General features: G+C 44.9%; 1 protein-coding gene across 1 annotated transcript; it reads left to right on the forward strand.

Annotated features, from left to right (window-relative positions):
* Nucleotides 1-45,831: 45,831 nt before the first annotated feature.
* Nucleotides 45,832-103,257, forward strand: BGN (biglycan). Its single transcript, XM_040406142.1, has 8 exons — nt 45,832-46,192; nt 70,715-70,985; nt 91,656-91,768; nt 93,920-94,133; nt 94,528-94,638; nt 96,757-96,850; nt 98,142-98,280; nt 102,933-103,257. Exons 2-8 carry the CDS (start codon nt 70,730-70,732, stop codon nt 103,128-103,130), a joined length of 1,125 nt encoding a protein of 374 aa, XP_040262076.1. The 5' UTR covers nt 45,832-46,192; nt 70,715-70,729; the 3' UTR covers nt 103,131-103,257.
* The last annotated feature ends 40,922 nt before the right edge of the window (nt 103,258-144,179 follow it).

The raw sequence follows: 144,179 nt of genomic DNA on the forward strand, positions 1-144,179 counted from the left end.
CTAAGTGGTCTGGCCGTTTTCCATACAGTTGCATAAATTGACCAAAAAAACATACTGCACGGTATACAATTTTTTACAGGATCCTTTTATACTGAAAATTTAGATTGTGCTTTTCAACATGGCTAAAATTTTAAAAAAAGGATGCCGCGGATACAGTACATAGCACCCAGACGTATGCCAAAACGATACTTTTGGGCCCATAGAAATCAATAGAAATGAAGGGGTCACCTTTTTGACCCTGAGTGGTATTCAAGGCTCCCCACTCTAGCGTGGCCTAAGGAATCAGGTGGGCAAACTTGTAACATTTGTAATGTTTTTACTTTACTTTGGAGCAACAAGCGTAATGGTTACAGTCTTTTGAGAGGCCATAGGCTTACTGGTTGCAGTCTCTCAATGAAGGCATAGGTTTAGTTAGGGACAAGTAGGTTAATTACAGTAGGTACACTGTCTCTTTATGTGGAAACAGAAAACTAGAACACAGTCCCTTTAGGGGGCAACAATTCACAAGCGCAGCATGCGCCATTTAGGTCTGGTTTTTTCGCACAAGGGTCCCTCCCCCATCCATACGACTGGGTGTGTGATAAAAAAAAAAAAACAGCACATGGACACCAAGAAAAAAAAAAATGACACTACTGGGGCATCTTTGTGCTTTGGCATTCCTCATTTATTCATACTAGAAGTTTATGAATCTGAGTGTTACCAGTTAGCAGCAGTGATTGGATAGTGTCAGACCATGCAAGGATACCCCTCTCCCCACTGGCAACACCCAGTTGTACATTTATTTATAAATGTCTAATAGGAATAATAGAGGGATAACACAACATAAAGTCATAAGGATAGATGCTCCAGCGCTGTTATTCCACAGGGAATGCAATTATTTACTAAAACAGACATGTCTGGAAAGGGGGAGGTCCTCATTTTACCCAAATTGGACCCAGAAGAGCACTCACAATGAATATCCCAAGAGAAGTCAGGCCCACTAAGCAGGGGTGCACCACCAATGAGGCGAGGTGAGGCGATTGCCTCAGGCAGCACCAAGTAGGGGCAAGAGGGGGGCAGCTGAAGCGTCATAGGCAATGAGCGCTTCCATTGTGGAAACGCTCATCTCTACATATTCAACGGCATCTCTCAGGACCACAATACAGTTGAATGCTGTGACGGGGCACGGGAGCAATGTCTCCCTGGCCCACCGTTTCCTTTAATAGGCTTTAGTCCTAGTTCCTGTAGACTATCAGAGGTCGGTGTCATCATTATCACACTACCTGAGCCGGACTCTGTCCCGGCACCTGGGATACAATTGGTGGTAGTTACAATGCTGTGTGATCTCCATATGGAATATCATGAAGCCACCCAGTGGGAAGTCATCGAAAATGTCGAAAACCACAGCCAATGTGGTGCCTGTCCAAATGAGAGATGGTTGGTGGCAGAAAGCCCTGAGGAGCAAAACGTGGAGATACCAAGGCTGACAGCTCACCTCGTCCTGCTCTACGGCTCCACCGCTTTCCATGACTTCAGATCTATTGTCAAATCTCCCGACCAGGAGGAATGAGGCCATGAGTGATGAGGTTTCCCTGGAGGGTCACACATTTGGATCTTCATTCCTGAAGACACTTGGTAATTTCTTCAATCAAGCGTTCTTGATTGAAGAGGAGGAAAATATAGATAAACTATCTTCAGATTAGGTCATCAATATCTAATCGGTGGGGGTCAGACTCCTGCCAGCCTTGCCAATCAACTGTTTGAGGAGGCTGTGGGCTAATATGGTGGCCTCCTCACAGCATACCAAGCACAGCGCCGTACATTGGATGGTGGCTGTGCTAGGTATTGCAGCCCAGAATCATTTACTTGAATGGGACTAAGCTGCGCCTAGGCCATGTGACCGATGATCGCAACATCACATGGCCTAGGGAAAGGCCACAAGAGCCGCAGACTCTTCAGACAGACTGGTCTGGCCTCCTCTGGTTAGTTGGGGAGTCTTACTTGAACAGAGCAGGAGACAAGACCTACATGTGTGAGCTCCTGCAAAGTAGGCCCAAATAGAAGCCTCATCCAGGAAACACCATTCCTGAAACTGAACAGCGGCCAGATAGCTACCTGATTAAGAGGAAACCCTTGAGAGAAAAGAGAACAGGGGGGCGTGGTTTGCCAGCCAAGAGAGATGGCCGCCTGAGCTTTGAGCTCCCGAGCCCTATCAAGCGACGGCAGAGCTACAGCAAGCTAACACGTATCTCAATCGCCCGAAACTCCTGCAGCAACATCCCCCCTAGCACCCATGATGGTTAGAGGGTCGAGATCTGTTAAGAAGCAAGGGAAACTGGACTTCTATGTGGAGAGGGTAAAAGACCAAGATGGCGCGGGTTCGCCCGCCTCTACGCGCTCCTCGAGGTCTGCAGAGCAAGACTCCCCAACAACCACTCCAATACAACGGAGGAGCCCGCAAGCCTCTCAACTCTCATCAACCCACTCCTCTCCAGTGGATCAACCTCCCCCAGCCCGGCCTGAGACGCACTTACCAGACCGAAGCAGTCCTCCTGGGTCCCGAGCAGGCACGGATGTCTCTCCCTGCCAAAGCCCACAAAAACAGAAGCAACGGCTTCAAGACGACTTGCATGGAAAGACGTTGGTGAGTGATCAGAGCGCCCCGTCTCTAGCAGACTTCCCCACAACTGACGATCTAGCAACCGGCAGCATGATTAAGGAGATGTTAGTAGCCTTCAGCCGCTCCATGCACACAGAAATAGCGGCCTTGCTGTCTCCCCTACACGCCTCCATTTCCGAGGCAGACAAGCGGATTACGCATGTCGAGTCAAAAATGGGGGACTTTGCTGTTTCGCATAACCAGCTTGTAGATGCCCATGAAGATCTTACAGCTGAAGTCGAGAGACTCAAAAACAAGGTGGTAGACCTAGAGGACAGGTCCCGCCGTAACAACATCAAGCTCAGGGGTATTCCTGAGGACATACCACCTAAAGAGTTAGAGGCCTACATTCTCGATCTCATGAGGTCGCTTCTGACAAATATGAGCGATAAAGATCTTACGCTAGACAGAGCACACAGAGTGGCCCGGCCAAAACATCTCCCTGACTCTGTTCCTAGAGACGTTCTAGCTAGGGTACATTTCTTTCACGTAAAAGAATTACTGATGAATGCAGCCAGAAAGAAAGGCCCGCTACCTGCTCCGCATGAGGGGATAAAAATCTTCGCAGATCTGTCTGCCTCGACCCTGCAACAGAGAAGAGCTTTAGCCCCCTTTACTGCTGCCTTACGCGACCACAACATACCGTATCGCTGGGGCTTCCCCACTAAAGTCCTGATCCAGCACCAAGGGACTCTGCATACGGTGCTCTCCCTGGACTCAGGAAGAAAATTATTAGAAGGATGGAACATTTCCATTAAGGATTCTCCTGATCCTCAAGCAAAAGGTCCAGAACCCATTACGATGGATTGGCAGACGGTCCCGACCAGGCGTAGACCACATCGCTGACCAGTAATAGGCTGACTTGCTGAGTAGTTACCGGTTCATGTTTAGGGCTCGGGCGGTCAGTTTGGCAGGAACTGCCTCACAAGCCCACAAAATGGTGCCTGATGGTAACCAGGTGTCTTTTCACTGTTATAGTTCTTTTTTCTTTTCCCTTCTTTTCCGTGTATTTCCTAAGTTTATTTTTTGCTTTCCTACAATTCCACTGCAGACACAATTGGACCTCATCCGATGGGGTCAAGTGATAGGGACCAATTCTTCAAGTAACCCAGATGGGATTCATGTCTATAAGTACATCATATTTTGGATTCGCCGTTCAGATCTATCATTTCCTCCTGCATCATGGTACTAAAACTTGCAGCTTTAAATGTAAAGGGCCTGAATAGCCCTTTTAAAAGGTCCATGTTGTGGAAGGAAGTCCGTGAGCTGAAGTGCGACATCTTTTGTGCCACAGAAACACATCTGCTTCAAGCAGATGGTCATAGGATCCATCATCCCAAGTTCCCCCATATTTATCAGTCTCACTTCTGCAAAAAGCAAAGGGGAGTTCTAGTGGCTATAAGCCAATCTGTGGCCTTTTATTTGAAATCTTCTGTGCTAGACCCTAACGGCAGATATATAATTCTAGTCTGTTCTATTAATAATGTTGATTATACTTTGGTTTTTCTCTATGCTCCTAACAGACATCAACTTTCCTTTTTTCGCCGCTTAGCTACAAAAGTACGGGGAGTAAGATCTGGCCATGTGATCTGGAGTGGCGACTTTAACTCCGCATTAGACCCAAGAGTAGATACCACAACGCCCTCCAGAGAGACCCCTGGAGCTATCAATTCTCTTTTCCTGCAAGAGGACCTATATGATATTTGGAGAATTCAGCATGGCTCTGAAAGAGATTACTCTTTTTTCTCCTCGGCTTGCCAATCATACTCCAGAATTGACATGTTCTTAACCAGCAGGTCAGTGATTGCAAATACAATCTCGTCATCCATCCACACGATCACATGGTCAGATCACGCTCCGATTTCCTTATCCCTGAAGGAATCCCATCTCTCCAAACCTTACTCCCCATGGAGAAATAATACATATGTTATAGATCACCCTGTACTGTCCCAGGAACTTAGATCTGAACTGACTGAGTTTTTTCACATAAATGATGGTTCAGTTACTAACCCATCTATGCTGTGGTGTGCCCATAAGGCATTCATCAGAGGTATCTTTATCAGAATAGGGAGCAGACTTAAAAGGGAACGTAAAGAAAAGATAGATAAGCTACTAAATGAGATTAAAAGAATAGAGATCATTAATAAATCTCAAGTTTCCTCTACTCTCTCAGATAGTCTTAAAGCATTGAGGTCCCAACTCTCTGCATGTTTTCTACACAAATATGAATTTAGCTTAAAGAGGATGCAGGCCAACTTTTATTCTCAGGATAACAAAGCAGGCCGCCTGTTGGCTAACCGCCTAAAGCAGAGAGCCGCTAAAGCTAAAATTCCCTATATACTAGACCACTCCTCGGGGAAGAAAATCATATCTCCAACGGAAATAGCGGATGCTTTTGGTGACTTTTATGCTTCCCTTTATAATTTAGCCCCCCAAGAACGTGTTTCACCACCAACAGCTGATCTCATGGAGATGTTTTTAGATAAGCTGGGCCTAACAAAACTGACTAAAGCCCAATTACAAACTCTTAATGCCCCCATAACCACAGAAGAACTTAAAGCCATTATTAAAAAACTCCCCCCTCATAAATCCCCAGGCCCAGATGGCCTATCAAACTCCTACTATAAAGTTTTCTTTGACCAGCTCTCTAGACACATGCTGTTATCCTTCCAATCTGGCAGAGAACTGGGATCCTTCCCCAAAGAAATGCTGGAAGCATTAATAGTAACCATACCTAAACCTAACAAACCAACTGATGATCCTAAAAACTTCCGGCCCATTTCCCTCCTTAATACGGATATTAAAATTTTCGCCAGAATCCTGTCTTCCAGACTAGCCCCCCTCATTCCCCTATTAGTGAACTCTGATCAGGTCGGTTTCGTTAAAGGCCGCCAGATACAAGAAAACTCTAGAAGGGTACTGAACCTCCTTTCCCATATCCAGAAAAACAAGACCCCGGCCCTTTTTGTTACGCTCGACGCCGAAAAAGCGTTTGACCGCATTTGTTGGTCTTTCTCTTTTGCAGTTTTAGCCAAAATGGGGATAGTAGGCCCTATTCTAACCTCAATTCAAGCCCTATACAATGACCCATCTGCAAGAGTCTGGGTAAATGGGTCCCTGTCTAAACCATTTTCTATCTCCAACGGAACCAGACAGGGCTGCCCCTTCTCCCCCCTAATGTTTATACTATCCATTGAACCCCTTGCCCAAGCCCTAAGGTTGGAGGAGAAAGTACTAGGCGTTCAGATAGCGGACCGCGTTCACAAATTGAGTCTATACGCTGATGATATAATACTCACGCTTACAGACCCTGCATCCTCCCTGTCCTCAGCTTTAGATATTATTACTCACTTCGGCCAACTATCTTACTACAAACTAAACTCCTCCAAATCCCAAGCCTTACCCATTAACTTGTCCCTCCAAACAGTCCAGAATCTACAAGGGAAATTCATTTTAGATTGGCAACCCAACCAAATTCAATACCTAGGTATTAACCTTACCTCCTCAACCCATAGTCTCTTTTTAGCTAATTACCCCTCTTTGCTATCTAACATCAAAAAGGACCTTGACCATTTTGATAAATTTGAGGTGTCCTGGATAGGTAGACTGGCCACCTTTCAAATGTTTGCATTACCAAAATTCCTCTACTTATTCAGGGTCCTGCCCATCAAAATCCCGTTAGCTTACTTCTCACAATGTAACAAAATACTGAACGCTTTCCTATGGCATAAGAAAAAAACTAGAATTGCATCCAAAATCCTGCACACCAGGAAACAAGTAGGAGGTATTGGCCTACCTAATATATATGACTACTATTTAGCGTCACAAATAAGTCCCCTGGAGAGCTGGTGGAAACTAGACTTTTCTAAACAATGGACTCACATTGATTCCACAGAAGTGATAGGAGGGAATCTCAAAGACTTACTTATAGCCTCATTATCCGGAAAGTTTATCAACCCTAAACTGTCCTTCCTGGCCTCTAATGCCCTTAACTGCTGGATAAAATACCATACCCTCACTAGCAAAGAAGCTCCTTCCAATATTAATCCAACCCCTTTAGCGGTCTTAGACCATCTTATCCCGGACTTGGGGGTAGGTACATGGAGAAGATATGGCCTAACAGAAATCCCCCAACTTTATCAAGATAATAACCTAATGCCCTTTGAATCCCTACATAGCACATATAAGGTTCCTAACACTGAATTTTACAAATACCTTAGAATCAGGCACTTCCTAACTGAAAATCCCTCTTTACCATTCATCAATAGACAATTAATTGAGATCTGGTCAATACCTACCCAAACCTCAAAAACCCTTCGCCCTATTTACTCCCAACTCAGTAACAAAGATAGTTTCAAAAAATCCACACCGTTGATATCGTGGGAAAAAGACCTAAAATCCGAATTCTCTTCTTTACAATGGAAAGCAGCGTTCAAATATGTTTCGAAAAACGTATCATGTGTTACGCAGTATGAGTCATTTGTGAAGACCACTTTAAGATGGTATTTCACCCCTGAAAGGCTACACACTATTTATCCATCGGTATCTTCAAGATGCTGGAGGGAATGTGGCAATAAGGGCACGTTATTCCATATCTTATGGGACTGCCCAATAGTGAAGCCTTTTTGGGTTGAAGTCTTTTCCCTAATCTCCCAACTCTCGAATACAGAGTCAACCCACTGCTCCCCTTCCCCCTCCTTAGCGTTATTGATGATAGATATCATGGGCATACCTAGCTCAATTAGAGGTATAGTTTGTCATATCCTCCTCTCAGCCAAATTGGCGATTACCTCCAGATGGAAATCTCCACTCCCGCCCACTTTGCTTGAGGTCACACAAAGGGTTAACAAAACTTGTTTATATGAGCAAATCATGGCCTCTGCATCCAACAACACAACCTGCAATACAAAAAAATATGAAAAAACGTGGGGTATTTGGAAGTCTTCTAGGTATATGCTCCCCCCCTAATCTTCTGCTCTCTTTGGGAAGAGTGCAGAAGACCATTCTGCATACAGGTTGGTCCTCTTTCCCCTCCTCTCCGAAACTCCCTGAGGAATTGTAGAGCCTATGTTTTATTATTATTGTATGTTTTTATTATTATTGTATGTTTTATTATTATTGTCTGGTTTTCTTCGTATATTATTTCGGTACAACTTGTAAACTCAACTTGTAAACTCATATTTATCATCTATACAGGACGTGTTGCTCACCTATAACTGCACTCACCTGCGCGTGTTGAGCAGTTTAGCTGTACTATACACTCATCACACATGTGTACTTTGTACCTTTGTTTTTTTCTATGAATATTCTTCAATAAAAAAAAAATTTGATAAAAAAAAAAAAAAAAAAAGAAAAAAAAAGAAAAGAGAACAGACAACCATAGAAGGTCTAGAACCACCAAGGCCGTGCACTGGATTAAGGGCTCTTTCACACTTGCGTTCTTTTCTTCCGGCATAGAGTTCCGTCGAAGAATCCTGATCAGTTTTATCCTAATGCATTCTGAATGGAGAGAAATCCGTTCAGGATGCATCAGGATGTCTTCAGTTCCGGACCGGAACGTTTTTTGACCGGTCATGCTGCGTTTTTTGCTCCGGTCAAAAATCCTGAAGACTTGCCGCAAGGCCGGATCCGGAATTAATGCCCATTGAAAGGCATTGATCCGGATCCGGCCTTAAGCTAAACGTTGTTTCGGTGCATTGCCGGATCCGACGTTTAGCTTTTTCAGAGTGGTTACCATGGCTGCTGGGACGCTAAAGTCCTGGCAGCCATGGTAAGTGTAGCGGGTAGCGGGGGAGCAGTGTACTTACCGTCCGTGCGGCTCCTCGGGCGCTCCAGAGTGACGTCAGGGCGCCCCACGTGCATGAATGACGTGTCGCATGGACACGTCATCCATGCGCATGGGGCGCTCTGACGTCATTCTGGAGCGCCCCGGGAGCCGCACGGACTGTAAGTATACCGCTCCCCACTACTACTATGGCAGCCAGGACTTTAATAGCGTCCTGGCTGCCATAGTAACACTGAACGCATTTTGAAGACGGATCCGTCTTCAAATGCTTTCAGTTCACTTGCGTTTTTCCGGATCCGGCGTGTAATTCCGGCAAATGGAGTGCACGACGGATCCGGACAACGCAAGTGTGAAAGAGCCCTTAGACATTATGATGGTACCGCTCATTTATGGCTGTAAAGACTTTACCGCTGTGGAAAGGATTAATTGCCTTCAGATTCCACCACACTTTGGAGATGGACTGGTCTCAGTCTTGAAATTGCAGAAAGGTTAATAAGAAATAAATTGCACATTTATGGTTATTTGGAGAGACAGGGAGTACTACTACTACCATCATTGTTTTTGCCTATACACAGCTATTGGGAAAGGACTACACTGTCAGCTGATCAGCCCCCCACCAATATGATATTGATGATCCTGAGGATAAGGTCATAAATATTAGGGCTCATGCACACGACCGTATGTATTTTGGGGATCCATTGTAACAATGCCTATCCTTGTCCGCAAAACAGACAAAAATAGGACATGTTCTACTTTTTTTGCAGACATATGGAAACGCACATGTAGTAATTTCCATGTAAAGGGGGAGGGGAAAATCGGACTTTTGCTATGTGGCTCAGTCATTTCTATGTATGCTCCTACTATTGTGATACCATAGAACACCAAAAACAAGGTAAGCTCTGCTACATTTGTCCCCACCAGCCAGCTATAAGAGCAGGTCCATGGATGGTATATGCCACTAACTATGCATGGACATCTTGAGTATCTTGTCCATGGAGTCAACTGTTCTCCTCAGTGAAATCAGAAAGTATCAACCGCCTGAAGCAAAATGGAAATTATGCAAGATAAGAGCGAAAGGATGTTCCCTCAGATGTGAAGAGCCTGGTCCCGAACACTTCATTTGTTTTCCTTTTGAGAAATCTAGGGCACCGTGTTCTTAGGAGTTCAGATGTGAAACACATGTTAAGAAAGTGGAGTCTGGCTCGGCCTCACACTCGCAGGACAAAAATAAAGTACTTTTTGGTTGTTGAGAAGTTGGTACTTCCCGTGGTCCATAGAGGGCAGGTACTAGACCAGCAGGTGCACCTGGAATAGCAATGTCAAACACAAGTCCTCTCAGCTGAGAGGTTCTGTCCAATCTAGACAATGTTCTGTGAGCTAGAATGTCTCTGGTAGTTTGCTACAATGTATTAGTCTCCAGGTGTTTAGCTCACAGAGCATTGTCTAGATTGGATACAATTGTATCCCCTTCTTAGGCTACTTTCACACTCGCGTTTGGTGCGGATCCGTCATGGATTTGCACAAACGCTTCCGTTCAGATAATACAAACGCTTGCATCCGTTCAGAAAGGATCCGTTTGTATTATCTGTAACATAGCCAAAACAGATCCGTCTTGAACACCACTGAAAGTCAATGGGGGACGGATCCGTCTTCTATTGCGCCATATTGAGTCAGTGAAAACGGATCCGTCCCCATTGACTTACATTGTAAGTCAGGATGGATCTGTTTGCCTCCGCATCGTCAGGCGGACACCAAAGCGCGGCAAGCACCGTTTTGGTGTCCGCCTCCAGAGCGGAATGGAGGCGGAACGGAGGCAAACTGAGGCATTCTGAGCGGATCCTTTTCCATTCAGAATGCATTGGGGCAAAACTGATCTATTTTGGACCGCTGGTGAGAGCCCTGAACAAATCTCACAAACGGAAACCAAAACGCCAGTGTAAAAAAGTAGCCTAAGCGGAGAGCAGGACTTCCTATGAGTTTGTACCTCACATTGATCCAGAGATCTCTCCATTCATTGCTCCAATTGCTCGGCTAGATTTTCTTCAGGCTGGCATCTCAGAGGGTATGTCCTTTCTTCTACAGCTCTCTCCCTATCACAGCTCAGGGGACGTCCTTTCAGCTGCAGATCTCTCCCTATCACAGCTCTGAGGTCGTGCCCTTTCTGCTGCAGCTATCTACCTATCACAGTTTAGGGGGCGTTTCCTTTCTGCTGCAACCCTCTCCCTACCACAGCTCAAGGGTTGTTTCTTTTCTGCTGCAGCTCTCTCCCCATCACAGCTCAGGGGGCATGCCTTTTCTGCTGCAGCTCTCTCCCTACAACAGCTTAGAGGTTATTTTCTTCTGCTGCAGCTGTCTCCCCATAACAGCTCAGGGAGCATGTCCTTTCTGCTGCAGCTCTCTCCCTATCACAGCTTTGAAGGTGTGTCCTTTCTGCTGCAACTCTCTCCCTGTAACTGTACCAGCTTCTAACAGTAGATATGGCTGGTGGCAAGGATGAAACTGAGCATGCTCATCCACTTCAGTAGGTGGACATGCACATTACTCTACAGATTTAACACCAGGGGGCGCAATTATAACGACGTAAAGAGAATATCTCATAACTGGAGAATTTTTGCAACAGAAAGTAAATTACATAAGTAACTAACTTTTCTAGCTGAAATATCTTAAAATAACGTTTAATGGTGTCACAACGTAAGAGCTTCTAAGGATTTATTCAAGGAATCCGGCATTCTGCAGTGCCCCAGTGGATCACTGCAAAGGGTTTAATTCAACACTATAGAGACAAATGTTGTGATTTGTTATTAAAGCACTTATTTATTTATATCTAATAGAAATGTATTGGCAACAAACAGTTAACATGGGCAGCCGTACTGTAGAGACAGACTGGTCTGGACTCCTCTGGTTAGTCAGGGAGTCTTATTCTAACAGAGCAAGAGACAAGACCTACATGTGCGAGCTCCTGGAAAGTAGGCCTAAAGAAAAGCCTCATCCAGGAAACGCCATTCCTGAAACTGAACAGCGGCCAGATAGCTACTTGATTAAGAGGAAACCCTTGAGAGAAAGAGAACAGACAACCACAGAAGGTCTAGAACCACCAAGGCCTTGCAGTGGATTTAGACATTGAGGTACTGCTCATTTATGGCTGTAAAGACTTTACTGCTGTGGAAAGGGTTAATTGCCTTCAGCTCCCACCACACTTTGGAGATGGACTGGTATCAGTCTTGAAATTGCAGAAAGGGTTCATGAGAAATATATGTTTATGGTTATTTGGAGAGACTGCAAAGGGTATTTAGAGAGAGACAGGTAGTACTACTACTACCATCATTGTTATTGCCTATACTCAGCTATTGGGAAAGGACTACACTGTGATCTATTTCAGAACTGTGCTGCTATATGTACTACTACACCCATCATCAATTCCATTTATTGCAATCAACGGCCCTGGTTATTGACTCTACCATCCATCCGCCAGTCAGTGCATCTGCCCTCCTGTCTTGTACCCTACTATCCACCATCGAGGACAACCCAACTACCATCGGGGTGTTCCCCAATGGAAGAAAGGGTGTGCTATTCAGTCACTGCACGGCCAGCGTTGGAGTAAGGAAAACCACCGAGATCCACCACCTCTCAGTTCCATAAGTGCCACTATCCCAATTCTCGCCTGACTTCCTGGTCGATGCCATTCCAAAAATAGAGAAGACCTTCAGTAGTGCAACGTCTTGGCTGTACATAGATGATAGGTATCTTGGGATAGGTGATACTCCACTTTAGAGTTGAGGCCCAAACATAACCAGGTTCTTGTATGTATATCTTCACTATGTTCATGCAAAGAGGTATCTCCCAAGAAAGAGAACCACCTAGGTTTCACATCAACTCCAGAAATTCTCCATACTACTGCAGGCTCCATGGGGGAACCTTAGATCTATGCACATTTCTTATGACATGTTCCAAAATCTGTAAGATGATGACAAAAGTATAACCTCGAAATAATAAGATTTCTCTTCCTCTATTATTTCATGACAATTTGACAGCTAAAGCTCCATGGATCTGCTCCACAAGTTTCCAGCTGCCTGTATTTTCTGACTTTCCTGTCACTGCGCTCTGATTGCAGATGTTCTTGGCGTCAGGCCAGTTCTCCTGGATGGAAAATGGTTAACTCAGCATAACTTGTCTTGGTTAAGTTTAACCCCCCCTCTCCTTGCTCACTAGCTCCAAGATAACGGGAGGTAATTGGTGGATTTCAGCGTGAACCTTTCTTGGCCCCAGAACTGGTCTCATTAGACAAATTGCACAGTAAAACAGCATATGGACTTTATTTCAACCTCCTCATCCCCACCCCCAAAGGACACTCTCTTTGTGTGTGTTTGTTTTACAGAGAGACACATTGTCCGGCTCTTCTTGCACAAAGCGTGATTGCACACACAAGTATTTTCTACATTTACTACATCTGTTACCATTCTCTATTATTCCCAGACCAAAATTGGAAGGAGCACAAAGGAACGACTAGCTGTATTTCAGCCCAAGAACATCTAACCTATCCTGTCAGTTACATTCCTCCTTAATATATATGTTGGCTCTGGCGTTTTATTACGTTCTCTGCATCCTATAAAGGTAGTAGCGGATGTACTCTGGGGTATTCAAGCTGAGTCACAAGAATGCCAAAAAAGCACAGATGGTCCTACAGGGTCCAACAGGGAGGACTTTATAAGATACCAGGGATTTCTGACTGAACTAAAAGGTCTAGCATGACCTACTTCATCATTTTGGACTGACCCACCATCGAACAGAAGGCTTCTTGTCTCTGACACGATAATGGGTCCATGAGGTCCAACAGAATTTACATGGCATGTACTTGCTCTGTATTATTGGATGTATTAATGTATGGTGGGTGTTAATTCGGTGGCCTGTGTCCATCGTGCCAATCACCCTGTGGCTGTTACAAGTCTAGTGCTCTGGCAGCACGCCAAGGTGTTGTGTCCTTTGTGTATAGTAGAGATATTCTTCATTCTGTAGTATTGCAAGGGTTAAACCCTCCTTTGTTTCTGTGTGCAGATGCTAGAATGTTTCTAATGTTATACTGGGCTGTTTGTCTCATTTTCAGTAGTAGGTTGATCTAGCTTGCTAGTCAATGCATAGGGTGAGCTGTTACGTTTTCCTGTGTACCGACCTCTGCCTGATTCCTTACTATGACCCTCTGCTACCTGACTTCAGACTTGTTTCACGGATATGCACGTACTTTGCTTGCCGTGATCTCTGCCTGCTACTGACTATGAGGTTTGTATGATCCCTCGGTGCTCCACACCCGTGTCTCTGATCCCTGTTGGTGAGCTGTCAACCACACTGGGACTACTCCAGGAGGTAGCAGTCTGGTGGCTCCCCTGCAGCAAAGTACAGATCCCTGTAGAGGGAATAAAGAGTGAATACCTAGGCACTGATTGTAACATTGGGTTCTTATTTTCATCTCCTCTGGTGGGCTCAAGATTGCTTCCTTTGCTGTCTGGATTCATTTTTCCATCACATTATACACTGCTCGTTTCCATGGTTACAGACCACCCTGCAATCCAGCAGTGGTGGTCGTGCTTGCACACTATAGGAAAAAGCGTCAGCCTCTCTAGTAGCCGGGACCATGGGAGCACACATAGGCTAGTGCTTTATCCTATAGTGTGCAAGCACGACCACCACTGATGGATTGCAGGGTGGTCTGTAACAGTGGAAACAAGCAGTATATAATTTGATGGAAGGAAGCAATGTCGGTAATAACAATATATTAGTAAGTGGCTTGTATTAACTTTCTCTACATGATAAATGCCACTTACTGAAGTGAGACAACCCCTTTAAGCAACAATCCACAACCTAGCCTATGAGGTCTAGTGTTGGAAGATCATTCCTTAAGTGCCAGTGGCGCAGATCACTTGCCGGTAAGGTTCTTTACTCTTCTGGATCGTTTCGAGTGGACTCTTGACAGTTGCGAAATATCTGGGGTCTTGGGAATTAATAGAAAAGGGGTTGTCTGTGGCGAGATAAAGTCTAACATATTCCAAACATTCCCTGGTCTGGCACTGAGAACCTTTGATTATATCTTTGGCGAGCCAGTCCTAGAGAAAATGGCCTAAATATATTTCAGCTAGTAAACAGACTACAGAAATAAATAATTGGTAATATTGGGTAAATAATTAAAATAGGAAACTCCAGTCGTTACTTGCATGTAATACATCCCTCAATTAATTATGGTGTCCAAAACCATAATTGCTCCAATTCTACCATGAAAATGGTTGTCACATTTGACCTGAAAATTGCCAGGTCACTTATTACAGCGTATTTTTTACTTAATCCTTTAACCTATGGGACTGATATAAGACAAACACCCTCTAGGCCCAAACTAGTTTTCATCTGGATGTAAGTAATACTTGAGGGAAAAAACTAAGGGTTAAATACACAACCGGTACTAGCTGAAGTGTTCCAGATGGTGTCTGTCAAGCTTAGGACGTGACGATGACCTCTGACTTTACAAAGCAGGAAGTTCTTATGTTATTGTGAAGGCCCAAGGGAGAGTGTGGGAACCAGGCCAGGCCACCCTAGTGTTCCATGGATGACATCTTTCTGTAGACTTCTCTGCTTCGTGTGAAGAAGCACAATACATTTCCCCTCGAAAACCACAAATGGTTGCCGAAATGACTGTGGGTCACGGACACTTTGAAGTTGGCACCCATTTTTTGATGATGGATCCTGTGTCCATGGATGACATGGTAGTCATTATTACGTCACAAATCTTTCTTTCATATGCATGTCCTTTTTAGAGAATCAACGGCAGATGTGAAATGTGATGGAAAAGCAGTATTGCAGATTTGGCTAATTATCAACGTCTCTACACATGAGCGCCGGATGATTAGTCAATGTTGCCCAGATGTTCGGTCTGACTTCACATTGGTCATCTCATCATAACATGAAATCTTGGAAAGATTTGCAGAAAACCCCACAGGCTCTTAAAGCTGTTCAGTAAGTCAAGTGAATGGAGGTTTTGTTAGCCGGAGCAGTTAAATCACTCATATGTAAGCTAGAAACAAACCGCTGTCCCATGTGTTAGGCTGGAGAGGTCCTCCCCAGTTTCTATCACGAGCAGTTTAAAGGGAAATATGCATTTACATAAAGGGATTTATATGTATCTCTAGGTGTTTAATTGTTCATCTGCTGGCTGATATCTGGGTAATAAGGTCAATGGTAGTAACGGGAATTTTTGTTGGACCTTGGGCCCACCAGAAGACCAGAAGACATTATTCGCTTTAATTTGCTCACGGAAATTTTTGGACTCTACAATCGTAGAGTAGAACCAACTATTTTTAACTCCAGTATTCTCCACATTGTCTCATGGTCTGAGGTATAGGTAGCTTAGATATGAGGAGCTGTCTGACAGGGTCCTCACAAGGAAGAGCTACTGGTTACCAGTAAGGGTTTCTTTGCATTACCTACAAAGCATTTGCTCTTACAGGACCCCACCAGTGACTATTGGTGGTTATCAGCTCTATAGTGCAAAGTCCTACCAAACAACTCTCCATATCTCAGCTACCTATTCTCCAATGAGTGTTGGTGAAGGAAAACAACTGGATCATTACCTGATAAGGGAAGCCATAGTCAAGTCAGTTCGGACAAGAGCCAGCATCTAAATAAGTGCCCTGTCTTCCATGATGAGGCCAAAACTAGTAATATAGAGTTTTTAATCAATCCCATATTGAAGATGATGTATACATTGCAAAATTCTTTGGACATAAGAAGTTGCCTCCAGGAAATAAAAATCCCTAGTAGATACAGTAGATGTCTTCAAAGGTAGCTAGACTGAGGTAACTGTAGAAGAAACTATACACAGAACTCATAATATATCTATCTTATGGATTCTGTATGGCATAAAGTGGCATGAAACGTACAAAGTCCATTAATTACCATATAGTCCTGCTCGCCTTGTGGTGCCTCAGGTCTAAAGCAACTAAGAGGCCTACAGTCCACACCCTGTGCACTGTCAGATACAAGTCAAACATTAGAAAGTCTGGCGGACAACAGTTCTTTGACAACCCAGACTCCCACGTTTCCTCTGATGATTTTACTCGTTGCTTAAACATACACATACAAAATCCCCGCTGAGATGGTTTGTGTTGCTGGGTCACCAAGTGACAATACCAGTAGTAAAACTTCAGAGAGCAGCTAGAGAAAATAATCCTAACTTCTACCTTATTAATCTGCCCTTTCTCAGCTTAAAGGGGTATTGCGGTTATATTACTTTATCCCCTATGCACAGGATAACTACTAGCGGTAGGAACCCCACCGATCACGAGGCCCCATGGAGGACCCCAAAATCAATGGAGTGGCCAGTAGGGTGTGCCAGAGGCTACTTCTTTCATTCTATGGGAGTTCCAGAGACAGTGAAGTGCTGTACTTGGCTATCTTTGGAACCTCCTTAGAAATGAATGGAGTGGCTGGATGCATGCTCAACCCGCGCACTTCGTTCAATGGGGTATGGGGCCCTATATTCTCGTGATCGATGTGGGCCCCCACCGATCTAATAGTTATCCCCTATCCTGTGGATAGAGGATAATTTAAAGGGGTAGTCTTATCATGGACAATGGGGCATATCGCTAGGATATGCCCCCATTGTCTTATAGCTGTGGGTCCCACCGCTGGTACCCGCACCTATATCGAGAACGGAGCCCTGCAAGTGAAGGAGGGCGCACTGCACATGTGCAGCCGCCCTCCTTTCATTTTCTATGGGGCAGGCGAAAATAGCTGAGCGCTGGCTTGGCTATTTTCGTCAGCCCCATAGAAATGAATGGGAGCGGGGGCCACGCATGCGCAGTACGCTGCCATTCACTTCTATGGGGAGCTTGCTTGGTGGTGGCCGGACCGGAGTTCTCCAGCCACCACCTTGCGGGGCTCCGTTCTCGATATAGGTGTGAGTCCCAGCGGTGGGACCCCCACCTATAAGACAATGGGGGCATATCCTAGCATGAGACAACCCCTTTACTATAACCAGAATATTATGCATCGTGACAAAGCATATATCCACTTGTTTACAAGGCTCGTTTTAGTGGTGGCGAACTCTGCAGTTTGCCTAGGACCTCCATTTTCTATGGATCCCCTGAGAACAAGGACAACCTGAATTTACTGTTGACTCCTTTACTGCCCTAGACCACCTTGAAGTTTAAACTAAATGCCTCCACTGCCAATGTAACAGGGCTCCCACATCTATCACAGGTTTTGTAGCATTGATCTCCTCATATAGATCTTTTGGGGGCCTTTAGGCTCCAGGACTTAGGTTCCCAATATACAAAATGTACACGTGAACCCTAAAAAAAACATTAAAAAATCCATATACGATCGATGAAATAGAAGTGCAGTGACCTTGGACTTAGGGGTCAGCTGACCTATTTTGGTCGTTCTTCATAGGCTTGTCATAGAGTTGTCGTGTCCATTCATAAATTATGTCAGTGAAAACTCCCAGGCATCAGCCAATGGGTGCTAAATGTGCAGCTATAACATCCTCCATGGTCTCCTCTCCTAGATTTTATCGTACAAAGAACATCCTACGGAGCAGCTGTGCTAAGAAGCTTCAGGAGTAAACAGACCGGACAAACAAAAACCTTTAATGTAACCCAAGGGGAGGACTCTTCCCAAAATCCTCAGTGACTGGGATGTATGGCCTTTGACACGGAGCACAGGAAATGCCCTATCAGTGGTTTGGTTAGTTTGCTGCAAGAATGTGGCTTATTGTCCAAATTAAACATAGGGATCCAGCAGAAGACGAGGGGGGGGGGGGGGGCAGTGTTTTCAGCTGTGAAAATACTACGCCTGACTTCTGTATTCTGTCTACACGGGCAATGCGGGAATATTCAATATATCTACTGTGGAGGGGGTCCTCGCTAAGATAGTCCAGGGGTATCAAGTATCTCCTTGTGTACACCATAGGGAGCCTTAGGAAAAGGCCACGAGGTGCGTATTTTAAGCAGCTGGTCAATTTAAAGTGTGGATTTTGGTTTTTGCAGCGCGCAGGTAAGATTTCTTAGAACATCATCCACTTTGCCGGTACTGTAAAGTGCAGTAGATTTACCTCACCAAATCAGCAGCAGAAAATCTGCAGCATATACATCCCATGTGAGTATATTCCGGGCAATGCTACCTGGAAAAAAGACAATGTCAATAAGCTCTTACCCAGTAGGACAAAAGTTGCCTCTCTACTGACACCTATTGGATAGCTACTGTATCGCAGCAGGTGTGGGCCCACTATGCCTACTCAGCTTGGGGCTGTTGATTTTCATCCTTTCACCCCCGTTTAGGGATCTGGACGTCGTTGCAGGGGCCATCTCCAACTAGGAGTAGTCTCCGTTCAGACTCTGGGTCAAGAGACATTGCTCCATGCCACCAAGGCGACGGCCAAGAGAGTAGTCAGTGGGCAAGCCGAGGTCAGGACAGGCAGTGTTTGTGAAGTAGTCAGGCAATAGGTTAGGGCAGTTGGCACAGGGTCAATACTGTGATCAGCCAGTGGTCAGGACGGACGGCTCAGAGTCAGTTTGCTAAACAGGCAGAGGTTGTGCATGGCAAGTCAAAACAATATAATAGCGCACCTTCGCAGGACTAGACAAGCTAGGAACCTAAAGCTCAGCCTACAGGGGAACACTGTCAATAGATTGGGAGAGATTAGCCTATGCATGTGCTGGCCCGTTAAGAGTCGGGAAGAGTGAGCGTTCACTAAGGGAGATAGCAGCATGAAGCAGGCAGGGAAGGCCTACCACAGAAGATGGCATGAAGTAGTGGGAAAGGTGAGTACTCTGGTGGCGGTGCCAGAAGGGGAGGGTAGATGCTGGCAGGCATGGACAGCTACCCTATAAGGCAATGTCTAACCCTTGGGATATAAGCCAAAACCGGAATCTTTTCCATAAGAAGAAGACACCCACTGACACATATTGGTACTGCAGAACAAGGAAATGGTTTGGCTGGTGAGATGCCTTTGTTATGGGCCAGCAGATGACCACTAAGACCTCCTTGTGGTGACCACTAAGACCACCAAGTGTCTTGACTTCCATTAATAAACACTGCAATGACTCCATGACAGATCAACCCAACCAGTGACCAATGGACCTTGTTGGCTTATACTAGGGTTAATCAAGGTTTCTGGCATATTGGTGTCTACACTATACTTGCTGTCACAAGAAACAGAACAGCCACAGAACACATATGTCATCATAGCCTAGAACTACACATTATGAAGTAACGAGCCCAAGCTAATGTAGAGTATATCTAACAGGATGCTTAGATGACAGAGAGGAACCTCATTTTCTAGAGTAGAGAAGGTAGACGCTATTCACCAGATCTGTAATCTTGATGGAGATGCTTGGGAACCTTTTCTACGAGCCAGAGCAGAGTCCCTAAGTAAGGCTTGGTTCACACATGGGTCCCTATTCAGTTCTTCCGCTCCTATGATGGAGGTGCCAGATTGGTTACGTGAGCAGTGCTGCCCAACAATGTTGGGCCAACATGAGCAGTGGTGCCCAACATGTATGATTCATTATAATGAGGAACATCGGGTTTTCCGTCGTGGTGTCCATGATTTTACCAGACAAAAGAAACCTATGCAGATACAAGGAGAGCATACCTACCCCATACCTTTCGCATGGACTGATTTCAACCTAAGACCCCAGGGCAATGCTAACCACAGTGCCCCCCTTTACTGTCACCTCTTCTAGTCTGGCAATGTCACAGGGATCCTGTAATTCTGTTCAACGGATTTCACGGAAGGAGTACGGCCTAGACTAGGTTGCTTGCTGATGGTTTCCACATCAGCAATGAATGATTTCTGGATTTTAGTATTATGATAATGAGCTTTTACATTATTTTCTGATCAAGTGGACAAACTTACAATACAGATAGATTTTTACCAGTTCTGTCTCATTCTACGGGGTTACAGTCAAGTCAAGCATTTTTGCTTTATCTAAGAAGGTCGCACCGAATTTCCATGGATACAGTTTACGTACTCTGGACCCTGGTGAGCCTCACTCTTGCCATGACCTCAGCGTTCATTCCAGATGCTTATAGATTAGATGTCTCCAGAGCAGTATGTGTGGGTTTTACACAGATTCATGGAACAAAACTGAAGAAATACATATATACAGTGGATATAAAAAGTCTACACACCCCTGTTAAAATGTCAGGTTTCTGTGATGTAAAAAAATGAGACAAAGATAAATCATTTCTGAACTTTTTCCACCTTTAATGTGACCTATAAACTGTACCACTCAATTAAAAAACAAACTGAAATCTTTTAGGTAGAGGGAAGAAAAAATAAAAAAATAAAATAATATGGTTGCATAAGTGTCCACACCCTTAAACTAATACTTTGCTGAAGCGCCTTTTGATTTTATTACAGCACTCAGTCTTTTTGGGTATCAGCATGGCACATTTTGACTTGGCAAGATTTGCCCACTCTTCTTTGCAAAAACACTCCAAATCTGTCAGATTGCGAGGGCATCTCCTGTGCACAGCCCTCTTCAGATCACCCCACAGATTTTCAATCGGATTCAGGTCTGGGCTCTGGCTGGGCCATTTCAAAACTTTAATCTTCTTCTGGTGAAGCCATTCCGTTGGTGATTTGGATGTATGCTTTGGATCGTTGTCATGCTGAAAGATGAAGTTCCTCTTCATGTTCAGCTTTCTAGCAGAAGCCTGAAGGTTTTGGGCCAATATTGACTGGTATTTGGAACTGTTCATAATTCCCTCTAGCTTAACTAAGGCCCCAGTTCCATCTGAAGAAAAACAGCCCCTTGGCATGATGCTGCCACCACCATGCTTCACTGAGGGGATGGTGTTCTTTTGGTGATGTGCAGTGTTGTTTTTGTGGCAAACATATCTTTTGGAATTATAGCCAAAAAGTTCAACCTTGGTTTCATCAGACCAGAACACCTTTTCCCACATGCTTTTGGGAGACTTCAGATGTGTTTTTGCTAAATGTAGCCTGGCTTGGATGTTTTTCTTCGTAAGAAAAGGCTTTCGTCTTGCCACTCTACCCCATAGCCCAGACAGAAAATGTCAGGAAAGACCAACTAGAGAAGCGGAACTTTATTTGGGGTTAATCAGAGGCACTTTACATGATGGCCGGTGTATGCTGACTCCTATTTAACATGATTGTGAAGGTGATTGCTTAATTCTGAACACGGCTACATCCCCAGTTATAAGTGTGCACACGTATACAACCACATTATTTAAATTTTTTTTGTTTTCTTCCCTCCACCTAAAAGATTTCAGTTTGTTTTTCAATTGAGTTGCACAGTTTATAGGTCACATTAAAGGTGGAAAAAGTTCTGAAATGATTTATCTTTGTCTCATTTTTTTTACATCACAGAAACCTGACATTTTAACAGGGGTGTGTAGACTTTTTATATCCACTGTATATATATATATATATATATATATATATATATATATATATAGAAAAGGAAAATAATGGCAGCACCGGAAAAACACAAGGAGGGTGCTAGGTCCAGGGATGTAGCAGCTTACCCTGTCAAATAGAGATGAAAAACGGACAGCACTCCAAGTAAAAGATAGTGGTGTTTTATTCACCCATGTGGATGGCAACGTTTCAGCTCATACAAGAGCCTTTTTCAAGCGTGAATAAAACACCACTATCTTTTACTTGGAGTGCTGTCCGTTTTTCATCTCTCTCTCTCTCTCTATATATATATACACACACACACACACACACACATATACTATATGCTAAAAGAATAAATAAAATTTTAATCATTTAAACGTAAAAAATATATATATAAATTTGGTGTGGCTGTAATTGTACTGACCCGCAGGACAAAGGTAACTTTCACTGCCTAGTGAGCACCTTAACTATGAAACCCATAAAACAATGGCGCAATTGCATTTTTCATTCCCAATTCCATCCCATTAATAATAAATTGTAACACAAAAACACACGTGAACAGAAAAGTCAATAAGGCATGGAAGAAAAAACAAAAATAAAAAGTGTTTTACAGTATTTTTCGCCCCATAAGACGCACTCCCCCCCCCCCCCAAAATGGGGGGAAAATGCCCCTGCGTCTAATGGGGCGAATGCTGGCAGTTTTACATCGCAGGCTGCGATGTATGAGCGAGCGGGGAGGGACTGGGAGGAGGAGCTGGGGGCCGGCAATAGCGGCGGGGCGGTGCAGTCAGTGTACTATAGCCCCGCCGCTCCGGTATACTAATATAAAATGTCTTATTCAATTAAAAGTTAATAAACATGCCCCCTCACTCCTATTATTACCGTACATCCTAACCGCTTCATTAGAATGCAGGCAGGCCGGGCGGGCGGGAGCGTAACTCCCTAATGTCACGTGCCTGCGCCGCCTACTTTATGAATGAAGCAGGCGGCACAGGCAAGTGACGTCAGTGAGTGATGCGCCGCCCGGCCTGCCTGCCTTCTACTGAAGCGGTTAGGATGTACGGTAATAATAGGAGTGAGGGGGCATGTTTAATAACTTTTAATTGAATAAGACATTTTATATTAGTATACCGGAGCGGCGGAGGGGTGGGGGGGAACTGTGGATGACAGTTTTATTGGGAACATCCGTGGATGGCACAGTTAAGGGGTGGGGGGTCTGTGGATGGCATTGTTATGGGCTGGGGGGGTCTGTGGATGGCACTGTTATGGGGTGGGGGGTCTGTGGATAGCACATATATAACAGTGCCACCCACAGATCCCCCATAACAGTGCCACCCACAGATCCCCCCCTCTAAAAGTGCCATCCACAGATCCCCCCTGTAACAGTGCCATCCACAGATCCCCCTGTAACAGTGCAAGCCACAGATCCCCCTGTAACAGTGCAAGCCACAGATCCCCCCATAAGTGTTCGTCACAGATCCCCCCCCATAACAGTGTCCGTCATACACAGATCCCCCATAACAGTGTCCGTCATCCACAGATCCCCCCATAACAGTGTCCATCATCCACAGATCCCCCCCATAACAGTGTCTGTCATCCACAGATCCCCCCATAACAGTGCGTCATCCACAGATCCCCCCATAACAGTGCGTCATCCACAGATCCCCCATAACAGTGCGTCTTTTACAGATCCCCCCATAACAGTGTCCTTTACAGTTCCCCCCATAACAGTGCCATCCACAGATCCCCAGTAATAGTGCCATCCACAGACCACCATTAGTTTCAAACCCACCAAAAGCACACCTTTTGGTTAAAAATATTTTTTTTCTTATTTTCCTCCCCAAAAACCTAGGTGCGTCTTATGGGCCGGTGCGTCTTATAGGGCAAAAAATACGGTAAATGGTTAGTCCGTGATGAATGTAAGAAACGAAAATCAGACATCATATAGGACATGACAATTTCTTTCTAGAAAAGCTAGAACCAGCCCTGTACCTCACATGGATCCAGAGATCTCCCCATTCACTGCTTAAATTGCTCTGTTAGATTTATTTTAGGCTCCCTCTCACAGCTCAGAGAGTGTATCTTTTTTTGCTGTAGCTCTCTTTAACACTCACAGGTTCTAGGGGAAGATAGGGCTGGTGGTAGCTGAAGGACAGAGCTGAGCATGTGTGTCCGCCTCAGCCAGGTGGACGGAAACATAAGGAAAAGAACAAACAACAGGTGGCACTATACAAATAGATTTTACTAAATAACTCAGTGGTTATACAAAATTTGTAATTCTTTTTTATTATGAAAGTAATTAAATTGAGGTGCTGATTTGGGACAACCCCTTTAAGGTGCCAGATTTTCCAGTTCAGATGCCTTCTCACACTGACTTTGGGAGAACACAGATACTCCATCCAACTGTTGCCCATAGTTGGATTTGAACCAAGAGTCTCCAACACTGCAGACCACTGAGCCACCAAATTACTAATGGCCTTACCACTGACTTGCTAGGAGAGGTGCAGCGTACTCAAGTTGTGTGCAATAGGTGTTTCTGGGTGATGTAGTGCAATATACACTAACCTGGTACGGCTGACTCTCTGCAAGGGCAGGTGATGGTATAGATAGTTCGTGACGCCAGTGCCAAGTAAACGGTTGCACGCCGTTTGCGGATGCAGGATTAAATTGAGGAACACGTGGTATTAAAACCAAACTCCAACTTTAGTAGTCATCATCAATACAGGGACATTAATGGAATCACAGTTCCTTGGCATACAGTCGATCTTGCAATACGGTTGATGCAGGCAATTACAGATTTAGCAAGGTGATTACAGAGTGTTGAACACAGGACTTGCAGTACAGGAGCTTGCACTCTATTTCTGTCTGATCCTGGAATATAGCATATCTTCACCAAGGCCCAATAACCTAGTTCTGGCTTTATATCCTTGGCTATAGCTTTAGAAAGTACCTCCTCTGTTATTCTTAGTACCTCTTGCTTTCCTGATCTTTGCCTCGGTCCCTCTCAGCTTCCTCAGGCTCTTTAGCTAAGATATTCCTGTTTCTGCATATGGGAATTCAGGAGGGAATCTTCTCCTGGACAGCAGGCTTCAGGCCTGGACTTGTCTCAGACATTGTCTAATCTCCAACTGTGGATTACAGACACTAGACTCCGTCTGCCTTCTACTTCCCTGACTGGGCCTTATATAAACTAGGGCTCCCTAGCTCCCTCTAATGACTAGAAGCTGGAATGACACCCCTAGCAGGCCTGTACATGCAAGTGTCATAGTAACAGGGAAACACATAGCATTGCATTACATGACATTTTATAAAACTGACATATAACAACTTCCCCATAATTAGGAGGGACGACAGCACACCAAGTGACACTTTGGTAGTGACGGGTATTACAGTTCCCGTACACTACATACCCCACTGCTTTAAGCTGAGTACGACCTCGTACTCCATCATGGGTCGCCCAACTGGAATCTCTACCTGAAATAGAAAATAGAGACATGCAGGCATACACATATGTCATTCATCTGCATTTACATTTACATCAGGTCCAATTGGCAAAGGTGAAGTGTGGTGACAAGGGGCGTCGTTCTCTTCTCTCAGGATAGTGAATGGAACGAGGGCGCTGACCTGGCACAGCGTAACATTATAACCAGGATAGTCCATGACAATGAATAAGTCCATAATAGAACAGCAAAATGGATAAAACAGTATAAAAGTTCTTGGAGGCTCAAAGAACAAACATGAGTCCGTACCCAGGTTATTTCTTATTAAATCACAGAGGCTCTCATGCGGTGGAGTCCATCCCTGGGCACAATACTTCTAAAAGAGTAAGAATCTCAGAGGCTCAGGTCCTTTTGAGTCTGTCTCCGGGCACGGTTCCTTAGTATGAAGTTGCACAATAAAAGGACAGCAAAGACAAGTGCTGTAATACCCCTGATCAACCTGAAAAGGGGGTGAAGGGTAAAAGGTGCAACTAAAGGAACAGGCACAACTTGGCATGGGGTAGCAAAAGCAGGCAGGAGATCCTGGAAACAAACGTGGCCTTGCTGACTTTGTGATTTCAGTGGTCAACACCTACCACTGAGCCGTGGACAAACTGGCAGCCGCAACAAAGGACCAGAAACGTAGGACTCCTGTCCTGGAAGGGTTAACATCAAACTTCTGCAATGAAATAAATCAAAGGCCTAGCAGGCTGATTACAGTGGCATTTCATAACCACTTGGCTCCGCTGGCAGGTATCGTCTGTAATATTCTTCTACAGGAGGGTGTGCCCACATAACAGTGTCAGGGGGCAGCTGTAGAGTAAAGGGGCCCCTAATAGGTATTGGCCCCATAGGCCTAGGGGTGAACCCTCTGGTGGACCTTGCCGGCCCTGACATGATCACTGCAGGGTGTAACGTGCTTGGCACCGCCGCAGCAAGCGGTCCGGTGCTCTGGGTGCAGCAGTTTACGGCAATTGCGGGTCCGGTCTGGGGCACTGACGGAGCGGTGGCAACAGAAGGTGGTCTACGGGTGGTGACAGGCACCCTTACCTCATCCTTCCTTGGCGGTGTCCGGATCCTGGCGGTGTGTATCTTGCGTAACTCCCGCAACTTCTCCTCCAGCCGGACGATCTGCTCACCGATGCTCTCTGTGTCGGAGTCGCTGTCCTCTGCTGGCGCCGCCGGCGCAGGTACAGTCACCGATGGCGCGGACTCGGCCTCTGCAGGTTCAGGCGATGCGTCTGGTCTCCGACCCATCCGGATGTTCTTAAAGGTAGCACTAAGTCCTTTTAACTGTTCCAGCTCTGATATGGTCCTCTCCCGACGAGGCAGCTCGGGGGAAGGATAGGGGCTCACCCATTTCTCCAACACGGTTGGCTGCCAGAAGACATTAGGCCCAATGAAGGAGCTCTGCTCCTGGAACGCGTGATGGGCCGGCTCTGGAGAGCGTTCAGGTTCCCGCTCGCAGCCAGAGTAGTCTTCTCCTTCTTCTGCCTCCCAGTCCTCAGGTGCTCGCTTGGGACGGGTCACAGCAGTTGCATAAGGGCCTCGCAGGCTCTCGGCAGGGGTGTACTCCACTTCCTCTCCCTCGCGGAGGCTGTGCTGGTACGAAGGGAGGTAGTCTCTTTTGACAGACCTTCGATTCACATAGAGGTCTCTGCCAGTTAGATAGTCCTGGATAAACCCGTAGCCACGGGATTTGTCAAATGACAGCACCACTCCCTTTCTCCTTTCCAGGCGGGGTTGGGTGTGCGTATGCTTCTCATGTATTGTCTTAGTTAGTTCCTCATAGATGATTTTGGTCTTTGTATTCCGCTTTATAGCGGCCTCTCGGATCTCCGCCATCAGGGAGGACCATTTGAAAGATGGTTGGAAAAAGTCCTTCCACGAGCCATAGCAGGGCTCGGGTTCTTTCTCCCTTGGGCGGCAGGCGGGTTGCTCCGGTCCCGGAGAGTAGGCCGGTGGAGCCTCCTCTGGCTCTACACCAACATTAGACATCTTTGCAATTTCAGGTGCGGACATTGCAGCAACGCTCTGTTCACTTTCCAACATGCTCGATCCTTCTCTGGAGAGCGAAAGGGTGGCGCCAATAAGAGTAGCCAGCTCCTCCCACTGCACTGGGAGGCCGCCCCCCAGGTATTCCAGTATATGGAAGGCGGTGTCCATGCTGGCAGATATGCAAATATCCAGATAAGCCGTGGCGCCTGACCTTGAACTCCTTCCCGCTATTTTCTCAGAAAGGCGCCAATTTTTCCCGCCTTTTTGGGATGAAGATGACGCAGCAGTAAATTCAGCAAGCTCAGCGGCCATTTTTAGCAAGAAACGCTGTCTGTTCACTGACAGCAAGCAGGATTGTAAAAAGTCCACAAAACCACACTCCAATGCGGCGATTTTCTTCCTCTGGATAGCGCAATACTGCACAGCGCTTTTTAGAGGTTTTTGGTACACTTTGGGTATGATTTTCAGTCCACAAAGTCCACTTGAATAAAACAGGCAAATTGTCACTTTGGTCACAGGGCACTGTATAAGGCACAAAGTTCACGCTTCTTGCACTAGAAAGCGTGCGTATCCTGTTCGTGACGCCAAAAGAGAGGTGCAGCGTACTCAAGTTGTGTGCAATAGGTGTTTCTGGGTGATGTAGTGCAATATACACTAACCTGGTACGGCTGACTCTCTGCAAGGGCAGGTGATGGTATAGATAGTTCGTGACGCCAGTGCCAAGTAAACGGTGGCACGCCGTTTGCGGATGCAGGAATAAATTGAGGAACACGTGGTATTAAAACCAAACTCCAACTTTAGTAGTCATCATCAATACAGGGACATTAATGGAATCACAGTTCCTTTGCATACAGTCGATCTTGCAATACGGTTGATGCAGGCAATTACAGATTTAGCAAGGTGATTACAGAGTGTTGAACACAGTACAGGAGCTTGCACTCTATTTCTGTCTGATCCTGGAATATAGCATATCTTCACCAAGGCCCAATAACCTAGTTCTGGCTTTATATCCTTGGCTATAGCTTTAGAAAGTACCCGCGTGGACAAGAGATGTCTGTGCGAACTGTACCAAGCTGACCTTACCTGCTCCTCTGGAGGGCGTAACGTCACGCTTTGGTAACAAGTAACCATACTGCTTCTCGTGAGCTCAACGTAGGTGACGTCAAGTGGGCAGGAGGGGTGGTATCCCTCACATATTGGTGGCAGCAAAGTGGGATCGAGATACTAGTGTGTGTGAGTGTGAGACCCATACTCCCAGACACTAAAGACGACCAGCAGTAGCTTTTGCCACTGGAGTCTTAAGATCATCCCAACACTAGACAGTCTGAGTGCAAATACAATAAGGTGTGTGTGCATCAGGTGGCAGTCTGTGTCAGTGATCATCCATGGCAATGATGGCCAGTTACACACGAAGCAAAGCTAAGGAGATGGCCGAGGCTATGAATGATGCCGGGGAGGATGCAGTCCAGATAGGGGGCCGAGAGGAGGTAGAAAGGAACTTTATTCAAGGCGAGGGGGAGCACAGCCAAAGCTCCCCAAGGAGCAAGTTGCCGCAGGTAAGGTCCACGGTGGGCATCACTCCACCTGCCCATCCCCCCAGCCTGGCAGGCTCGGCTGCTCACCTACAAGCTGCCCTGGACCGTCTCCAGGCCAGAGACCAGGCAGCCTCTGAGCTCCTCCTGGCAGCTGCAGAGTGTCGCGAGCAAGCAGAGGCTGCAGAGCTTCGCGAGCAAGCAGAGGCTGCAGAGCGTCGCGAGCAAGCAGAAGCTGCAGAACGACGCGAGCAGGCCGAGTGTGAGCATCAGCTGCGAGTGCTCCAGCTCCAACTCCAGCAGCCATCTCCAGCCCGATGTGAGTCTCCAGAGGTTCAGATTCCAAAACTGCGGGCAGAGGACTTTCCCCTACTGGACAAAGATGGGGACCTGGACACCTTTTGTTGGCATTTGAGGCGGCCTGCCATCAGTACCAGCTGCCGGAGGATCAGTGGGTCAGATTTCTCACGCCATGTCTCAGGGGAAAAGCCCTTGAAATCTTCGGGTACCTGCCCAGCGAGACCATCCTGAGCTATAAGGACATCAAGCAGGTGCTGGTAAGGCAGTACAACCTGACCCCTGAGATATACCGGAAAAAACTCCGTAGTTTGCAGAGGGGTTCTACCCAGAGCTGGGCTGATCACATGCGGGCCCTGCTGAGAGCGGTCAACCAATGGACCACAGGATTGGAGCTCATCGCCACAGAGCAGTTCTTGTGGAATTGCCCGGAGGACCTACAGCAGTACCTCCGCGACCGGAAGCCAAAGGGGGCCTCCTCAACAGCAGCCCTGGCCGATGAATACACCAACAACAGGACTTCAGAGGCCCGGAAACCTGTCGGCTGGAGAGGGGGTAAGACGCATGCTGCACCTGCTACCCCTGCCCCTAGCCCCAAGTGGGCAACAGCTCCTGCTACACTATCCATGTCAGTGGGGGAACCCCGACTGTGCCACCTGTGTAAGCAGCCAGGACACTTCAAAGCCATGTGTCCCCAGCGCCCGAGGGATCCGTCCCAGTCATCAACCCGGAAACAGTCCACGGTGTTTATGTGTGGGTGGGGGTGGTGGGAGATCCCTTGACAATTTTCAACCGGTCACCGTGGGCCAGGCCGTGGCCATGGGACTTAGAGACACCGGCGCTGAGATGACTCTGGTATGGGCTGAACTGGTGGCACCCCATGATTTACTGCCAGGGAGATCCCTTACTGTCTCCGGGATCAGAGGAGTAGAACCGGCACTGCCCGTCGGCAAGGTCTATTTGGCCTAGGGTGCTGGTCGAGAAGTAAGGGAGGTGGGGGTATCCTCAAATATCCCTGCCAATGTTTTGCTGGGGACGGACCTGGAGCAGCTTGTGTCTAAGTACGTGGCCGCTGACACCCCGAGGTCCGTTCCCCCAGAATGTGATGCCATGTTCACCTCTGTTGATACTGTTATTGTTCATAACATGTCTGTTGATGGGGATGTGGGAGTGGGGGATGTAATGTGTGCCTCTCCTCTCAAGGGGAAGGGGGTCATTCACGCCAGCTGTGCTGAGGCCCCAGGGTGTGGCCAGCAAGAATGCTGGGACCTGTTGTCCTCAGGTGTGGCTACTGAGGGGACAAGCAGGGGGCAGACAGCTGCGGGGGAGGAGGATGCAAATAAGGTCAGGGCTGTCCCAGGAGAAGTAGGGCTGCCAGGTGAAGCTTCAGTGCAGGGTTCCTCCGCCACTGGGATGTCAGAGGGCCAGGTTAGTCCGTCTGGACTGGCGACTTGGTCGGAAGCCGAGGGGAAGCAGGCACTACCAGTGGTGGCAGCGGCCATAGCTGCTGACACGCGTAGTGGGAGTGCTGGGGCCCTAGGTGCCCCTCAGGGGCCTGATGGCTTTCCCCTTCCGACCAAGTGGCTGCCGAGTCAGATAGAGGCCAGGAGACAGGTCCCGGGAACCTGACAGAGGACGTAGCAGTCTCGAGTTTCAGGCAGCGTTAGTGGCTGATGCCAGCCTGACCGCTCTCAAGGAGCAAGCGGCACAGCCCCCCTCGGACTCAGACCTCGAGCGGATGGTCTGGGACCAAGGACGGTTATACCGGGACATGGTCCAGCAGGGCCCTCCGGAGGCGTGGCCTAGGGACCGACAGCTAGTGGTACCCTATCAGTTCAGGACGGAGTTGTTGTGGGTTGCGCATGAGATTCCGATGGATGGACACCTAGGGGTCGCTAAGACAAAGGCCAGATTAGACCAGCATTTCTACTGGCCAAAGATGGGGGCCGATGTGGTTGCCTAATGCCGTTTATGTGACACCTGCCAACGGGTGGGGAAGGCGGGGCGGCGCCCCAAAGCCCCACTGGTAATGCTGCCCATAATTGAAGAGCCTTTCAGGAGGGTGGCTGTGGTTCTGATTGAACCGCTGTCTATTCCCAGCAGCTCCGGGAAACGCTTCATATTGACGGTAGTAGACTACGCCACCCGTCACCTGGAGGCGGTAGCCTTGTCATCCATTTTGGCTGACAGATTTTCTCCAGAGTGGGCTTTCCCCAGGAAATGCTCACCGACCGGGGGACCCAGTTCATGTCGCAATTGATGGAGTCCCTCTGCAGGCAAACACAGGTGCAACATCTGGTCACCAGCCCGTCCCACCCACAGACCAACGGCCTGTCCGAACGGTTTAATGGCACCTTAAAGCAGATGCTTAAGATGTTGGTCGACTCCCACGGGCGTGTCATGGTAGGTAAGATAAGGGAAGGAAACAGAACACGGCAAAGCAAACAAAACAACTGACTAGACCCCAAATGCTAGAGAACAAAGAGGTCACTTTTTAGCAATCCCTAAAACACTTTTGCTAAGCTGCTATGCCCATGTGCATATCTCGATGGTAGATATACACATGCCTACAGGTGTGGACCCGCTGTGCCACTTACCGGTTTGGCTTTGGGCCAAACTTGGGAGCGGAATCTAAGTGTTCCCCTGGTCTTCGCCAGGTCGCTACCGCAAAAGTGGTCCCAGTTAAGTGGCAGCTGGCCGAGCAGGACAGAATGCCCCAGTGCAAGCACTGTGGATACAGGCAGGTGGAGCGAGCTGTCGCTGGATGGAAGAAGCGCAGCAGCAGAGTCAAATGAAGCAGAGCTGATTTAGTGATTAAGCAGAAGTGGAGCTGTTAGAACAGCAGAGCTGGATAGCTCAGGTGCAGCAGGTGTAATAAGCTGAACAGCAGACAGAGGCAGACAGAGGCATGGTCGACAATTCGAATCATACACTTCAGGGCAGCGAGGTACAGGAGGATCAGGCAGAGACGAGGTCAGGATACAGGCTAAGGTCGGAAGCAGGATAACAACACAGGAACCTTCGCTGTCCAAAACGACAATATTGCTCAGGCATCACAGGAAGGAGGAAGCACCCTTATAAAGGTGGTACCTGGCCAGGATTGGAGAGAAGGCGGAATCAGGGGCGTGCACGAACCCTTAAAGAAACAGGACGTGTGCGGCTCCTACAAGGTGCAACTGAAGCTGTCGCCACCTGCGACAGTGCAGGAAAGCGGGTCCACAGCCTACAGCGGAGAGAAGGAGCCTTGTGTGCAGTTCAACTGAGGTACATAGCAGGATGTGCTGCACGCTGTTACGCTGAGCGCTCCGGGTCCCCTGCTGGCCTCGGAGCGCTCACAGCGTATGCCCCCAGGCAGCACTCCAGCGTCTCGGCGTGTGCATCCTCGCTCTCTAGGGCGCGCGCGCGCCGGTACTCTTAGATTCAAAGGACCAGTGCACCAGTGATTGGTGCCTGGTCCAAAGGGGTTATTAAGGGTTAAGGTTGTGAGAGGCAGTGCTGACTTAATTAGGCTGCACCTGTGCACTGCCCATTTATACCTTCTCCTCCCACAGCTTTCTGCCGGATCTTTGTGCCTTGTGCCTCAGAGAAAGCGTTCCCTACGATGTTAGTTTGCCTTACCTGTTGCCGTACCCGTTGCTACAGTCCACTCGCCTTTGAACCTTTGCCGCCTGCCCTGACCGCTGCTACGTCCGACTACGCTCTTACCTTCTCCCTGTGTACCACGCCTTATCAGCTGCCAGAGAGGTCGAGTTGTTACTAGGGGACACGACCTGGTAGTTACCGCCGCGGCAAATCCATCCCGCCTTGCGGCGGGCTCTGGTGAAGACCAGAGTAACCGCTTAGAACCGGTCCTCTAGTACAACCCGCACCATCGCCTCTCTGGTCCAGAGGATTCACTACCTGTCCTGCCGGTTCGTGACACACGCTGGCGGCTGCCAACTGCCATTTTTACAGAGCTAGCGTCACCCTAGAGGCCTAGTCAAAACAGACACAGAAAGAACGAGGGAAAAGGACTTATCTAGAGATGTGTTGGAGCAGACGATCCACCAAACTTCCAGAGCTCGCACAAGGCAGAACTATAATCCGCAAAGGCTATGGGGAGAGGGAGGAATAAATAGCCTCACCAATTACCTAAAGAGCAACACCTGGGAGGAGGTGGGATTCTGCTCAAACCCACAACAAAACAAACTGTCAGATCGAGTCACGTGCAGTAACTCTGACAGATCTCCTCAGAACACCCACAGGGCAGGGCGTGACAGTACCCCCTCTACGGGTGACCTCCGGAGACCCAGGCCCAACTTTATCTGGGTGTGCCCTGTGAAAGGCATTCACAAGGTGGCTAGCATTAACATCGGTAGCCGGAACCCACATTCTTTCCTCGGGACCGTATCCCCTCCAATGCACCAGGTACTGAAGGGAATGCCGAAGAACACGTGAGTTGAGAATTCTAGAGATCTGAATCTCCAGATTACCATCAACCAAAACAGGAGTAGGAGGCAAAGGAGATGGTTCCCAGGTTCCACATATTTCTTCAACAAGGACCTGTAAAACACATTATGGATCTTCCAGGCATGCGGAAAAGCCACCGGATTGATGGCCGAGATTTTGTAAGGGACAATAAATCTTGGACCCAATTTCCAAGAGGGTACCTTCAGCTTAATGTTTTTAGTGGACAACCATACCAAATCACCCACACACAGGTCCGGACCAGTCATACGTCTCTTGTCAGCCATCCGTTTATATCTTTCACTCATTTTTTTCAAATTAACTTGAATCTTCCGCCAGATAGATGACAAAGAGGAAGAGAATCTTTCCTCTTCTGGTATCCCAGAAGATTTGGTCCCAGAAAAAGTACCAAACTGAGGCTGAAAACCATATGCGCTAAAATGGTGACTTATCAGTTGACTCCTGCCTACGGTTATTGAAGGGAAACTCAGCTAAAGACAAGAACGAGGACCACTCATCCTGATTCTCAGCGACAAAACACCTTAAATAGGTCTCCAGGTTTTGGTTAGTGCGCTCAGTTTGACCATTCGACTGAGGATGAAAAGCCGAAGAGAAAGACAACTGAATACCCAGACGAGAACAAAACGCCCTCTAAAACCTGGAAACAAATTGCATCCCCCTATCAGACACCACATCAGAGGGAATGCCATGTAATTTCACAATGTTATTAATAAAAATCTGAGCGAGAGTTTTCGCATTGGGCAAACCTGATAATGGTACAAAGTGAGCCATCTTGCTGAAGCGGTCCACTACCACCAAAATCACAGTTTTCCCAGAGGAACTTGGCAAATCAGTAATAAAGTCCATGGACAAATGCGTCCAAGGATGAGATGGGATGGACAAAGGAAGAAGAGATCCTGATGGCCGAGTGTGAGCCACCTTCGCTCGTGCACAGGTCTCACAAGCTGCTACATAACCCTCAACACCTTTACGCAACCCTGGCCACCAGAAATAAGATCTATAGTGGATCTACTTCCAGGATGTCCCGCAAGGACAGTATCATGATGTTCCTTGAACACCTTGTATCGCAGTTCAGAAGGAACAAACAACTTGCCTGGAGGACAAGAATCAGGTGCCTCCTCTTGAGCCCCCAACACTTCCGTCTCCAGCTCAAGGTAAAGAGCGTAAACCACCACCCTATCAGCCAAAATCGAAGCGGGGTCCTCCGAATCATCCCCCCCCCCCCCCAAGAAAAGCTACGTGACAACGTATCCACTTTGACATATTTAATCCCAGGGCGATAGGTGACCACAAAATTGAACCTGGTAAAAAACAATGACCATCAAGCCTGCCTAGGATTTAAACGCTTTGCAGATTGCAGGTAAGCCAGATTCTTATGGTCAGTAAATACTGTAATCGGATGAGTATCCCCTTCTAGCCAATGACGCCACTCTTCAAAGGCCAATTTGATGGCCAACAACTCTCTATTCCCAACATCATAATTTCTTTCGGGGGCCGAGATTTTCTTGGAGAAAAAAGCACACGGGCGCCATTTTCTAGGATAGGGACCCTGCGAAAAGACTGCTCCGACTCCCACTTCTGACGCGTCAACCTCCACAATGAAGGGTTGAGACACATCAGGTTGTATCAGAATGGGAGCAGAAGCAAAACATTTCTTAATAGCAGAAAAAGCCTGTAATGCCTCATCCGACCACAGAGAAGATAGTGCCCTTGCTAGTCATATCTGTCAAAGGTTTGACAATGGTGGAATAATTCAGGATGAATTTTCTGTAGTAATTAGTAAATCCTAAAAACCGCATCAGGGCTTTCTGATTCTCCGGCCGGTCCCATTTCAGTACCGCGTGGACTTTTTCAGGATCCATACGAAAACCGGAGGCAGAAAGCAAGTACCCCAAAAATGGAAGCTCCTGAACAGCAAACACACATTTTTCCAACTTAGCATACAATTTATTCTCCCGAAGGATCAATAACACTTGTTACAAATGATCCTGATGAGTCTTCATATCGGGTGAGTAAATTATTATGTCATCGAGGTAAATAACAACGAACCTCCCCACCAAATGATGAAAAATGTCATTAATAAAGTGCTGAAAGACTGCTGGAGCATTAGTTAAACCAAAGGGCATGACTAGGTTCTCGAAGTGACCCTCGGGGGTATTGAAGGCCGTTTTCCATTCATCTTCTTCCCTTAGGCCCCTTTCACATGGGCGAGTTTTCCGCGCGGGTGCAATGCGTGAGGTGAACGCATTGCACCCGCACTGAATCCGGAACCATTCATTTCTATGGGGCTGTGCACATGAGCGGTGATTTTCACGCATCACTTGTGCGTTGCGTGAAAATCGCAGCATGCTCCTCTTTGTGCGTTTTTCACGTTATGCAGGCCCCATAGAAATGAATAGGGTTGCGTGAAAATCGCAAGCATCCGCAAGCAAGTGCGGATGCGATGCGATTTTCACGCACGGTTGCTAGGTGACGATCGGGATGGAGACCCGATCATTATTATTTTCCCTTATAACATGGTTATAAGGGAAAATAATATCATTCTGAATACAGAATGCTAAGTAAAATAGGGCTGGAGGGGTTAAAAAAATAAAAAATAATTTAACTCACCTTAATCCACTTGCTCGCGCAGCCGGCATCTCTTCTGTCTTCATCTATGAGCAATAGGACCTTTGATTACGTCACTGCGTTCATCACATGGTCCGTCACATGATCCATCACCATAGTGATGGATCATGTGACGGACCATGTGATGAGCGTAGTGACGTCATCAAAGGTCCTATTCCTCACAGAACAAGACAGAAGAGATGCCGGCTGCGCGAACAAGTGGATTAAGGTGAGTTAAATTTTTTTTATTTTTTTTAACCTGACCCAATTGCATAGGCTCCTCTCCAGCCCCTAATTCAAGTGTCATAGGACCCCAAGGGACAGCACCCCCTGCCCGAGGGGAACCTTGCACCTCTCCCTAAGACATCTATCAATCCGTACGGCCAAAGATATGGCCGCCTTCAAAGAATCAAGTTTTTCATGAAATGCAAGGGCATCTTTTAATCTCTCAGATAGCCCCTGACAGAACTGACTACGGAGTGCAGGATCATTCCACTCCGAGTCAGTCACCGATCTTCTAAATTCAACTCAATCCGACTCAGCAGTACGTTTTCCCTGGCACAAGCTACGCAACTTAGAACAGGCTCCGAAAAATTCATACACCGACCGGAGGGACTGTTAACCGGTCGGCAGAAAAAAAGCCCAAGACTGAGCGTCATCTTTTAGCAGAGAAATAATAATCCCTATTTTTCGGTTTTTGTCTCCAGATGAAATCAGACGCAGACGAAAATACAATTTACAGGACTCCCTGAACCGAACAAAGTTATCACTTCCCGCGGAAAACCTATCAGGGAGAGCGACCTTAGGTTCCAGGCAGATCTGGTTTCCCCCAGCGGTGCCAGACGCCAAAGTACTCTGACACCATGCAACCGAATTGCGGAGGTCAGCTACCTCCAAAGACAATCCCTGCATGCGATCAACCAAAGCATCAATAGTTTCCATTTTGCAAACAGCAAGGGGGAAAAAAATGACGGTATAGCGGGTTATAATGTCACGGTAGGTAAGATAAGGGAAGTAAACAGAACACGGCAAAGCAAACAAAACAACTGTTTTGTCCCCAAATGCTAGGGAACAAAGAGGTCATCTCCTAACAATCCCTAAAAAACTTTCCCTAAGCTGCTATGCCCATGTACAAACCTTGATGGTAGATATGCACATGCCCACGTACCTAAGACTATAACACACTGAACCAAACCCTCAGCTGTAGGGAAGAGGGAAAGAGGCACCCAGCTCCTTCAACAACCGAAGGAGCTAGCGTCACCCTAGAGGCCTAGTCAAAACAGACACAGAAGAAACAAGGGAAAAGGACTTATCTAGAGATGTGTTGGAGCAGACGATCCACTGAACTTTCAGAGCTCACACAAGGCAGAACTATAACCCGCAAAGGCTATAGGGAGAGGGAGGAATAAATAGCATCACCAATTACCTAAAGAGCAACACCTGGGAGCAGATGGGATTCTGCTCAAACCCACAACAAAACAAACTGTCAGATCGAGTCACGTGTAGCAACTCTGACAGATCTCATCAGAACACCCACAGGGCAGGGCGTGACAGGGCGTGACTGGGAGCGGTACCTCCCACATCTGCTGTTTGCCTACTGAGAGGTCCCACAGGCCTCCACAGGGTTCTCCCCCTTCGAGCTCCTGTACGGGCGACGTGTGCGGGGGCCCTGGCTCTGGTGAAAGACCCCTAGGAGGGAGATGTAGCCAACCCTGGAGTGTCGGTCATCGATTATGTCATGCGCTTCTGAAACAAGATGCAGGCCTTGTCGCAGCTGGTGCATGATAATAGGGAGCCGACCAGAAGCGATTGTACGACCAGAACGCTTGTGAGTGGACCTACCAGGTGGGTCAAAAGGTATGGGTACTGGTCTCCGTACCTCAGGACAAGCTTCAGGCAGCCCGGGAAGGCCCTTACCTCATGCATCAGCGCCTCAACGCCCTGACGTACCTGGTCACCCTGGACCACGCCCGGGGAAGGCGTAAGGCCTTCCACGTGAACATGATGAAGGCACATCAGGAGAGGGAGGCATGTGCTCTCCCTGTCTGCAACCTTCCAGAAGAGGGGGAGGAGGAAACCCTCCTGGAAATGCTCGCCCAGGCGAAGGTGGGTGGGTCCATCGAGGATGTAGAGGTGGGACAACAGCTCTTGAAGGACCAATGGTCCCAGCTATGGGCCACCCTTCACCCCTTCCGGGAGTTGTTCAGCAACAAGCCCGGAAGGACAGAGTTGGCCGTCCATCACGTGGACACTAGGGGTCACCCCCTAATCCTGCATTCAGCATATCAGGTTTCCTTGGAGATGCAGCAGCACATGTGCCAGGAGATTGATGAGATGCTGAAGCTGGGGGTCATCCAACAGTGCTTGGGCCTCGCCTGTGGTCCTCGTCCAAAAGAAGGACCGGACCTCCCGGTTCTGCGTGGACTACAGGGGACTCAACGCTGTCTGGTCACCGATGCGTACCCTATGCCACGCATCGATGACCTGCTCGATCAGTTGGCCGGGGCCCATCATGGATCAGAGCCGAGGGGTACTGGCAGATTCCCCTGACCCGTGAGGCGTGAAAATGCTCTGCCTTTATCACCCCCTTTGGATTGTATGAATCCACGGTGATGCCCCTGCCACTTTTCAGTGGATGGTCAACACGATGCTTAAGGGGCTTGAAGAGTACGCAGCCGCGTACCTGGATGACATTGCCGTCTTGAGTCCCACATAGGAGGATCACCTACAGGACCTGATGCAGGTGCTGGGGCGGATCCACCAGGCAGGCTTTACCATCAAGCCGGAAAAGTGCCAGCTGGGCATGAGCGAGGTCCACTACCTGGGGCACCGGGTAGGCGGGGGGACCCTGAAGCCAGAGCCCTGGAAAGTGGATGCGATCGCATCCTGGCCCACTCCTAGGACCAAGAAACAAGTGATGTCCTTCCTGGGCACCGCCGGGTACTATAGGTGGTTCGTCCCCCACTATAGTAGACTGGCGAAGCCCTTGATGGACCTCACCAAGAAGAAGCTGCCCTCCGCAGTCGATTGGACAAACAACTGTGAGACGGCCTTCCGGGCGCTAAAGGCCGCCCTCTCGAGCTTCCCTGTACTACAGGCAGCCGACTTCACGAGGCCATTTATAGTACAGACCGACGCCAGTGATTTTGGCCTCAGTGCCGTACTCAGCCAGGTCGACACTACGGGCCAGGAACACCCCGTTCTGTACCTGAGTCAGAAGCTTCTGCCGAGGGAGGTGGCGTACTCCACAATAGAGAAGGAGTGCCTGGCCATTGTCTGGGCACTGCAACGGTTGCAGCCGTATTTATACGGGCGCCGCTTCACTGTGGAGACTGACCACAACCCCCTCAGCTGATTAAACACCGTATCCAGGATGAATGGGAGGCTGCTACACTAGAGCCTAGCTCTCCAGCAGTATCACTTGACAATTTGCCAAAAGAAGGGCCGTGACCACGGGAACGCCGACAGACTATCCCGGCAAGGAGAGGGTGCTGATGGGCGCACGGGGGAACACAGGACGGTGCTTCCCCCTGGTGCCATTTAAAGGGGGGAGGTGTGAGGAATATGGATTATCATTTACTGGCAGCCCTGATTTTCATTTCATTCACCCTTTGCATGTACACAGTCCGTGTCCATGCAAAATATGTTTTCACCCCCCAGCCATCTGCTGTCAGATAGCAAGGGAGAAAACCCCCCAGGAGTCCAGGATTCAAGAAGGCCCCAGGTGGATAAAGTCAGACCTCTTCCAGCTGACAGGCACCAGGAAGATATAGCAGTTAAACGCCCGGAAGGAGGTGTCAGCCCTGGACCAGATCTATCACTTTCTCACATACATGTTGGCACCGACATTTCATAAGGAATTATGAATCGTCCGTCCATCCCAGGCATAATTCGGTTATCTTTTTGGGATCCTGGGGCAAAGCCAAACATCCACGTGGTACTGGGACCGGCTACAAGTTAAAAGGCAAGGCTTGTGCCATCAAGTGGGCGTGTCTTTTTCTGAAAGGGGGTCACATCGTGCAAATGTGTTTGGAGAGACCTGGAAACCACTGACATCAGCGCCCCCACGTGATTGCAGCCGAGGACTATTCCACCATCATAACCCCAAGGAACTTTCATCTACCCAGTAACTGACTTTTGCTCTGCTTAACCCTGTTGTACCTATATCACCTGTATCTGTAACCTCAGACTGCTGTATATATTCCCTGTGTATATGGTGTCATCTAGTGTGCCCTTAAGGTGATTAAATATATAATTTAATCTTGTGCTATCTTGTATCTTGATCACGAATCCCCAAGTCTGTGTTTCGGCCTAGTTATAAGCTACCGCGGGTTGATTTCTCACCCTATATAATGTTAGCGGACCGGGCTTATATCAAACGAGAAGCTGGTGGAGATAACCCGGGCTGAGGAGGCGCTGTTTTACGGCGGCAGTGGAAAGGCTCTCTCAGCTTGTTGCCTCTCTGTACCCACGTGGACAAGAGATGTCTGTGCGAACTGTACCAAGCTGACCTTACCTGCTCCTCTGGAGGGCGTAACGTCACGCTTTGGTAACAAGTGACCATATGATATTGCGTCTCGTGAGCTCAACGTAGGTGACATCAAACGGGCACGAGTGGTGGTATCCCTCACAATTACAATTATTTAATTATAAAAAATTCTAAAATTCAGCTTTTTTTCAGATTTGAAATTCCAGAAAGTTTGTCAGAGGAAAAAAAAAAAAGCCTGGGGGTTATTGTAGCTTGATGAAAGGATGACCTCTGACCAGCCACGGATAACATTTGCTACGGCTAACACTAAAATATTTGCCCAGGTTTTCCTTTATTGGCATGTCACCTGCCATGCACCAGCCAGCAGATGTGATTGATTTAGAGCCTTCTGAGATACAATCAGAGCAAATCGTTAGCTCTGGGGAGTATGGGTTGGGATGAAGAAGTGATGGAATTTGAGGTATGCCTCTTACCTCACTGACATGAAACAGCTCCGTGGAGAGGTGAGATATGAGGGTATACACTATTCTGAAGCTTATAGATATGACCTTCAAGTCTGATGAAGTTACAATGTCCAGACTTCTTCAGGTTATCAACAAGACCATTGATAAAAAAAAAAGTCTAAAAGTCCAGAGGTTTCCTATGAGAAGCTTCTCAAGAACATAATGGACCCAAAACATTGTCCCAGTCATTGGTAGGAGGTTCACGGATGGTCTAGAGATACTTCCTTCAGCTCCACCTTCACCTGACATAGCAGTCATAGTTACCCCGAAACGCATTGGTTTTAGAAAATTATACTACTATCCAAAGTGGCAACCAGAAAGTATTCTTGTTTGCTTCTGGAGAACCCATTCTCTGATATTTTTTACAATCTTTGTGTCACCAGGAAATTCAGTGTTAAACCAGGCAAAATGCCTTGTAGGGCTTTCACTTAATTGCTTCATTCTGGTGAAGATATGTTCAATTCATATGCAAATGAGCTGCCGAGTTCACTGAGGGCGGGTCCAAGCCTCTCTGTGTACCCTTGCTCCTCCCAAATCCTCTGCCAGCCCCTTCCTCTCCTTCTTGATTCACAGGGCCAGGTTCCTGCACAGTCTAACCCCCTGATCCTATCATTCAAGAAAGAAGGAAGCAGGAGGAGCAAGGGTGCACAAAGTGACTTGAGCCCACCCTCAGTGCACTTAACAGCTCACTTGAATATAAATTTAAAGTAGTTTTCCTCCACTAAGTGAAAGGTATCAATACATTTAGCTCAACCACCCCTACAAGGCTGAATTTTATGCTGACACAAGGATCCTAAAAAATAGCAGAGAATGGATAGTCCAGAACCAAACCCTTTGTCTGAGATTAGAAAAAAAAAGGCTCCTATTGTTCCAGAAAAAAACACCACTTTTATCCACAGGCCATGCCTGGTATTGCAGCTCAGCCTCAGCTGTAATATCAAAAACAGCCCATGGAAAAGAGTGTTGAACAGAGGAGACCCTTTCTCTAATCTCATACATTACGTTAGACACTCCTCCTGTAGAAGGGTCCACAAGCTGATGCACGCCATTTTATAGTATGAACCATAAGTAATGGCCGTCCCCTTTAAAATTGTGTGAACCTTTAGTGCTTTGTTATATAATACAGTATATAGGACAAAGTTTTAATTATCGCAAAGGTACGGTATTTTGTAATTACGCTGTGTGAATACTTTATATTCTTCCTACTGGACCCCGTTCATTACAAGGATATGTATATTTACTGCTGAGGAGCCTTATCCTCTGTCCTAATTTCATCTTCAGGTCCATAAAGGCAAACAGAATGACCTCGGCTTTAACTGTCCTACTTATTATAGTTAATTAAAGGGAACCTGTCATCATGAGAATGCAGTAGAAACCGTAAGGCAGGATGTTATAGAGCAGGAGGAGCTGAGCAGATTGATGTATAGTTCTGTTGGAAAAGAATTATGAACTTAAATGGTTTGTCCCACGTAAAATATTTTACGTGTTTCAAACCAGCACCTGGATCTGGATACTTTTGTAATTGCATGTAATAAAAAATGTAGTATGGCTAATAGAGTTATTCAATAAAATGTATCTGTATGGCGCCACCTGCTGTTTGCTCTTTTGCTAATCTCTCATTCCACCTCGCTGAGGTGGACACACATGCTCAGTTCCATCCTTTGACTGCCACCATCCATATCTACTGTGACAGTTACAGGGAGAGAGCTGCAGTGGGAAGGTCATGCCCCCTGAGCTGGAGAGCTGCAGCAGAGAGGACACGCACCCTGAGCTGAAGAGAATCTAGCAAAGCAATTGCAACCATTAATGGGGAGATCTCTGAACCCATATGAGGTACAGGGCTTGTTCTAGATTTTAATTTTTTTATTTTTACATTAATCATAGGATAATACTGTAATTTATACATTTAGATCTCTGCTCTTTTTATATATAGGTGTCATGTAGGTGGTACCAGTCAGTGATTGTCACATAACTCTGCATGACTAAGCATACAGAGAAAGCTGTCCATCACTGAGTAGGACCACCTATTTGACTCCTAAGCATAAAACGAGCATAGATTAAAATATATTATACAGAATTTATTTTCCACAGAATCTGCTCAGCTCCTCACATCCTTCCTGAAGATCGCACTGTATTTTCCATGGTGATGGGATCCTTTTAAGAGGTTGCATGAAACAAGGCTGTGTTCTTGCTAAAACAGTGCCACTCTTGCCTATGGGCAAAGACTGGTATTGCTGCTTTGAATAGAAATCAGCTGTTACACCACATACTGTACAGTTCACGGCTTAAGACCCTAGTTGTCAGTATTTCTCATTGTAGGTCATCGGCTAGAGGTCACACTGGCAAGGAGTGTAACGAAGCTGGTGTGGACCCAATTGTCAAGGATCTGGACTCTACTGCAGGGGAACCACCAGGCCGCTAGCTCTTGAAGTAGTTTCTGTCCAATGGGTCGAGAGACACCGGTGTGGGACATCAAGCGGACCGACGAGAGCAAGGTCAAGGGCATGGGAGGTCAGGACAACACAATAACACACCATCACAGGGTTGGACAATCTAAAACCATATTGCTCAGGCACCTTCCCATAGCGAAGGCTCCTTAAATACTAAATTAAAAAGGCCTCAATTGGCTATGGACTGATCAGGCTTTGAGCTGGCCCTCTAAGAATTGTGAAAGCAAGGAACAGCAGGCAGAAGGTGAGGCGGCTGGTAGAGGCCTACAGCATGGACTGGACAGACTCTGGCAGCCGAGCCTGCTGGGATGGAGCAGGGAGGTACTGGTGGTCACAGACAGAGCAGTGTGGGAGAGGTGAGTATTCCAGTGGTCATGTCTATGGGCATGGCACGGATCGTAGATATTACATGGAGCAGGTGACAGAGGTGAGACAGTGAGGCTTGGCATTGTCCAAACCACTAAGTCCTTCATCTCTTACTGCCATATCCACTAGGGAATGCTTTGAATTTGCATTAAACTAATTATTAGCGGTCAGATGGAAACAAAAAGATTAACTGAGGAACAATTTTCGTGCTTCTAGGGGAAAAAATCCAGAAATGAATGTTAACAAATTGCAATTATGAACACGTTAATGCACTGCTCCCTTTGAGCAGGAGACATTTATAAAATCTCGAACAGTTGACTTCATGGACACAACACAACTTCCCAGGATTTTGGCTGCTACAAGAGTCCCCACAATAAATTGTTGTGACTACATACAATCTTCTATGGGGGTGACTACCAAATATACTGTGAGCAGCAGCTTTAGCTGTAGGTCGAGTTGTTACCTGTCCATATATAGTCCTTCACTCTTCAGTGAAATTTGTTTCCTAGGTGAATGTTTCTTATGGTTCCCTAGCTGAGTAACCCCTTCTCAAATAAACTACACAAATGCACTCCCAAAGCTATAATGATGCACCTATTAAAAATAAAGCATGTGCACAGTGTAAGCACCCCCTAGAGACATGGCATCTACCCCCTGGGGTACATGTACCACAGCTTAAAAGGGTTTTAAAGGTCCTAGCCTCCTGTGAGCGCCACGGCCTTCCCTGTGCTCACCAAGCACAGCGCCGTACATTGTATAATGGCCGTATTTGGTATCACAGCTCAGCCCCATTCTCTTCTATGGGACTGAGCTGCCTCTAGGCCATGTGACTTATGTTGTCACTCAGCCTAGGAAAAGATGCGAGAAGGCCACGCTGCTACTGCGAGCGGCACTGCTTTTTCAAACAGCTGATTGGCGAGGGTCCCAGGTGTTGGACCCCCACTGATCAGACACTGATGACCTATCCACAGGATAGGTCATAAGTATTTAAGTCTCGGAAAACTCCTTTAAAAACATATGTTTTAGGGGGATCGTTCTTGGAATCAGAAATCCAGGTTTAGATGGGGAGCGATCTTCTTAAAGAGATGATATTTTAGAGAGGTATTTTAATTAGGTGCTAGATCCTCTGGATTGTCCTTTCCTGTCTACTTGTTTACTTTTCTTCTTATTCAGGTTTCCTTCTGGTTGGATCTAAAGTCTAAGATGGATCTCAGCTACATCACTGTGTCAGATCCTCTAGGGTGTGCTCTCCTGTCTACTTGTTTACTTTTCTTTATATTTAGGTTTCCTCCTGGTTGGAGGAACCAGAGGGAACCCTACAGCTCAAGGTGAATCTCATCCACATCACGTTGGTCTAAATCCATCATGTTGTGCCTATTTCACTGAATCTGATTCCGTCAAGTTGTGCCCACTTAAATTTTCTCAGTTGGGCACTTTTCCTACGTTGACAGCACCAGTAAATCCCCAGATGGCGTTAAGGGTATTATCTTATGAAGCCAACAATTAAGGGGGACTACAATTTAAAAAGGGGCATGGTCCTTACTGTAAGAAGGACCATATCACAACAGCATTGGCCCACACGTGTTTAAAGTCTCGGCGCCATCTATGAACAGACCCCATTACGTAGCCTTGGAGTAGACAATGTAAACAGCCTGCCACTCACTATAATCAAAGCAAAACAAACATGGGATTGGTTTCAGTTTTTTTTCCCCCTTAGGATATTTTTCATTGTGGAAAAACATTTGGAGGAAGATGGAGCAGTCGATGAGGGATTTTTTTTTATTTTTATTTTTTGGCAGGTGGGATGATGAAAGCCACATGTCACTGAAACCTCAAGTCGTTTACATGTATTATGTCTTTCGAGAGGGGAGGAGGAGGTAGATGCAATCCGAGCATTGAGTGCTCCGCTGTCTGCAAGGAAATTACATCTTTAAACCTCACACACAAAACCCTGCAGCTAGCAGCACCAGTCCAGTCAGTCAGACTAAGGGGGGCAGCAGGGTGGGAGCCTCCTTCTTCAACACAAGAATTGAAAGTCAAGAAGCAAAGGGTTGAAGAACAATAAACTCCTCTGGGGACAGGGACAAGTCTTTTTGGAAACTTAACACTGCATTTAAAATTGTATCACCGGAAAGAAAACTATATTTGAAGTAAGAAGAAAGAGGACAAGGTAAGGTAGAACGCTCTTGATTGAAGTCTAATATCTAAACCTTCTCTAGGAGGTGGACCTATATTTGTTTTTCTTGATTTTTGTCATTCAATTTCTAAATAGAGCCATATAAATAATTACAGAACATTGTTGGTTTCATTGTTAGATCTACCTTCTAGTTATCCAAAAATATCATTTTTGTTTAGAACAAAAGTTTTTGATCAAAGAATTCAGATTTTAATAATTTCTAGGGAAATGGTAGAGCAAGTCACAGTTGCAGTCAGCAGAGTGCTCTTCATTGGTATGCAGAATGGTTTGATGTGGTACATTGTTGTGAGGAAGGGTAGAACTGGCAGTTTTCTGAAAAGAGAAACTTCTGAAGTGTATGAATGAGACAGTGGAAGTGCGCAGGACGTACTGACAATTAGAGAGCTTCCAGTAACCACCAGCAGAGAAACCACAGGATCTCACAAAAGATTTGATGCGTATAGAGGTTTTTGTTAGGAGGACAGATGATGTACCCACAGGACTCTGTGCCAGCTGCTCAGGACTTGGTTCATTCAGTTTATACTTACATCAGGATTTAAAAGAATTCTCCATTCTTGTACAATTCACATTATTTGATTTGAGTATGAAGCTCTCATACTTTCTAATATGGACCTGCAAATCTCCTGGGCTATTGCCACATGAATGTTTGACCACCATGCTAGGGGATAGATATGACAAAGTTTGAGCATTGTCATGTGCTCTTTTTAAATACCTTTATTTATAATGCTTCATTTACTCATGTTTCTATCTTGTAACTTGTTTTGAGACTATCATTCCTAATCCTTATATTTGATATGGTTGGTTTATGTGGTAGTTGGTGGTTTCTAATATTTTTTGTAATCTAAAGTAGGTGGTTAAATTTTATGGAACTGCCTTTTTAAAAAATATAACTTGCACCCAGTCTTTTTATTGAAGACAAACAGTAGGTTGTTGCATTGTGATCTGAAGGGTGTATGCTATTTCAAAAGTGATCCAAAAGTCCCGCAAAGAGGGGACCCCAGTTACTCTTTTCCAGATCTCACTTGGTTGGCCAAGATGGGCAAAATCAGCCCAACTTTCGTCTAATGTTGCCAATGACAGAACCATATGTTGTGTGCAACAGTATACTAGAATCTTAGGTGCTTTTCTTTTACCCCTGGTTCCACCTATGATCACACACCCTTAGTAGTACCGTATGACATCCCTTTATGGTTTCTTCTTCCATCAGCACCAGAGGTGACCTAAATTTTTGATTTCCCAATTGCCTATTATATTTATTATATTATGACTGTAACACAAAATATAAAATACTTTGTGAAGTTTTATGGTCATATTATATCAGACAGCCTCCTTCTGGGAGGTCTGAATTTTCAGAACCTCCACCCCCTGTGAGTAAGAGCCTGAAACCCCATATTGTTCATGTCATGGCTACAACCACAGCCCATAAACCGCTGTCTAAAAGATATTTCCTGTTTAAATCACTTCTAGCCATTGTAAATACTGATTTGAGACTATAAGTTACGTAAGAGTTTTTTCACTTCAGAGTCAATATAATATTCTAGATTTGGTAAGGAGGTCCAGATCTTTTACGGAGGACAAGGGAAACTTTGTATTGATGACTAGAAAATCTTTGGATTATTAGTCAATGGAAATCTGCATTGTCTGAAGTCGGAAGACCATTCAAGCGAGGATAATGCACAAAGGCCAATTTATGTAGAGTCAACTTGTCAAGGAAAACTAGAAAACTAGAAAACAATTTTTGCCTAAGTTAAGGACCATCTCCTACCCTAAGAAATCTTATCTACCTAGAGTCTTGTCATCTGCGGGGTTGTCTTGGTCAGATGCCTCCAGATCAAGACTTGGCTGTGTGGTCATCATCTACTGGGCATATGCTCTCTGCTGGTTATCAAGGGGTCAGATGACCAGTTAGATCCTGAAAGTGGCACTTGATCATGATATGGAGAAAGTGGACCAGGAGGACCTCCAATAACTCCCCATTCCTGGACCCCAGCACTGAGTGTTGGACTGAGGTTCTTGGGGCTCACTGGAGGAAATAAACCGAGGCTCCATTCTCCATCTATATAGAACAACTTAGGCAATGTAATTTCTTCAAGATCATGCCATTGCTTTAAAACTCTAGGCAAAAAGTTTATCATTGGCATCAGGGTCAACTGGCCCAACAGAATACCAGAGGATCCTCTTGGTGGCCCAGGCTCTCACACCATAAAGGATCCCAAAGGTCCAGCATGCCCGAACAGCTTACAGCTATGAGACTACAGCAGGGCATAGTGGGAGTTGTAGTTTTACAACAGCTGGAGGGCTGCAGGTTGAGAATCCCTGATATAGAACATATGAACATCTGCATTTAATCTTTGGTGTTATCATTGTACACACAGGATATATCATTGATAAGGTCAAATAGGTTATTTGCGAATCACCCCATAAGAAATAGACCCTAGTGGCATATGACTACATATGGCTACAAATTCAGCGTCAAATAAGGTTGCCTTCTGCTGGACCTTTGGGATCCTTTATGGTGTGAGAGCCTGGGCCACCAAGAGGATCCTCTGGTATTCTGTTGGGCCAGTTGATGCCAATGATAAACCTTTTGCCTAGAGTTTTAAAACAATGGCATGATCTTAAAAAAATTAAATTACAATTGAGATCTACAAGTATCATCTTGCAAGCATCTCTGACACAACACTCAACTAATTTCTTGGAAAGATGAGAATGTTGACATGCAAGTATTCATGATAAGGAGATATCATGGTTGAACTGAGAGCGGTATGGAAAATTCCCTATAGTCACAGGATTAGGCATATGTGATTTTATAACCTTAATGTGCGCTGGGAAAAAAGGGTTCTTTTGGCTACAGGAATGGAAAATGCTCAGTCTAGGAGAGGCAAAAGCTGCTGTCTCAGACTTAGGGTGACTTAAGAGAAAGCAAAATAAGACAGACGTGCCCAATTTCATGCACCCTGGGGGGTCTGGAATGTCAACTTTAGTATTATATCATAGAAGTCTTATACATTATAGAGACGCGCCCAGACATATGGAGCCTTACCTACTAAAACAAACGATAATAGAATATGATCCTCTATAGGTCCGTATGTAATATAATCATGAAGAACCTTAGTAATACCAAGATCTACTAGATTACCACATTCACCGGTTGTTGTCCACCTATGCTCAGGTCCATTTTCAGTGGTCGTGTAGAATTTCAGGTTTTTGAATTTGTGTCTGCCTTTGAATCTTGGAAGTTCTGGAGAATGAGGTGGATCTATCACTGAGAACCCTATAAGTTGTGTAAATGAGGACCACTGTCTAGTAGCAGCCTCCATGCGTCTAAAGTGACCAGTGGTGCAGATGGAATAGTCATGTTCAGAGGTGTGAGTTGTAGCTCCTGGGTCCCAATGCAAAACCTACAGTTGGGACCCCAACAGCTGTGCATCATTTACAGTACCAGTCTCCTCACTTGGTGTAGTGATACCTGTTGGGCTTCCTTGACTGGACAAATAGTTTGAAGTTCACAGGCCCTCATGGAAAAAAATGCAACAAGGTCACCCATCTAACAAGAACCATTTATAATAATGGTGTCTTCTCATGAGGCAGAGGGGTCAGGTACGACTGTTATCTCAGCGCTAGTTTGTTCACATCCTACTAGTGTTGGTATCTGGTTCCTTAGGTATTTTTTTCCATATCATATGGCACTTATTCTAGAAATCAGTGGTGGTCCAAGAACCATCTCCACCATGCACCTAGGTTACCAATCTTATTTTTTTTCTGCATAACTTTTAAGCCATTGATGTAGTCAATGTAGCCTATACACAAGCTTCTCCAGCATTCAAAAATCACAGACACGTAAATTTTTTTATAGACAGTGCAAAATTGCCCCATTATTATGGATTGTGTGGAGTTTGCGGATGCTTGGCAACCCTGCAATACATTTGCAATGGCACTTCCTATAGTCCCCAGGAGATGTTGCTGTGCATAGCGTTTATTGGTCCCACCTTCATCAACATCATTAGGTGCCAAGTTCTTATGTCTCACCATTGAAATAAATGAGAGCAGCCTTGCAGTAACCAGCTCTGTCCACTACACAATGGATGGAGCTGTTTTGGCTCTGACTACTGGCACTGAAGCTGCCTTGAAACAGCTGATCAGTGGGGGGTGGGTGGATCCCGATGATCCGATATTGATGGCCTGTCCTGAAGTTACCCCATTAATAGTAAAATCCTGGGCAAACCCTTTATGTACAATATTCTTTATGGAATATGTTCAGAAAAATGCTCTGAATGTTTTATATCTATATAAATGTGGCAGAGATTCTAAAGGTGGAGTAAACTGGAAGACTAAACAAAGAAGCACGTGGAATGTAGTTTCCCATTTATGAGGGTTAAAAAGCCAAAATATGACTGTGATTGGTTCGGTATAACGGGCTAGACTCACATTCTTTATTTAAATGGAGAATTTCAAAGTTCGGGTTGTCACACCCATCAGTGTAAACTTCAGTCCAACTATGTTAGAATGGGTTTATATGTAGCCTGTAGCAGGGAAAACACCAACACAACAAAAGTGGGCCCCCATGCAAGAGGAGTATGGACTCCTAGATGTGCAACTACTAATTTGACAGTGGGGTACTAGACATGGCATAGATGCCTTTATTCATGGCTGTGCAAAAAAAAAGAAAAACTTTATTGGCGTACCAATCTAGCAATAACTATGAGACGTGGATGGGAATGGGTGTATTTCCTTACTAGTTGTGATGTCATAGCAGCTTAACTGGCTGAGGGAAACATAGTGGTGATGTCACAGCTGTTACATGAAAGGAACATAGTGGTGATGTCACAGCTGTTACATGAAGGAAACATACTGTAGTAGTGATGTCACAGCTGTTACCTGTAAGAAACATAGTGGTGATGTCACAGCTGTTATATGAAGGAAACATACTGTAGTAGTGATGTCACAGCTGTTACCTGTAAGAAACATAGTGGTGATGTCACAGCTGTTATATGAAGGGAACATAGTGGTGATGTCACAGCTGTTACCTGTAAGAAACATAGTGGTGATGTCACAGCTGTTATATGAAGGAAACATAGTGGTGATGTCACAGCTGTTATATGAAGGAAATATAGTGGTGATGTCACAGCTGTTATATGAAGGAAATATAGTGGTGATGTCACAGCTGTTATATGAAGGAAACATAGTGGTGATGTCACAGCTGTTATATGAAGGAAATATAGTGGTGATGTCACAGCTGTTACATGAAGGGAACATAGTGGTGATGACACAGCTGTTACCTGTAAGAAACATAGTGGTGATGTCACAGCTGTTACCTGTAAGAAACATAGTGGTGATGTCACAGCTGTTACATGAAGGGAACATAGTGGTGATGTCACAGCTGTTACATGAAGGGAACATAGTGGTGATGTCACAGCTGTTACCTGTAAGAAACATAGTGGTGATGTCACAGCTGTTACCTGTAAGAAACATAGTGGTGATGTCACAGCTGTTACATGAAGGGAACATAGTGGTGATGTCACAGCTGTTACCTGTAAGAAACATAGTGGTGATGTCACAGCTGTTATATGAAGGGAACATAGTGGTGATGTCACAGCTGTTACCTGTAAGAAACATAGTGGTGATGTCACAGCTGTTACCTGTAAGAAACATAGTGGTGATGTCACAGCTGTTACATGAAGGGAACATAGTGGTGATGTCACAGCTGTTACCTGTAAGAAACATAGTGGTGATGTCACAGCTGTTACCTGTAAGAAACATAGTGGTGATGTCACAGCTGTTACATGAAGGGAACATAGTGGTGATGTCACAGCTGTTATATGAAGGAAATATAGTGGTGATGTCACAGCTGTTACATGAAGGGAACATAGTGGTGATGTCACAGCTGTTATATGAAGGAAATATAGTGGTGATGTCACAGCTGTTATATGAAGGAAATATAGTGGTGATGACACATCTGTTGCCTGTAAGAAACATAGTGATGATGTCACAGCGGTTACATGAAGGAAATATAGTGGTGATGACACAGCTGTTTCCTGAAGGAAGCATGGTTGTGATGTCACAGCTGTTACCCGAAGGAAGCATAGTTGTGATGTCACAGCTGTTACCTGAGGGAAGCTTAGTGTTGATGTTACAACTGATACCTAAAGAAAACAGTGGTGATGTCACAGCTGTTTCCTGAAGCAAGCATGGTTGTGATGTCACAGGGATTTTACCTGAAGGAAACATAGTTGTGATGCCACAGCCGTTACTTGTGGTGATGTCACAGCTGTTAATTGAAGAAAACAGTGGCGATGACTAGTGTTCACTAATTGTGAATATCGCCACTTAAGAGAATTTGCAAAGATTTAGAATATAGTGCGAATATTCTAGATTTTTTTTTTCATCTGAACCCATGATCCCTCCCTGCTTCTTGCTTGTGGGCCAATGAGAAGGCTGCAATGTCTTTGTCTGAGCTTAGCAACATCCTTAGCAACCAATAGGAAAGTTCCCTACCCCTTACTATATAAGAACCTCCCCGGCAGCCATTTTCTGTAGTTTTATGGAGTTCTGAGAGAGAGAGCAGTGACATTGCTGTGCTCTGTGCTTTCCACTCATTACATTAGATAGTTAGTTAGCTTATATATATATATATAATACAGATAGTTAGTGGGAGATAGTCAGTGTAGGTTATATCCTGATATAGTGTAGCTGATTCTGCTGTCCATACATACATGCTACAGACATAGTGCTGTGATGTCACAGCAATACTTAGTGCACCAATCAGTAATATGTAGTCAGACCTGCTAAAATGTGAAATTGCACGTATTGCGCCAAAATATGCGCATCATTAATTGCCGATTTGCGCAATCGCGAATATATTGGAGCACTCTATCTGCATATAAAGCTATTGTAATGTTCTGACGTGCCAACCATTTTCTCCAGTCTCAGGAAACTTCTAGCAGCTTGAAAAATTTAGCAAAAGTGACCCACGCCTGTATTGCCGACTTTCGCAATCAAGAAAATAATGGCGAATTTTCGAATTTATGACGAATATTCACCCAAATATTCGCAAAATATTGCGATGTTGAACATTGCCCCTGCGGCTCATCACTAGTGATGACACAGCTGCTACCTGAAGGAAACATAGTGGTGATGTCACACAGTGGTGATGTCACAGTTACCGGAAGGAAACATAGTGGTGATGTCACAGCTGTTACCTGAAGGAAACATAGTGATGATGTCACAGCTGTTACCTGAAGGAAACATAGTGGTGATGTCACAGCTGGTACCTGAAGGAAGCATAGTTGTGATGTCACAGCTGGTACCTGAAGGAAGCATAGTTGTGATGTCACAGCTGGTACCTGAAGGAAGCATAGTTGTGATGTCACAGCTGGTACCTGAAGGAAGCATAGTTGTGATGTCACAGCTGATACCTGAAGGAAGCATAGTTGTGATGTCACAATTGTCACTTGAAGGAAGCATAGCTTTCATGCCACAGCTGTTAATTGAAGGAAACATAGTGGTAATGTCACAGCTGTTACCTGAGGGACACATAGTTGTGATGTCACAACAAGATACTTGAGTGAAATACACCTGTGATATCACAACAGCTTACTTAAAGGGGCTGTCCAAGATTTTTTTAAAATAAGTTATCCCCCCCCACCACCACCTCTACCACCCAGAGTTACCTGTGAAAAAAGCCTCCCACCGCTCCATTCAAGCAGGATGAGCCAGGGCTGTCTTCACTGGACTTCCTGTCCCTGTCTGTCAACTTCCTGCATGGATGGGTCACATGTGCAGCCAATGACTGGCCTCAACGGTGATGTGTCCCCAAGAGCCATGTCACTGCTGGGTAAAGTGACGCTTGGGGACACGTCACAGCTAAGGCCAGTCAATGGCTCAGCAGTCCACGTGACTTTGTCCATGCAGGAAGTTGACAGACAGGGACTCCACAGAAGTCCACAGAAGACAGCCACAAACCTGGTTGGGAATATATAATTATAGATTTCTTAAATAAATTACATGGCTTCTCCGACATTCCGGCTCGGAGCTACGGTAGATTTTGGTAATTTATCCCAGGATCTGGTGTAAATATTGATGATGGCCTATGGCCCTGTCCACACTCTGCCCTCACCACACCACCTTTTTGTAAAATTGGCAAGGGCAGTGTATGATGCCAATTGTGACTGCAAAAGTTCCAATGACATTGAAAAGTCGAAGATCCCAGAGAGATCTTCCCAATCACTGTTTTGCTACATTTATATCAAGCTGACAGCTCAAGGGGAGTGTCTTCTCTGCTGCAGCTCAGGGGCCGTGTCCATGCTCTCCCTATCACAGCTCAAGGGGAGTGTCTTCTCTGCTGCAGCTCAGGGGGCGTGTCCATGCTCTCCCTATCACAGCTCAAGGGGAGTGTCTTCTCTGCTGCAGCTCAGGGGGCGTGTCCATGCTCTCCCTATCACAGCTCAAGGGGAGTGTCTTCTCTGCTGCAGCTCAGGGGGCGTGTCCATGCTCTCCCTATCACAACTCCGGAGGCAGCTGAAGGATGGAACTGAGCATGTGCAGCCATCTCAGTGAGCAGGACAAAGATATAAGAAAATAAAACAACCAGCAGGTGGCGCTGTACAGATACATTTTATTGAATAACTCAGTGGCTATGCAAAAAATTTTATTACATGCAATTACAAAAGTATTCAAATCCAGGTGCTGGTTTGAAAAGTGTAGAATATTTTTTGTGGGACAACCCCTTTAAATCCTTATTTTGAAACCAGTTATATAAAAGTGGTTGCTGTGCCTGTTGTATTTTTATACTTTTCTTGCTGCACGCTCTCCAGTAGTTAATTGCAACTACTGCCTAATTGTCTAAACATCCCTTTACACAGGCAATTAGAGTTCACACTGCCAGATAATCGCTAATGAGTGTTCAAACCACCAGATAATCGCTAACGAGCATTCCTATGAATGCTTGTTAGCGATCATCTGACCGAGAATCAGTCCATGTGAAAGGCCCTTAAGTCTAAATACTTAATCGCTCCTACCGCCCAGGACTATTGTCGCGCACTCATATGTTCTTATGAGTGCGGGACAATAGTCCCGCGGGCGGCCCAACGTGCACAGCATCATTGTAATCTATGATGCTGTGCGCTCCCGTGCGCACGATCAATGCCGCTCCGGGAGATATGGCCCGCTCACGGACCATATGTCTCGGAGGGCATACGATCGTGTGCAAGAGGCTTAAGTCTAATTGTCACCTGCACCTTACAGGGTTTCATACATAGGGCTCTCACTTTCAAGGTCTTCACTGACTTAATTTGGCTTTGTCCTTAAAGCTGACATTGTGTTACATACACGCCCGCTGCCTCTACTTAAATACGGTGTGAACTGGTTCCATTACTGAATGAGTCCCTGGCCTAGGACTGTATTCCTGACTAAGAAGGTCTATAACTGGCAGTGGGAACACCTTTGTAAGTCCACTGATATGTGTGGAATCTCTGCCACCATAGTCGTTTCACCATGATGTACATCTCCACTATGCAGAACATGTTCCAGCACGATCAAAGGATTATACTATGAAAGAAGGTTATGGTTGTGTATATTTTCATCTCACAGGAGATTTTAGCACATCACATCAGGATGATGACATTTATGATAATGCAAAAAAACATTTATACCAAGTGGATTTTAGGATAAAACTTCATACCTACTCAGGTCACCAAGAGAATGGGCTATTGACTGTCCATCACTGTCCTGGGGTTGTCTAGGATTTTACAATTGATCGCCTATCTTTAGGATAGGCAATGACCAACATTGGTTTGGCCCACCAGAGTACTTGAGGATGCTCCTTTGGGCCCAGTCCTTGATACCATGGTGAGCCCCAAAGACCCAGGAGAAAAAAGACAATTGGTGGCTGACTTTTAAGGCAATAACTTGTCACTAGGGTCTATTTATCAAAATCTATTAGACTTTATTCATGATATGGGGGTTGGGCCCCGAGCATCATTTCCACTGGTGGGCTCAAGGAACCGCAGTCTGTCACTGGCCATCACTGATCAGTGGGTCTCAGTGAGTCATCTGATCAGTGGGTGTCCAACACCCCTTACCCCTACCTATCAACTGTACCTAACCAGCTCCAGCCACTACACAGTGGATGGAGAAAAGTTGTAGCTGTAGCTACCCTGAAAGAGCTGATCAGCAGGGGTGCGGGTGTTGGAGCCCGAAGAATCAGATAGTGATGGCCTATTCTGAGGATAGGCCATGAATTGTAAAATTCTGGACACCCCCTTTAATGACACTACAAACAATAGTAGAACACAGTATATAACATCATAGCTAGGGGTTACCACTTGGCACTACATGTGCTCCAAGTGCTAGGCACAAAAGGTGACATCAACTAGCCAGACAGAGAATTTAGACTCAAGGCTAGGGCAGTGAACTGAATATTTGTCATGGGTAAAGAAAAACCTAGCCCCCTTTTGATATCTAGTGTCCTCTGCCCACATTGGGTTCATCCTACAACTGCTTCTTGAAAATTTGCAGCAGCTGGTGGTTAACATTCAGCATAGGACATATCATGAGAGTCAAAAATTCAATGGGCATCATTTCCCATGTCCTTTCCAAAGCTGTCAGGAAACCCATGGCTTTCTATAAACCATGCCCATTTTCAAGCCAATATGATCTGAATTGAGTAACTGTTGACCAAACATTCTTTTGACCATACACTATCTTTCCCAAACTTCTCATAAACTTTTGCACTTGGCTCCAGTGGACGGAAGGCTTGAATGGGAGCTGAGCTGCAGTACCCCGACATGGCCACTACACAGTGGACAGAACCTTGTGCTTCTGGCACTGTCCACGCTATAATTTCCAAAACAGCCGATCGGTGGGGGTGCTGAGTGTTGGACACCCACAGAATTGATATTAAAGGGGCTGGCCCATCTCATACATTGGGGCATATCCCACCTCTGCGACCCGCACCTATCTCCAGAAGAGAGCCTGCAAACTAAAGGAGAGCAGACCACGAACGGGTGACCGCCTTGCATTAATTTCTATTGGAATGACAGAAGTAGCCAAGGTGAGGCCGGCAAAGTGAAGGGGAGCGGACCTTGCATGAACATCTGCCCTCCATTAATTTCTATGGGACTGCTGAAAATAGCAGAGTCCTGGCTCGGCTAATTCCGTCAGCCCCATAGAAATTAATGCAGCGGCGGCTGCGCTTGCGCAGTGTGCTTTCCATCTATTTCCATGGGACTTCCGAAAAAAGGCGAGTGTGCTGCTCTGCTATTTTAGACACTTCTATGGAAACGAATGAAGATCAGTTCTAGATGCAGGCTCCATTCTAGATATAGGTGCAGGTCCCAGCGGTGGGACCCACACTTGTCAGACATTGGGGGCATATCCTAGCGATATTCTCCCAATTAATGAGATGGGCCAACCCCTATAATTTCCTATCTTGAGGATAGTCCATCAATATCTAAGTCCTGGAAAACCACATGTATGGACAGTTTTGGTTGGCCATAGTACTGATGGAGGACATACGTTTGTTGAGTTGGTGATAAACACTTATGGTTTAAAAAAAACCTGGGTGAACCCTAATCTAATATTTATGGCTGTCTTATCATCCACTTGTGAATATAGTCTATTAATTCACCATTTATTGGTCTACACCAGGCAGGGTTTTTTAAAAGGGTTTGTCTGGCTACTTGCTAATGACCCACATTAGGACATATTGTAGTGATCGAGGGCTCCGATGATGGGGATAACCCATTGGCTAGAGTCAATGGTACAGGACTGGAGCACCATAGACATGTAATAAAAATGAATGGATCCTAAATAATGCATCATTCACACTCCTATTATACAAGTTTTGAGTTGAGCAGGACTATAAAATGGCACTCATAAAAGTTTACGTCCCAAACTGTACCTTATTATGTGTACGATTTCAATTGCACAAGTTACATGGGGTGCAGAGATTGCAGTTGTATTCAGGCTATGGTGCCTAAGAGAGTCCAGGAGTCCTCTTTGACTTATAAAGACACCAGTATTATAAATGGCACATGCTAGTTGAGGGGTCTCTTTTATACACTTTGGATTGGGGCCTAGTAGCTTCAAGTTAAGCCTCTGATAAAGGAATAGAATAGACCACAGAAACATGTCTTGTGAGCTCTAATAAGCGCTACCAAAACAGCTACAGGACCCGTCTATCCAACCGCCATCCCCTGCACCCAGAGAATTTTTGACCAACCTACAACTTGTTAGGAACCCTTTTCCTACAATCTACTTTCCCACATGATGGAACTTTTTGGGTCACCTCCACCATGCGTGTCATGCGGGTAGAAGGACTATCTTTTCTACTTGTTTGATCTGGATGATATGGATGATTAGAATCTTTTTCAGACCCCATAGCTCAGCAGATACAGGACTGCACCAAGCATGAAAGATCATCTGACCCTTGAAAAGTTCAGTTGTGTTTGCAAAGTCAGAAGTAGTAGCTTATACAAACACAATAGGATGATAAGGAGCAGTAGGGGACAAAGCCACTCTGCTGTACTGCTCAGTGCAATGAATGCTATTTCCTCCATTAGTTTTCGTTTCTCCAAGAATGCCAAGGAACTTGGTGGAACCTACCCAGGAAATGATAACGACCTTTGAAATATTTGTACCTCAGGACTCCACAGAAGCTGCAGGCAACACGTTGGGATGTGCCAAACTGTAAATACCAATATCATAACATATATCCAATCTGTCTGGCTCCATGTGCGCTTTTAAGGCTTGTAACCTAACACTCAGAAGGACTTCCAACCTCCTGCCTGAACAGGTCGTGTTTGTTGGTTGTGTACGCTTGTAGCGTCCCAAAATGCACACTATGAATCTACGTAAAAGGTAAGTAACTTTGCAAATACCTGAGATTGCTTATATGCTACCTATCCTGAGGCTCAGCATTTCTTTTACTCCAGAGCTGAATTCAAAATTCTGAACTGAAGGTGGCCATAGACATTAGATAAATGTCAGATGAATCTGCTATTCCGGCAGGGCTGGCTGACCATGTAATGCATAAAAGCACCTTTCAACATTTGCTACACGTTTTTCGTTATGTCAGTCAATAAGCACTTGGCATAGGAGATATAATTTCCTCTAAAAATAATCAGAGACAGTAGCTGCAGGAAGAGCATTGTCTGTGCTCTATGTAACACCACTCATCTCCAGATTCTGACATCAGAAGGTGGTGGCTATACAAATATCACTTACAGACATGTCTATATAAAATGTCCTTTTGTTTACAGGGCACATAAATCACACGAGTAGTGGGAGGCTATTTTTTTTATAATTGTATTTTACTCATTTCGGGCTAAACATCCTTTTTTCAATTGGTCTTTATTAAAAATATTGAGCCGTTCTGTCACAAAGGGTTTGTCTAGTCATGTGAATAGTACTTTTAACTTTCACTTTGTGCTGGTCCTCTAATAACCCTTATCTCTAATTTACTAAGAGGTCATAAACACTTTAATTAGCCACATTCTTATCAGTAAGATAAGAACTGAGCTATACTGAGTGTTTATAATGTCAGAGAGCAGAAATAAGGAGCCCGTCAGCTCCCCAACTGATGGAAAAGAGAGAAAATCAAAAAGGCTGCATCTCAGCCCTGTACAAAAAAAAGGGCTCCATATTTGTAATAAAATGATTTTTAGCTCAAAATGAGTACAATGCAATAATAAAACAAAAACTGCCCTGAAAGATGTACATAGCCTTTAAGGGCCATTTACACTGAACAATTTAGCAGGCGATTGTCAGTGAAGGAGACAACTGCATATACTTGCAGCGATCTCCTCCATAGTATGGGGAGTAGTGATCTATAATGCCATTGCTTGTCCCCATACTGAATAATATTTTGCCAACAGCAGAGCATGTTTAGAATATATGATCTGCTGCTGGCAAGTGATGATTTTGATGTCCGCTCATTCAGGTAAACGGCGGCACCTTGACTCCTGCAGATAATCGCTTAAGAGCGTTCCTATGAACTCTTATTAGTGATTATCTGGCCGATTCTCGGCCAGTGTAAAGGGGCTTTTACTCTCTTATTTCTGTTGTGTGCTGGAAGCCATTGGCCGAATGAGCAGCTATTTAAGATGCATGGGGACCTTTTGGTTTTGGTAACATAAAATGGTTCTCTGTATTGCCACCTTCGAATAAATCCATGTGGTCTTACTCACCTTCAATCACCATGTTGAAGAGGGAACTAAGATTCATTAGAACAGGTGACCCAGCAAAAATACAGTTTGGTGCTCACTGGTGTTGTATTTAATTGTATTTGTTGGAGCACAATATGGTTCTATCAGGGCTGAGCCAAGGTTGGTGGAGGCCAATGAGCAAAAAGATGTGGTGGGTGCACAACTCTCAGTGACTGTGTCCTATAATGCATGGCTAATTGAAGCTTATGATACTCATTAGATACTTTTTGGCCAAAGTCGCTGATGTTGGCCTCTAACCGAACCATCTGTGTATGAGTGCAACCAAACTGTTGATCTTGTGTTCCCCTGTAGGTCAGTAGACTCTAGAGCAGATTGGGCATTGGAATGCCAAAAAAAGAGGAAGAAGTTGCATGTGTTATTCCATGGAATTCCTGGCCCCTATATGGTGGAGACCCATAGGTGCTTGCCCAATTTACCCTCTCTATAAGCCAGCCCTGCATTCTCAGCTCTTTTAACCACAAAATGTCAAGAACTGGCAAATGGGACCTATTGAGATGGCTTTTTGAACAATTTAGTCGCCATCAGTTGTCTGATGAGCTGCGACCTGTAGGTAGCCTGAATAATTTCTGCCAATCCTCCATTTCTTCTAGCTACAAGACAAGCTAGACGGGGCATCAGAGCTCTGAACAAAGAGAATAAGTTGTGTCTTATGGCTGGGAGTTCTTAAAAATTGCTTGAGGGATTGTAAAGGTGAAAGCCTCTCCATATTGACGACCTAACGGCCTAAGTTGCCCATTTTGCCATCTATATAATCCAGCCATGGCTTGTCTAAAAAAAAAGCAGACAGGGGTTAACTTTTGGACATTCATGTTCTTCCTGTGCACATTCTGCATACATTACACACAAAATCCAATGAACGAGATTAGAAGATTTATTATCTTTGGCACTGGCTGGATTGTAAGCAAAGCTATGCTGAAAGAAACCAGAAAATGAAGAAGGAATCAAGCTCACAGCTGGAGAGCCAGGAAACATAATTGTGACTGAATGAAAGAATGCTGCTCCGAGGGCTTCATAAAATGATTATGTTAACTAAACCCACACCCCTCCATACTGTAAGTCAGAACTTGACAAAGTAAAAACAGGCCACGGGGTAGAAACCAGGCCCGAAATGAAGGCTAGAGCAGAAAAAGCCTTATCTTCTGCAAAGGTGGTCACTCTTTCAAATATTTCTTTAGGGGGCACTGCAGCATGTAGCAAACAGGGGGCACCTTGGGCAGACTATGTGGGTGCTATTGATTGTGGGAAAGCATCTTGAAAGTATCTAGAGAACCATGACTGGGGGCAGTAGGGAATTTGCATGGACTGTCCCTAATTTGTCCCTAATTTGTCTGTCCCAGGCAGAAAATGGGTGAGGTTTATGACAGCCCCATCCAAAAGTTGGTGTTTTCAGGTGGGTTTGGGACGTTCCCATGGGCCACATATTTAGCAACAATGATGTGAGTATGGAATTGGGATTAGGAGGTCAGGACATGGTAATATAATAAGGCATATGGTGAGCGTTAAGGGGAAGTTGGATAGCATATTAGTTTGGGACAGTCATGTTGGCCAATGTTCAATAAGTGTAATTTTGGACACTAGTAGAAAAAAGTGGCCCTAAAAATACTCCCATAGATTTAGAAGAATGGGAATTCTTACTCCTTAGTGATGCCACACTATTCACATTTCACAGTTTTTGCGGTCAACATGGCTCATTTCACCATCCTTCAGACTGTGCTCTTGTGGTCCCTTCTGGGCATATAGTATAACAATGTGGCCCTTACAACAAATTTTGTTGTGCATCACTAGGGCCACCTCTATCTGCAGCTACCAAATATAGAATGTAGAAAGTGTTGTCTTAATGAATGAGCTTCGGAGATGGATCTCCACTTTTCTTTGTGATAGAAATTGACTACACTTATCCATCACCCTCTTTTTCCCCCCTTGCTACCGTTTTTGATTTCGGATACTCCATTTCATGAAATCGATCACCGGGTGAGAGAGTCCAGGAGAGGAGAGTGGAAAGGATTGGAGTGATCGTAGCAGAAACGGTGGTAGTAATTACTCACATAGGCAGTGCAGTAATGGAAAGGGCACACTTTTTCTTTCCTTCGGGGCGTTCCCTGGCTTTGGGGTTCTCCTGGCTGATGTTGTTTGAGGTGCCCTTGGTGGGTTTTGAGTTGCTAGGCAGAGCCCCTGGTCATAGATGGAGGGGGATGGTGGTACAGTGTGGTGATGCAGCCAAAGATAACACCAAGTTAACAGCAGAACAGTTCTTAACCGGCAGTCACAGTTCTTAATGCACATAGACAGTTAGTTTTTGCACAATTTGACAATTTTCCACAGATTGTACAGTTCTCACTGCTGCGAAGGTAGCTGATAGGCCAAGTTTTTTCTCTGAAGAAAATTGTTATTCACCCTGTACATTTTATAGCTCTAGCATAAGCATCCAGAAATAGGGGTACAACACTTCTCACTTTACGCAATGCAACCATGGGGAGGCCCCCATGCAAGACCGCTCTTGGGCTGCAAGTTTCCTCTTCAACGTGTAGTTTCTTCATACGGAAGGCCAGTCTGTCTCTAATGCTTGTCCAGGCTCCATAAGACATTTCTCCCAGACAAGAGACTTCACTATGGAGTCTCTAACGTCCTTTTTAGACAGATTTTCTCCACAGTCTGTAACTCTTCCACCCCTCCTCCCAACACGGAAATGCTCTTTAGGCTTTCGCTCTCTTTCTCCGCTTTTCTCTTACATGTTTGCTTCTCTGGCTGGCTTTGTATCAAGGGCTGTGTTCTTTTTGCATCTGCTCCCTCCACTGCCTAGATATACACTGTCTCTGCACCGAATACTCGGTTCTTAATCTAAGTTCCTATCCTATAAGGGTGACACAGACCCACCTAGCAACTGCTTTGCAGGATGAATCTATGCACATATGGTAAAACCACATTTCAAAACCCTTTTACAAATGGACGCTGCACATCAAGCCTGTAAAGTTAAAATGGTTTTCTGAGATTTTTATACTGTTGACCTATCCTCAGGATAGGTCATCAGTATCTGATTGGTAGGGGCCTGACACTGGGGACCCCGGCTGATCAGCTGTTTCAGAAGGCACTGGTGCTCCTGTGCGTGCCACGGCCTTCTCTCAGCTTTTCCTAGGCCGAGTGACGACACGTTCATCGGTCACGTGGCCTAGGAGCAGCTCAGCCCCCTTCAAGTGAATGAGACTGAGCTGCAATACCAAGAACAGCCACTATGAAATGTACGGCGCTGTGCTTGGTAAGCTGTAAGAAGGCCGTGGCGCTCACAGGAGGAACCAGTACCTTCTCAAAACATCTGATCGTGGGGGTCCCCCACGATCAGATACTGATAACCTATCCTGAGGATAGGTCATCATTTTCCCCTTGCTACCTCTCCTTTGATTTCAGATACGCCATTTCATGAAATCGATCACAGAGTGAGAGAGCCCAGGAGAGGAGAGCGGAGAGGGTTGAATTGATCGTAGGATTGGAGTGAGGATAGGTCATCAGTAAAATATATTCCTGGAAAAACCGTTTAATCCCTTCGCACCATAGTGTACTCCCTATCCATAGTAAACCATTTAACCTCTTCTTAACCAAGCAATTTCCCATTTTTGCTTTATCATTTTTTACTACCTGCTTTCCCACAGCCATAACTTTTCAACCTGTCTGTTCACATAGCCATACGAGGGGTTGTTCTTTGCAGGACAAGTTGCAGTTTCTAATGACACCATTTTATATTGCATACCATTTAGTGGAAAGCTGGAAAAAAATTCCAAATGGGGTGGAGTCGGAAAACAAACAAAATTCCGCCATAGTTTTGTTTTTACGGTGTTCCCTATGTGGTAACACTGACATGTTATCTTCATTCTGCGGGTCAGTACGATTACAGCGATACCACATTTATATAGTTTTTCTTTTCTTTTTAGTGGGGTGGAATTGGAAAAAAATGAAATTCCACCATTGTTTTATAATTTTTTTATTTTATTTACGGTGCTCTCTAGGCAGTAAAAGTGAAATGTTATCTTTAACCTGTGGGACAGTACGATTACAGTTACACCAATATTTTTTTTTAATGTTTTAATGATTTATAAAAATGTTTTTCTTCTTTGCATTTCCACATTCTGACCCCCATAACTTTTTTATATTTACTTCTTAGTAGCTGTGCCAAGGCAAATTTTTTGCAGAACGATCTTTAGTTTTTATTGTTAGCATTTTGTATTGTGTGTGACTTTTTGATCAGTTTTAATTCAACTTCATTTGGGAAGTGAAACCAAAAAAATGGAGAATCGGCTATTTTGACTTTTTTTTCTGTTACAGTGTCCACCATATAGAATACGTTTTTATAATTTAATAGTATGGCCATTTTGGGATTCACTTTTTTAAAGTCCCCCAAGATTAATGTGTCTTGAATGTAGGACCGCCCCTCTATTAACTTGGAATTTCATCATTGGTGTAAAATTTGGGTTGCTATGAATGAGGAGCAAAAAGTAGTCAAGAGACACCTCTGAGCTCAGCTGCTGCATCTATATGGAGTTTAGTAGGTACACAGAACCTATCTATAGACCTATCTATAGACCATGCAAAGCCCCTCTACCACATAAGAAGACCCCAGTATGATAAATGGCACATGGTAGGTGGGTCGCCTTCTTACAGATTTTCAAATCTGAGCTCAGCTGCAGCATCTGCCCTGGAGAAGGCCTGAAGCCTACCTTCATAGTGGTAGTCATTTTCTTACTAATGCTTAGTCAATAAATAACAGCAGCTGCTTTACTGCACAGTCAAACAAACAGCATGACATTATGGCCGGTATGATCTGTCCCTATGTATACAAAGCTGTAGAGGAACGTGAAACCAGGATTAGTTCTTCCGAAGCTATATAGTAAAAGGCCTCCCTAAAATCAAAAAGAGTTGATGTACTGCACCATGCCAAGAATGTAAGAGATTAAATGAAATAAGCCTTCTGTATCTTGGGGTTTGGCTCATGAATTGAGATAACCCATGCTGTGGGAAGGTCATGATAGGCAAAACAGAAATAAAACAGCAACCCTATCTACAGGGGTCTTATGGGTAATTTCACAGAGTAACCAAAAACTGAACCCACCAAGAAAATCAAGATCTATGACAATCCAGTAGATCTGGATGGTTGAGGACTACATATACACTGACATTGTCCTTTTAGGGTTGATTCCACCTATTATGTGTGTGTTGTGCACCCACCACAGTCTGCTTTCACATTCCCAGTGGAGGGTTGGTAACGCATCTGCAATCAATATCTATTGCAATCAGTGTGAGAAACAACCGTGTGTATCTGTCATTGATGTCAATGAAGATTGACCAGCCATGAATGACCAACTCTTTTTCTAAACCTTCAGTAGGACCATTTTTGATCCAGCATTAAGCATTGAATAGCTAGAGCACATTTAGTCTTGAAGTTTTCCACATTCACCTTTTGGGTGCCTGGAAAAAATTCTTAGGCCTCATGCACACGACCGTTGTTTTGGTCCGCATCCTAGCCGCAGTTTTTACGGCTTGGATGCGGACCCATTCACTTCAATGTTGCCGCAAAAGATGCGGACAGCACTCCGTGTGCTGTCCGCATCCGTTGCTGCTCCGTTCCGTAGCCCTGCAAAAAAAAATAGAACATGTCCTATTCTTGTCCGTTTTGTGGACAAGGATAGGCATTTCTACAATGGGCTGCCTGTTCCGTTCCACAAATTGCGGAAGGCACACGGGTGGCTTCCGTTTTTTTGCGGATCCGTGGTTTGCGGACCGCAAAAAACGGAACGGTCGTGTGCATGAGGCCTTATAGATATTACCTAGTTTATTAGTTTATCAGATTTGTATGTTACACCTACCATTGACTTATGTATTGCCTGTTGGCCTTGGGTACGATAAGACTGGCAACCCTAGTTAGTCTTCTTCAGGTCTGCAAATGTGCATGCAATTACTTCACCTAACTGGCGAGTTACAAGTTCAGTGTCTCAAAGACAAGAGACCCTCCACGGACATGAGAAAAAAGTCAGCCAAAACTGCTACTTTTGGTGAGACTGGCCAACTATCTTATAATTATGGGGACCTCCCAACTCACCCCTGACAGATTATGTCGGCTTGTTGAATTTCTGTGCCTGATCCTTTTGGTTTCTAGGCAGAAAAGCTACTGCAAAAATATCTGGTAGTTGCTTAAAGGGGTTGTTCAAGATTTTGATATTGATGAGCTAACATCATCTACCACTGGGGGAAAGTTGGGAGGACCTGCAGCGAGCGCCCCCCCCCCCCCCATAGCCGATTATGTCCCACGTTCTTAGGAATGCTGAGTTGTGATGTTGTGGCCCTGATAGTTTGTCTCACCGTGCTCCTACCTGGATACTGTTGCTCCCCAGGGTTAGGCTCCATAGCATTCAAAAGAGCTGTAGTTGGTGGAATAAGTACAGTCCAGACTTAGCGAAGTTCAACAGTTTTTACTTGAATAAACTTGTGTTATCCAAACAATGCTAGATGTTTCTCTTGGCTCCAGCAGGCTAAGGGTAAACCGGCAGGCAAACTTGAATACCTTGCTTTCTTTTTCTCTGCTGTACTGATCTCTGGCTTCAGTCTGGTTACTGGACTTTCTGGCAGTTCTGGTACCTTTGGGGTGCCTTTAAACGTTGACCCCCTCATAATACTCAGTCTATAAACTGCCTGGAGCCATGGTGCTCTGTGAGCTGCTTCCCCTGGAAGGCTCTTGCTGCGTAGAGATGTCAGTGCTGTAGTTTAAGTTTTGAATGCGGACATCAGAAACTCGTAGCTAGACCCGGCTATGAATCATTCTGAGAGTTGTGGCTGTCCCTCAGTGGTAGGATGCCCTTGTGCATTTGTCCCTTTTTTTGCCCTTTCAATATGCTTGGTCTTGCCAACTTTTTATACTTGCCCTATATAATTTTGTAGAATCACACACAAGATTGATTTAAAGAGCATTGTCTTGTTTAATAAAAATGGCCAAGAACCAGATGCTGGATCTAGGTGACCAGTGCTGCCTTTATTATTATTTTAAATGGCCTACCATTGCTTGATTGTAACCAAATAACCCTTTTAAGGACATTGTCTTTGAATGTGTGGAGTTATCTGAAATAAGGTGATGGTCAGCCACCTTCTTTTCTATAGTGGTTGGGCCCAAATGCTGTTGCATGGTGTATGAAGATGGGAAATTTAGATGTTGGCAATGGGTGGATTGCTGTGGTTACCTGTGTGTCTATGGCCACTTGTGACAAATTATTCTGAAAATACAGCTTATGATATAAGAGAAGTGAAGTACAACGTGGTGCCATTCTCTGGATTTTGCCTGTAGTTGTGAATTTAGCTGCTGGTCAAAGGCTATAATTTTGCAGCTATTTTTGCTGGACATTCCATTACAGAATGGTCATTTGATGCAATGGTCACACCACAGACTTCAGACATGCTATTCCCTTTCTTGTTTCAGAGAACAAGATATACTGTAGGCATTTTTGAGGTTTTTAGTTACGACAGAGAGATACATACCATACTGGCAAACCATGCCCAGCTCTGGTTGATCCCATCCACTTTTGATATTAGGTAAGGACCTCCAGTTGGTAAGAACTCCAATTCTGATGTCTCACACCCAATGATCCTGGTGGAGGAGGCCTCGGTGACCATGAATTTCCTTGATTCTTGACTGGTTATTAAAAATGATGTCCGATAGTCTACAAAACCTGATTATTGGTCAGTATGTTGGGTTTGGACTGTACTATCCATACCTAGAGCTACTGATCTTAGGTTGGAACTTCTACATGTGATCAATCTTGAAGGTTTTACGATATGGAGCTTCAATACCTTTCTGAGGATGGAGGATGGGATAAGATATTTTGGATAAGGTTCCATTTTGTATAAGTAAAGGCATTTTTTGTTTAAAAAAACTATTTTCATATACTCTGTTGGGGAATTTAAAGTTAATTCACGGGTTCCTCTGTTCAGGATCCTCATCTCTTGGACAGAGTGGATATCATTTACAAAGAGCATCTTTCGCTCTGGAGGACCAGTCTTGTTCTGAATTACATGGACAGCTCATTCATTTGAGTAGACAGTCTTCAATACTTAATGTTTCCTTGTGGTGGTGTTGCAGGAAAGGTAAACACTTTCTGCCAGGGTTCCTCAGAGATTACAGCTCATCCCTGGAGGTCCTAGGAGGGTAGAATTTATCAAGCTCTGCACTCCAGAATGCTGGCTTGAAAAAGTCACAATACAGGAGTTAGACATCATTTGACATTTGATAAATCTCCGACTTTATGTCAAGGGGTCCTTCTAACAAGCAGGCATTAGTCAAAGAAGAGAACGTTTTAAATCCCATTGTACCTATGCAAAATATAACCATTGTGTTCATATAATTGATCCTTCGACCTTCCAACATTTCTGATGGCCACAAAGGGGTTTGATATGCCCACTGACCCTTACGCTATATCTCCAGGCTCCTACATACATTTCTCAAGCACCACATAGATGTATACAGAAGTAGAAGACATTTTCTGAACATCTAGGCGTAATATATCAATTAATTTAGTTTTTCCTGCTTTCTTCCTGATTTTTTTTTACTGTGGCTGGAACAATTATAAGAACCTGAGTTATGTAATGACGTTGAAATCAAGCTTTAAGCTTCAAAACATGTTATTAATTGCAAATGCTTTTGGCTCACAAAAAGAACCGTGCTTCCAAAAAAAGGGAATTTGCAAGGTAGAGGACATCATCATACGAATATATTTTTATACAGTAGTGTAGAATAGAGGGAGTCTTGTAAAAAAAATAATAATCCAAACCCCACCATTATGTTACTGGGTTTTGCCACCCAGGACAGAAGATCCAATGATTTGTACCCCACTACATCATCTTCCTATGACCTCTGGGCCAATTTGCCTCACTTTTGTGTGCTATTCCTTTTGCAGAAGGAGGTCTTGCACAGAGTTTTTGCTACCCAAAAGCAAAGGTTATGGTGGGACCAACCAAAGTTGGATCCACCTTTCAAAGGTTCTACTGCAGCCTCATGGTCTGCCTCTGTGGTATGTCAACAGAAAGCAGTGAGCAGATGCAGCCAGCCAGAACCGCAGGGGCAACATGTGAGGTGCACGGTGGGCCGATGAGGGGCCAAACAATAACACAGTTCATCGGTTTAATCACGGTTAGCAGAAAGCCTCCCTGGGCTGGCAGCATAGTGTTGAGGAAGACAGCACGAAATCCTCCGGGGCACGCTCTGTGGTAGGGAAGCATCAGCCAAGATGGGGGTTGAGGTGCCCTTGGTGGCAGTGGTGTTTAGGGTGCTTGTGGCAGCTGGGTCCCTTGGTGGTATTTGTCGTGACGCCAGTACCGTTAATGGTGGTACAACCAGTTGTAAGAATGAAGTAGACAGTGGTAGAATACAACTCACAACTTTTACTGATGTTGGTTCCAGTTGCGGCATATACATCCAGACAGAATACAGTCTTTTGCAATTTAGAGGAATTCTGTTGATCCACTGTTAATAGGTTTGGCTGGGTTTAGCTTAGCTTGAAGGTTCTGTATCAGTAGTTCTGGTAGGTGACTTTGCTTCAGGTCCCTAGCGAACCAGAGTTATTTGGTGAGGCTGCCTGTAATGCTTATTTGGTATGCTTAGTCCTTTTTCCTCTGTATCTTCCAAGCCTGTAGCTAGATTGTCCTCCACCATGTGCAAAGGTGCCCATTAAGCCTTTAGTAATGGCCGTTATCACCGATGTCTATCTTTAGCTTGGTTATCTTCTTCCAGGGACGAAAACGCTATCCTCTGGTTGTAGGTTCTGGGATCTAAGAAGGTCACAGGAGGAAAACGCTCTCCTGCGCCTCATACCTTGGCTCTACCTCATTTCTGTATTTGGCTTTACCCACTAATCTGTGGTGTGTAGCCTCAGAGTAACCATTGACTCTGCTCCTCTCTCACTTTACTTCTACTAAATAGTGACTACTCCTTCTCTCCCTTCTCTCTCTTCCTCTCACTACACTAGGCCTGACCTAAGTATTTATATGACCTAAGTGCTATCCCCATCTAGTGGTGGGATGTATAAATCACACCAGACCAGCCTATGAACAGGGATACAACAGGTGTTGCAATACAAAATGACATGCAATATGATTATGCCGTTTCACAGTAATTTTGCAGTTCCCACGTGTCCTGAGTGGGATGCTGCACAGAGAAATAGTAGATGAAGTATGTGGTATATAAAAGCTACAACCATTCAGATATCATTCACTAACCAATCCTTGTCTTCTGTCTTTTCAGGTCAGCACTGGAATAATGAAGACATTACTTCTCCTGTGTTCCTGGATGATCCTCTGCAATGCACTGCCATTTGAACAAAGAGGATTCTGGGACTTTTCAATGGATGATGGACTCACAATGATGAAAGATGAGGCAAATGAAGATGGGTCAGGTTTTACTGTACCTCCTAAAGTCGATGGTCCTACCACTCTTCCCCCTTTTATGCCTCCTATGGATATATGTCCATTTGGATGCCAGTGCCACCTTCGGGTAGTACAGTGCTCTGACCTTGGTGAGTCTGAATTTCTAATTACATAGAGTAACTTTTCACTGATACTGACTGTTAGCGCTCATGCACACGAACATATTTTTTTTCCGTGTCCGTTCTGTTTTTTTTTGTGGCCCGTATGTGGAACCATTCACTTTAAAAGGGGCCAAAAAAAATCGGAAATAACTCTGTGTGCATTCCATGTCCGTATGTTCTCATGCCGTTTCCATAAAAAAATAGAACTTGTCCAATTATTGTCCGCATTATGGACAAGGATAGGACTGGTCTATTACGCAAAATGCCATAGGGTCCCCATGCGGCTGTGGGGGGGACCTGATGTCATGGAAGGCAGCGCGATGTGACGAGCCTGTGAGATCCAGCCCCCTGGATTTCACAGGCCGGAAGCTGTATGAGTAATACACACAGTATTACTCATACAGCCAATGCATTCCAATACAGAAGTATTGGAATGTATTGTAAATGGGATTAGACCCCCAAAAGTTCAAGTCCCAAAGTGGGACAAAAAATAAAGTGAAAAAAAAAGTTAAAAAAATAAAGTTTCCCCCCCCCAAAATAAAAAGTTTCAAGTAAAAATAAACAAAAACGTAATTTTCCCCAAATAAAGTAAAAAAAAATTGGTAAAAAATAGGGAAAAAAAAAAAGTATACATATTAGGTATCGCCGCGTCCGTATCGACCGGCTCTATAAACATATCACATGACCTAACCCCTCAGATAAACACCGTAAAAAATAAAAACTGTGCTAAATAAACAATTTTTTTGTCACCTTACATCACAAAAAGTACAACAGCAAGCGATTAAAAAGGCGTTTGCCCACCAAAAAAGTACCAATGTAATCGTTACCTCATCCCGCAAAAAATGAGCCCCTACCTGAGACAATCGCCCAAAAAATAAAAAAACTATGGCTCAGAAAATGGAGACACTAAAACATCATTTTTTTTGTTTTAAAAAAGCTGTTATTGTGTGAAACTTACATAAATAAAAAATAAGTATACATATTTGGTATTGCCGCGTTCGTATAGACCGGCTCTAGAAAAATATCACATGACCTAACCCCTCAGATGAACACCGTAAAAAATAAAAAATAAAAACTGTGCAAAATAAACCCATTTTTTGTCACCTTACATTCCAAAAAGTGTAATAGCAAGCGATCAAAAAGTCATATGCACCCTAAAATAGTGCCAATCAAACCGTCATCTCATCCCGCAAAAAATGAGACCCTAGCTAAGATAATCGCCCAAAAACTGAAAAAACTGTGGCTCTCAGAATATGGAGACACTAAAACATGATATTTTTTTTTGTTTCAAAAATGATATTATTGTGTAAAACTTACATAAGTAAAAAAAAAGTATACATATTAGGTATTGCCGCGTCCGTATCGACCAGCTCTATAAAAATATCACATGGCCTAACCCCTCAGATGAACACCTTAAATTTTTTTAAATAAAAACTGTGCTAAATAAACCATTTTTGTCACCTTACATCACAAAAAGTGTAATAGCAAGCGATCAAAAAGTCACACGCACCCAAAAATAGTGCCAATAAAACCGTCATCTCATCCCGCAAAAATCATACCCTACCCAAGGTAATCACCCAAAAACTGAAAAAATGATGGATCTCAGACTATGGAGACACTAAAACATGATTTCTTTTGCTTCAAAAAAGAAATCATTGTGTAAAATTTACATAAATAAAAAAAAGTATACATATTAGGTATCGCCAAATCCGTGACAACCTGGTCTATAAAAATATAAAGCAACCAAAAATCATATGTACCCTAAACTAGTACCAACAAAACTGTCACCCTATCCCGTAGTTTCTAAAATGGGGTAACTTTTTTGGAGTTTCTACTCTAGGGGTGCATCAGGGGGGCTTCAAATGGGACATGGTGTAAAAAAAACAGTCCAGCAAAATCTGCCTACCAAAAAACGTATGGCATTCCTTTCTTTCTGCGCCCTGCCGTGTGCCCGTACAGCTGTTTACGACCACATATGGGGTGTTTCTGTAAACTACAGAATCAGGGCCATAAATATTGAATTTTGTTTGGCTGTTAACCCTTGCTTTGTTACTGGGAAAAATGGATTAAAATGGAAAATTTTCCAAAAAATTGAAATTATGAAATTTCATCTCCATTTGCCAATAACTCTTGTGGAACACCTAAAGGGTTAACAACGTTTGTAAAATCTGTTTTGAATACCTTGAGGGGTGTAGTTTCTTAGATGGGGTCACTTTTATGGAGTTTCTACTCTAGGGGTGCATCAGGGGGGCTTCAAATTGGACATGGTGTCAAAAAAAAACAGTCCAGCAAAATCTGCCCTCCAAAAACCGTATGGCATTCCTTTCCTTCTGCGCCCTGCCGTGTGCCCGTACAGTAGTTTACGACCACATATGGGATGTTTCTGTAAACTACAGAATCAGGGCCATAAATATTGAGTTTGGTTTGGCTGTTAACCCTTGTTTTGTAACTGTAAAAAAATTATTAAAATGGAAAATCTGCCAAAAAAGTGAAATTTAGAAATTGTATCTCTATTTTCCATTAATTCTTGTGGAACACCTAAAGGGTTAACAAAGTTTGTAAAATCAGTTTTGAATACCTTGAGGGGGGTAGTTTATAGAATGGGGTCATTTTTGGGTGGTTTCTATTATGTAAGCCTCGCAAAGTGACTTCAGACCTGAACTGGTCCCTAAAAATTGGGTTTTTGAAAATTTGTTAAAAATTTCAAGATTTGCTTCTAAACTTCTAAGCCTTGTAAGATCCCCAAAAAATGGGGAATGTAAAGTAATAACTATTTTTGGAGGTATTACTATGTATTATAGAAGTAGAGAAATTGAAACTTGGAAATTTGCAATTTTTTACAAATTTTTGGTAAATTTGGTATTTTTTTATAAATAAAAATGATTTTTTTTTTACTTCATTTTACCAGTGTCATGAAGTACAATATGTGACGAAAAAACAATCTCAGAATGGCCTAGATAAGTCAAAGCGTTTTAAAGTTATCAGCACTTAAAGTGACACTGGTCAGATTTGCAAAAAATGGCCAAGTCCGTAAGGTGAAATAGGGCCGAGTCCTTAAGGGGTTAAATAGAGAATTATATTGCAAATTAGAAATGTTGATCCAGTCTGATCGTCGCTTGGGATCAGGAAGGAATTTTTTTTAGATTGGTTCATGCCTTATGGGTTTATTTTGCTTGTCTTTGGATCAATAAAGTTTATCCAAGCCCCCTTCCCTTCATCCAAGCCCTCTCCCATCCCAGGGTTGAATTTGATGGATGTGTAATTATACCAAGACAGTAAGGATTTCATTTATTAGAGGACCTATGTTGTAGAACTAATTCCAGGCAAAAGGAATACACTGTGTTAGTGTTGCCTGGATCATTGGGGGCGGTGCATGAGACAGAGATTCTCTCATTGGTTCTCTTTGAATCCTTCAGTCGTGCTCCACCCCTGAGGTTCTGCTTTATGCATAACACAATATCAGTTTTTCCTTTTAGGCAGTTTTGTATCATGGCTGCATACAGTAAGATGTTTTCTGATGGACATCTACTATCCATTTACATAGGACAGAAAAGCTTATTCACATCATTACTGTATTATGTTCTTCTAGACCCATCTCCTCAAGACTATATGTTACTCCTTGGGGGCCCCAATGCAAATCCTTAAAAGGGCCCCCACCTAACTATACTTACCAACATTGTTGTTAGTAATGTCAAACCTACACAGGGGGCTTACATAAGCCCATCCACTGACATCCAGGGACAGTTGCATTTGCAGGGACTGTCTTTGAAATTAAGTACTGTTGGCAACTATGCCTACTATGCCTACTATGCCCACCTCTGGGACCCGCACCTATCTTGTAAACCCATCCGGCACAGTAAAGGAGGGAGCACTGCGCATGCATTTCTATGGGGCTGACAATAATAGTTGAGCACTGGCCCCATAGAAGTGAATGGAAGTGGTGGTCGAGCAAATGCGGTGCGCTCCTATTCATTTTTATAGGGATTCCAAAAATAGTGCTGGTGACCGGCCACCACTTTGCTGACTTCGTTTTAGAGATAGGTGTGAGTCCCAGCGGTGAGACCTGCACCTATCAGACTATGGGGGCATATCCTAGAGATATGTCCCCATTGTCTGAGATGGGAATGTCCCTTTAAAGGGCATCTTCATATGTGTCCGCATTGCTGAGAAAAATGATGTTTTAATATATGCAAATGAGCCTCTAGGAGCAACGAGGGCATCCTATCCACTTTGATTGACAGGGCTAGACAGTGAAAACATCCTCACGACTGGCTCTGTCAATCAAAGTGGATGGGGTTTGGCAGCTGCAGAGAGAGCTGAGTTACTAGGTGTAATGGTAACGCCCCTGTTGCTCCTAGAGGCTCATTTGCATATATTAAAACATCATTTTTCTCAGCAATGCAGGAACATATGAACACGGGACCAACATAGATTTCTTCTGCTGCCAAGTGCACATGTAACAGGTCAACACGCCGGGGACAGGATACAATTAGATGAGTGTAATAAATGATTTACTTATCCCTATGTCTATTCCTACTAAACTCATTTTTGCCAAGAGCCACATCAGTCCTATGGTTATCTTCAAAGGGCCGTTAGTAATGCTATGCCAGTTAGGCGCAGTTACATCTATAGCCCCTTGAAGGCAGCCATAAGGCTGATGATAACATATAGTTAAATAACACAAAACAGGTTTGTAAAAATGCTTACCGATTTAGTTTTCTGGCTGGGATGTCTGCCGCCATATTGCCCCAAGAAAGCCTGCCGCCATATTGCCCCCTGAGAACATGCTGCCAAATTTCCCACAGAGCCTGCTGTGCTGTCATATAGCCCCACAGAGTCTGCTGCCATATTGTCCCCTGAGAACATGCTGCCATATTGCTCCCAGAGAGCCTGCTATCATATTGCCCATTACAGAGCCTGCCGCCATATTGACCTACAGAGGCTGCTGTCATATTGCCCAACAGAGCCTGCCACCATATTGCCCCTTTAGAACATACTGCCATATTGCCCCCACAGAGCCTGCCGCCATATTGCCCCCACAGAGCCTGCCGCCATATTGCCCCTTACAGAGCCTTCTGCCACCAGTTGTATTTACCTCCTTCAACACTCCAAAATAAAATGGAGCCCAGCAGCAATACCTTCCGGCCGCTCAGCAATTATGTTGCTGGGACATCATGATCGGTGATTGTAAATATAAGCTAGGGCACTAATCCTGCACACTGGCGGGCCACAAAATCCAAGGCCTTGTGTTTGACACATGTGATTTATGACCATTGTACATTAATTAAAGAGGTTCTCAGAGCTGAACCCGGACATATCCCCGTTTTCACCCAGGCGGCCCCTCTGAGATGAGTATCGGGCCATTTCCTGCTCTGATGCTCTCCATTGCCCTGCGCTGGCATACCAGGTCTCTTAATGGGAATGCTAGGCGGAGGCTTTCGCCTAACCGTGAGCCCAATGACGTCACTGCACTAATGGGCGGCTTTAGCGCTGCCCTACCTTGTAAAACGGCTGGGGCAGCACTGAAGCCCGCTCATCAGTGCCGGTGACGTCACCGGGAACACTGCTGGACGGAAGCCTCTGCTTGTGTGTAAAAAAGGAGAGTGACCATAGCAGCCAATCAGAGCTCAACTTTCATTTCTTAAACTGCTCTGAAAAAAGAAAAGCTGCTCTGTGATTGGTTGCCAGGGGCAACCAAGGCCTAATCATACCAATGTATAAAAGTTGGTGCACACAAAACATGGAGGTGTTGATGAATGTAGCCATCGTTCGGATTTGACATATTACGGTGGGGGTGCAGTGATCTGAATAGTTGTTGGGCAACAACACAATTTTTTGGGCTGCAGTGTTTAAATATATATCTATATTAGGGTCTTGGGGTAAATCTTTTCGGGTAGGTCTCTACCAGCTTTGCCATCTAGAGGCTGAAATTTTTTCCCATTCTTCCTTGCAAAATAGCGGAAGCTCAGTCAGATTGGATGGAGAGCGTCAGTGAACAGCAATTTTCTTGCCACAAATTCTCAATGGGATTTAGGCCTAGACTTTGAATGGGCCATTCTAACACATGAATATGCTTTGATCTAAACCATTCCATTATACTGGGTGGCCCACGAAAGAGTAGCCCGCCTCCAGGGATAGTATGACAAGATGAACGAGCAAGTGAATTGTTTTTCTTTTAATTAAGCTCAAGTCACAAAAGATGCTGAAAATAGTCCCCGTTCAGGTCTCTACATCCTTGGTCAGGTCGGATTATGTTGGCTGATACTGCTTGTGATGCTGCGGATAGTGTTTGTGATGTTCTCCTTGAGTTCCTCCAGGGGATGTGGATTGTTAGCAGACACTTTCTATTTTAAGCTTCCCAATTTTAAAATCGCACGTGGAAAAGTCTGGGGAACGTGGTGGCCATAACCCCTTGCTCACAGTTCGCTCCTCGGTAAACAGTTCATGAACCAGTGCCAGTGAGTTCGATGAGGTGCGGCATGTTGCCCCATCTTGTTAGAAAAAGCAGGGCATTTTTTCTTCTGGTGTTAGTTGGTTGTAAAAGATGTCTAGGTAAATTGCGGTATTCCCAGTTGATTTGAAGAAAATTGGGCCCGCTATTCATGTTCCTGACACTATGCACCAAACGCCAATTTTCTGGTCGTGAAGTTGTGTTTTGTGAGTCGAATGGGGATTTTCAGCATAACAGTACCTCATATTCTGGGAATTTACGTGATCTGATAAATGAAACCAAGCTTCGACCGTCATGAAGTCCAGCAATGGGTCCAAATGTCTGTCAGCAATCATAGTCAGCAACCAGTTCAGTAATTTCCGCGTTTAGCTTTGTCCGACTCTTTCAGTTCCTGTACACACGTTATTCAGTACGGCATCAGGTTCAGAGATTTCAGCACTCACTGACACGTCGTTAATGATACGCAAATTTGCAGGGGCAGTCTTCGACTTGATTTTTGGATGCTACTTGCAATCCATTGCTGAACTTCATTCACAGCTTCAGCCGTCCTGACCGATGGAGGCTTTGGTTTCTTTATTTTTGCAACAGAGCCAGTTTGATGCCATTTCCGAACAAGACTCTGAATACAACGTTTAGCTGGTGGTTTTATTCCTGGGGACTTCCACAATCACTATTTGCTATTCCAGGGAGAACACCATCTGTCTCACACAATAGGTCATTTTTGTCAAACTGAATAATAAATCAGTCTTGGTTGCCCATAGCAACCAATCAGAGTTCAACTTTTAGTTCCTACAGAGCTCTGAAAAAATGAAAGCTGAGCTCTGATTTGTTGCTGTGGACAACTAAGACAGATTTACTATTAGGCGGTTTGATTTTGAGATATTGGAGACGGTCTACTTTTTCGTGGGCCACCCTGTATCTCTGGCTGTATGTTTAGGGTCGTTGTCCTGCTGGAAGGTGAACCTCCATCCCAGTCTCAAGTTGTGGCAAACTGCTAACAGGACTTCTTATGGCTTACTTTCAAAAATGTCTTTCTTCTTGTCACTCTTCCATAAAGGCCAGATTTGTGGAGAGATTACATGACTAATAGTTGTCCTGCGGACAGATTCTCCCACCTGATCAGTGGATCTTTGCAGCTCCTCCAGAGTGACCGTGGGCCTCTTGGCTACTTCTCTAATTAGTCCTCTCCTTGACTGGGTTGTCAGTTTAGGTGGACGGCCATGTCTTGGAAGGTTTGCTGTTGTGCCATACTTCTTCCATTTTTGAATGATAGATTGAACAGAGCTCCTTGAGATTTTAAGAGCTTGGGATATTTTTTATAACCTAACCCTGCTTTACACTTTTTCACAACTTTATCCCTGACCTGTCTGGTGTGTTCCTTGGTTTTCATGATGCTGTTTGACCACTAATGTTTACTAACAAACCTCTAAGGCCTGCACGGAACAATAGTAGTTATACTGAGAATAAAATACACAGGTAGACTCTATTTACTAATTAGGTGATTTCTGAAGGCAATTGATCAAACTGCACTTTATTTAGGCTACTTTCACACCTGCGTTTAGGTCGGATCCGTCTGCTGAGCGGAGCGGAGGACAAACGGAGCCAGACTGATGCATTCTGAGCGGATCCGCATCCATTCAGAATGCATTAGGGCTGGACGGATCCGTTCGGGGCCGCTTGTGAGCCCCTTCAAACGGAACTCACAAGCGGAGCCCCGAACGCTAGTGTGAAAGTAGCCTTAGGGGTATCAGAGCACAGGGGGCTGAATACAAATGCACACCACACTTTCCAGATTTTTTATTGTTAAAATTTTTGAAAACCATGTATCATTTTCATTTCAGCTCTCATATACTTGCTTCTTTGTGTTGGTCTATTACATAAAATTCCAACGTGAAAAAAACTTGGAAAAGTTCTAGAGGCAGTTTATTTATTGTATTCATTATGGAGATACTTAAGTTCCTCATTATCTGATCCCTTTCACAGGGAAACTTAGAATAAACAATATGGATTTTACTATTCTGAACTACTTCCTATCAGGCCTTAAGGGACAGCTGAAAAATCGTTCTGCAGATTTCTTTGATCAGTTTTCAACTAGCCCTGGGGGTCGTGGAGGAAAACTAGCCCTGGGGGTCGTGGAGGAAACACTCAGTGATTTATGGTAGGGGAAAGTTAGTCATAGTTACAAGTGTCCGCTGAGACACTGGAATTTTAAAATGCTCTGAAATGGAAAAAGAAATGGCCTCTCCTCTCCTAGAATCAAACCCCAGGAAGATAATTCAGTGTTAAGATCTTCTATTACCTCAGGGGTATAGCTACAGTACAATCTTCTCCAACCCGAGGAGCTCCAGCTGTTGCAAAACTACAACTCCCTACGGCTATCAGGGTATCATATTAGTTGTAGTTCTGCAACAGCAGGAGAACTACAGGTTGGGGATGACTGCTTTAGAAGGTACAGAAGTAATAGTTGTATACATACTCTGGTGCCTACGGGGACCCAAACACCCTTCTGCCATATAAGAAGATGGGCCTATGGTGGATGGCCCACAGTAGATAGGGTGACCTCTTACATATTTGCATTGAAGCAGGGTAGCTTCAAATGATACCTCTGAATTCGGTTCAAGATCATCATGGAGCTCCTCTAAACCACAAGTAGTATATTTGTCCAGGGTAATTCTCAAAGTCATAGACAGGGGGCAGCACTGAGTAGCTGTTGAACTTTCTAAATGACACCTCAAATAATAAAGCATGCTAGTGCTGAGCAGAGTTCCGCTTTTTCTACACAGTATTTCACTTGCTAATGCAGCAGTTGGTGCTCTAGAGCTCCTCTTCCTACTGTCACTGAAGGGCAAGGAGATACATAGGCCCAGACCTGCTCCATGGATGACCAAATTTAAAGGAGATTATTCTCTTTTAACACTATAATAATAGCAAAGGCAGGTGCACACTGCGGACTTACTAAACCCTCAAACTGATAATAAAATTGAGATATTAGCCAACGTATCCTACTAGGAGGACATGTGTGAGCCCGAGCACCATATACATAAACAAAAAAAAGTATTTTCGGAACATCCACGATGCACAAATTACGGTAGAAGTTTTGCATTGTACAAGCATAGTATCAGTCAAGGATATCTGAGCAGAGTGATTGACTGACAGGGAGAACTGAGGAGGGTCCTCTAGCAGAAAAATGGCCCAAGGTGAATGAATTCCTGTCCCAGACAACATGTTGTGTATCCATGGTAACAGACTACAAACCCTGTGTAGTCTGATCCTACAGTCATACTCCCTTACATCTGTTGCCTACTCCTTTTAAGGGTGTAACCACACGATAAGGTTTCCAGTTTTGGATGCTAAAATCAGGAGTGGGACATAAAAGGAGAGCAAGTATAGAGGACAGATATGAGTTCTCCTCATTTTTTTAATTACTCTTGGTTTTGACTACATCAGGAAACCTGACTGTGTAGCCATACTCTAACCTAATGTATATAAGCAAGAACTAGAGGACAGATAGAAGGCAGCATGACTACAGGGTCAGACTACACAAGAGTTTGTTTGTAGTCTGTCACCATGGAAACGCATATTAGCTGTATGTATAAATATATTTTTCACCAAGGCTATTTGCAAAATGGCTTCATTATTCACCATAGGTGCATCTGTGGGCATGGCTTTTAAATGCTGGCTTGCAGATGGACAGATAGACTTTTCAAAACTCAATGATGTAATGGAGACAACGTATGCTTATCACATTTCATTGACTAAAGGAAGTCTTTGGCTGTGGAGGGATCCCCCGAGAATGCCATGCTGGCACTGACTGTGGAATGTCTGTCTCCTCCTCAAATTGTTTGTAAAATCCAACTGAGATCAGGGGGCTACCTCGTGACATGATGTATCATAGGGGAAGTGCCAATAGACAGATCATCAAACATGTGCATAGTTTTCCATGAATTTGCAGTGCCTGCCAAAATACATGCAAGTTGTGGATTTTCTTTTCTAAATTCGTTGATTATTCCTAATCTCTGGCTGTAGAATGTTAATTTTGTATATATTTTGCACAAGCTGCCTGGTGCCTGGAGGAGGCACTGGAAGCCCCAACCTATAGTTTTACCAATTTAGCCTTAAGGTGTGAACATGGAAGAGGATGCAAGAGTAAACATAAGGGGGACTCCCATACCACGGGTGTAGCTATAGAGAATGCTGGGGGTTCTGGACTCTAGTTCTGAAGGAGCCCCACAACCTCTTTTTCACATAGGACACTAGTGTTATAAATAGCCCATAATAGTTGGGGGCCTTGTAGATTTTGCTTTGGAGTCCAGGACCTCAAGTTATGCATATAGTTCCTTACTTGCCCCCTCTTCCCAATCATTGTAGACTATAATGTTGATATGAAGCTCAGATTGGTTGATATCAACATAGGTAGGTTCTGATGCAGTGCTTTAGGACCATGAAGACCCTGAACATGCAACGGGCGCCTCCCCCTAGGGCCCTCTATGTCGCGTGTCCCAGGTGTAGGAAATGCTGAGTGGTATGTTGTGGCCTAAAATGTCTCTTATGTGTGTCACGGTGCTCCTACCTGGATACCGCTGGACCCCAGGCTTTGGCTCCGAAGCAATAAATAAAGGGAATAATTAAGGGATAAAAGAATAACTTCAGTCCAGACCTTGAGATGAAGTTCAATGGCAGCTTTACTTTGCATAAGGGTCCATTCACACATCCGTAGAATTGGTCCGCATCCGTTCCGCATTTCCGGAGCGCGCCCCCGATCTTCCGGTTCGCGGCTTAGGAAAAAAACAGAACAAGTCCTATTCTTGTCCGCAATTGCGGTTCTGCAGTAAACTACGGACGTGTGAATGGACCCTAAACATTCTCCGAAATGGTTTACAGGCTTTGTCTTGGTTCCAGCAGGCTTTAGCATGAAACTAGCAGGCAAACTCCACTCTGCTATATCTGTTTCTCTCTGACTCTACTGTACTGAAAGGCTGGCTGTATAACTCAGCTTCTTCTGTATGCTGCACTTCACTTTGCAGCCTGACTCTATGCTATGCCAGGGAACTTTCCTCCTGGCTCCTGGGGCTTCAAGCTTTGGCCTCCATGGCCAGCAGAGCTTAAGGTGCTCTGGCTGGCGTGTGCACATTCAGCTGAGACGTGCTCCTGCACACCTTTCCCCTAGCAGGGGGTAAACTAGACTGACTAGACTGAGAATATTTAAAAGAAGAAAAACTGCTACAAGAGGACATAGTTTTAAATTAGAGGGGAAAAGGTTTAAAAGTAATATCAGGAAGTATTACTTTACTGAGAGAGTAGTGGATGCATGGAATAGCCTTCCTGCAGAAGTGGTAGCTGCAAATACAGTGAAGGGGTTTAAGCATGCCTGGGATAGGCATAAGGCCATCCTTCATATAAGATAGGGCCAGGGGCTATCCATAGTATTCAGTATATTGGGCAGACTATATGGGCCAAATGGTTCTTATCTGCCGACACATTCTATGTTTCTATGTTGCTATGTTTCTGCCCCACCCTTCCAGGCATATTACATATGAACAGTTACATAACATTAGAAATGCCCTGTCACGACCATGCTCATGGTCGTGACTCCTGGACCCGCATGCTGTTGCCGCGGTCTGGTCTTGTTATCAATCACAGGTGAGGGCTGAAGTATGTGGCCTCATGTGTGGTTGCCGCTGGCAACATGATGTTATGCGCAGTATAGCGGCCTGAGCTGTTGCTGGGCAGCTTGCTGTTAAGGGCATGCGGTTGCACCTGACAACCTGTCTTTGTAGGTGTGCCTTTTGTCTGTATGGTGTGCACTGTGACATTTCCTCTTCCCTTGCGGTTGCTCGCGGTAACGTGTTGTGTTGTGTGCATGTGGTGGCAGTGTCTCGGCCTTCTGGCTGATTCCCAGGACATGGTTGCCTCGCATGCCGTTGCCGGCGGTAACAGGTGGAGTGTGATGTTTGTGTGTACACTTCCCCTTTAAGTGGCTTTCTTCCCTTGCCTGGTGTTGGAAGCGTTAATTCCCTTCTTAGTGTGCGAACACTGGGTGTGTCTGTGTGTAGGTGTGGCTACTTGGGCTATTTAGCCTCTACTGGATGCCTGTAGCTGAGGGGTACTCCAGCCATGCTGCATGCTGGAGTCATCCTCCTGGTATTATACCATCTATCCAGTGAGGGCCACCCTTGTGGTCATAAGTAATGTTTAGACATAGATGTTCTTATCTTATTATATGTCTAGTGGTGTCTCTATGTTTATTGCTGTTGCTGCTTTTGGTTTCTGGGTGTGCTGTGTCCTTTTGTGTTTGGTGTGGACATTAGCACTTCTGCACGGGTTCCAGTCTGTGTGTCTGTGGCAGGTAGGTGTTGTACTAGTTTCACTACCTGCCATTGCAATCTGCTGTATATGTTCCCCATTCCTTGCAGCCTGACCAGTGAGACTCCTGTTCATCCGTGCCTAGGAGGAACAGGTCGTCTTACCCTGTTCCTAGTTCCAGGGCTATCCTGAGGGCTAGTAGGGACCCTAGGTTACGGAGTATGAGCCCTCCTACCATCAGGGTTGGCTCATACAGCTAGGAGTCAGGGTCAGATTTAGGGACGCTATAGGAGGTGACCTGCTCCCTGTTTCCTGTCCTGGCCCAGCAGCTACCCTTTATTATTGACACCGCATGGCTGAGGGTTTCCCCCACCCTCAGCCGTGACATGCCCAGTGTATAGGACCTGAAATAAATGCATACGATGACATGAGGTTAGGCCAATAAAGACAGTAGCAAGGTGCAGAAGTGGTAACACCACTGTGGGGTGTTACATTCCCCCTTACTTAAAACCAAGCCACCCTTGGTTTCTGCTTAGAATGTGCTCTAATGGTACCCAAGGAAGGTTAGAGTGCTGCTTTAGACTAAAGACTATTATGACATACATATACTAACATAGAGATGGCTACCACTAGGTTCCTGCCCATATGAATAGGGTGTCTATTCGCAGTTTTCCGTCTCGGTATAACCAGTGAACCAAAAAAGACACTGCACTAAGCGCTCAAATACTCCACACAGGACTGAGCCAGAGTCGTATATGGAGCGTGGGGGTGTCAATCCCTCCACGATACTATGAGACGCCCACAAATAGAAGGGTGGCTTCATCTTGTAATAACTTCCTAGCACCAAGGCCTAATAATGCTTTACGCTTTGTCACCTTGATGACTGAACAGGTAGCTAAACATACATATCCATAAGGCTGCGCACTAAGCCTTAGGACACACCAAAGTAGGAGGAGGAGCCGGTTCTCTCCCAGAACTCTCACGAGGATTAATCCCTCTACACACACATTTTTATCAGCGGCGTTACCCTTGACGTTGTTAGACATGCTTGTGACTCTACATTGATGTCCTCAGAGGCAGTCCAGATGAGCTAGAAAGTAAGGTGCTAGCTATCTGGCAAACTACTTAAAGTCCAGAGTCCATTTAAAAGTGCAAAAGTTCACAGTGTTGTACCTTAAAAAGAGTACATACAATGGGCTAAATACTTGAACGTTACTGAACCTGTAAAACAGAAGTGCAAAAATACTGCAATATATAATGCAATACCATAGTGCAATCAAATTCACTTTAGAGCTTTTTCCTTTAGTGCTGGCTGATTAAGTTTACCAAACTGGAACAAATAGTGCCAAAGTCGTTTGTAATCCACAGGAGGTAGCAATGTCATCATTTGTAATCCACATGGGTAGAATAGCAGCAATTATGATGAGAACCCTTTGAGCAAAAGGGGGCTCTCATTTAACCCGAACATGTCCATCTGGATGAGGGCCAAACCATGGGCAACAAACAAACAAAATAGCCAACACGTCCTCACCCTTCAGGAGTAGTCCAAGATATGGCTCTGGTTAGTCGATGATCATTCTGGCTTGATCTTTAGGAAAGAAGCTCCTTAGAGGAGGTATCTGAAGTCCTCCTCACTGCTAATGCTGCTGCTGCTGCTGAAGGACATAAGAGGGCGCTCCTGCCTCTTGTACGTTAAACCCGCGCCCATGGTAGTGCTCTGCTGACCTCTAGTGGAGGACTTCGGTAGTGACCGTGTGGTTACGCTGGCGATGGCGGCAGCCACATTTTCCTTGGAAGTGCCGTAACCTCCTGCCGGGGAAGGGGAGCTCAGGATCTCCGGCTGTAGGGGCTGTGGCCAAGGAATCTCCAACGGTGGTGATGGAGCCCGGGAACCTCTTTCTGCAGCAGACGCCATCTCTCCCTGGGTTCCGCTGTACTTGCGAGAGTCTCACTTCTTGCAGGGCAGCCTGCACTTCGGGCTCGTCGCCCCACACCATTTCACCCCAGTTGGGCCGCAGAGGTCGCGCCATTTTGTCTTCCTCTCGCTGGCAGGAGCAAGCTTGTAGGAGAGGAGGAGTCTTAGGGGTGGAGTCTTCACTCTCTGTAATAGCACTGGGCAGTTCCCGGTGGGCAGAGCTGTCGCTTCCCGCTCTAGGGCTGGGCATTTTCCCTCTCTTGAGGTACAAGAAGAACGTACGCCATTACTGGCAAAGATGGCGGATTAACCCCTCAGTAGCCAGCACGCACTTTCCTGCTCCTGTCGCTCCGCAATAAATGTAGTAAAGTCATTTTTAGGGGGTTCTCTGACAATTCTGTAGGCCCGTAGATTAGAGGCACGCAAGTAAATCTTGTTCGTGATGCCAAAATTGCAACGGGCGCCTATCCCTAGGGCCCTCTATGTCGCGTGTCTCAGGTGTAGGAAATGCCGGAGATGTGTTTCACGGTGCTCCTACCTGGATACCGCTGGACCCTTAGGCTTTTGCTCTGAAGCAATAAATAAAGGGAATAATTGAGGGATAAAAGAATAACTTCAGTCCAGACCTTGAGATGAAGTTCAATGGCAGCTTTACTTTGCATAAACGTTCTCCAAAGTGGTTTACAGGCTTTGTCTTGGTTCTAGCAGGCTTTAGAATGAAACCGGAAGTCAAACTTCACTTTGTAGTTATGTCAGCCTCAGGGAACTTTCCTCCTGGCTCCTGAGGCTTTAAGCTTTGGCCTCCATGGCCAGCAGAGCTTAAGGAGCTCTGGCTGGCGTGGGCACATCCAGCAGAGACATGCCCCTGCACACCTTTCCCCTAGCAGGGGGTAAACTAGATTAACTAGAACTTCTGCCCCACCCTTCCTGCAGGAAGTAGGAATCACCCAACTCTCTCTAGAGGGGGGGGGGGTTAGAATGGAATGGAAGGTTTCATTCTATCTAAATTTAGCTCTGCATTATTTGCTGCCACCTGCTGGTGAACCAGGCACATTACATATGAACAGTTACATAACATTAGAAATGCACAGTGTGTAGGACGGGGGAATAAATGCATAAGATGATTTGAGGTTAGACCAATAAAGACAGTAGCAAAGTGCAGAAGTGGTAACGCCACTCTGGGGTGTTACACACAGATTCACAACACCAATTGGAAAGGGAATGTGGTCAACTGAACTAAAGTCCTTTCTATGAGGGACCATTAGGACCTGTAGGAACCTCTATAATGACACATACAGCTAGAAGGGTAGACCGGTGTCTAAATACCATGGCCAAGGCAGAGTGGCCAAGGCACATGCCTGACTTTTACCTCTAGTTGCACCCCCGAAGATCCCCCTAGAGATGTGTATATGAACCCCACTAAAAACAGCTCCCTACTGGAATAGATATTTGCTTTAACCTACTCTGGCTCCTTAGCTTTTGTTTGGCAACCTGAAAGGATTAATAATAAAGCAAACAGATTTGATTTGTGAGACTTTTCTCCCACACAGGAATGAATGAAAGTGGAAAATGGAAATAATGTGTTTTAGATAAAACAAGAATGTGTTGGTCATGGAATGTTCCCCCTGTCCGAAACAGAAGATAAGTGGAAGATGGATAAAATGTATGTTCTGCTTTACAAAATAAACTAAGAAAAAAGGGACAAAGTGCATCTCTCTCATGTCTTGGACCCATATATTCTCACTGAAGATGCATGGTAAACTTACCAAAACCACTCCCATCTTCCAATGAAACCTGAAGTGGACATAAACAGAAAAAGGACTGCATGTGTAATATATTGGAACATCTAATCCCACTAGTTTGACATTGACTAGCCAGAGAGTAGAGTCTATGGGACGCTTTGCTTCTTCACCTTCAACTCCCTCATGGAGGTATGGATGTTTTCTGTCAGATGTGCATGTGGTGGCTGTAATAATTAGTGCGTGTGGACCCACTGTGTCAACCAACCAGTTTGACTTTGGGCTAAACATAAGGGTATTATCCTGGAAGACCCTTGGTATTTACTCTTTAACCCTTATACAAGGATCTGGACTTCGCTGCAGAGGAGCCACCAGGCCTTTACCTTTGGAGTAGTTCCAGTGGAGCACTGAGGGATCATGCAAAGCTGTGTAACAGGTCTGAGGTCAGGGCTGACAGGGAAGGGTAAATGCAGTAATCAGGCACAAGTCAGGTCAGGCAGAGGAGCGTCAGAGTCAGGAATTGGGCACAGCTCAGTACACAGGTAAACGGAACACAATTTTACAGGGATTATCATGCTAAATACACCTATTGCTCAGGCACCCTACCACGGGGTAGGGTGCCTTAAATACCCAGGGGCAGCCAGACATAGGCTGTGGAAGAATTAGTGTTCAGGAATCGCGTGCCCTGCAGGCAGCGCAAGCGGGCCTGCTGCAGTTGAAGCAGAACAGGGGCAGCGGATCTAGGCTACCGGACTTTCTGGGTACTTACCGGAAAAAATATTTTTTATATAGTTTGTTTGCATGGAGTGGACAGGTCGACCAGTAATACAGACATAGATAAATGACAAGGTTTGAAATTATTTTACTGCGGTCAGCTTGTTCTCCTAAGGAAAGGGAGGAAATGTCTACATCTGACGACAAAAATATTCCATGGATTCGGATTACTCTTCTGTCTGATCTCTCTGTGTACAGCGCATGTTTTTTTCCGGACTTCTTTTGACTTTTCTACAAGCTTATAAAGAGATTCTGGTGCCTCTAGTGAGGCGTGAGGTTGGCAGGTACGACCAGCAGCCCTTTGAGTAAAGTTACGATGAACAGCATGCAGCAGTCCAGGAGGAGGAGAGGATAAGAGTGATAGTAGCAAGAATGGTGGTTGTAGTACTCACTCTATCACTACCCTGGGCCATGCAGTGTTAGGAAGGGCGCACCTTTTCTACGGGGCACACCCTGGTTTTAGGGTATTCTGCCTGATGTGGTTTGAGGTACCCTTCATGTTGGTGGTTTTGAGGTGCAAGACAGGGTCCCTTGATGCAGCAGTGGATGTGCAGCGACTCCCTGAGGAGCCAGTGATGAGGATAGGAGTGGTAGTGGCCCTGATGAAGTATTGTGTCATGGTGTACTCCCTCAGGCTGTTGCTCCCTGGGCATAAGAGGGAACATAAACATAACAAAGTTTTTTTTACTAAGTGCAAGATAGAACTTGAAATACATACAGTAGCAGCAATTCTTCTCTGGCACCAGCAAGGAATTCTGGAGGCAGGTCGGATGGCTGCAGTATCACATAGGTGATACTGGCTTAGTGGTTGTCTGGTGATGGGTGCTTTGACTGTAGTCCCTCACCATACAGCAGTGTCTGTTGCTGCAGATGTAGCAGATGTAGATGTAGCACTGGTGTCTGGAATCTCAAGGCTTTACTTCAGGACAATTTGGGTATTTCTCTCTGAAGAATATGTAACAGGAGCAGGAGCACTGCAACTTGCTTCCTCTCCGTCTCTGGACAGCCCACTCCACCCAAGAGGGTGGGAACAGGGTTGTTGGTAGCTACAGCCAGAAGTAAACAGTAAAATGCACAATATATAAAAAATATAAACAATATATAGTACCCCCAGGTCTGGACTAGATTGGACTGGTCTGATCTATATGGGACTAACCCCTCCTCTCTGTATGGAGAGAGTGACAACAGCACCATCTAGCGGTGGATGTGAATACGGCCTTTTAACACCTTTTGCACACACAGAAATGCATTTGCCATTCAAAAACACATTCTTAACCCCTTTCTGTTGTGTACCGCTGCTCTGAAGTGTGACTCTGCGCTTCACAGACATCTAGCAGGATCCATCATCAAGCTGCCGTTCCTCCATGACGGCGATTATCTGAATTCTCAGCATTCTATATAACCAGTGCCTAACACTGGAGGCTATGAACTGCATGCCCACTGATAACGAGCAGAAGGGCCTCCATTAAAGATACAAAGTCCACAAGGACAACCACCGTGAAGTTACAGGACGCTTACGTCGGAGGTGTTCACTCACTAATAAGACATTTACCAGACTCTCCCCCCTCAGACTGAAGTCCTGGGAATTTACGGCAGTCATTACATAACAGCATCAGTATGTACCAGGTAATAGGACGACTCTACTCAACTATTAGAATGGATGATGTAATCCATCAGGACGTTGAGGAAAACGAATAGCTTCGTAGCGGTTGCTGTGAGTGGGGGCTGGGCAGGGGTGCACCTAGCCTTTCTGCTGCCTGAGGCGAAAACTGATTTGGCACCCCTCCCCTTCCTAATGCCAATTTCTTAACCTAACCCCTTCTCTTCAGCATATGGCCTTTCGACTGCCCCTCTCTTGCCCCTACCTGGTGCTGCCTGAGGCGATCGCCTCACCTGGCCTCATTGGTGGTGCACCCCTGGGGCTGGGCTGTAAAACTTTTGAAGTCTGACAATATACTGTATATATATGGGCTGGAGGTTGGTTGGTTTCCCGTACAGCACCTCCTGTTGACGTTTCCATTACACCAGGTGAGGCTGCGTCAATAACAACTGGCGATCGATGATACACGAGTTGATCGGCACTCGTTTAAAGGGCCTTTCACACGACCAGTGTGGAGTGAAAAGTGAGTGAACGATCATTATTCCGATCATTCATTCCCCATTCATTTTGCATATTGTTGGCAGCACATCTCTGTTTACAAGTGACGATGTACTGCCGACAAACAAGGATTTTTGGCACAGGGTGAAAGATGTGACCACTCAGGTCTGGGGCGATAGGTGACACAGGGCAATTATCGGCAATGAGCGTTCATAGGAACCTGATAATTTTCCCTATCCCAGCCAGTCAAAAGGGCCCTGTCACGGATGATGTTGCAGAAAGCTGGAAGTTATGAATAAACATCCGACTGGCTTGATCCCAAACGAAGGAGCATAAAGGTGACACCTATAAAACCCTAAGAGCTCACCCTGACTGCTAAGCACATACAAGGGTCTCAGAGGTAGTCGATTGCATGCCCACGTACCTAGACTGTGTGACCCCTGAAAACCCTATAATAGTGAGGGGACACGACCACCGGCTCCCTGCACTTCATACGGAGGGAGTCAGGGTCACCTAGAATCAAGCCAGCAAGAAACACAATACATGAAAGGACTTATCTGAACAAGCAGTAGCAGAAGTCTCCAGCAGTGAACACTTCAATCCAGGAAGTAGTATAAACCGCAAAGTGAGGCAGTATGGGAGGGAATATAAAGGAAAAAGGATTAGTCTAAATAGGTGACACCTGGGAGAAGGAAATGAGATGATAAAGTGAAACCAAAACAAAGAACATCATGCAAGAGGTAGAAAAGCACGCCTGTCAGACCTTCTCACAGAAGTGGCGGTGACAGGCCCTTATTAGTAGCTTCATTAGTTATAAGATCACATGTCAGCAGGAACAACCTTATTAAACCAGGTAGGGTTGATCAATATGATTAAGGTGATATCTGCAGGTTTACCTGTACAGGTAGGGCATCTGGTTTAATAGGGTGATCCTAATGACAAGTGCTCTTTAAGGGTATGTCCGCCCCTGGACACCACGTTTACTATATACAGTAGATACAATACACTAAAACACATTGAATGACACTGTAAGTACATTTCATTACTAAACCTTGTACTGATCCTAATATGAGCCTGTATTATACTCCAGAGCTGCAGTCACAATTCTGCTGGTTGTCACTGGAAACAGTTGGCAAACACGCCATCAGACGTATCCCTAACAGCTTAACTCTGATAATGCATGGGGACTGTTAGTCGCCACACTTCTCAGAAGGCAAATCACAATGCTGGGAGATTTCAGCTCTGAAGCCTGCAAAATTGAGAATACAGCTCTGGATTACAAAAAGTACTAAATGTAATGTAATGTAATGTACGGTAGTTACAAAGTGACTGACATAGTAGCAGTCTTTTTTTTTTACAATGTTTATTTCCATTTTAGGTTTGACCAGTGTGCCCAAGAATATTCCAAAGGACACCACCCTCCTGGATCTGCAGAATAACAAAATCACGGAAATTAAAAAAGACGATTTCAAGGGACTTACCAACCTTTATGTGAGTGATAACGGTAACATTTTACATCTGGGTTTCTCCAGTCTCAAGGACTCTGAACAGGTCATGAGTTAAGCATTTATTCAGCATATCATAAATAAAGGGGCATTACAGTTATGTTAAGTTATCCCCTATCCACAGAATAGGGGATAACTATTAGATCGGTGAGGTCCTACCCCACCGATTACCAGGAGCTTTTATTATCAGGAGTAGTGTTAATATGAAGTTTTATTCAGCCAGATTCTGCTCCTGCAAGGTGGAGCTTCACTGTGACGTGCTCTCTGGATTGAGCTGCTTCATATCCCCTCCCTTCTGCTCTGAGTGACAGCTGTAACTGTAGGAGACCCCTACAGCTGTCACTCACATGGGAAGGGCTGTGAAGCAGAAAGCACTTTCATAGTAAAGCTTCACCTCCTGGGCACTTGCAGGAGCAGAATCTAGCAGAATAAAAGTTCATATTCACACTACTCCATAAAAGCTCCACAAATGGTATGTTTCTTCTGTTCTCTCCAGGAGCTACCTAGTCCTGTCAACAGTTGTATGGTCAGAACGACTGACAGACGCCCTTTAAAGGTGTAATGCATCATTTACCCCTGTGCTGGCTCTGCAGGCAAACTGAACACTTACTGCTGGGTTTCCAAACGGATCTCTGATCCCACCAGCTGCATACCCTGTGATTATCTTAACATGAAGCGACCCTTTAAACAAAAAAGTGCCTCTCATAAAAAAAAATGACCCCCTATTCACAAGTGGTGATTCAATGGGGTAACCTTAGTCCTCCCTTACTTTGCATCATGTGCCGTATTTAAGCGGGATTAATAAAATATGGCTGCTTTCTTGTAAAAGCAGCGCTACACCTGTCTGCAGGTTGTATGTGGTATTGCAACTGAGCTCTATTTACTTCACTGGAGCTGAGCTACAATACCAGGTACAACCATAGACAGGAAAGGCGCTGTTGTGGAAAGAAGACGGCCATGTTTTTCTAATCTTATACATCCCCAGCATTTTCATGTGTAACAGATTTGATAATGGGTCCATGATAGAGCTGCCGGTAAACAAGTTGTGATGGTAGCCCCTGGAATACACATGTACAATCACTATGAGATGGTCATACATATTAAGGTAGCATACAACATTACAACATTTTGGTGGATTTAGCTCAATTTGTGTCGAATTAATGTCTTTGTACTGTACATCATTCATCCTGTGTCACTCTTAGTAAATGGGCTCCATTGTTCTACAGCACTTGCTGCATTTAATTGAAATGTGATCCGTGCGTAGGAACAATGACATGAAAAACACAAAGGAACGCTGTAATAACATCTAGACTCCGATACTGGGAGCACTCAGTTCATATAAAAATAATATTCTAAGCACGAAAGGTTAAAAGTCTATGAACATGAATGTTTTTGGATTGATAGCAGTTCCAAATTTAAAGTCAATGTACGCCCTTGAAATGGTCTTTTGGTATTTTAATTTTGACGGCCTACCCTCAGGTAAGGCCATCAATGTCTGATCGGCTGGGGGTCCGAAACTCCACGACCTCGGTGATCAGCTGTTTCAAAGTAGGAGCTCACCCATCCAGGTCCTAGGCTGCATTTGGTCTTTATATGGCCACTCATAGGCCAAGAAGGAACAGAGGTGTTACAATGGTTGTAAAAAAGAGTTCCTGTACAGTCCTTGAACCTTGTTACAACCATTGTAACATCTCTGTTCCTTCTTGGCCTATGAGTGGTCATATAAAAACCAAATGCAGCCTAGGACCTGGATGTTTCTTTAGATCTTTCTAGGCCCCATGGAGTCAAGCACTTGTTCGTGAAATGAATGGAAACTGTAATAGATGCCATTAGAATAGGTACTGACATTCAATTGCTGGTCCCCAAGAACTCCAAGACTGTCCTTGCATGAATGCATAGAGGTTTAGTAACTGAGTCACCAAAAACAGTTCTCCATTGCCTTCAAAATAGCTATGGTTTGGACTTCTTATTCCAGTTTACAGAATAAAAGCTTGAGGGTACATACTGCAGTAATCAGTAAAATGATAAAACTTAATCGAATGTGGATATTCCAATCTAAGTCACCTGATAGTGTCAAACGATTTACCGATATTAGAGTTAGTAGATAGGTGACCATCCATTTCCATTTTTGATGCAGGCCCTGGTTTTAGTAAACAACAAAATCTCCAAAATTAATGAGAAGGCATTCGAGCCATTGCAGAAGCTGCAGAAGTTGTACATCTCGAAAAACAACCTTGAAGAGATTCCTGGGAGTCTACCCAAGTCTCTGGTGGAGCTTCGCATTCATGAAAACAAGATCAAGAAGATCTCTAAGGATGCATTTAATGGTCTCAAGAACATGAACTGCATAGGTAAGTCTGCATGCTATGACAGAGCAACCTCAAAAATGCCACCTTGATAGTACGGCCAGGTGTTACTGGAGCCTGAAAACCTATAGAGAAATGTGTGCAGCCATAACTGTACCTCCCTGTGCCTTCAAGTTTGTACAGTTGAGTATAGAGGCCCCTAAGAAGGCACCATACAGTGGTGCTTTGAGTATGGAACCATAGAATGTAGCAAGAAAGGTCAAGTAGATCAGAAACAATGAGGTGTATATAAGGTAGACCAAGTAAAAACTCTGAAAGCTTCCATTCACCAACCAAGTATTTATGACAGGCAATATTCTTGGAAGGTTATCACCATTTGCCATTAGAAGAACTTCTTAACTGCCATACTGATTGTGAATTGCTGCTTTTTTTTCTCTAGAAATGGGAGGAAACCCACTTGAGAATGGAGGTATTGTCGCTGGAGCTTTTGATGGACTGAAACTTAACTACCTTCGTATCTCAGAAGCCAAATTAAGCGGCATCCCCAAAGGTAATCGGAGATGTCCTTGAGCAATGAGAGAATGATGAAAGATTCAGATGCGTACATGTCTGTGACCACAGAAGGAAATATACTGAGTAGAGAGAGGAGAGGGAACATCTTGTACCAATAAACCATATCTTTATCTTCTGGGTCATCATAGATCAACCATACTGGAGACAGGCACATGCTTAGAGGATTTGGTCTTATTGATACAAGATGCAAGGAACATTTTTAAGAATAATGTTCTTATGGATGGGTATTAGTCTCCACAAATTCAAACATCAGCCCTCCATCTGCACTTTAAAGATCCAAAAATAGGTTGGGTCTGCATTCTCTGTACAGACATCCAGACTTTAAAACATGTGATTCAAAGGTAAACAAAAAGAAATATCCATGCAATATACATAAGGGTTTGTTAGGACCAAGATCATATGAAGCATAGAAGAATCCCATGTGGCTGTAATTGGGCGTCTGTAGAGAAAGATCCTAGCCCAGGTTGGCATCATCATACGTAGGTGGTAAGAATCCATATAAGGATCTCCTCTCCATAGGCTCCATGTGTTGTGCAGTTATGCCTCACAAAAAGATCACCTATTTGAGTAGACCACCCTTCTAGATTCCATTGTTTCTAATGATTATACACTCCTAAACATTGAAATTGCAACACCAAGAAGGAAAAGTCATGGAATTATGGAAATGACAGGATAGATAGACATGTTAATGAAAATGGAAACAAAATATTCAAAATATCTTGATTTATTCAGCATTGAGTATGAGCACCATGTGCAGCAATACACACACTTCAAGCCTTGGCACGCTATCAATGAGGTTATTAATGGTTGTCTGAGGAATCTTCTGCCATGCTGTATGCTGGATGTGTTTAATGAGAGACAAGTGTTTAATGAGAGACACGGAGACACTGCAGCTCATGGAGGCTGTTCACAGTAGCATGATCAACATGTGGCCTGCCGTTGTCCTGTTGAAAAACGGCTCCTGGGACAGTTTGGAGAAATGGCTGTACCACTAATTCCACAACCAAATTAATGTAACTCCAAAGACATATTGATAGGGCTCTTAGATTGTGAGCCCCATTGGGGACAGTTGGATGCTAATGTCTGTAAAGCTCTGCGGAATATAGTAGCGCTATATAAGTGCATAAAATAATTAAATGTAATGCCAAGCTGTTAGTGTACCTGAAATGATGTCCGGCTACCATATATTATGCCACCTCACACCGTAATCCAAGAAGTAGGACCAGTGTGAAATTTCCTTGTGAAGGCCTCTTCGTGGCGTTACTCACATCGTCTCTAGACCAATCTCCAGCTATCATTGCGTCTGAGACAAAAGCAGGATTCCTGCTCTGTTGCCGTTGTGCTGTGCACCATGGTAGCCTTTAAGAGTGGTGCCGTAAGCGGGGGACGTCTGGCTTGTAGCTCAGTGCCATGCAGACGCCTTCTTATGGTTTGTGTAGACACTGTTTGACGTCCTAGGCTTGGAATATGATATCCAATTTCCCTTGCAGTACAGAATGGATCCCTATGCGCCATTTTTATAATCAGATGATTCGTCCATGCAGAGTTTCGTCTCTGTGCACCTCTTACTGTCATTCCAGTTCATCGTTGGTCTCCCAACCACCGGGACACACAACATTAAACAGTGCTTACATCTCCTCCTAGGCACCCAGCGATCTGGTGGAGTGATAAACCAAGGTCTGTCAGTTCCAGGATTCTGTCTCTCTCTCAGTTTGTGACAAGTAGCAGTAACTGGCATGAGGCATCACACAATCCTCCCACACGACTTGATCCAATTTTTGAGGTTTCATGTGGCTAAAAAATGTTGCTTTTAATCTGGCTTTTATGCCTCTCCCACATGCCACAGATTGGAGCTAGGTGCTTTAAAATTTGATCATCTGCAAACCTTAGCAACACCTACTACTTCCTCGATTTGCATAACCTTACTGCTTGTCCTTCTTGGTGTTGCAATTTAAAAGTTGAGGAGGAGTGTATGTAGTCATCCTCTATTTCTAACTCCAGTATCTTGTGGTATACTCAGCATTTTCTGTTTAAGGAATACACTTAAGAACTTAACATTTTCACCTACCCAAACCAATATCTTATAATTTTGTAGGTCTACCAAGCACTCTTAACGAGCTGCACCTTGACCACAACAAGATTCAGGCCATTGAGATGGGAGATCTGAGCCAATATTCCAATTTATACAGGTAAGAAATAAGAAAATAATTTAGTAGACTTATCTTTAGAGATGAGCAAATTTCTTCAAAATTAGATTCGGCTGCATCGCCGAATTTTACAAAAAATTTCGCTTTGTGACGAATTACTTTGTCACGAAGCGCATTTTTTTGTAAGTAGCGGGTCTAATGACAGGGAGCTGCGATAGCGCCGCCCCAGTCATTGTACCCCTCAGATGCCGCATTCATACATGATCGCGGCATCTGAGTTTAAAAACTGTGTAAAATTAGCAATTAAAAAAACAATTACATCAAACTTACCGCCTTCATTTGCGCGCGACGGGCCTGCCGCCGCCATCTTGTTTGAAGATCTCGGCCGAAATCCCGTGCAGCGCGAGATTACGTCATCACGCGGTCTGGCGTGATGATGTAATCTTGCGCCGCACAGGATTTCGGCCGAGATCTTCAGGCAAGATGGAGGCTGGTGGCCCGTTGCGAGCAAATGGAGGAGGTAAGTTAGATTTTTTTTGTTTTTTATACTATTTCAGGATAAATTGATTCGCTGAATCGAAGCACAAGGAAATTCGGCTTCTAGGTGAATCGAATTTATCCTGAAATTCGGATCGAATTCCACTTCGTGGGATTCGATTCGCTCATCTCTACTTATCTTCCAAATGACTAACCCAGTCAGAAGAAATCAATTAGATCTAGGACTTCAGATTACCACAGATTCCCCAATGAATGGAGAACCCATCATTGGAAACCTCTGCTATAAAACTAACAGAGCACTATGATCTCCTTTCACAAAGGACCCTAACCGGGTCAAGAGCTCTGCTATGGGGAATTAGTGAGGGTTCATGGTCATGGACCCTTACCACTCACCATACCACCAAATAGAATTACTCTACTCAACTATCCCAATCTCAGTCTGGTTCTGACACAGAAATGAACAGAGTATTCTGAGAAAGGACATTAATAAGGCACAAGTTCATCTGCTGCCCCAAACCACCCTCTCCAAATACTATTTTAATCGTTCCAAAGTAGCCATGGTCCAGTTCAGTAGAAGACTGCCCTTTACTAGTCCTCTGCCAAGCTAAGAAGTTGATTAGTTGACTCCTATGTGGTGATATTGGGAGATTTGGCAGGCGCTGGAACCTTGGGTAGACCATCATTGCCAAACCTATCTACCAAAAGGACCAAACCCCTGTACTCCTTGCCCCCCAACACCAGCTTCAGCAATTGATGTAACTACAATGAAAAATGTTCACTCTGTTGACTTATTTTTACAATCTAAAAACTGTTTCTGTCTTTTGTGATGTTCTAGGCTAGGACTGGGATACAATAACATCAGAGCGGTAGAAAATGGCAGCCTGTCCACTCTGCCCACTCTAAGAGAACTCCACCTGGACAATAATAAGCTCTCCAAGGTTCCTCCAGGACTTCCTGATATGAAATTTCTCCAGGTGAGGATAGCACTGTCCAACAATGGCCAAAAAAGGAACATTTATGGGGGAATTTTAAGAAAAGGCACTTTCCCATTCTCTGGCTCGGCTAATTGAGGGTGGGCATGAGTGGTAGGATCTGATTGAGCGAACCTTCTCTATGGTGGAGGATATGCCTACATCATCACCCTCTGACTAACTCACAAACTTGGATGCTTAGCTTTCCTGTGAAGAGAGGAAAGTGGTTGTCAAACACCTCCTCACGCTTACATCTCAAGAGGGACAAACATGCCCTATCCTTGCCTCCGTTGGCAGCAGACAGTTGTTCAGCCCATTCGCATTAGATTGTTGGCCGAACTAATGTGTATGGAGAATTTCATATATGAATGAACATATTTAGTTGGTCAAGAAGCTGCAAATATATCAATAGGGTGTCATGAAAGGTAGGGAACAGTGCAACCCTTTACCCCACCCACACCACTGTCCCTACCTACTCATACAATGCACCCTAAATGGTGGCCCACAACTTGGCGACGGTCCCTGACTTGACCACGTGCAGGGGCCGAAATCAAAATGGGTAAAGAGTAGTCAGGCAGAAAGAGATCAAAACCAGACAGGCAAAACTAGGACCAGATCAGAATCCAAAAGCTAAGTCAAATACACAGCAGAGTGAAATCTGGAGATAACATCAGAGTTAAAGTCAGCAGGTAAAGTCACAAACTGGCAGAGTCTAATACTAAACAGAGTCCAAGGTCAAATAACAAGCAAAGTCAAATATGAGGAGGTCATGTCAGAGGCAAAATCAGTATTCAGAGGTAATGTCAGAGAAGCAGGCAAAGGGTCAGTGATCCAGAGTAACAAACAAAAAACTGTGGCAACTGTGGCCAGCAGCTGCCTTTTTAAATATCCCGCCCTCAGGAAGCATGTGACTCCGGTGCCATGCCTGGTTGGTTCGGCATCCCTGCTCCCTCATAGGTCAGCTAACCTGTCAGCAGGGCTGGTTGCTGTAGCAACAGAGCTCCAATGGCGGTGCCGCCATAGTATAGCTGGAATTGACGTGGGGTGGTAAGTACGTGACATAGGGATCACCATATTAGGACATTTAAGGTAAAAGGGGTTATTTCGGCCCTATAGACATCAGGGACACCTCTGCACCTGTAGCTTTGCCCTGCAGATTTTGTACAGAACAACCCCTTACAATACACTGACATAGTGTTGGACATACAGGGACGCACCTCCAATGAGGCCAAGTGAGGCAATTGCCTCAGGCGGCGAGGTCTAGAGAGAAGTGGGGGCGGTGGCAGGGCTGTGGGAAACAAGCGCTTCCATTGTGGAAGCGCTCATCTCTCTATATTCAACTGTATCCCAGTATTTCTTTAACAGTAGGGCTGGAGGGGAGGCGAACTTTCAGTTTTCACCTCAGGCATCAGGAAGGCTAGGTGCGCCCCTGTGGACATACACACCATAGGACATACACCAACAGGCAGCAGTTGCACGACATTGTGGAGGGCCACAGGCCACAATTATCCTAAGGAATAAGGCTCACAATATAAAACATGACACGCTCGAATGTAGCTGAACTTTTCCTCTAAGTTGGTGTCAGGTGTGCAGTGGCCACTTATTGATTTCCCATGAAGCTGCAGATTGCAGACAACATCTATTACAGCTTGAGTCTTAACACCAGGCTGTGCAATTAACAAAAGGTCAGAGATGTGAGCCGTGCGTTGTCCAGGCCACAGGGGGGGCTGCAGTGTCGGGAAGAAGGAGGATCCGTTGAGGTTAAAGCTTTGAAATTGCAGCCAAGGGAAGGACAGTTTCTGAAATATCTACACCGAGCGAACACAAAGGTAGTTGACCCGTGAGTGTTACTCAGTATACGCAGCGCTCATTATACTCATACCGTGATGGCGGCACTATATGACGAATAATGAAACCTTTACAAATCAAATGATAATTTACTCACCAAATGAAAGAGTTAAAATAAGATGCGAGACAAACAGTAGAGCACAAGTTCCCAGGTAGAGGGGGTTTTAAGGGAATGTGTCATCAGAAAATGACCTATTGTTTAAATCATTATAAGTTAAGCATATGTTTTTTTAGAATTTTTGGGGATTACATTTTTTTCACCCCCATGTTCTTATCTATATTTATAAAACAATCATAAAATCCTGCATTTTTCGCACTGGCCATTGGGTCTAAAATATGTCTTTTGAGTGCAGCTACATGGGCCATAGACACAATGGGCAGGAAGGGACCCCATAGACTTCTATGGGAAAGTTTTCTGGGCATGCTCTGTGACCTGTGCAGAGGTCAGGAGGGAGCAGATAAGCTGTGATGTCACCTATTGTAAATGGACGATTCTGTGTTATCGATATGGACGGGTTGCTTATTGTAATCCTGCCTGTTATGATAATCAGATGGCTACTGAAAAATTACCTGCACAGAACAGGAAATTATGACCTAGTGGACAGTGTGTTAATGGCGATTATATAAAAAACACCAAAAATTCTATACAAATATGTTTAACATAAAATACGATTTAAACAGTAGGCAATTTTCTGACGACACATTCCCTTTAACTTAATATGCAAATTCGTGGCAAGTGCCCTAAGGGCGGTCCAAATCCTGCAAGTACCTCAGCCCTTGCTTGCAAACCCTGTCCATTTTCTTACCTTGTGCCCTTATTGACAGCTCCAGCTTTTTCCCAGGGTAGTTTTTACACAGAAACCTTGCACATGTGCCATTCTTTCCCATCTTGGTGCATGCGCATTATGCCTGTCAAGTCGTTGCCCATATCAGGAGGCATACCATGCATGTAGTGGATACAAATAGCTGTTAGAAATCATGTCAGGAGCTGCTTTAACTTTCAGCTGCTATCATACCCAACCCGATTTTTAACAACTATATCTCCCAAATAGCTTCTGGTCTAGTTTTAAAGCTTAAACTGTCAGATTTCAAACAAGACCAGGCCCATATATCTATCTGCTACAAAATCCAAGATATGAGGGGTTAAAGCAACCCCTTACCCTGCTTCTCAAGCTCTGCTCGGGCTGAACTATTAGGACCTTATCTCAAAGCCCAAGCAGGACTTGGGCAAAACAATTGAAGAGGGGCTAAAGGATAAATATAGGCTATATTGGCCAAGCCACCCTCTCTAATGGCTCCGTAGTGGTCACATGAACTTTTTATGTAATATGGATGTCCTTGAGTTGGTTATCTCAGGTGGAGGGCCTTGTTTGGTGGAACAAATGGGGTTGTCCTGGATTTTTTTTTTTATTATCCACCTATTTAGCAATACCTGTGGAGAAATTCATACTCTCTCTTTTCCGGATCCCTAGCTCCTGGACTCTATTCACTGGACTTCTGTCAACCTCCATAAAGATGGGGTCACATAAGCTGCTGTAGCTAATGACTGTCCACAGTGGTGACATGTCCCCAAGTGGCACGTCACTGCTGAGTTTCACATGACCTTGTTGTGCTGAAGTTGACAGATGGCGACAGGTCTACTGAAGAGAGTCTGAGAGCAGAAACAGAGCAGCAAGGAGCAGGTAGACACAGGTGTGTCACGGCCAATTTATGTTGACCATGACGCTGTTGCGTGCAGACTGGTTGCCGTGGGCAACGTGTAGTTTTCTGTTTGCACGTACACTTTCCTTTATTTGGTGCATTCCCCGTTTTGGTGGTCACGGGGTTAATTTAGGTGTGTCTGCTAGGTGTGGTGGGTGTGACCTCAGGCCTCTTTATATGATGGTGTGTTGGAGCCTGTGGTCAGTCTTATTTTGTTGTCTGCCTGAGTAGGAGCTCTGCTCCCTGGCGGTATGTCTTTGTGTCTGTGTGAGTCACCCTTATTTATTATATTGATTCCTTGCCCTGGCTGTGTGTCCCCTCCGGTGTGTCTCTGTTTTTCTCCCCCACCTGGTGTATGTTGTATTGGTGTGGTTGGTGTATGGAGGTTTTCTGGTGGTGTCTGGGCTCCGCAAGGGGCGTGCTTTCCCGGAGGGGTTTAAGCGAAGACAAGACTGTGGGTTTCCCAGCCTGGAGCCTTATTCCATCTTGGCTACGGCAGGTAAGTGTGGATTGCATAGTTATGTTGCTGTGTAACTTACCTGCCGTACTGTTTATCCCATGGTCTTGCTTCCTGTCTGCCACTGGGTCTCTGGAGACACCTTTTCATCCGTTGTGTAGGATGAATGGGTGGTCTCTGCCCTGTCATTTGGCCTAGGGCATTACAGGGATAGTGGGGTCCTAGGTTCGTGAGCATGAGCCTCCTTACCATCTGAGGCGGCTCATGCGCTAGGAGTCCAAGGAGAGCTCAGGGTTACTTTAGGTGGTGACCAGCTCCTTGTGCCCTGCTATCTTGCGTTGCAGCCACTTCCATTGCACGGTGGGGGGTTTTCCCCGCTCCCCGCCATGACAAGGTGCCACTTGACAACGTCTTTAAGGCCACCAGACAAGGCCCTCCAACTGATGGGATCCTACTCAAGAACATTCATGCAGCCCATGTCACTACCATGGAGCCATTAGAGAAGGTGGACTTCAGAACAATGCTGTCCATGTCTACTTAGGCCAATTGAAGATGACACTGATTGGTGAACCCCCTTTTTTTTACCACCATATTGTATATCCTGTATTATACAACTGGTCAAAACTCACACTTTTGGCTTCTTCCACAGGTTGTCTACTTGCACTCCAACAACATCACCCAAGTCGGAGTGAACGACTTCTGCCCAGTAGGATTTGGAGTGAAACGCGCCTACTACAACGGCATCAGCCTCTTCAACAACCCAGTCCCATACTGGGAAGTACAGCCAGCCACTTTCCGCTGCGTTACCGACCGCCTGTCCATCCAGTTTGGGAATTACAGAAAGTAAAACGCAGTGGGAGGAAAATTCTCAAAAGAATTAAATAAAGTTAAAAAAAAAGAGCGACATGGTGAAAACAGAAGAGTAGAGCAAAAAAATAAAAAATGTAACAAATAAACCCAGTGATAAGAGGCAGCCATTAAATCCCACGCTTTAGGTATCCTTTCTGCCTTGCCTGATTTCTGGCACCGCTGTATAGATAACCAGAATGGAGTTTCAGGTAGGCAGTAGTCGCACTAAACTTGTATAGCCACAATTCTGTATCCCCGTAATGGAAAGCTTTTAGCCAGCCTGTAGTTCCCCGGCTACAACTCCCAGCATGTTTTCTAGCCGGGCGAGCCACAGGATGCCTATCTTTCATATATTGCACTGAAAGTGCAGTGTGTAAAAAGTGCAGATCCAGTATCCACACTCTCGAAAGGCTCCTTTTGAGACTGACGTCAGCACTCGATGACTTAATCTCCCTCTATATAGTCAGGCATTGCAATGCATTGGTGACGTACGGATAGGTTCCGCTGAATGCAGCCTGAATTTTCTGTAACCAACCAGCATCCCTTATAAACTATGGGACCAGTGTGAGTATTGGTCAATGACTTGACAGTCCCAAATAAAATTTACCACCCGTCTTCTAGTTTTCTTAGCTATTGCAGGGCTCGTCCATGCGGTCTTGCAGTGCAAGGCATTGCAGGGTCCCTAAACCGTGAAAAGAGTTTAAACTCCCTCCATGGTATAAAAGTTAATAGCCCCGGCTGAGAGAGACAACGAGGCCTGTGATGGTAGCGCCGCACTTTATTCATCCCTATAATACATGCCGGATCATGCATAAGCTTTGTAAACCACACGCAGTAGTAGCGGCCTTTACGTTAAACTTTGTGCCTTTGTAAATTGCTTATGGGAGGAATCAGTGGGTCCATAGGGTTATACTGCCACCTAGAGGGAATCAATGGCAATACGTGCAAGCAGGGTGCAAGAGATGCAGTACAACTAATATCGCAAAATGTATGTTCTTGTATTTCTTTTACATACAAATGTGTCTTTTTTTTTTGTAGATATTCCAAAAGCAATAAAATCAGTGGTGGATACGTTTGTATAATTTTAGGAATTTGTTCTGCCGTTTAATGACATTAAGTCAACATTTCTATGCAATCAAGTTATAAAATGTAAAAATATTCCGGATTTTCCATAAAAAAAAAAAAAAGAATACACTTAAAGGGGGTGGTGAGGTTTAGATAAACCATTTTCCTACAGCTTATGCCCCTGGCCACAAAGCACTGAGGGAAGGGGGGCCCCAAGCTGAACTCTTGCACCATGGCCCATAGGCATTAAGCTATGCCCCTGTTTAAAGGCCTTGACTTAAGACATTATCCATTAAGCTTATTGGTCATCCATTGCTTTCAAACATTCATGGTCCTCCAGCCCCAAGCAGACAAGCAGAGGACCCTCTCTACTATATAAATCATATGTGGTGATTTAGTGGTAATCTCTTTTGGGTTCACACAGCTGAGGTATGGGTTGAACATAGCAGCCTCTGCAGCTGCTATGATGCCTATTGGTGGTCAAATTGTAACTTTTTGGGGCGTTCACAGAGGAGCTTTTGAGTTTATCAGCTGAGACCGAGGGTGGATATACCATGGAAGCAGCCTTGATAGCCACTATGGTGTTAATCGGTGGTCAAATAATGGCATGTTATCAGGTGATCACACAAGAGCTTGAGGACTCTTCTTAATTAGAGTACTTAAAAGCTGAGGAACAGGGTTCACATGCCATCAAAACATCCTATGTAGGTACTAAGGGGGCCCACTGGTGAAATAGTGATATACACACAGTAGCTTTTGAAATCTTCTTATGGAACTTCAGAATTGAAAATCGTGGCTTGCATGCCATAGAAACAGCACCGGAGTCCAAATGGTGATGTATATTTTGGGATACATAGAAACATTTTGATATTCCTCTTCTTATAGAACTTCAAAGCGGAAATCTAGGAGGTACACATCATAAAAACAGTCCCTGTTGCTACTGTGGGACCCAAGGGTGGATGACTCTAGCATAAATTGACCACCTTTCTCTTGGGTGATGTGATCCTAAACCAGGCTCCTTCTCCCCTACACCATACTCTGCTATAAGAAAATATGAAGAAATGTAGGGTTTTCTAATATGTGGGTGTTCTGACACGAACATGTCTATCAGCAGAAGGAAGCCCCATTTCATTTGGGCCTCCTCAATGTACTATATGTGCAAAGGAGAATCGAAAGCTTTAAGTCATCTACTTACCTTGTAAATCATCTAATCAATTCTGGAAATAAGATTGTTAAAATAAAAAAGGAAATACTTTGGTGGAAAGATCAGAGCATGGTAGCCCAAGCTTCTAGCTAGCAGGCTCACCTAAAACTTTTTTACTTTGACCTTTGACCATATAATAATTTTAACTTAGGTTCTCAAAAGGTTGTACATGTATCCAGGAGGCTACATACTATATCACTGCAGCAGAGTGTATGGTCATACCAAGGGTCACTTTGATGTAATTTATTTGACTAGAAGGCACAGAAGGTACCTAGCATAAGAACATTGAGAACCATTGATCTACAACGCATCCATGGAGCCAGCCACATAAGAACAGATGCTTTTCTTCCATGCTTGTGCTCCGTTACGCACCCTTACATTTCAATCGTTTGGATCTGGATAAAGCATTTCCTATGAGGAAACTTTACAGTGCTCCAGGGTTTTTCAGAGGAAGCATTATATTCAGAGAAGATTACAATCTGTGGGTGCAGTCAAACATTCCACTCGACTTCTTGACATCTGTTCTTTTGCTCTTCTTTTGACTAGGAGAGCAGATGTCAAGGTGCCTACAATTAATTACTTTCTCTAATGCCTTCCTTCTATCTTGTTATACCTTGCCATCAACCTCCAATATCAAGGATTTTCTTCAGCTTGGCAGCAAGTTCATCATTGCCTGAGATTTTTCAGTGGAGATATGTAAAAGGTGTAGAAAATCATCATCTTCAACTTGATGAGAATTAATATCCATGCATTTAGTATTGGTTCCAGATCAGGGGATCACTTTATATGTAGATCATTTTTTTCTCTAGTGACTAGTTGCTGGCCATCAGAAGAACACTGTGTGGAATGATACAGTATTATGGGTAGGAGGATGAGGTAGCTAGTCATATTTTATACCAAACAGGTAAGCGGTTTATTGCCTAACAATTCTCATGAGCAATGTGTTCAGGGACACCTCTGGAAAAGGGGCTTCCTCAAATCTGGCAGACATAAGGTAAGCTGCCACTACCACTATCCCTCTGTCTTTTCCTCCTTTCATTAGTCTCTTCTACTTAGTCTTCCTGATCATAAGATGTGTATGTGAGGTGCTAACAATAGCATTTACACTCAGCGTCAGACTGTTCCACCAGAGTATCCTCCAGTGGTCTAATACCATAGTGGGCCCCAAAGGCCCATTTGGAAAAAAATTATTGGAGTTGTCTGTGGAGCCAATAACTTGCCACTAGGGTGTATTTTTTTTAATTTAAACCTATTAGACTTCATTGATGATGGATGGAGGTTGGGCCCCCAAGAACAATTTCTTCTGGTGGGCCCAAGGAAACCCAGTCCGACCCTGTTTACACTGCAATGCAAGGTTGGTATGTAGTGGCTGATCTCCCAGGATCAATTCCTCTGGTGGACCCAAGGTTCTCCAGTCCAATACTAGCTTCAGCTAGGAGAAGACAACACCAAAAATCCAAGAAAATATCTAGAAAATAGCTGATAATGAGACCATGTACCAATAGTATATGCTTTTGTGGAAACAAACTGATCATTTCCATCTGATTGACAATTTTCCCTGCAGGTGGTGGTAAAAGATACAGAATACAAATGGTAATTACATGATAATTTATATGCAGGAAATCTAATTATTCAGCGGAGAAACATGTTCCAAATTGATGTAAAAATTTAGATAAAGCTGTAGACAGTGTGAATTTCTATTGACCCCTGGGGTGCAGGAGTGGGGAAACATAAGTGCAGTCAGCTTGTAGTAGGGTCCGTTCGGTGTGTGGCCCTTAACCCTTAATTTAGAACCCTCTTGAGAATGGTCCAGTAAGAGGCAGACACACTGCAGTGAACTTGAACTAAACTTTTCTTCAACAGGGGACCCAAAGCTTGATGGTTACATACAAAGTACTAGGCTTATCAGTTACAGTCACAAATCAGTGCAATGCTAGACACTTTTGCAGTCTCTTAAAGGTCCAGAACTTGGACGTTACGGTTCTTTGGTGGGCGCAAGGCTTAATTGGTAACAGTCTCTCTAAGAGGTCACACTGTCAACAAGGTCAGCCAGTGGGACTGCTGTGGGTGGGCACAATATCAGTCTCTAATTACAACTAGCAGAATTCTCCAGGGCCTTTTTTAGACCTAGGTAGAGGGACACTTCAATGTAAAGTGGCTTAAGCATGGCTTGCTGGCTAGACCCAACTCCACTCTGCAGTAGCTCTTGCTCAATTTGGCTTCCACTGCTTACACCATATCAGCAACAAGGACCATATGTAATCTGTCTCCAACCAGCTAAAGACCCAGTATCTGCAAGTGAACATGGGTCAATACCCCGGTAACAAACATTGCACAGCAGATAAGACGGAACAGTTGACTTCATTGGGGTTCTAGTCCACTACACAATAAAGTTCAGTTCAGGTGCACATTTTGTAAGGAGGTGTTAGGGTTGCAGGTGGTTCAGATCACACATCCTCTACAAGATGCATGTTGCCATGTGGTGGCCCAGTTTGCCTGACTGTATGCTTCCCTATGAAACTCAACCTTATTTTTATGGGGGCTTCTAATTATCAAAAGTGTTAGTTAACTAACTACCATGGAGACAACCGCTTCACAGAGGGGGAAGGTGTAAATGTATGCAGGGGTCCATCTCTCTATGGGAGGTATGAACATATAAGCTATGGACACATTGTAGTGGATGGGCATGTAAGACGGTTACAAAGAAGAGATTTGTCCATCAATTTTGGCACTGTTGGTTCAGGGTTGTGAGGGTCTTGTAATGACACAGAAATTTCCAGTTTATATACCACAAGAGAAGAGACTGCACTGAGGAAGGTAAAATGCCCTAGCACCGATCCTGAACATAGCTAAATATTGATGGCTATCTCACATAAAGCATGTAACAGTATATCACCACTCCAGCGGAGTCATATGTCTGGAGTGCAATGGATAATTAAGGTTCTGCATACAGTGAGAAACACCCTGGATATCCTGCACTGTGATATAAATGTATTGCATTGTAAATGTGTTTTTTTTTATTTAGGTTATGCTGCCACTTACTGCCCATTTGTATAATTCCCTATGGGGTTTTTTATGCTGTGAGAGGAACAGGATCTTTTGAACACATTACTTCATTTCAGGTCCTTAAGACATAGTAAAAGTGCAGACAGGAAGATGATAAATAGCTGTCAGGCAGATTGAAGAGTAAGATGGAGAGCTGCTACTGGAAACAAAGCCAGCAATATTCCTGCGTGCAGCCAGCTAGCAAGTGGAGGTGACCAGTACTGGTCATAAAGTTACAAGACCTCAGAGCATAGGTAGGGGCATACAGCCGTTAAGCATTACAGAGAAGTAGTGGCTGGAGCTTACGGCTACGTCTACACGACGACATTTGTCGCGCGACATTTTGTTGCACTAATGTCGCGCGACAGTTTTTATAATGGCAGTCTATGGTGTCGCACTGCAACATGCAACATGCTGCGACTGCGACGCAACAGTCGCAGAAAATCCATTCGAGATGGATTTTTCTGCGACTGTTGCGTCGCAGTCGCAGCATGTTGCATGTTGCAGTGCGACACCATAGACTGCCATTATATAAAATTGTCGCGCGACATTAGCGCATCAAAATGTTGCGCTACAAATGTTGCAGTGTAGTTGTGCCCTATCTGTCGCGCGACTTATTGTCGCGCGACAAATGTCGTCGTGTAGACGTAGCCTAAGGGTAGGAAGAATCTGTCTGGTCTGTGTCTCTCTGTTCAGTACTTGCCTTATCCAGGCTATTTAGCCCCATGGCTAAGGCAGCAAAATGGACCTTTGCAAAGAAAGACTGGCTATGACCCTGCTCTATGGCTATGCACATGTTCCTCTTAGCAGGTATTCTTCATTCCAAATAAATCAAATCCCTACGAATAATTTGGCAGGGAATTTTCTAAATTTACTCCCCTAAACTGATGGATTTACAGGGTAAGTGCAGTAAAATTAAAAAATTTTGCCCACCATACATAAATAAAAAAATAAAATATCGAATCATTTCATGTGTGCTTGTGTCAATCGCTTCCCGATCACTGTAATAAGGGACCATTACACTAGGGAAGCAGATTGTGCCGTTCCCACAGAGCTACGCGATGCTCTGCTATCCCCACCGGCTTGATTCCTTATGGAAGCCCACAAGGTGAGAAACAGCTTTCTTTTTGTTTCCTTGACAGCAAATAGCAGGCTGACGACATAATAACGTTACAAGGGAGAACGCGGTGCGGGAGAGGGTTGCGTAGTTGCGTGCAGTGAGTGAGTGTGTCAGGGTTACGTCGCCATGGTGATACAGTGATGCTTACGTAACCTGGGAAACCAGTGAAAGTCTTGTGCCAGCCATGAAGTGACATTCCAAAAAACTGTCCGTGGAAACTGAGCTGCGAAGGGGCTTTATTTATTCCGTCTAGCAGCGAGGCGACGTCATCTGGCCCTTTAACATAGCGCTGAAAATTTGCATTTATGAGAGGAACTAAATCGTAACGTAAAGGATGCTCCGCGGGGAAGCTGCAGGAGCTAAAGGGTTAAATAAGCTACAGCTTGTATGATTTTCCACCTGTGACATTAAAGATATTTCATCCTTTTCTGATAATGTATTCAAAAAGTTTTCAAGCTTTTTCTAGATTATATCTGCTTCTGGAAAGGCTGAGTGATGACCAGTATGGCTGCCGTTAGCGCTAACACAGGAGTAGTCACCATGGGTGCAAATACCGTCGTAGAAACATCAAGGTGAATGTCTATGGAAGAAGGAAAGAAGGAGCTCTGTGCTCTTTGCATTATCCCTCTAACGTGACATGACTGTATGCTTTACTGTTATATGGTGATATGATAGTGTGCATTGTCCCTCTACTATGACGCCATCACGTAAATTACTCTTATATGTGACATCACTGTGTGCATTACTGTTTTACTGTGATATCATTGAGTTCATTGTCCCTCTACTATGACGCCATCACGTAAATTACTCTTATATGTGACATCACTGTGTGCATTACTGTTGTACTGTGATATCATTGTGTGCATTGTCCCTTTACTGTGACATCATTCTGTGCAATACTCTTATATCACTGTGTGCTTTACTGTTATATGGCCTAATCATTATTTGCATTGCCCCCTTACTGTGACGCCATCATGTACATTACTCTTATATGTGACATCACTGCGTGCTTTACTCTTATATGGTGATATCATTGTGTGCATTGCCCCTCTACTATGATAGCATCACGTACATTATTGATATATGTGACATTACTGTGTGCGTTACTGTTATATGGTGATATCATTGTGTCGTCATCACGTACATTACTCTGTGACATCACTGTATGCATTACTATTATACTGTGACATCATCTCTGTGTGCACTGTGCCTCTACTGTGACATCATTCTGTGCAATACTCTTATATCACTGTGTACTTTGCTGTTATTCTGTCATATCATTGTGTGCCTTGTCCCCTTTCTGTGATGTCATCATGTACATTACTCTTATATGTGACATCACTGTGTGCATTATTGGTATATTGTAATATTTCTGTGTTCAGTGTCCCTCTACTGTGACATCATTCCATGCAATACTCTTATATCACTGTGTGCTTTACTGTTATACTGTGATATCATTGAGTTCATTGTCCCTCTACTATGACGTCATCACGTACATTACTCTTATATGTGACATCACTGCGTGCATTACTGTTAGGGCTCGTTCACACGACCGTTCCGTTTTTTGCGGTCCGCAAATTGCGGATCCGCAAAAAATGGAAGCCGCCCGTGTGACTTCCACAATTTGTGGAACGGAACAGGAGGCCCATTAAAGAAATGCCTATTCTTGTCCGCAAAACGGACAGGTCCCTGATTGTGGCGCTGTCAGGGGGCACCATGCAATTGCGTGGTTTGCATGGTGGTAAACACTACCACTGGAGAGAGCATAGTGGAGAGTTGATCTTACTTTCAAGGATTTGGTGGAACCAGCTCATTGTTCGGTCACTGACGTTCAGCTCATCGTCGGGACAGCTGCAGGCAAGAAGTTGTCTTGTTGGGACAACCCATTTCATTGCATTTTTTGATGCTGAGACATACAAGTAGGTTCTTTTTCTCCATCGTGTAGGTGTATAGTCAATCCATGTCAGTCCAGGTACATAAAGCAAAAAGATGAAGTTCTACAACAGATGGTTGGCCCTCCACAATGCACCATGCTCCACATCATGATGGTTTTCTAGGATGGCCTTCACAGATAGGCTAATTCTTACTTGTGTCCCTGATTGTGGCACTGTCAGGGGGCACCACGAAATTGCGTGGTCTGCATGGTGGTAAACACCGCCACTGCACAGAGCATAGAGGAGAGTTGATTTTACTTTCAAGGACTTGGTGGAACCACCTCATTGTTGGGTCACTGACGTTCAGCTCATCGTTCGGGACAGCTGCAGGAAAGAAGGTTGTGTTGATGGGACAACCCATTTCATGGCATTTTTTAATGCTGAGACATACAAGTAGGTTCTTCTTCTCCATCACGTAGGTGTATAGTCAAACCCTGTCAGTCCAGAAACATAAAGCAAAAAGATGGTTGGCCCTCCACAACGCACCATGCTCCACATCATGAAGGTTTTCTAGGATCGCCTTCACAGATAGGCTTAATCTTATTTATTTAAACTATACTACCTAACTCAGCCTACAGGCAAGGCTGGCATTATTTCTGGAAAAAGTGAGAACAAGCCCTCTTTTTATTTTCCAAACCGCCTTTGCAATATTCATAAGGAACATTTTCCATAAATATGGCCACCAGTTATAGATTTGCTGAGGCCATGGGATGTGGGTTGAATGTGATAGAAGGATGTAATAGCTTGCCCAATTTCCGCAAGACAGAGCTTAGTACGTTATGATACGTCTAATAGTGAACCTTTCAATGACAGCATTACCCTATAGGACTATTGTTCCTTGACCATAAAGGAAAACGTATTTCCTCACTCATGCATAATTTACGAGATGCTGAGATAGAGATTTCACAGAGCGGAGATCTGGTGGTATCTACAAGGCGTTGAATGATAGTAGATGCAAAACCCTATGGAACAGCAAGTGAAAGTGAAAGCCTTGGGGCAGTTCATCTCTTTATAACTGTCCAGTAACCCTCCTGGCCTTGACTTATTAAGCCCCAAACTCAATAGTCTGCTTTAGGACTTATTGAATCAACCCCGATGTCACGTCAAATCCATTGAGCAAGCGTTCTGATATTTTCCTTCTAAAATATTTGCCCATTTCTCCTGGAAAAAGAGTCAATAGCTTCAGGCTTCTGACAGTACAGAGAAAAGTATTGTCTGTCACTTAGCGTTCCGTCACTTAGCCTTCGATACTTAGCCTTGGGCTAATCTTGTGTATCCTCCAAATATAGAGGGTATATTATACTACTGCAGCCAACATTCACTTCTGTCCTCCGGCTCCAGGTCTGTTAATGATGAATGAGCTGTTTTCTTGAAACAATGAAAACAGCCATGTTTTTTTGTACTTAAACCTATAAGTGTAATGAGTCTCCTCTTGACTCGCACCTAGGCATTAGATGATGCTCTGCAAAATAATATTTCTGTACTTCTCCAAAAGAAAGTAGAAGCGGGAAGAAATGCCCAGGTATAGATGGCAAACCAAGATTCTAGCGGTTGTGTGCTTTACATTACTTGCAGACACCTGGCATTAAGAATTATGGCCACAGTGGTATAGCTACAGGGGTCACTGTTGCAACTCTGCCCCAATGCCTGGGGGATCCATGAGTCCCACAGGTTTCTGATGATAGTATACATTGTATGTGGTGCTGCATACAAGGTCCTGAGACTGGCCGGCATCAGGCCCTTTACCTGAAAAAGTACCAGGAGTAAGTAATATATTTTATTTGGTCTAATTCAGAGTCTAAATTAATTTTGGGGTCACTCTCAATTAATTTAGGGTTTTGGTGAGTTTGGTTTTTGGTCTGAATTAATTAAGGGTCTGTTGTCTGAAGTAGTTAGGGGTATGGTCTGGGGCCTGAATTCATTTTGGGGTCTGGTCTTAATTAATTGAGGGGTTTGGTCTTGGATCTGAATGAAGTTAATAGACTGGTCCGATTTCTGAATTCATTCAAGGGGTCAGGTCTGGAGTTTGAATTCATTTTTTGGGGGTTTGAATTCACCGGCTTATAGATGTGATTACTACAAGAAACAAGGTAGGGCAAAAATCTACCTGTGAGTGATAATGAGAAATTGAGCGTCAGGCCTCAATTGTCCATTTCCGTGAATTCTTTTTCCACACGGTTGGAATTGAAATGTTTTTTGGGACTTGTTCAATTTAATTAAACCAGCATTTAGGTGATCAACACTAATACATAGCCCACACAAAAGTATCTGTAAGGGATAATGAATTTAGGCCTAAATCAGTTTCCCTTTATTTGTGTTCACATACATGTTTCCAATTTTTTTTTATTGGGGACTGATTATATTAAAACTAGCATAATATATACATGTGATTACTACACCAATAGACAGGGTAGTACACAAAAGTATCTAGGAGTGATAACTAGTATCTAGGAGGGACATTTTTTGAGGTTGTTGATTATATTAAAACTAGCAGCAGATATACATGTTTACTACACCAATACACAGGGAAGTGCACAACATTATCTGAGAGGCACAAAAATGTCCGGGCTGCAGAAGGGTTCCAAACGAAAGACCCAGAGCCAGAACTTCAGAGTCCGATACCGTGCCATGGAGCCAAATGTCACAACATTCCCCCTGCACCTTCTCCTTGCAGCCCCAAAGAAGGCTTTCAGTGGAGTCCTCCCAGTCTTCACTTAAGAAGTGGTAAGAAAACCCCACCACGCCCTACGACAGATAGTCAAGAGAGACGACTTGTGTGAAAGCAGTCAGTGTTTGTCCTGCCCTAAGGAGGAGGCTGCAGACCCCAGACATAGCCGTGTTGGTGGTGTTAGTAGTAGTGGCCTCTGTAGCCACGCTATTGGCAATGGGGGCAGCGACAGTGGCAGTCAGGGAACAGTAGGGGGGAGCAAAGAACCCACCATGATATCCCACAGTCTAATAGAAGTGAATGGGAGGATGAGATGTGCTGCACAGGACCTGGGAGCCAGATCCTGTGCTGAGGAGAAGGCAACATCAGAGGAGAATGGTGATGGCGGCAGCAAGACCAGAGGCCACGTAACTAATGAAGAACAGACAGGGCTACGTCTGCTTCAGGATCTGGTGATGCCACTGATTTAGTTGGTGGGTTAGCCCCAAAACGTGCCAGACCTAAGCCCAGCTCAAATGGCTCTACCTCTGTGGGAGTATCTTCTTTCTGGCAGATTTACTCCATGCTGCCAGAAGACAAAAGCATTGCCTTGTGCAAGAGCAAAATAAAATGTGGGCAGGCAAACACAAATGTAGGCACCACAGCTCTATTAAACCAGATGAGGTGGTATCACCCAATCCCAAGGGCAAACAGAGGTGGCAGCCAACCACCGCGGCAGGAGTTCCCTCCTTTTCCCAGTCCAGCTTGCGGCAGCCATGCCGCATCCACAAGCAGTACAGTGTCTTTCACAACGTCATTATTCCTTTCCGCTTCTCCTGCTCAGACTCCTTCTCCTCCATCATCAGCCATCGATAACGGAATGCGTGGCCAGGAAACAACTCTTCGTGCCCAGCAATCCGACGATGCACAAGCTTAATTCCCACCTGACCAAGTTGCTGGTGGTGAAGTTGCTGCCGTACAATTAAGTCGAGTCTGCTGCCTTTAGGGAGCTAATGCTGGAAGATTCCTAGCCAGCAGCGTGGTGGGCAACGGGTGCGGCAAGGTTCACACCCAGCTCTTATGGGGAGGGACAGTATATGTCAATCACGGTCCCATGGGTCAATGTTTTTTACGGCAGCGATGACGCAGCATGCAGGCAACGAGTCCAGGTCCTTTTTATCCCCCAATGATTGTGTTGCCCTGGCTCCCACACCAGACACTTATCTGCCTCCTCCTTCTCCTTGGACACGTTCCCGTCCCCAAAAGCAGCTGGGCACAGGGTCACTTGCACTACCCCTCCTTTCTATTCCATGTGCCAGGTTAAGCGTTGCCACGCCATGTTGGAACTGATCGGCCTGGGAGAGAGTAGCCACACCAGCGAGCAGTTGCTCAAGTACATCAGGCAGCAAACATCCCGCTGGCTGTCACCCTGCCGACTCGAACTGGCCTCATCTGAGACAGCTGTTGGGTGCTGAAGCCCTTCAAAGAGGCCACAAGGGACAGCAGGGACCAAAAAATCGTAGAGTCCTGTATGGACCCGAACTTTACAGTTTGGGTTCGCTCAACACTATAGCTGACACATCTTGCTGTCCGCCCTATAGCTGTCGCTGACACATAAAGGGAGTCTGCCATGGAAAAGGAGGATGACGAAGATGAGGATGAAGAACATTAGGATCAGGAGCCGCAACTGCCAGGCGAGGAGGAGTCGGAGGTGAAGGACCAAGAGCACGATGATGAGGATGGCAGCGGCCAAGACACCCATGCGTCTCAGTGGGAGGCAGACATGAAAAGAAGTGGCTCCGCAGGTGCGCTGGCCAGAATGGCCACTTGTATGCTGCAATAAAAAGCAAAAAAAAACCTCAGAAAAAATAAACGAAAGGAGATATGTTTTCCTAACAATTATGAGTCCTAGGAGGCTATAGGGGGCTATATACCAACATTCAGGGCAATTGGAGCAACTTCGGTTCTGCCTGAACTAATTCGGGTCCAAACCAAACTTTTCAAAAAATTCTACGAACTGGACCCGAGACAAATCTCTAATCTGAATTAATGTTGATTCAGGTCTGGGATTTGAATAAACTTTTGGGTCTGAATTCATTTTGGGGTCTGGCCTTAAAGGGGTTATCCCATGACTAATGTAAAAAATTAGACATCATATAGTACATGATAATCTCTAACAAAGATAGAACTAGCCCTGTACCTCGCATGGATCCAGAGATCTCCCTATATTCATTGCTCTGCTGAATTTATATCAAGCTGATAGCTCAAGGGGAGTGTCTTTTCTGCTGCAACTCAGGGGGTGTGTCCATGATCTCCCTATCACAGCTCAGGGGGCGTGTCCATGCTCTCCCTATCACAACTCAGGAGGCAGTTGAAGGATGAAACTGAGCACGTGCGGCCTTCTCAGTGAGCCGGACAAAGAAATAAGAAACACACAAACAGCAGGTGGCGCTATACAGATACATTTTATAAAATATCTCAGTGGTTATGCAAAATTTTTAACTACATGCAATTACAAAATTATTCAGATGCAGGTGCTGGTTTGAAAACTATAGAATATTTTTCATGGGACAACACCTTTAACTTTCGGGTCTGATCTAGGGTCAGAATGAATTAAGGGTTTGTTGTCTGGAGTAGTTAGGGTAGGAATTCATTTAGGGGTTTGGTCTGGCATCTAAATTCATTTATGTGTCTGGTCCGGTGGTCAGAATTAATTTTGGAGTCAGGTGTGGGGTAAAATTTCAGCTATCTGATTTGGGGTTTGATCTTAATTTATGTCTCTCATGAACCCATCTTGAATTTTCTACTTCTGCATCTCATTGAATACATTTTAAGATCTGATCTGGAGTTGGAATTACTTTAGAGTCTGATCTGGAATCTGAATCAATGAATGGGTCTAGTCATGACCCCCATGACCCCATCCTGCTTTTTTTTAACTTATGTGCCTCTAGTTTTTACCGCATTTCGGATGTCAAATGGAGATACTTGGATGAAGGTGGCCCGTTAGAAGCCTAGGGCCTTCTAGTGATTCACAGAAGAGTGTAGACATTCACATTGTAAGATATGCAATTGGCTTTGGAGTCTTACATCAACAACTGTTCCTACGAGGAGAGGAAAACCACACGCCCATAACACAATATTTCTAAATTAGTAGGAAGCAGAGATGGGGATGTTTTGAGGAAAGGAACCAGAGTGTCCTATGCCAGCTGCAGTCACCTTTAATTGATTTTCTAGAAAACCAGAAACCTTGTGACATTTTTCTGTCTCCTGCACAAGTCAAGACAATATTACATACATTAGGATTCCAGTAAGCGTCCAATTACATTTATTACTATGTTTCTCCACGAAATCTTTGAAGAAAATGAACCAGAAGGGAAAAAAAGTTGAAAAAGGGGGTAAAAAAAAATGAAAGTATGTCTATACAGGCTGTAGACGTGACAAATGATGGTGTAAAGCCTATATCACCGCCCAAATTGTACATCTGCAGTAAAAAGCAGGAGATGTACTACTACCACATAGCTGGGGGGTTGCTGGAAAATTTAGGTACTCCCACTGCTCAGGGTTGGCCTTAGGACTGTATAACCTGTATGGTCACAAAGTCTACATCCGCTATCCCCGGCTGAAAGGGGCACCACCAAGAATCTTAATTGGATAGCAGTATTATTTAGACATTTCATATCACCATTATTAGACTACTCCATGTATGGAGCTGTTCTTTGGTCACCGTATGGCATTCCATGGTGGTATTTATTCAGTCACTATTATTTGGTCACGATCTTGTAAAAATAAAGGGGTTTTCCAGGCATTTAATGTTGATGGCCTACCCCCAGTATAGGTCATCAATATCAGAATGTGGGGTCCGACTCCCGGAGCTCCCACAATCCACAGTTTGAAGAGGCCACAGTGCTCAGATGAGATCTGCAGCCTCTTCCCTCTATACCAGGGATGCTCAACCTGCGGCCCTCCAGCTGTTGTAGAACTACAACTCCGACCATGCCCTGCTGTAGGCTGATAGCTGTAGGTTGTCCGGGCATGCTGGGAGTTGTAGTTTTACAACAACTGAAGGGCCGCAGGTTGGGCATCCCTGCTCTATACCAAGCACAGCGCCATACATTTTATAGTGGCGCTGCTTGGAATTGCATCCCAATCACTTGAGCTGCACAAAGGCAAGTCTTCAAATAACTGGGGGTCATGGGATGAGTCAGACCCCCACTGATCACATAATAATGGCCTATCCTGATCAGAGGTCATCAATATTTAAGTCTCAGAAAACAGTGACTAAATCAGCATCCTCTAGTCTGGCCTTGTAATCTTCTGTTTATTTCTAGCAGATGCACTGCGCATGCGTCAAAATTGAGTTCGCACGACCGTATGGCTTTTTCAGTGTTTTGCAGTCCGTTTTTCACAGATCCGTTGTTCCGTTTTTTGTTTCCGTTGTGTTACCGTTTCTGTTCCGTTTTTTCTGTTCAGTTTTTCCGTATGGCCTATACAGTATACAGTAATTACATAGAAAAAATTTGGGCTGGGCATAACATTTTCAATAGATGGTTCAGCAAAAACGGATTCGGATACGGAAGACATACGGATGCATTTCCGTATGTGTTCCGTTTTTTTTTTTTTGCGGACCCACTGACTTGAATGGAGCCACGGAACGTGATTTGCGGGCAATAATAGGACATGTTCTATCTTTCAACGGAAAAACGGAAATACGGAAACGGAATGCATACGGAGTACATTCCGTTTTTTTTTGCGGAACCATCGAAATGAATGGTTCCGTATACGGACCGTATACGGAACCCCAAAAAATGGCCCGTACACTCGCAAAAAAAAACCCTATCGCGTGAACTAGGCCTAAAGCACTGACACACAGATCAGTCATCGGCATCTTGCTGATGGTTTCCAGGAGATTGTTTTTCAACAACGCCGCTCTGAGTAAAAACAAACATGTTCATAATATAATATACTTTGCGTTTCCCCCTTTATATAATGTCTTCCTCTACCCGTCAGTGATCCCAGACACAGCGGCTGCTACGAGACACAAATAGTCGCTCCACAACCATTGGTTTCTTATAATATCGCCGGGTAAATTATGTATAAAGCAGTTTAACATCAAATGAAATATTCAGGACTCGCGCTGCAAATACAACGCACTTGTGTTCTCTTCATGTGCAGCATTTCTTTATCTTCTTCTGGATGTGTTCAGGGCATATTGAAAATCCTCTCCGCTGGCGAGAGACGCTGGCATTATCTCTCGCTACAATGACACAGGATTTCGCTGATAAAACTGTATGAATCCCTAACTTCATTTGCTGGGATAAATATAACGCAGCAGGTATCTAAAATTAGAGCCTCCGCTGTATCTAGCACATAATTACTTCCACTTTTTCGCAGGGTAACTCGATCAGAAGAGACGAATACTCGCAGCGTCCCTATAACGGACGCAAATCGATCCTTCAGTGTCTCTAAGACATCCGTCCATACGTGCTGGTACTTGTAGAGAGTGTAATTGCTACTTTCACACCAGCGTTTTTCAGTTCCGCTATTGAGATCCGTCATAGGATCTCAATAGCGGAAGAAAACGCTTCAGTTTTGTCTCCGTTTTTTGGTCTAGGGGGCCGCTTTGTCACATCTCTCTATTTCAAGGGGCTGCAAATTTTAAAAAATGTTGATCGGCGCTCATCTGCCTATTACACAAGCCAGTGCAAAGTGACTGGGGAGGAGTGATCGCTGCCACGGTCGTTCCGCCTTCATTTAGATTACACAGGGAGACGTGCTGCAGATAATCGGACATCTTTCATCCTGATAAAATAGGCCAATCAGCCGACAAATGAGCAATTCCTTGTTTACCGACTGATCGGCTGCACGATTACACCGGCCAGATATAAGATATGAGCGCTCCTATGAACACTTCTTCCCAGTAATTGTCCCAAATATCGTGCTGCAGCATAGCCCCTGAAACCGAAGAGTTATACTTACCTGCTCCCCACCGCTCCGGTCCTCTGCACTGCCCCCGCTGCTTACCCCTGGCAGTGCATGGACATGGTCATACACCACTCCAGACAATGACTGGCTTAGGCGGTGATGTGGCCACAAGCAACGTGTCACTTCTGAAGCCAGTCATTGACTGGAGCCGTACAAGTGACCATGGCCAAGCACTGCCAGGTGTAAACAGAGCAAGAAACGGAAGATGGAGGCAGCGGGGGCAGCGTAGAGGAGCAGAGGGGAGTGGAGCAGGTAAGTATGAATCTTCTATTTCCGAGGCCATGCTGCAGGAACTTGTTAAAAATCTTTTTTACCAGAAAAATGGCGACATTTCCTTCCATCCGGCCTCCTATTTATAAATCAGCGTTTTCCTTCACTGCAGAGGACGGAGCTCACTGGTTATTACCATCTCCTGCCAATCCAGTTATAGGCGTCCTGCAGTAACCAGTAAGCACTTTACCTTACTGGTGGGGAAGGCGCCTATTGGTTAACGCTTGAATGACCAGGCCCGAAAAGGCCTTAATGACCAGACACTTCTTTGTGATTTAGCGCGCGTGGTGGTTCAAATGGTTGTAACTATCTTATTTGTTGGACTACAAAAATAATTTTTTTTTGGGGGAAACTACAAAATGTTTTTAAAAAGTATATATATTTTTTCAAAACTATAGCTCCTTATTTTTTAAATATGTAAACTGACACCAAAATAAATGATTATAATTAGTTCCCTATTTTGTGTAGGCCGTTTTGTTATAGAATATGAAAAGTTTCACGTGAATGGGGCGGTAATGGTGATGGTTTTGATTGGTGTGGGTGTTTTTTCTTTTATGTATTATTTTTTTTAACTTAATATATTTCTGCTACATAATATGTCCCCCAAGAGGTCATACAAAGACCTTGGGGGACACTGTCACTTTTTAAAATTTTGCACTTTTTCCTTTCATTGTATTTTTCTTTTTGAATGTATTATTAATATTTTTTTCGAATTTTAAATATATTTTTGCCACATAATATGTCTCCCAAGGGGTCATAAAAAGACTGTTGTGGGACAGTGAGCACTTTTTCCTTTTTATTGTATTTTATTTTTTAATTTTTTAAAATAATTTTTGTGCCACATAATATTTTATTTCTCTTTTCTTTTATTTATATTTTATTATATTTTTATTTAGTTTTCAAATTTTTTAAAATCATTTTTTTACTTTTTTGAAATATATTTTTACCACATAATTTGTCCCCAAGAGGTCACTGAAAGACCTTTGGGAGACAATAAGTGACTTTTTTTTGTACTATTTCCACTGTAACTGGAGCATCCAAAGGAGCCCCAGTTACAGGGAAACCAGCCTGTACCAGGGCAGCGCTCCTCTGTTCCCGAGACACCCAGCGATCACGTGATCGCCGGGTCCACACTGCGAGCGCTCATAGAGGAGAAGGCAGAAGCGCTAATAAAGCGCTTCTGTCTTCTCCTCGGCTTTCCCGCTCTCACTAATAGCTGGGGACCCTTTCCGCTCCTGCTACAGTGAAGGAGCAAAACCTGTGATCCATCTGCTGTGCGGCGCTCTGTGCAGAAACACAGCTGATTGCAGGATTAGCTGTGTTTCTGCCTAGCAGGGCGGTGGCCGAAACCATGGCTCCGGGGGCCACATGCGGCCCGAGGGCCACAGGTTGTACACCCCTGGTCTAGGGGAAGGAGATTCGTTGTGCAACAGGGTCCTGCTGGAGGCTCTGTATTAGTGGTCTCAGCCTTGCCTTGCAAAAGTATTCACCCCCCTTGACTTTTTCGTATTTTGGTGCCTCACAACCTGGAATTAACATGGATTGTTTGAGGATTTGCATCATGTAATTTACAGAACATGCCCTGAACTTTGAAGATGGTATTTTTTTTTTTATTGTGAAGCAAACAAAAAATAGGACAAAATAACAGAAAAAGTCAATGTGCAGAACTATTCACCCCCGTAAAGTCAGTACTTTGTAGAGCCGCCTTTTGCAGCAATCACAGCTCCAAGTCGCTTTGGATAAGTCTCTAGGAGCAGTCGCCACATCTTACCACTGGGATTTTTGCCCATTCCTCCTTGCAGAACTGCTCCAGCTCCTTCAGGTTGGATATTTGCGCTTGTGAACAGCAATCCTTAAGTCTGACCACAGATTTTCTATTGGATTGAGATCTGGGCTGTGACTCGGCCATTCCAACACATTTACATGTTTCCCCTTAAACCAGTCAAGTGTTGCTTTAGCCGTGTGTTTGGGGTCATTGTCCTGCTGGAAGGTGAACCTCCGTCCGAGCCTCAGATCACGCACAGAGTGGGGCAGGTTTTGCTCAAGAATATCCCTGTATTTAGCACCATCCATCTTTCCCTCCACTCTAACCAGTTTCCCAGTCCCATCCCCCCAGCCAGTGGCGTAGGGATCGCCATAGCAGCCATAGCAATGGCTATGGGGCCCTACGCCACTGGGGGCCCGCTGCTGACTGAGGATAAAAAAAATAAAAATAAAATTCATGTGGCGAGTGGGCCGGGCGTGGTGCTGTGATAGAGGGCGGTCGGACTCGTAGCCAGAGGTAGAGACTAGAAAGGCAGTCTGGGCGGTGGTTCGCTGGAAGTGGCGGAGTCGCAGACTTGGAGCGGCACGTACAAGGATAGGAAGCTGCAAGGTGAGCTGCTGGAGTGAGTGTGGATGGCTGGCTTGGCGGCGCGTGCAGTACAGGTACGGTTCGGTCATCGGTGTCGGTCCCAGTCAGTTCAAGTGGCTGAGGGCTGGCTGGGGAGTAGGACTGAGTCTGTCACTGTTGCGGTGTGTGTCCAACCGAAGCGGCACGCGGCAGCATCAGTCAGTGGAGACGTGGAGGAGTAGTGGTGTTACTTTATCTGTGTGTGTGTGAGGTACAGCCGGATCTCAGTCAGCATCTTCCCTAATCCCTATTCACAGACACATATACCTGCTCAAGCCTGGCAGGCGCAGCTGCATTATTTAATACTGTGGTGTGGTAATGGTTAATGGCATTTTGGCATTGGTGAAGACACAGCCACCTAATCCTATCTGAGGGGTCTGTATTACAGACCCCTCAGATAGGATTAGGGTACTTTCACACTAGCGTTTTTCTTTTCCGGCATAGAGTTCCATCACAGGGGCTCAATACCAGAAAAGAACTGATCAGGCATATCGCCATGCATTCTGAATGGAGAGCAATCCGTTCAGGATGCATCAGGATGTCTTCAGGCAAAAGATAAAACCGTAGCATGCTATGGTTTTATCTCCAACGAAAAAAACTGAAGACTTGCCTGAAGGACGGATCCGGCATTTTTCCCCATAGAAATGTATTAGTGCCGGATCCGTCCTAGGGAAGATGCTGAGATCCGGCTGTACCTCACAGTGAGGTACAGCCAGATCTCAGCATCTTCTCTAATCCATATTCACACATATACCTGCTCAAGCCTGGCAGGCGCAGCTGCATTATTTAAAGGGAGGGGGGGGGCCCATACAATTTTTTTGCTATGGGGCCCAGTCATTTCTATCTATGCCCCTGCCCCCAGCATGATGCTGCCACCACCATGTTTCCCTGTGGGGATGGTGTTCTTTGGGTAATGTGATGTGTTGGGTTTGCACCAGACTTAGCGTTTTCTTCGATGGCCGAAAAGTTAAATTTTGGTCTCATCAGACCAGAGCACCTTCCTCCATACATTTTGGGAGTCTCCCACATGCCTTTTCACAAACTGACAACGTGCCTTTTTGTTTTTAGCTGAAAGTAATGGCTTTCTTCTGGCCACTCTGCCATAAAGCCCAACTCTATGGAGCGAACGGCTTATTGTCGTCCTATGTACAGATACTCCAGTCTCTGCTGTGGAACTCTGCAGCTCCTCCAGGGTTACCTTAGGTCTCTGTGCTGCCTCTCTGATTAATGCCCTCCTTGCCCGGTCCGTGAGTTTTTGTGGGCGGCAGTCTCTTGGCAGGTTTGCTGTTGTGCCATGTTCTTTCCATTTGGTTATGATAGATTTAATGGTGCTCCTGGGGATCATTAAAGACTTGGATATATTTTTTCTAACTTAACCCTGACTTGTACTTCTTAACAGCATTGTCCCTTACTTGTTTGGAGAGTTCCTTGGTCTTCATGGCAGTGTTTGGTTAGTGATGCCTCTTGCTTAGGTGTTGCAGCCTCTGGGGCCTTTCATAGAAGGTGTGTATATGTAATGACAGATCATGTGACACTTAGATTGCACACAGGTGGACATCGTTTCACTAATTATGTGACTTCTGAAGGTAATTGGTTGCACCAGAGCTTTTTATAGGCTTCCTAACAAAGGGGGTGAATACATACGCACATGGCAATTTTCTGTTTTCTATTTCTAAACAATAGTTTTATTTATATATTTTTCTCATTTCACTTCTGATCCATCACATAAAATTCAGATTAACAAAACATTGAACTTAAGGCTGTAATGTAACAAAACACGAAAAAAGTCAAAGGGGGTGAATACTTTTGCAAGACACTGTATATTAGGCTGAGTGTATGTATATGTGTGTTTGTATGTATGTCCACTAAAGGAATCTGCACCGTCGCATTTACAATCAGGAAATTTGGCACACAGGTACATCAGGTGTCCGGGAAGGTTTTAGACCTGGTCTCAGCTCTCTAGGACGTACCGTTCCTGAGATATTCCCCAAAAAATGCAAATATGGCATCACATGACCTGCATTAGCCAATACAAGCCTGCAAGTCTTTCTCTTCATATCCCAACTGCCATACACACGGTCACATGACCCTTATCAGCCAATAGAAGCTTGCAGGCTTAGTCTCCACATACACACAGTTTTACACCAGGTTTCCATAACAACCCAGCCATTTTTCTTGACTGCTTTAGGTCAGCTTTAAAGGGTTTCTGTCATCAGAATTAACCCTATTAAACTAGCTGACATTAGCGATGTGCTAATGTCAGCTGAACCTAACTAGCCTATTCCTACTTGTATCTATGCCCCCGTTACGCCAGAAATCTAACTTTTATAATATGCTAATTAGCACACTCGTCCTTCACTCACTGCGCCTGCGCCGAACACTGACGACGCAGGCGCGAGATACATGGCAGACAGGGCCGGCAGGAGGAGACCAAGGCTGCCTGGCCCTGTCAATCAAGTGCAGTAGGGCGCGTCCAGAGGTGGGAGAACGTAGCTTCTAGGAGCAGGGGCAATCGCTAATGTCAGCTAGTTTAATAGGGTTAATTCTGATGACAGAAACCCTTTAAAGTGGCAGGGCGCTGTGGATGACACCGTTAAGGGAGCGGAGTGCTGTGGAGGTCAAAGTTCAGGGACAGGTAGGGTGGCCTGAATGGCCTCAAAAGACGGACTTTAAAACCACGCCCCCAGGTCCGCTAAGCCACGTTCCTCCCACTCCGCAGCCAACGGGGATTTTAAAAAAATTAAGGTAAAAATTAACTTCTGTCAGCTGCAGGGGTGGGAGGGAGGGTGACTTTTTCCCTGCAGCTCACGCTTAGACAGCACAGTGCTGCTGTCTGAGAGTGAGCTGTTCAAAAAAACATCTCTGTGTCCGTCCAGGCCCTGTGCCGGATGGAGGACAGGGAGTCTGAAAGCCGGACTGTCTAGCCTAAAACCGGACCTCTATCCACCCTAGGGGCAGGCTGCTGCGGAGGTCACAGTTAAGGGAACAGTCCGCTATGGAGGTCAGTGTGAAGAGGCAGATTGCTGTAGAGGCCACTGTTAAGGGAATGGGGTGTTGTGGAAATCACTGTTAAGGAGATGGGGTACTGTGGAGGTCACTAATAAAGGGGAGGCCGCTGTGGAGGTGACTGTTAAAGGAGCGGGCTGCTGTGGAGGTCACTGTTAAGGGTGTGAGGTGCTGTCGAGGTCACTGTTAAAGGGGCGAGCTGCTGTGTAGGTCACTAATAAGGGGGCGGGATGCTGTGGAGGTCTCTGTTAAGGGGACAAAGAACTGTGGAGGTCATAGTTAAGAGGACGGGCCGCTATGGAGGTCAGTGTTAAGGGGCGGGGTGCTGTGGGTATTGTGCTTGTGGTGGTCACATTTTAAGGAAACAGAGCTCTGTAGAGGTCACTGTTAAGGGCACGGGTTATTGTGGAAATCACTGTTAACAAAACAGGGTACTGTGCAGGTCACTAATAAAGGGGCAGCCACTGTGGAGGTCACTGTTAAAGGAGCGGGGTACTGTAGATGTCACTGTTATAGTGGATACTGTTGATATCTTTTAACGACACACACAAACATTAAATTAAATAGATTAAATATACCTGTGCGAAGCTGGGTCCTTCTGCTAGTGTGTATATATACAAATATATATATATATATATATATATATATATACACTGTGACACAGTGAGGGGTTGTGTCTGGCAAGGCAGGTATTTTCCTCCCGGCATGTGTGGCTGGGCTGATTTCCAGCCAGGTGAGGTCGAATAAGGGATCGGTGTTTAAGTGCCATTCTGTGTTTTGGCAGCAACTGGCTGTCCTCAAATAGGCAGCTGGGCTCAGCTGAGATGTCTCTGTTTTTGGGATCTGAGGCTTTGTGCCGTGCTGGAGGGCTGAGAGCCGCACGCTGGGGAAACAGGCCCCCTAAAGCATGCTGTGGACTACTGGAGGCAGAACTGCCAGCAAGGTGACTTGTGTTATATAAACTTTCCATTGTGTGTGAATTAACACCAAGACTGCAAAGTTACCTGCTGTTTTGTGGAATTGCCTCAAGTATGAATAAACACTGATGTTTTGAGTTGAGAACTTGTATTTTGCCTCTGTACTGCGCCCGCTTACCCGATCTACCAGAGCAAAACGCCACAATAGATATAATTTCTCTTTACTCAGTGAAATACATTTACAACCCATTTTCATATCTTCCTTTTTTACAATATGAATACAAAATTATTAACTTGGCCTGCGTAAGCTTGTTCATTCTCAAATATTTTAAATTTACGTTTTGAAACACTAGGATATGCCATAAATATCTAATAGGTGCAGGTCCCACCTCTGGGTCCTGCTTCTATCTCTAGAATGGAGCGCTGAAGTTAAAAGAGAGCAAGCTGCGCACGCATGGCTACCTTCTTTTTCTTTTACCACTATTTCTTTTGCCTGTTTTTCCACTTTTTATTATTTACTATGTGATTTGTCTGTGTTATCTTATATTTAATCACACTTAGTAAATATATTTATTCACTTAGCCTGCATAAGCTTATTCATTATGAAATCTTTTGAATTCACATTTTGAAATACTAGGAATGCCATAAATGTCTGATGGGTGCAGGTCCTACCTCTGGGTATTGCTTCTGTCTCCAGAATGGAGCGCTGAAGTTAAGAGAGCAAGCTGCGCATGCATAGCTACCTTCTTTTTCTTTTACCTCTTTTTCTTTCCTTTTACCACTATGGTACTTCTGAAAAATTGCAATTTTGGAAGTCCCATAATGGTGACTGCGCTTGCACAGCTTCCTGTCCATTCGCTGCTATGGGATTTCTGAAAATAGCTCAGCGTGCTTGCTTGGCCATTTTCAGAATTCCTATAGCAGTGAATGCAGCGCATGCGCCTCCATTCACTTCAGAGACCCTTTTTTGAGACTGCAGTGGGTAGTAGAGGTGGGACCTGCACGTATCAAACATTTATGGCATGCAGATTTTACATCGGGGTCCAGGGCCATCAGATTATGCCTTGACTTACTGATTTCTATTCACAATAGCAAACAACTCCATTAGCACCCACCATATTACGATGCACGTAATAACACCTTGATGTAACTGCGACGTTTCCAGCAATCAGGGCGATCATACTATGAGCTGCATGCACCGTCTGCCTATGAAGGACTATTTTCCGCCTGCTGGATCCACTCCGTAGTTGTTTTCACCCTTTCACTGACAGCCACATTTGCAAACACATTATACTAAAAATACACCGTACGTTAAGACGTCATCGCTAGCTCCCCTCCCCCGCTGATATACATCCTGCACTATCACTTAACCGAATCCCCATTCCCTTTGCAAACCAGTGACATGACATGAAAGTATATTTCTGCCATCAGTTCCGAAAGTTTAGTTTCCATAACAACCGAACCAATCTCAACTTCCTTCTTGTGGCCTCCATTTGTAGGAACATTTTCTGTAGAGCAATGTCAGGAGACATAAGGAACCGATAGAAAGCGCAAGGGCGGCGACAAATCTGCCCTTCTGGGGCGCTCGGCGCTTACACGATCTGGGTTGGATGGAAATAACAATCCACTTGGAGGACTGTTTCAAGCAGCCACTAGAGGTGACCACCATGGTGGATCTCCATGCTCTTGTGGACAATGGCATGGTCACCTCCAGGCGTAGACATGAGGTAGTCAACTGACTCCCTGGTCCTCAAGTGCATGGTATCATGCCAAACATATGTAGATTCGGCTGACTACAATTTTCCACCCTGGCCGAACCCATTTTCGGCAATGCAAATGATGGACGTATGTATGGGCACCTTTACTCTCCTGTTGACTTAAAAAGGCTCATACCGGGGGGGTCCACAAGTCGCAGTTGCATCAGTCCCCTGATTCCTTAAAGGTGTGGTCCTGGATTTCGATATTGGTGGTCTATCCTCAGGATAGGCCATCAATGTCAGATCAATGGGGATCCGCCACCCCACCCCCTGCCGATCAGCTGTTACTGTATAGCTCTGGAGCTGGATGTTGCCACCAGAACCATACAGCTCCATCCGAGCTGGAAACTGCAGCACCAGGTAGAGCTGGAACGTTGGACCCCCTCACCAATCTGATATTGATGGCCTACCCTGAGGACAGGTTATCAAAATCCTTTAAGGGAGCCAAGAAAAACCTTCTTCCACATGAGAAGACAGTATGTACATGGTAGGTGATGGGACTTGCTACAGATTCTGCATTAGGGCCCAAAAGCTTCAAGTGATGGCTTTGAGTCATCCCACCTTGTGGACCACCAACTTTCTAAAAGCAGCTGCTTGGATAGAGAAGGCTTCAGGGTGTGTCCACCAGGTCCTCCACTCTTCTTAGTAATAGGTTTATGCTTTGGTTATGAAAGGAGTTCCAAGCATGGACCTATGGAGGCTGTACAACTGTTTCAAAAGGAAATCCCATGGTAGACATAGTTACACATGGCACTAAATTAATTCCCTGGCCCACAAATTGATGACCATGATACTTAGCAGCACATTGCCGCTTTGGATCTACCCCTAGGTAAGCCTTCTGCCTGGGCCTAGTGATCTGGAAACAATCTGAACTGGAGCCAATTGGGTGCTATGACTCTTAAGTTTAGGTGAAATTAATTTGAAAGCTGTAACTTGATGATAACTTTTAAAGAGCACCTGTCATCAGGATCAACCTTATTAGACCAAGTATACTCTGTGGTAGAGTTTATCCTGCTGAGTAAAATGATGCCTGTCTTGTGAAAATCGGAATCAGCATTCTCGAGAAAAAAAGACTTGTATTCTTCATACAAATAAGGGTTGCAGAGCTCCGAGGGGTGTGGTCAGTACTGGTCAGCGCTGTGATTCTAGGCCACACCCCTCTGTGCGCTAAGCCCGTGGTATGCATAAAGAAAGTCTTCTTTTCTCGGGAACGCCACCACCGATTTTCACAAGACAGGTATCATTTTACTCAGCATGGTCAACTCTACCAGGCAGTATGCCTAGTTTCATAGTATTGAATCTTCTGACAGGTGCCCTTTAAGGAGGTGCCCTTTAATCAGGTAATAAAGCAGAAATATGAACAGTGCCAATGTTAAATGCTTTTTAAAGGGATGGTTTCCTTCTGCCATTCTTAAACTATTCAATTCTACACCAAGAATTTACTAAACATCCATCGAAATCCCAAAAGTGCACTCAGGGAATATTTTGTTCGTGCAAACCAGCCTGTATTTCAGAGTCAGCCTGAGCTCTATAGCATTCATATCATCCATAACACTTTACTGGAGATGTCTGCCTCACTTCAGAGGATCCCCAGACAGGTATTGCCATAAGTGTCTTTTGCTGGGAAAGCATATTTGTAGAAGTAAGACAGATAGACGCTGCACAAGATGCTGCCTTTAGGAAAATACCCAAACCCTGAAGAAATGAAGAAGGAGATTATAATAAACTGGATTTAGCCGTCAAATCTTGTCAGCACTCACAACGTAATATAAGAAGCTTTCTAATAAATGTGGGCAAATAGGGACGTTTCCTGTTAAAGGGGTTATCCCAAGATTAATGTTAAAAATGAAAATCAGACATCATATAGTACATGACAATCTCTTTCTAATAAAGCTAGAACCAGCCCTGTACCTCACATGGAACCAGAGATCTCAGCAATTAATGTCTCTGCTAGATTTAGATCAAGTTGGCAGCTCAGGGGTATGTCCTTTCTGCTGCAGATCAGGGGTGTGTCCCTTCCGCTGCAGATCTCTCCATAAAACGGCTTAGGTGGCATTTGAAAGATGAAACTGAGCATGTGCGTCCACCTCAGTGAGGAGGACAGAGAAATAATGAGCAATTAGTCACAACATTAAGTCTTTAGTAATCCTCTACGATATTAACGTTTTAGCAGTGATCCACTGGGTCACTGTAGATAAAAATGAGCACGTGCGTCCCCCAATGTTACTGAGGTGGACGCAGGGCCGTCTTTAATATTGATTGGACCCTGGGCAAGAATTTACTTGGGCCCCCTGGATCCCGCCCCCCCCACCCCGCACTTTGCTGTACTTGCTATACAGCAGGACACACCTGTCACGTCCAGGGCCTCCAGGTGACGTCTCCTCTTTGTCATCATCTTCTCTCTCATCATCTTCTCCACTCGGTCTGGACAACTTCTTTCAGCCGCCTCGTCTCTGCAGAGTGTGACACACAGACATCTTAGCTTCCTCACATTCTATCACTATCCCCCAACTGGAGTCCCCACAGTGTTATCCTGCTGCTTGATGTCCCCCCCCCCCCAGGGGTGCAGAGGTAGCAGTCGCTACCGGGCCCAGGAGCATGAAGGGGCCCAAAGACACTTGTGCCGCATAAGAAGACACACAAAGCACTGAGGGAAGGGGGGCCCAAGCTGAACTCTTGCACCGGAGCCCATGAGCCTTTAGTTACGCCCCTTCCCCCCCCCAATACTATCCTGAAGAAACATTACTGCCCCCCATAGTAATACTGCTCCTCATAGTCCCACCAATAGTAATTCCCTTCTAGAATGCCCTCATTAGTAACACTGCCCCAACCGTGATAATGCTCCTCAACAATGCCCCCATTATTAGAAGAGCCCTCCCATATTAATAATACCCTCACAGAGTCCCCAGTAGAAATAAGGCCCCCTATTGTTCCCCCAGTGGTAATAAAGCTCCCTACAGACCCCTCAGTAGTAATAAGGCCCCCATAGTGCGCTTAGTAGAAATAAGGCGGATCTATAAGACCCTCCTATAGAGCCCCCAGTAGTAATAAGACCACCTATAATGTCCCCTGGATCTGCAGTGCCCCCTGCAGTTATAATCCTCCCTCCACCATACAGTCCCATGTAAATAACATCACCTCCTCCCCAGCCGCCTCCAACGCACAGTCCCATGTAAACATCACCCCCTAAGGCTACTTTCACACTTGCGTTCGTGCGGATCTGTCCTGTACTTGTACAGGACGGATCCGCACCGATAATACAAACGAATGCATCCGTTCAGGACCAATTCGTTTGTATTAGATTTGAATTTCTAAGTCCCAATACGGATCCGTCCTGACTTACATTGAAAGTCAATGGGGGACGGATCCGTTTACAATTGCACCATTTTGAGTCAATGCAAAGGGATCCGTCCCCATTTACTTACATTGTAAGTCCGGACGGATCCGTTTGGCTCCGCACGGCCATGTGAACACAAAAACGCTGCTTGCAGCATTTTGGGGTCCGCCTCCAAAACGGAACGGGGGGCCGTACGGAGCCGACCGAATGCATTCTGAATGGATCCGCATCCATTCAGAATGCATTGGGTTAAACTGATGCATTTGGGGCTGCTTGTGAGAGCCTTGAAACGGATCTCACAAGCGGATTCCCAAACGCAATTGTGAACGTAGCCTAAACATTAAGTCCCATGTACATAAACATCATTCCCCCCCACCATACACTTTCAACATACAGTCCCATGTAAATAACATCACTCCCTCCCCCAGCCACCTCAAGCACACAGTTCCATGTCAATAACATCCCTCCCTTCAGCCCTAACATACATCCTAGTTAAATAACTACAACTCCCAGCATTGCTCTGCCTCTCCCTGTCCCTTCACTTACCTCTCCAGTCCTCATCAGACATCAGCATTAGGCTCCTCCTCCTCTTCACTCCGGTCCAACCCTGCACTGGTCACATGATGGTGACGTCATCCAGGTCATCCTATCACAGCCTGCTTTGCTGATCACATGACCTGTGATGTCACCACAGGTCCTTCACCTCTACACCCAGTGTATTAGATTCAATTGTATTGCCGTTCTGTGTACGGCAATACAGTTGTATCTAGCAGGCAGGCAGGACATTCGGGGCCTGGGACAAAACATCAGGGGCCCAGGCCCTGAATGTTTTAACCTAGCGACGCAGTCACTAATGAATGGGAGTCGGGAAACAGACCTCCCTTGGGCCCCCAGGAGCAACTGGGCCCCGGGCAGCTGCCCCTTTTGCCCTGGGTGGACGGACAAATAAGGAAAAGAACAAACAGCAGGTGGAGCTATACAGATACAGTTTATTAAATAGCTCAGTGGCTATGCTAAATTTTTCATTACATGCAATTACAAAAGTATTCAGATCCAGGTGCTGGTTTGAAAACTGCAGTATATATTTTTTATTTTGTGGGACAACCACTTTCAAATCTGTGCATTTCCAAATGTTGGAATGCACAATAATAATAAAAAAAAGCCATGCTGCAGTGTAAAGCAGGGTGGAACAAAAGAGATGCAGCCCAAGTCGTTGATTGCATTTGAGGTAGGTGCACACTACTCCCTTTAGACAAACTAGCTTACCTACTATGTAAAACCAGCTCCCACACTGATGCCCATATATTTGAATTGCTGCCTTGTAATACTCAGTTTGTCCTGTAGTGGCCACTGTGACTGAATGAAACCATCATCTGATCAGCAGAGGTTCCAGGAACCGGACACATGGCAATGAGACAATCCCCTAGGCGGCAGTTTTTAGAGTCGAGGTCATGCCCTTTAATGAAGAACCTTGCCTAAGTTAAAGATTCGTGCTTTTTAAGATTTCACCTCTACTTGAGGTATTTTTTTTAACCCCTTCAAGGGAGTTGGTCACCATCATATATAGTTTCATAAATGATGGGAAGTGGTGGTGGGATCATAAAATGCTGCACCCCACCAACCAGTGACCCTCCCCAGCCACACAGTGTACGAGAAGGTTGTGGCAGTTTATAGTCAATGAAATAAGGGCCATTCAGTCTGCGAATACTGCTGCAGAATAATGCCCAAATGGGAGAAGCCGTCAGCGCCCTGAGATCTGTCTCAGTCAATATACAGTTGCAAGAAAAAGTATGTGAACCCTTTGGAATGATATGTATTTCTGCACAAATTGGTCATAAAATGTGATCTGATCTTCATCTAAGTCACAACAATAGACAATCACAGTCTGCTTAAACTAATAACACACAAAGAATTAAATGTTACCATGTTTTTATTGAACACACCATGTAAACATTCACAGTGCAGGTGGAAAAGGTATGTGAACCCCTAGACTAATGACCTCTCCAAGAGCTAATTGGAGTGAGGTGTCAGCCAACTGGAGTCCAATCAATGAGATGAGATTGGAGGTGTTGGTTACAGCTGCCCTGCCCTATAAAAAACACACACCAGTTCTGGGTTTGCTTTTCACAAGAAGCATTGCCTGATGTGAATGATGCTTCGCACAAAAGAGCTCTCAGAAGACCTACGATTAAGAATTGTTGACTTGCATAAAGCTGAAAAGGGTTATAAAAGTATCTCCTAAAGCCTTGCTGTTCATCAGTCCACGGTAAGACAAATTGTCTATAAATGGAGAAAGTTCAGCACTGCTGCTACTCTCCCTAGGAGTGGCCGTCCTGTAAAGATGACGGCAAGAGCACAGCGCAGACTGCTCAATGAGGTGAAGAAGAATCATAGAGTGTCAGCTAAAGACTTACAGAAGTCTCTGGCATATGCTAACATCCCTGTTAGCGAATCTACGATACGTAAAACACTAAACAAGAATGGATTTCATGGGAGGATACCACAGAGGAAGCCACTGCTGTCCAAAAAAACATTGCTGCACGTTTACAGTTTGCACAAGAGCACCTGGATGTTCCACAGCAGTACTGGCAAATTATTCTGTGGACAGATAAAACCAAAGTGGAGTTGTTTGGAAGAAACACACAACACTGTGTGGAGAAAAAGAGGCACAGCACACCAACATCAAAACCTCATCCCAACTGTGAAGTATGGTGGTGGGGGCATCATGGTTTGGGGCTGCTTTGCTGCGTCAGGGCCTGGACGGATTGCTATCATCGAAGGAAAAATGAATTCCCAAGTTTATCGAGACATTTTGCAGGAGAACTTAAGGCCATCTGTCCACCAGCTGAAGCTCAACAGAAGATGGGTGTTGCAACAGGACAACGACCCAAAGCATAGAAGTAAATCAAAAACAGAATGGCTTAAACAGAAGAAGATACGCCTTCTGGAGTGGCCCAGTCAGAGTCCTGACCTCAACCCGATGGAGATGCTGTGGCAGGACCTCAAGAAAGTGATTCACACCAGACATCCCAAGAATATTGCTGAACTGAAACAGTTCTGTAAAGAGGAATGGTCAAGAATTACTCCTGACCGTTGTGCACGTCTGATCTGCAACTACAGGAAACGTTTGGTTGAAGTTATTGCTGCCAAAGGAGGTTCAACCAGTTATTAAATCCAAGGGTTCACATACTTTTTCCACCTGCACTGTGAACATTTACATGGTGTATTAAATAAAAACATGGTAACATTTAATTCTTTGTGTGTTATTAGTTTAAGCAGACTGTGATTGTCTATTGTTGTGACTTAGATGAAGATCAGATCACATTTTATGACCAATTTGTGCAGAAATCCATATCATTCCAAAGGGTTCACGTACTTTTTCTTGCAACTGTATATAGGGCAAGAAAAGCCCAAACCTCAATGTGTCATTGAGTGTGCGCTCAACACCTGCTTCATATGGTCTTCAGATTTACTAAGCTCTTAACTCATTTCCTTTAATGTTGCCTTTATTTACAAATATATTTTTTTCATATCTATCTATCTATCTATTTATCTATCTATCAAATCAATCAAATCAAATCAGCTTTATTGGAAGGACTAAATACATTTTAGCATTGCCAAAGCAAGTGGGAAATAATTGGGTAGGGTTGGGGGATGGGGTCATATACAGGGTGGGGGTATGAGGAGTCCATGGTATATCAGGCTCCTCTCAGTCTATGGCAGGCAGTAATATATTGTGCTGCTGTGGCCGCTGGGTTCTCCTCTTCCCCCAGCAGTATGGAGAGTCTCTCTTCCTCCTCCATGGAGGTGAAGTCTGGGCAGAGATCAGACAGTCTCCTGAAGTGAGTCTCCCTCACTGCTGAGTATTTGGGGCACCGCAGCAGGAAATTAGCCTCATCCTCCCCGGCCTCCTGGTCACACTGCTGGCTGCTCTCCTTAGGCATGTACCTCTGTCGGTGACGCCCGGATTCAATGAGCAGGCTGTGGGCGCTCAGTCTGTACCGGCTCAGGATCTGTCGGTCTTTTGGATTGGGGAGTTTCTCCAGATATGGGGCCAGTTTGTACTGCCTCTGCAGGCTCTGGTATACTGTCAGCTTCTGGGATGTTCTTATGTTCCTCCAGACGCTTATATACTCCTCTATCTATCTATCTATCTATCTATCTATCTATCTATCTATCTATCTCTCTCTCTCTCTCTCTCTCTCTCTCTCTCTCTCTATGTGATTTGCATTGCTGTGCACTGAGTGATCTCTTATACATTTAGCAGATGCTTTCTTGCTGTAGGTAAATCAATCTTTGGAGATATATAGGCCATTAGCTTTATGTCTGAAAGCTCCATTACGGAGTCTCGGATATCTCGCATCCTTCACAGTCGCCTTTATTACCGTAGCGGATTTTCTGAGAGCAGTAAACGCACCTATTACTTAACAAGCTGCGCCACGCAGATTCTCTGCTATAAACCTGCAGTTCTGCCATCTCCTGCCATTTCTCCAGTATGGCTGACGTGGTGCCCTTCCAGCGGTGGTCAGGATGGTTCAGCGTCAATCATGGCGTCCAGTCCCTCCAGGGCCATAATGAGTCCAATGATCAGAACTGGGCCACTAATAAAGCCATGTATGTGCAGGCAGAGGCCTCCATGTACCGCTCCAGGGATGATCCTGAGGTCTGGGGTCATTAGGCATCGTCCCCATTTTACATTTCACGGTGATTGGCGCCTTCTACGCCAATAAGATGTGACATGAAGGCATCCGCCGCTATATACGTGATCATTATGGAGGCTTGTATACCATCCAAGGACGGACAACAGATTATACCTACACAGCACAGTATATACCGTAGTGTATAGAGAGCAGGGCCTTTGGGGTGTGCAACCTATGAGACTGCAAAGAGCACATTACCTATCCCTAGGCAGGAGCAGCACCACGAATATTAACATAAACCGTATAGCAATATTATAGCGCTGTTATTAGGTTACTTTATGTATGGAGCTGTTATTTGAGCACTGTATGGTGGTAATATTTGAGCACTGTATGTTGCCATTATATGAGCAATGTATAGTGGTACTATTGGTACTATTTGAGAACTACCATATAAGATAATATTATTTCAGCACCATATCTTGATATTATTTGAGCGCTGTATGGTGTGTTTTTTTGAGCACCATATATTATTATTTTAGCACTGTAGAGTATTTAATAACTGCTTGTTGGTATTATTTGAACACTCTATGGTGGTAATATTTGAGCAGTGTATAGTGGTAATATTTGAGCGCTGTATGTTGCCATTATTTTTGCACTGTATGTTGGTATTATTTGAAAACTGTATAGTGATATTATTTGAGCACTCTATGGTGGTAATATTTGAGCAGTGTATAGTGGTATTATTTGAGCACTATATGTTGGTATTATTTGAGCACTGTATGGTGGTATTATTTGAGCACTGTATGGTGGTAATATTTGAGCACTGTATGTTGCCATTATTTTTGCACTGTATGTTGGTATTATTTGCGCAGTGTATAGTGATATTATTTGAGCGCTGTATGTTGGTATTATTTGAGCACTGTATGGAGGTAATATTTGAGCAGTGTATAGTGATATTATTTGAGCGCTGTATGTTGGTATTATTTTTGCACTGTATGTTGGTATTATTTGCGCAGTGTATAGTGATATTATTTGAGCGCTGTATGTTGGTATTATTTGAGCACTGTATAGTGATATTATTTGAGCACTCTTTGGTGGTAATATTTTAGCACTGTATAGTATTATTTTTTTAGTACTGGTATCTGCAGAGAATCCAGCCTCCCATAGCAGTACAACATACACAGATACTTAGGGGCTACTTAGATCTATGAAGGATCTCGGATCTACAGTCGCCCCCACTGACAGGCGGTTGCTCACGTTCAGTTCCCTGCACTCCCTAGGATATATCCCTCTTATCAAAAGCGCAAAATGTGAAGAGGCTGCAGGAGCGTTTCTCGTACAGACGGGTGGACTGTCTGGTTTTCCATATGTAGACTAGGGGATAATACTTGCCTGACAGTTGGCGTGCCTAGATCCATATCTACAGCCCTGTCTAAGTAATGCTAGCAAATTAATACGTTGTCTAGGGCAAATATTTTCAGTCTCCTTTAGGAATCTCTCCTCCTCACAGCAATTTTGCCTAGCATCTATCAGTCCTCCCACCAGGTATCTTATGAATGATATGGGGGGGGGGGGGGGGGGGTGATGCCGAGATCTAAAGTGCAGTACTAAGATTTCATAATAATGTTATTAGTCGAGGCATCACCATCAAGAAAATCTGTAGATTTTGGGTGAACCACACTTCACTTATGTTCTATTCTAAAACCTGTTACGGCCATCGGATTGTTTGACCAGACAAAGATGTAATCGTCAATGTAGCGGCCATACCAGGCCACAATGCCTCAAATACATAAGTATAGCAGGCGGTTATAGGTAAGTTCCCTCCCACCAGACCACACTGGATCGGCTGTGCATACATGGCTTTTTCTCTATTCATTGCTATGGGACTTAGCGCAGTTCGGGAGTCTGATAGCAATGAGAGGAGGGCATGCCCCCTTTATATAGATAAGAGTGAGTCTCAGAGACGGGATCCACACCTACTGGACATTTATGGCACATCCTATCAACCGATACACCCAACTCTCAGCGCTGTGCTTGATGAGCATGGAGAAGACTGCAGAGCTCACAAACTGCTGATCGGCGTGGGTCCCGAGTGTCAGACCCCAAACAATCAGATACTGATGACCTATCTGGAGGATAAGTCATGAGTTGTAAAAACTCAGAGAACCCTTTAGTTCATTTCTAGTCTGCTATTTGCATTTGGAATCTGTTGCTGTCAATTCTCAAGATGAGATCCAAAGAGCTGTCACTATCAGTGAAGCAAGCCATCATTAGGCTGAAAAAACACAACAAACCCATCAGAGAGATAGCAAAAACATTAGGCCTGGCCAAAACAACTGTTTGGAACATTCTTAAAAAGAAGAAACGCACCGGTGAGCTCAGCAACACCAAAAGACCCGGAAGACCACGGAAAACAACTGTGGTGGATGAGCGAAGAATTCTTTCCCTGGTGAAGAAAACACCCTTCACAACAGTTGGCCAGATCAAGACCACTCTCCAGGAGGTAGGTGTATGTGTGTCAAAGTCAACAATCAGGAGAAGACTTCACCAGAGTGAATACAGAGGGTTTACCACAAGATGTAAACCATTGGTGAGCCTCAAAAACAGGAAGGCCAGATTAGACAGAAGCAGCAGGATGAATTCTGAAGTGTTTTGGGCAATATTATCTGCTCATATTCAGCCAAATGCTTCAGAACTCATTGGACGGCGCTTCACAGTGCAGATGGACAATGACACAAAGCATACTGCAAAAGCAACCAAAGAGTTTTTTAAGGGAAAGAAGTGGAAAGTTATACAATGGCCAAGTCAATCACCGGACCTGAATCCGATTGAGCATTTCACTTACTGAAGACAAAACTGAAGAGAAAATGCCCCAAAAACAAGCAGGAACTGAAGGCAGTTGCAGTAGAGGCCTGGCAGAGCATCACCAGGGATGAGACCCAGCGTCTGGTGATGTCTATGCGTTCCAGACTTCAGGCTGTAATTGACTGCAAAGGATTTGTAACTAAGTATTAAAAAGTGAAAGTTTGATTTATGATTATTATTCTGTCCCATTACTTTTGGTCCCTTAACAAGTAGGAGGCACATATGCAAACTGTTGTAATTCCTTCACCGTTCACCTGATTTGGATGTAAATCCCCTCAAATTAAAGCTGACGGTCTGCAGGTAAAGCACATCTAGTTAGTTTCATTTCCAATCCATTGTGGTGGTGTATAGAGCCAAAAATGTTAGAATTGTGGTGATGTCCCAATATTTATGGACCTGACTGTATAGTGGTATTATTTGGTACTATTGGTACTATTTGAGAACTACCGTATATGATAATATTATTTCAGCACCATATCTTGATATTATTTGAACTCTGTATGGTGTGTGTTTTTTTAGCATGGGCCTGGGCCCCAGATGTTTTGTCCGAGGCCCTGAATGTATTGCCTGCTACATAGATACAACCGTATTGCTGTACTCAGGATGTCAATACAATTAAATCTAATGCACTGGAAGAGCAGAAGGACCTGTGATGACATCACAGTCATGTGATCAGTGCTAAAGGCAGTGGTCGAGAAGGACCTGCGATGATGTCTCCATCATGTGACCAGTGCAGGAGAGGGCAGCACCCAGTAGTGAAGAGGAGAAGTCCTGGGGGAAGAAGCTGTGGTGATGTCTGTACATGAGGAGAGGTTAGTGAAGGGAGAGGCAGAGCAATGCTGGGAGTTGAAGTTATTTAACTGGGACTGTATGTTAGGGCTGAAGGGAGGAATATTATTTACATGGGACTGAATGCTGAGAGGGTGATGTTATTTACACGGGACTGCATGCTAGAGGTGGCTGGGGAGGGGATGATGTCATTTACATGGGACTGTATGTTGAAGGTAGCCGTGGGAGGGGGTGATGTTATTTATATGGGACTGTGCGTTGATGGCAGCACTGTGAGAAAGTGATGTTATTTACATGGGACTGAATGTGGGAGGGGTCTGAAGGAGGGGTAATGTTATTTACATGGGACTGTCTGTTGAAGGCAGCTATGGGAGGGAGTGATGTTATTTACATAGGACTGTATGTTGATGGTGCCTGTGGGAAAGAGTGATGTTATTTACATGGGACTGTATGTTGATGACGGCTGTGGGAGGGAGTGATAATATTTAAATGGGACTGAATGTTGAGGGGGCAATGTTATTCACATGGGACTACATGTTGAAGGTGGCTGAGGGAGGGGATGTTGTTATTTATATGGGACTGAATGTTGAGGGGGTGATGTTTACATGGGACTGTATGTTGGAGGCGGCTGAGGAGGAGGTGATAATATTTACATGGAACTGTATATTGGAGGGGCTGAAGGGAGGAAAGTGATGTTATTTACATGGGACTGTATATTGGAGGGGGCTGTAGGTATAGAGGGATTTTATTTACATGGGACTGTATTTTGGAGGGGGCAAATATGGGGTGATGTTATTTACTTACATGGGACGGAATGTTGAGGGAGCAATGTTATTTACATGGGACTGTATGTTGATGGTGGCAGTAGGAGGGAGTGATGTTATTTACATGGGACTCTACGGCGGAGGGAGGCAAATAGTGTTATTTACATGGTACTGAATGTTGAAGGGGCTGGGGAGGGGGGTAATGTTATTTGCATGGGACTGTATTTTGAAGGGGGCTGGATAGATGGTGTGATGTTATTTACATCAGACTCTACGGCGGAGGGAGGGAAACAAGTGTTATTTACATGGGACTGTATGGTGGAGGGGCTGAGGAATTATAATTTCTGAGGACACTAAAGGGAGGAAAATAACTACAGGGGGCACTGCAGGGGGTATGATAAATAATGGGGGCACTTTAGGGAGAGCATTATAACAGTAAGGGGAGGTATAAATACTGGGGGCACTGTAGGGGCATTTTAAATACAGGGGACACTATTGGCGTTCTTATTTCTACTGGGGGCTCTGTAAGGGCATTATTAATACTGGACGGCTCTTCTACTAATGGGGGCATTCTTGGGGAGCGTTATCACGGTTGGGGCACTGTAGGGGGCAGTATTACTAAAGATGGCCTTGCGGTTTGCCCAGCGGTCGTATTGCAGCAAACTTTGCTCGTTCACGATTCACATGCGAACATATGGCGATATTCATATGCGCCATATTTTTTTGCATAGCGCCAAACTTTGACCCTTGACACATCCATCAGGAGGGACATGACAGCCAATTGAGACGTTTCAGCACATGGACACACCCCCAACCCTATAACAGAACCCGATCTTGCAGCCATTTAAGGGTACTTTCACACTAGCGTTTTTCTTTTCCGGTATTAAGTTCCGTCACAGGAGCTCAATACTGGAAAAAAACTTTTCAGTTTTATCCTAATGCATTCTGAATAGAGAGCATACATTTTTTGGCCGGAGAAAATACCGCAGCATGCTGCAGTTTTCTCTCCGGCCAAAAAATCCTGAACACTTGCTGGAATGCCGACATTAATTTCCATTGAAATCCGGCATTAAGTGTTGAGGCAAAACGGATCCGGTTTTCCGGTCTGCGCATGCAAAAAAAATACAAACATAAATAAATACTGGATCTGTTTTTCCGGATGACACCGGAGAGACAGATCCGGTATTTCAATGCATTTGTCAGATGGATCCGGATCCATCTGACAAATGCCATCCGTTTGCGTCCGGATTGCCGGATTCTGACTGCCTGCCAGAATCCTCTGATGAAAGTGTAAAAGTACCCTTACATTATGTGTTTTGCCAGTGTAGGGAGATTGCATTTTGGAGCATGGACAGTTAGGGACACCAAACGCTATCTAATAGGGCCACAAAAGTCCTTTTAAGGATTGGTAACGTTGTGCTATCGATAGGTGTGATATAGAGGGGTGTGATATACTTATAATATACTTTCTAACATAGAAAATATATTATAATGCATTTGTATTGTGCAGCAGTTGTGTGCGGTTCTGCTGAGATACCTCAGCTAGATAGAGGGACAAACGCTATTGGAGTAACTAATTGCAATGGGTGTGATATACCTGTTGCCCCCAAAAAAACAGCTTGAGGGCTGCGATATACCTTCTTCCACAAAATCCTGATTGAGGGGTGCTATATACCTGTTTCCGCCAAATACTGATTGAAGGGTGCTATATACCTTCTTCCACAAAATACTGATTGAGGGGTGCCATATACTTGTGTCCGCAAAATACTGATTGAGGGGTGCCATATACCTTCTTCCACAAAATACTGATTGAGGGGTGCAATACACCTTCTTCCACCAAATACTGATTGAGGGGTGCCATATACCTGTTTCCGCCAAATACTGATTGAAGGGTGCCAAATACCTGTTTCAGCCAAATACTGAGGGCTGCACTATACCTGCTTCCACAAAATACTGATTGAGGGGTGCCATATACTTGTGTCCGCAAAATACTGATTGAGGGGTGCCATATACCTTCTTCCACAAAATACTGATTGAGGGGTGCTATTGCTATATACCTTTTTCCACCAAATACTGATTGAGGACTGCGATATACCTTCTTCCACAAATACTGCTCTTCTCTACGGACTTAGGCAGAGGGTCATTTAGAAAATGACAAGGCAGAGGAAGAGGCAGACCGTTCGGCAGGGATGGTAGGGGTTGGGCAGGTGCATCAGGCCAGAGCCTAAGTGGGAAGTTGGAGAAGGTGCGTGCGATAACTTCAAAGGATGCACCAGAGTTGGTTGAGTGGCTCACTCAGCCTTCCGCTTCTGCACCCTCCTCATCCTCTGTATCTGCACCCTCCTCACTCTCTGCTGTGTGCACCCCCAAAGACACCACCACCACCACCACCACCATAGCCCCTCCACTCGAGTAAGAGGAACTATTTTCCCATCCATTCCCAGACCTTACCGATGCGCAGCCATTCTTGGCATCAGATGAGGAAGAGGAGGTATCAACGGCCGCCACCCAGCGGTCTGATGACAGTACCCAGATCAGCCCAAGGAGGATGGTCCCCACTGTTGCTGCCTACTCCAAGATCTCTAATGTCAGTGGTGGTGAAGGTGACGATGATGACGTGTTGATGGACGTCACGTGGGTGCCCACAAGAGAGGAAGAGAAGGGGAGTTCAGAGGGATAGGCGGAGCAGCAGATAGGGAGGAGAAGGAGGAGAAGCAGGCAGAACTCTCAGTACACAAGAGGCAAAAAGCAGACTGCAAATGTATCTGGAGCGAGCCATCCACCATGCACGGTCACATCTGGTGCTCCCAGGACGCCGGCACATGGCTCCGCACTTTTTTTAATGTGTCAGCTGCTGATAATAGTGTTGCCATCTGCAGCCTGTGCTGTCAACGCATAAGTCGCGGTAAGCCCAACACTCACCTAGGGGCGACCGCTTTAAGAAGGCACCTGGCCTCCCATCACCGAGCCCAGTGGGAGCAACGCCGTCAGACCCCACAAAGCCACACTCCTGGCGCTCCACGTCCTGCCTCTTCTCCTGCCATTTGTCCTCCACTCCACCTTCCACCGTGCCGTCGTCACGTTCATCTGGCATAACGTGGCCCAAATGTTCGAGCTTAAAAAAAATGATGACGCCGGATAATCCTCTTGCCCAACAGCTGACCGCCGGCTTGTCGGAACTGCTAGCCCGCCAACTACTGCCATATAAATTGGTGGACTCGGAGGCCTTTAGAAAATTTGTGGCCATTGGCATACCGCAATGGAAGGTCCCCAGAAGGAAATATTTCTCCCAGAAGGGCATCCCTGAACTATA

Source organism: Bufo bufo, chromosome 8 (assembly GCF_905171765.1).
Source record: "Bufo bufo chromosome 8, aBufBuf1.1, whole genome shotgun sequence".
Classification (NCBI taxonomy): Eukaryota; Metazoa; Chordata; class Amphibia; order Anura; family Bufonidae; genus Bufo; species Bufo bufo.

Coding starts and splice junctions, on each gene's coding strand:
- BGN (XM_040406142.1), top strand. CDS start 70,730: ATGAAGACATTACTTCTCCTGTGTTCCTGGATGATCCTCTGCAATGCA. Junction 91,769..93,919: donor AGGGACTTACCAACCTTTAT/GTGAGTGATAAC, acceptor TTTTTGATGCAG/GCCCTGGTTTTAGTAAACAA. Junction 96,851..98,141: donor CAATATTCCAATTTATACAG/GTAAGAAATAAG, acceptor GTGATGTTCTAG/GCTAGGACTGGGATACAATA.